The sequence below is a fragment of the Actinia tenebrosa genome, unplaced genomic scaffold (genome assembly GCF_029948245.1).
Source record: "Actinia tenebrosa isolate PJP-AT-01 unplaced genomic scaffold, QUT_ActTen_1.0 PGA_scaffold7__59_contigs__length_16204524, whole genome shotgun sequence".
Taxonomy (NCBI): Eukaryota; Metazoa; Cnidaria; class Anthozoa; order Actiniaria; family Actiniidae; genus Actinia; species Actinia tenebrosa.
In genome coordinates, this window is record NW_028292584.1 from 8340897 (window position 1) to 8480727 (window position 139831).

Genomic DNA, 139831 nt, shown 5'->3' on the forward strand with positions numbered 1-139831 from the left:
TGTATGAAAAGGATAGACTACGAATGCCGCAGCTAAGATGATAAACCCCACAGATCTCTTGTTTATTCTTGGTCTTAACGTTTCTAATCCAGCTAGGGACTAAACAAAATCTTTCGTGGTTGGCTGAGGATTTAGCCATTAGCGTCAGTATTGGCCGCGAAACCAAAGATAATAGACTTGAAAATACTAAAAGAGACTTTCCATCAATCGGCAAATTTTTTATCTGAAATTGTCTAGATATAGGTTTAATGACAATGGAACTTTTCAATGACTCGCAAACCTTTCTTCGACACTTAGATAACTTTCATAACAGAAGCGGAGGGAAATTTTTGCAGGTTAAGTCAAATGGGTCGATTTTAATCAGTTCTGGTATTAATAGCACTGCAAGTTGAGGAAAGCAATCACTTATTCTTATTTACGTCGAATATTAGAGCAGTAAACACACCTACCAGATCGTGGTCAACAAGGGCTTTTAGGCTGCGCATATTACTCCGCCCTTGAAAAATTCAAGGTTCCTTCTTTCGAGATTGAGAATGCTTTTATCGTTGGCGATGTTATCAAAGGTACTTCAAGTGTTTGGACCATAATTTGGCGAGGTCCTCACTTATGGGTTAATAGATTCAACAAACTAAGATTTGGAGAGAATGGTGTCAATGTTCAAGCTTTTAGACCGAACTTTTTCTTAAGCAATACTCGATATTCCGGCGCCTTGCAGATTCATAGGAAAATTGGCGCTTGCCGGTCAAGCCAATATCGCCCAAACAAAAGCTCAAAACAAAAAGTGCTGAAATGAAAAATGCCGGCAAGTGAATGGGCCAGAAGCTTGAAAGTATCACCGACCTCTTAAAATATATTGAGCCTGGAATCTCGATTTGATTGAACTTTGGGTCAAACTGAAATCTCAAATGGTAACCTCAATTTAGCAGGTCAATAGAGAGAAGAAAAAGCTGTATTGAGCTTGAGTGTCACTTTTATTATTTGAATGAGAAATTAAAAGAAATTGCTTAAATAAATCTAGTTTTCGTTCTCGGCCCTGGGGCGATCTGGAGGGCAATATTAATACCGAATCTTTTATTTATTTATTTAATTTTTTCGTTTATATTTTCAATTAACGAGAACAAATTGAATTTTTAACGACATGTTTCAAGGTGAAGAATCTAAAAACCCACAAGAATAAAACTATTTCGGAAAAATCTCAACAACTGAATAAAAAATAAATTGAACATTGGAGCTAATTTCATGATTGAAATGTTTGCGAGTTGAAGGAAGCTTCCGTCATGACATCCATGCAGGCCAACCTTCCTACTTCCTAGAATAGACAAACGGCAATATTACTTACATGCACAAATTCAAACGATGGATCGTGGAAGAGCTAATAGCTTGACCTTATCAAAGGTACAGGCCAGTCCAAGTTGGTCTAGAACTTGCCTCACTTGTGCGGAATATGCCCACGTTAACAAGACATATGGTGGTAGATATTTCGCCTAATGATTCTTGAGCGGCGCAGTTCTATTCATGAACATTCATTCAGTTTCAAAAAGCACACTAAATCCAAGCAGAGACTGAACTAATTTTGTCGTATTTCATTCAAAAGTATTATAAATAAAAAATTCAATTTCTAAGATAGGGAAATGAATTATGAACGTTGCACACAATTATGGACCGGAGGTAATTGGACAAAAGAGTCTTAAACGATAAAAACATGTTGAATCTTAATATTTATTCACTTCTGTGCGGAACTCGTCCAAACACTGGCCTAATGAAAAGATCGTATCTTGGACAGACATTTTCGCTTAGTTATTTACTCATTCATACTTGACCGCTTTCAAAGCTAGTCCCTGCGCAGTCAAATAACACTAAATTCAATCAAAAGGCTTAGATCTTTTCCAAGTAAAAATGCGCGTCTCTCAAGATTTTACCGGGATTAATGCGTAAAGCATTTACTAATATGGCTTATGCAATCACATCCCGACTTAGTTTCAGTGCATAATGAGAAACAAAAGAGTACTAAGTTAAATAAACAGTATATATCTTTATCTCACAAAATCCCTCAAATGTAAATGGGATGGAGTGAGCATCTTCTATTGGTTTTAAAGCAGTACTAGCTGCCATAATTCAATATCGAAGATGAATTTGTTAAACTGACATCACATCAAAAAATTAGAGGCTCACAAGATCTCGAAAGATAAAGTTTGTAATAGGTTTTGAGTTTTTTTCATTATCATTATCATTCTCTAACCTTATCTCAGAATCCTCAACTGAATTAACATGATTGTGTGGCCTTGTCAGTGACAATAGAGTTTGGGCGTTCTGGGGCTGCGGTCGTCTTTTCTTGTTCGCTCTTCTTTTCCGATTCAACTGAGAAATGGGAGAAGGCTTTTAAGCTTTAGCGACTTATGCTTCTTTTTGTTACCTTTGTTAGCATAGTATTGTCCATGGGAAGCTTTGTGCTTGCGGTTGGACAAAGTAAGCCGACAGTCCTTGTTAGTACCACGATCACACTTTTACAGGCGTTAGCCAGCCAAGATAAAAACAGAAAATGGGATTAAAAAACACGTTCAGACACGAGGCGAGAATTGCCCGTTTTCTAGTTTGCTTGGTATTCTTACGTCCAATTTCCTGTATCCTGAGTTGTCGTTACAACCTATAATGAAAACCTAGCAAACCCTTTCACCAAATTCATTATGAAGATAGACAATAATCTTATGCGACGGTTTCAGTACAAAAGCAGCATTTATTTGGAATGCGTCAGTTTGTCTAACAGTGACCAGATTACATTTCTGAAACGAACTCTAAAAGCTACCATGAATAACCAATTTAGTTAATTATTTTTGTCTCTGATAGTTAACATTTAAATGTGCATCACCGATGTCTTCTATCTTTTTTGCTAGTGAATGACGTTTCTGATTACTTTTTCTCAATTCTAATCGTTATCAATCTCAGTAGTTAACAGAATATCACAAGTACAGGAAGACCTCAATCTGATCTGACTCCATCTTCGCGCGCATGCGTACAAGACAATTAGCCCTATCGTCTCCATGCGTAGTTTGGTTTTTGCCGCCATACAAAATACTTGAAATCCTCGTGAATAATAAAGGAGAAATGTGAGCTCTCAAACGATAATCAACCTGTTTTCACCTTAAGACCGGCGGTTTCAGCTTTGCGCAACAACATCTTGCTAACTGGGACAATTAACACCTTATATTGACCACATTGAATGGTTATCAGGGTTAGATGGGACCCCATGGCAAGATGGCTGTCCCAGACGATACGAAGGTCAGACATGCAAAGTGAACCCGAAACTACTGAGAAGAATTTAAAATAAATATATGTCTGGGTAAAGTCCTCATAAACCTTATACAGAATTATCACGTTGTATCACCCCTCCATCTAGGTCCAATGATTTGATCTCATGGTGAGATAATTCTGATTGATTCTAGATCGAGCTCAGATAAGTAAACCGAACTATCATAAACCTAAGAATAGCTGCCTTGCATGTCAAAGAAATTTTACATAATATAATATTATAAGATTATTAGCTTTCACGTCAGCTGATTAGGATTATTTTGTTGGTTTTCTAGCGGGATTGGTTAAAAGGGGTCGTGTTTTTCGGTACTTAGAATATTTACACAAGGGTTAGCGGTCCTTTTAGCGGAAATTACCACGAAAGCAACTACAAACAATGTAGTTGTCAGAATAAAAGAAGCGCTGATCAGAGCTCAGTAAATAAAAACTTTATAGCGGTTCCTATATATAAGTTGTCAGTGTTATTTTTAATTGCTGGGTTGGTGTTCATTGTAAGACCCTAATGTAGACGTTTAGCTTAACCTCGTTGCCTTCTCACGACCTTCGGCCTAATTACTAAAGATTTAACTCAATTCCATTCTGGGTGAATATATTACCACAATAGGAAAAGCACTGATTTTTGCGATAATAGCATCAACATGTTTCACTAATATAAGAAAGTGCTTGCAGATATTTCACTTTATTCCAACATAAGAGTTCAAATATTGAGACATATTTGCAGAAAAAAAATGAAGTATTATATTTCGAAAAGAGTCTTCGCTATAGTCAGGATAACGGCCTCAGTACGTTATCAAACATACCTGAAGTTTTTCCAAGCAGTGTAGAGAATCGACACTAAAGCATTATGGGATTTCAACGTTTGGTAAGCTCAGTTTATAGTAGTGAATGTTTTTAGACCTTTGGAGAAAAAACATTCATGCATCTACATAATTATTAACCTTTTCTACTTCTTCTATTTATTTCATATTTTCGAAGTTACCTCAATATTACTGTGAGACCCATGTCGCGTTGCTCTTTAGCTTTGATCTACACCGGCCATTTTCGAGTCCCCGATCCCTGGCGCGGGCAGATTACACCGTGTATCTTATATTCCCCTTGTGGGGACATTTGAATGTAGTCCTTGAATGTAATCTGAATTATCTTAATGTGCCTATTTCATTGCATAGTACTTAAGTTATTTACTTGAGATTGGTCGAATGGAGCTCCATGATTGACTCTGCCGACTTTGAGTCAGTTTTGACAACTCAAAATACACTTTTGTTTTAATATACGTCAAAAATGCTTATGTGGTCTTAGCGGTGCTATAGAAGAAAGCTTTTAGGAACTTCTGTCTTAGTTACTTAGAAGGTTAAAACAGATGTAAAAAGTGTATGTAAATCTCTTGTCAAACATTGCGTGCGATACATGGATTTGCTGAGGCTATTTAACGTTATTTCAGATGACAAATGATATGGCTCTGCGATGAGTACAGACAACAGTAAACGGGAGTCTAGCTCACGTCATGCTTGTTGGGGGTATCAGACACAAGCCTACCTCCTAATGAGTTCGCGATGGCTTCATTATCAGTACGTCATGATAAAACTGGCAGCGTATCGAGATGGCCAAACTAATGAGACATCGCGAAGTTGACGAGTCCACTAAACCTCTTCCTCTCAGACACCTACTCGAAAACTGGGGGCTGGAACTTATATCAGTCTAGTCTAAAACTCCTCTCATAAGGTCAAAGCTCAAACTGCCTTGATTTGTTCCTTCAACGTGTTCAATATGATAAATTATTATTCTTCCTTCCGTATGCGAGAAGGGGTAGAAGAACTGAGGTGCTACATGACTGGGCTCATGTGATGATATAGCATGGTTGCTTCCGGGCTATATTGGGAGGTCTGCTGTGTTAGGTCCTGTCTGAAGGTACTGTACACGTAACCAGTTAATATGATGTTCTTGAACCACCGTTTCAGTTTAAAACTACCTTTTCTGCATTTTCTCATCGATGAACTAAGTCATTTTCCAAAAAAAAAAAAAAAAAAAGAAAAAAAAGTGGGGGGGGGGGGGGGGGGGGGGGGAGGGTAGAAAGTGAAATCAAACTTTCTATCGCTAATACCAATGAATGCGGCCGTACGTTACATCAATAGATATACAAGGAAAATGTTAACATGAATTGAAAGGGAATGAACACCATATCTCGTAGCCATACTATCGAGAATTACTCATCAAATTCCCAGGGGGTTAAAAGCTGCAGCACTCGTTAATTTTCATGCGTAAGTTGAGGAGCATGTCATAATAAGACTAAGTTATTGCCAAAGACCGACTATAATTATCACCAATCAGAATAAAAAGAGCCCTTAAAAAGGAATAAATAGAATTAAAGGTCATTTTATTGGACGATCAGGTAAAACACAGCACGAGCTAGCATGGAAAAACAGCCTTTCTTGGTGACTCATTTAGAAGCGAAATGGTTTTAGGAAACTAAGGCTGCGTTCATAATGAATGGCAAACTTATAATTCTTTATTCATCTCAGTGAATATCATCGCGCACCGCTTAACGGGCATGCGTTTTCAGTTTTGATATCTCGCATAAAGGATTGGTGCAGCAGTAGACTTCGGATCAGATTCAATTGGATGGAATATTTCCCCTTTAGAGTTTTTTGATTGGTTCATTTGAGAGCCGTACATCCACTCAAAATTTCCTCCACATAATGACAATAGCGGTATACTTAAAGAACAGTCAATTAACTACCGTTGCATGTATTTTGGAGTATAAGTAAATGACAAAACTTTAGAATAAGAAATGCTCAAAACTCAACTTATTTTATCTTATTATTATATTTTGTAATCCAATTTTAATCAACAAGACTATAATGAAAAATTGTCCAGGAGTGCATGAATGACTAGGAATTTACTTCAATGTTTACCTAAAAAATAGTAATTTGAAATAAGCCAAAATTAACTGAAAAAAAAAAACTAAATGAAAACAGCAATTAACAAGTACCTTTTTTATTTAATTTAAAATTCTTCCTGTGCTAAAGTAGACCCCGAGGCTGCGAACGACTTTAGCTCCTGGTCGCCATCTTGAATTGAAAAACGGTGACGTCATAACAACTCCGAAACTACGTTAAAAAAACTAGCTCGCTTTCCATTGCACTTTGATTTTATATTACAAAGCACATAAATACAGCCATAGCACTCATGAAAGATTGTTTTCGATATTTTGTTTAGCTTTATAGCAACAGTTTTCTTTTAAGTTGAATCTCTATTAAGATAGTTAAATAAGTACTAACCAAAACACCATATCAAAAGACTGTGTAACTACGAAACAGATTGGGTAATATTCTGCCTTCAGGCTATATGACAGCAGAAGGATTTTTGATAATTATTTTCGACGCAGCTAATTTCGTGGATATTCCGTCTTTTGAGAAAACAAACTCATTGTGAATTAATTATTCAAAGCGCTCGCGTCTGCCGTGAAAAATACTTTGTTTTCCTAAGTTTTATAAAAAAAAGATTTGAAATTAATATGTAAATCGCCTAAAATGGTCGTACTTAAACTTAATCCAGGGATTGGAATAAATGGATCATAAATCTTTTATTTGGGGCGTTTTTTAAACTTTAAAGTTCTTAGACGGGCTTAGAATGATTTATTTGAACTAAACTGAAGCTAGATCGCTACACCTGTCCCTACAAGTGTCATAAGGACGTACACTGTAAAGGCCACGGACTAGTTTTTGATTTCTGTTTCTTTGCTCTATACTAAAACGTCACATGTACGTGTACAGTACTTCGTTTTGACATATATTTTGGCCAATCACAGAGTACTCAAGTACCTCGAGAAAAATATAGGTTTCCCATTTTTTCGAACTTTCGAACTTTAAGACTGTTCTGCTCTACAGTGAAATGCTCGAGTGTGGAAACGCAAAAAGAGCTGTTCTAATATCCTAATAACTTAACTGAGCTCTGACACCAATCAGTGCCTCAAAATCGTTCGTAAGTACAAAAGTTTACTTACCAGAATTCTGGTTGATTTCCACCCTTTTTTATTCATCTACTTTGAATGTCATCTAGCGTAGTCGATTCCCCAGGAGTTTTGACGCGCAACGCGCTCCAGACAAAAGTGGTAGATAGACCTTCTTCAATTATATGGCAATCAGCGCTGATTGGCTGAAACATCGAAACAAAAATCAGTTTTCAATTTGTTGAGGATTTCCTTTGCTCTCAGTGGACGGTGTACACTGTAATTACACAACGAATGCGGTAATGAATGGCTTATAGTCTAAACGTTATCTGATGTCGTACGTCTCCTACCGATTGCTTACAAACAATGACATAAAAAATTGTTTAAAAAGAATTTAAATAAAGCTGTATGTACGCTGCTTGACCTCTACTCTAGAGAATCCTCGTGGCTTCAATGCTTTCTAACGTTTTATCGATTCACATATATATTCCGGTTAATTGGTGTGGTTTTAGCTTCGTTATTGAACCTTATTTTCATCGTTAAATCCTAAAACAAAAATCATGCACTTTATAATGAATCGTCGTTTTCTGCCCACGAAAAAACAGTCGATATACAGCTTAGGTTTCGTATGCCAAAAACACGACATATCGTTTATCATTGTCATATTGTACGCTCCTTTGAGGTTGTCGCAAGTAGACATTTGTGTTTGCTTGAAGCAAAAAAGAAAAGAAAAGGAAAAGAAAGGAAAAGAAAAAAGAAAAAAAGGGAAGAAAAAATTCTGGCTGTAATTATTATGGTGGTCTGCCTCGCAACCTTAAACTAATTAGCCCTATTCCAAATGAAAGTAGGACATCTAAGGCATCTATATCCGACGTATATCTATGTCTATATCTATACAAGAACTATTATCTTTCACGAAGGAATTTCATGAGCAACATATACAAATGAAAAAATAACTTTTATGAATCAAATCGCATGTCATATAAAAAAGCCGGGCGGATAACTAGAAATACCTAGGGTACCAGGGGAATGGGAAAATGCTGAGCCGTATGGCAGGGAAGGTTCTAGCAGTTGCGGGTTTCATTCCATTCCAACATATTCGGCAAGCGGGTGAACTATATGAATTTTTAAGATTTCACTGAATGATACTGTCGACGACAGTAAAATGGCGGGAAATATGTTTCATGTCAATTGATTGTTCATGCTCTTTTTACATGATACTTGGTGATGAAAAAAGAAATCGTGCTCCGCTCTTTTTGACTAGAGGTTGTAGCCAAGTAGATAACGGTCAAAAATAACTTACTTTTCAAGCCAAAAGTATACAAATGTAACTCTCTTTGATGTTGTCATTTTACGAGCTAATCAAGCGATAGATATTTGCATTTACTCTAAAAAGAAAAGATACCTTTGCCGATCTTCCAGAATCCAAACACTAAAGCACTTGTTATCTTCCAAACAAATACCTATGCCAATTAATTCCATTTAATTAATAATGGATGGCTATTAAACTTGCTAACTCCGATTAGGTTGAACAAGTACGCGCGTTCCTCATTGAACACTACGAATAGTCGGAGGTAGCTATTGGTATCTATGCAAGAGCGGCTCAAATTGAACTAACCAAAACAGATTGGGATAATAAGCCATGCTACGAAATAATCAGTAGCCTAGAATTTTTAAGTACACAGTTTGAAAGACAAATATAAATATACATCACCAGCGGCATCTCTTGCCATTTTTGCCGCTTCCCATCCAAGGCATCAACATAACAACAAAGAACTGTACGGTTCACAGCGCTCATGCTATGAGAATTACCTTGCCTGATAATAAAAGGTGATGTACGCCGACAATTACCCTGAGTGCAGTTGCCTGTTCATAGACAACATCATGTCTGAGAAATATTTAATGATAACTGACGAAAACAGCTGAAAGGACGGGAAAGGGTGAAATCCGCTCCACAAGCACACGCGGGACAAAGTTCGAAGCATGATAAAATGGAAATAAAGAGGATAAATAACGAAGGGATGAAAGAAAAAAAATTGGCTCTTTCCTCAGTTTCTGGTTTGACTCTTTTGTGAAGAAATCTTGCACATTGGAGAAAGAAAGAAAGAGAGAGAGAGAGAGAGAGAGAGAGAGAGAGAGAGAAAGAGAGAAAGAGAGAAAGAAAGAAAGAAAGAAAGAAAGAAAGAAAGAAAGAATAAAAGGGAAAAAAGAATGTGTGAAAACAAAGCTGTGTGTATCCATGACAACACAGTTGAAGATTCCAGTCCCCCGCACCAATCTGCCAGTTTATAAAGTAGACAGATGAGCATTTGTACTGATCAATATAGTGATGCATCTATCTCGAGTAGCTTTATCTAAATCCCTTTATGAGAGTAACATGCAGCCATATATGTGGACAAGGCTAATGGAGCCTCTTGTGGCATTCCTGTAGCTTAAGCCAAATATCATGGTACGTTGATTCATGACTAAAACCTGGATTCTATGACTATCGATTATGTTGGTATGATATACTCACAATGGCATTTTTTAAGGTATTCCTATCTCCTACCTTGATAAAAAATTTTAAGTGTATGTAAATTAAATTTTCCTAACTCAGTTGCTTTCGCCTTACAGACATATTGTTTTGTTTTTACCGAAATAACAAAAGTTCAAATATTTTCATAGTAAATGGAATCACTTGACAATTGATATCAAAAAAGATAAACTCAGTATGGGAGATTTTTGAAGTTTGTTTTTTTAGATTTTTTCCAGAGTATTACTTGAGGTTTCAATGATGCTCGCGTTCTTTTGATCATATTTTGTCACTCTTGGCTTTTACCTTAAGTGCATCTTTGAATTTTCCACAAAGCTCAGAACGCACAGAATTAAGTGGCCGCTTGTTAACATCAAAAAATTGGCTTTCAGTCAAAATTTATTCGAAAGCCTTAAACCCACGCGGTGACACGAATATCTCATATACACAGACACAACTTCGCTTTCTACCTAAATATATCTAGAACAAAATTTGAACGATTTCGAATAACGTAGTCTTAAAGTCTCAGATGTACCTTTTGTATTCAGGAAGTAAATCGACGGAAGGATTTATCAACTAAAAATACATAACAGGTGACTGTATAAAGCTATCTATTAACAGCCTTCGTTAATAAGAAGGCCTTTCTTTCTGACCCCTCTGTCTTATGACATCATCACTACCGATGACAAAGGCGCCGAACGAAGCTTAAAGAACGACATTCGGTAATATATCCTTGTATTTGCGTTCATATTAGGTTTGGCTATTGTTTTTGGATTTTTAATGGTACAAATGCTTCGAAATCACTCTTGAACGTCAATTAAAAGTTAAAATGGTCTTCGACTTCGTTACAAATGTTAATGAGCAAATCCATGCAATATCGTTTTTCTCTAGCTGGTTTTCCCATTTTGTTTTTTCTTCCTTTTTGTGTGGTTGAATTGTGTATGAAATATTTTACTTTGAGTATAATAGATTTTCATCCACTACGACATCTTGCCCTCCCACGCTTGCCTCAAGTTTATTATTTTTCATTCCGTTAAATTTGATATTCATTTCATGTAACGACATTAAGAAATTATGTGGTTCAAAAAGAAAAAAAAAAAGCTATTCCAGAAAAAGCAACCATCTGCATTCAGATTTTTTTTTCCAGAGAAAAACGTTAAAAACTTCATTCCCATTTTCTCATCAACGACATACACTATAATTAATATCTCTCTACACATTTAACTTTCTATTTCTTCTCGTTATCCTTTTCCCTCAGATATTAGTAGTAGTTATTCTTATATTCCATCATGTAACTACGACATAAACAATTTCTCTCCGGGAACATTTGCATTTTGCATTCTATTTTTTTCCATTTCCTTTCTCGATTTTCTTCCCAACGAACGGATATTTCGGATATTAAATCATTAAAAGCCATGAACATACTATATAAGGTTTCCCCATATAGTTTGCATTTTACGTTATAATTAACATAATAATCTGCTTCAGACCACGTACCGGAAACACCCCTTTTTCATGAAAGTAGCTTCTCTAAACTGATGAAAACCGGCTCCTGCCAACCGACCTGCGGTGAGTCACCAACCATGCAGCAAACGGCAAACAGAAAAAAAAAGAGGCAATCACCGCCAATCGATCATTCATTTATTAAAGACATTCGTAAATAATTCCAAAGCAACCACAATATGCTCAAGATCTACTGGAAGGAAGTCAAATTCCAGGGGTTCCAGTGCGACCTTCTCCTTAAAATCGTTGTAATATTTGAACCACTGGTGAAGGACTCCTTGAAAACACCACCATATGTACCCGACTTGGAGAAGAATATCGTACTAAATCAAAGTCCAATATACATTAGTGTTTTGGCCGGTTTTCCTGTTATTAAGAGCTATATGTGGTGTTCTATGTCAGATGTTTTATGCCTCTATAAATAACACTGAGCCCAGGACAATGTCATTTGATCAAAAGCGTGGATGGATCACTTAAAAACCTTTCGTCAGTACATAAACTATTGACCCAAGGATTCCTAACTATCCACGCGTCGATCGAAAGGGCCACGCGAATACAATCCCTATTATGCCAAAAAGAAAGGAATTCCTCTTCAAACGTGGAACGCATAAGGGAAACGTGATGCGTATAATTCCCCACAACCAGGAAATACTCAGATATATTGGCCTTAAAACCTCAATCAGAGAAACTTGGAAGGGAAAGACCGAATCAATGACAGCATTGAGAACGTAAATCCGATCGAAATAGTAGTTATAGATAGTTAAATGCCACAGCAGAAAGATAGCCATAGCAGCATAAAGCTTTTTTTTTGCGCCCTTAAATATCAAATTGGCGCAACACAAGGCTACAGTTAACCAAAAAGTTAATTAACTTACGATTTTTGTCTGAATCTAGCGATCTTTTATCTTGGTAACCTTAGGCTGGTCCTCTTATGTGACGATGAAAATCACTAAATAGAGATACTGAGAGAGAAGAAAACCCAAACAAATAATACTCGATTGACTCTCGTTATGTTCGTGACCCCAGTGGGTTTGTTTATGAATCCATATTTCAATTTTTCATGTCGCCCTTTTCCTAGAATAGATTCCTATTGGAGTACGCAAACTTTAAAAGAGCACCGCGAGTGATTGATCGAAGATTTCCCGTAGCTGGCGGTCTTTAATTCATTTTTAAGAGGGATACTTGAAGTTTTCGGTCTTGATGTTCTACTGGCTAATCCCCCATGAAGAACTCTCTAGTTATTGAGAAAGCGCTTTTACCTTTACGATCCAATGCTTTTTTGATTTCCTCTTTTGATATGTGAAGTGGCGGGAGAGAATAAAGGCTGGAACTAAGATCTAATAACCCTTTAAAAACACCTCGTACAGGTTATAAATGTAGGTAAAATATAGGTTTTAACTATTCCTAAGGCATTTGCATGGTATGAACAACCTGATAAAATGGGAAATAGCCAGTCGAAATGAAGTCGTCAAAGAACATAGTTAAGTAAATAAAAAGAATAAATAAAACTGGGAATAAGTAAGTATGCGAATAAAGTAAGAAGAAATATGAACATGTTCAATTTGCAGTCAGTAAATGAAAAGCACAATTAATAACCATCTATCCAATGATTGTTAATTATATTGATCAGTGAAAGAATAAATAAATGAATGAACGCAAACACCTATTGAATGAATGAAATTGAAAGTTGCCTGGAAAATATGAATAGGTCATGAGACACGAACAAGGGAAAAAATAGGAACGAAACTTAGAAATATGTGAGTGAAATCAGTGAACTTGGCAACCAAGGATTAAAAAAGATCGAATAAGATGTGAGAAGCATCATGAATGAACAAGTGACCATTAATTGCTTGAATATAGACATGCATGATAAAATGGTGCAAATATGCAAACTATATTATCTCCACCCAATATCGACACGAGATCTCCCTTCCTGGACGTGCCAGTGACTCGACCTTCAAGATAAATCATGCTGCGGCAGGAAACAAAACTTTCAAAGCCAACACAGTGTTTGCTGTTTCATTAAATATGTTGTTTGGACTGTACTTGAAATCTGAAGACCCAAACTGGTTGTTGTATTTGATTTCCGATTGCTCCACTTACATTGCTAAATTGAATATTTTTTCCGATTCGTTTTTACAAGTAGTAAACTTATGTCTGGGTAATGTGAAATGCATATATCAAATTAATTTAAAAAAAAGTATATTTTTTGTTTTATTTTTGCTGCTCTTTTTTCGTTTTCCCTAGCTCGGAGGTGTCCAATTTATATTTGCATTTACGAATTAGCTCAAGTTGAGCTAGATTATTTTTTGTTTTCAGTCATCAATAACATTTTCCTTTCTCGAAGTGTTTCAAAAACCCCATCAAAACCACAAGATTCGCAAGATTTTAAAAGAATAACTGCATCGCCACATCGCCCACGGTTTGATTTTGATAGCTTTGTCGGTCTAATATTCACAAGTAGGGAAAATGAAACATTTAGAATTGCAATTAGAAGGTCAAATGGTTCTTGGAACGATTTTGCTGATAATGAAAAAGAAAATCAAATTTCTAAAAGTACTTTGATTTTAAACTGACGTCGGCTATATACGTATCTTTAGTTAGCTATCTATCTTGCATATGGTTTTAAAAGCCAGTAGATTGACAATTTCAAAATCAGGCAGACGGACGGACGGACAGACAGACGGACGACAGACAGACATATAGACAGACATATAGACAGACAGACAGACATATAGACAGACAGATAGACAGACAGATAGACAGACAGACATCCAGTGAATGATGCAGACGTCAAGCAATAATAACTATTAAAATAACTGGACCAAACATTCTTTCCCAATTAATCCCTCGGTGAAAGACTGCTATAATCATTCAATTGGATTATAGTTATATTTCATTCATTTACATATTTACGTTCATTTTCTAACTCATATTGTTTCACTTACTTTTGAGTAATTCGTCCTTATTCGATGCAGAAGTTGACAGGTTCTTCTCCCTCTTCCTGGAGCTTCTTTCACTCTGTTCGTTGTCTTATCAACCTTTTTCAGCATTGATTTTAGAAGTGTGTCTCAATCTAATGTTAGAGAAAAGTTTATTGATTTTACGTAAAAAGATTTTGGTAATTTGATAAGGAAAGAATGTCGTTGCCGTCTGCTTGACTATACATCAAAATACCAACCTCATAATTTAGTAACCTCAATGTAAAATAGAGACATAATAAATTTTAAAAATATAAAGCACTAAAGAGGACCAAAAATAACCCGCTATGGTGAACTCGATAAAACAAAAACAAAACACCATTAGGTTGGTACTTTTATATATTTATGTTTTTCCTTGAATTCTCCTTAATTAGTTTCATTTTTTGACAGTACTTGTCGTTTCGTCCCATCCCAACCGTTTCCACGCGCCCACACACAGGCGAGTCAGTATCCGGTGGTTTGGATGAATTTAATTCTTGGCTTAGCCGCTCAACTGCTAAGCCTTTCATTCGGTTATGATACACAGTTATATTGGAAAAAATATGACTTGTTTAGCGCATCTAATCCTACCTGATGTATGCCTTCCGACAGTTCTTCAAAACCCAGTCTTCTTCCAAGACTTGTGATGTGAGTTAAGCCAGAAGAGTTCGAACTCAAAGTTTTTCCCCTTGGGAGTATTCAACCTCAACTTTTTCCCCCTTGGGATATAAAAGTTCTTCGACAAGGCTTCTATTCACAGCAGTGTCCTACATACGATAATCGTCGACGTAATATTTTCTCGTCGAAAGACTTTGACCGTTCTATACAATAAGACTTTGACCCCATGAACAATATCATTACATCTTCAACTCCAAGTAGAATTTGGTTAATACGAATGAGAAATAAATAAAGGATTTTAGATCCTCAATCTTTTTCGCCCATGACGCGATATGTTTCCTGGATTTTTCAATCGATTTTCAATCATTTCCCATATTGAAGAGCTTCAGGAAGAAAAAACAATACTCAATGATCCTGTAAGCTTTTCCTCAAGACAGATAAAATCAGTTGGTAGAGATCAATTTCTGTATCGATTATTGATGACTCATTTTTCATATGGTATGCGACTGATAACAAAAGTTGAAGATCCATGTTTTTATATAGATTCGATCGCATGAACTTCTCATGGCTCACAATTTTCAGCCACTTTGACAAACAAATATGAACAAAATACTAACAACAAAAATAACATCGAAATAATAAACCACGCACAACTATATTACGTTGGATGATTTACGATAAGCTCCAAGTCCAATACATTTATGACGAGCTAGAGAAATGTAATATTAAATTTTGGCCTTAAAATCGAGGAGAGATGCAGTTTCGCACGTTCACGTTTCGTTCGTTGTTGTCGGTTTTTTAAGGTGCCTAATGCCGCAGCAAATTCACTCTGATGCAGCCACGTTGTCCTGTATAGTCGCATGCTTGCTTAATATCTTTTTTGTATTCCCGTCTTTCTTAGAAATATAACCCCGAGTGGAGTTACGCTATTGAGCTGGTATACCAGATCTTATTGTTGTAATCAAATATAAACTTTGTCTTTAATTGAAATATATTTGGCCTAAAAAGCACGAAATATACATTGTTTCTACTTACAAATGAATCGAAATGAATCTAGCTATATAAATAAAAAAAAAGTTGAATAAAACTACAGCTGAAGATATTACATCCTTGAAATAGAACTTGAGGTGGAGCCTTTTTGATGAATAATACTTACAAATGGTCACTTTTGCAGTTTGCCGACGGGCGTTTTAAAGATCATCGAGTTGGCTATCTATACTTTTTTAAAGTGTTTAGAACGACAATAAAAATATCTTAATTAATAACTGTTAGGAAAATTAATGGAAAACTCATCCTTAGATCGATGTGGGTGGCACTTCGATAAAACAGAAGAAAAATAAAAAGGAAAGTGGGAGGGAAGGGAAATAAGAGGGAAAAAAGGATGAGAGGATGGGATAGAGCCCTTATGATATTTTTATTTTTTCAAGGTGGACGTCTTCGAACAGATCCACTTAATGGAATCCACAAGAAGAACTCGCAAATCAAGCAAAACAAATTAACGCAAACCAAAAACAAACTAAAAAGTGTATCGTTCAAAATGCAAAATGAGTGACCATTTGATTTTCGAGAATAAAACATTTACTAAACTGAAAATAAAAAGTTCCGCTAATTAATAATTAATATACATCGTATCCAAAATATCGTATCTTACTAAAACTACAGCTGGCTTCCACTAAAACTATTGATTTCATATAGTAAAATGAAGTAAAAATAAAATCCTATCTACAAGTCATAATAAGCATCACATTCTGAAATGGATGGTAGAAAAATGCGTATAAAATATTACAAAGCGCCTAATTGCGTTGCTAACTATTCACTTGAAGTTTCATATACACACCTTGGTTTTAAAAACCTGTCTTTACATTATTGCTCTTTATTCATTGCAATTTAACTTATCCTACGACGACTACTATTCGTTAGCCAGCTACCTCCTAACAAAATCTAACGACTTCAGTTTTTCATTTTCCCTTTTTCCAGTCATCTTCAATGGGCATTATAAATAACGTATCGTCTTGGAAGGCAGCTGGTGCTCGGATGATCAACAATCCTGTTAATCCGGTCAAATAGGTTAAGCAGGTTCGTTGGACATTTCTCTTAAATGAACCTGATGAGAACAGAATATTTGTTAAATTAGTAAAGTGTGAGTCAAGTGTCAGATTGGAAATTAATCAATAATGAAAGGGTAATAGAAAAACAGCTCGCGCGTTTTCAATGTAACAATACCCAGGTTTTTGCGTTATTGACATATCTTGCTGGATGAAAAGAATGGGAGGAATGAGATAGAAAACAGAGAGGGCCCCAAGGCACGAGTGGTCAGGAGTAGCTGTTTTCCCAGCATACCCTCATCCCCACCCTCCCATGCCTGGGGAAATATCAAGCGAAGGAAAGAAATCAAGGACACCAACGCCTCTGCGTGTTTTGTGTGATGGGAGGAATCCATCAGAAATATATACACCCAGCATCCATTACAAGAAATAAAATAAAGGTGAGGAGGTGAGGATATAATGGATGACTTTAAGAATGCTTCCACAATACAACAACAACGACACCATTACCAACAACTACGACGACGGCGATGATGATGAGAAAATTTTAAATATAAAAATAAAGCAAGAATAGACTTAGGCGATAACAAAAGCAGTCTGTGCATTTTTTAGTTAAGAAATCCGCGTATTTAATCACAAATGACCGAGTCATCTTCAACCAAACTGTCAACGAGCAAGATAAGAATTGTTGAGTTTCTTTTTTCAATTATAAAATATTGATGATGAAATAACTGAGTTGTACGATTGACAGGATACTAATTTGTGATAAAGATGAGATAAATCATTTCCATATGATATTTTGTCAAGTTTAGGCAATCTGTTTTCTTCGAGTTTATTCGTTGAAGTGGTTTTATCGAACAACCAAATTTCAAATTTGGTAATGATTTTCGAATTTTGGGCTTGGAATGTAGAAAAGAATTTTCATTTAAAGTTTTATTCTCAACAGCTTTTTCTAGAAGTCATGTATCTTAATTGTTTTGGAAGAAAAAAAAATGTCTTTAAATTTGTTTGGGATGGTAAAAGAATCGACCTTACTGCTAATGAAGTCCAACACATCACACCAATCAATAACAGATGGGACCATGTGTCATAACTGATTCATTTATCGGGAAATTCGCTGTGAGCAAAAGGCGTTGGTCTACACAACACATTAACTACATGTTCTTACGATATTATTAACTCAGCAATAGCCCTGAGACACTCTGCTAATCTACACGAAAATTAATTATTGCCAGAGTTGAGTGGAGTTAAATGAATATTTAGCGACAGAATGAACACGGTGCATTAGAACTATAGGGTTTATTATTGGTTCTCTGATCATAAAAATTGCTTTGCTTCATCAATGTTTTAATGACGAACACCGCCTTATTTATTGTTTGCCTGTGTGTCTAAAAACATTTCTCTCTCTAGAAGACAAACGTAACATCTTGAATGTGGGGATTTACTTCGGTATCTACCTTTGAAGCATGCAATATGAATACATTGAGAGGAACGTATCCACCCATTTGATAACAATCTGCTCGTGCAAAGAAAATATACAGAAATAAAATAATTTTGTCTTTCGTATAATTGACAAAAAGGGAGAAAGAAAAAAGGAACAAAAATAAACAATTCGAATGAACTGATGATATCAGGATGAATCACCCAAGGTTATCACAAGAGACCCAATTTCGATAAGAAACTCTAGAATGTTCTTGCTCCGTAAGCTAGCATAGCATCCGATCTGCGGCCAAACCAAAGACTAACAGAATACGAACCTACGGCGATTGATTGATTTAGAATACAAAAAAAAAAAAAATTCATTCAAAACGGATACTGTAGAAAAGGAGGAATAAAAACTGAAGACGACGCCTATAAGGGAGTCATTAGATTCTTTAGCTTTGCAATACTATAACAAAGCTGCTGTTTATTTTGACATTTCGTATCACCAGTAGGAAGGGAAAATGGCGTGTGAAATTGTGTAAAGGTGAAGAAGAGAAAAAAGAATAAATGAAAAAGGGAAATAGGAGAGAGAGAGAGAGAGAGAGAGAATGAGACGATTTACAGAATGAAGGATCATTTTTGTTCGCATTTTCAACTTAGGTAACCATGTACAATAGGTGTAAGAGACTGTATTCGTTTAGGAAGTATAAAGCTTTTCATTTTGTCAACAAGTGGCTTTTAGAATTGCATGGTTTTGGCTCTTATCTTTTAAAACGCTTATCTTTTGATGTCTTACAGCTTAGTGATAATCCAGTACTTTTTAAGATCGATGTCTACATCAACCTTGATAAGAAGATTTTTTCGCATTTCTGTATTGTAATAAAAAGTAGTTTGTACCTTATATTAAATCTCTCGTTATACAAAGCTTTTAACCTAGTCCAAATAAATAAAGGGATAAGAAAGTTTGACACCCAGTAAATTAAAACTATAAATTTCTTTTTGAAAACTTTTGGCAGCTTGTCGCCTGTTGGAAAATCTCACAATATAAAGGTAATGAGGACTAAGAAATATTCCCTTCAATTTCTTTTCGGATTTTTCTCTTCTTTTCCGACTTTTTTCTCAAAAAAAGCCTTGCAGAAGTCGTGTTAAGCTTCGTATTTTAATCTTATCGCATTTTTTTTATTGGTAATTAAAGGCTATTCTCAATAGAAAATGGTATTTATCGCATGATGGTTGAATTCAAACTCAAAGATAAACCCACTAGAGTAAAATTTAAACAAAAAGAGCAGCTACTTATAAAAGAGATCTTGCTAAATCCAGATTAGTACGTAATCCTTCAACTCAAATAAAGTGCATTCATGTTTAATCAATATGCTCCATCGTCGATTTTTGAAAAATCTTCGTTCAATTGGTATTATCTACTACTCCATCCTTATCCCCATTCACGATAAGGAACTCGAACAAATCGCACGTACACCAAGGTAAATCTAATTTCAAGGATGTAGGCTTAGAAAACCTAAGATTATATGATTATAAATGCCCTTCAAGTTTAAATATCACACAGTATCATAGCACTCAAGACCTAAACGCAAGACTTGTATGCTGCAGTGCCTGTCAAGTTAAAGGCGATTTTACATTGTCAATGGCAAACTTAGGTCACTCTCTTTTGCGTCCTTTTCCTTTTAACAAGTCAATAGCATATACTATGCTATTTATACTGCTTTACAGGGAACCGTAATCATCTAGATCCTGCCAAACCATACTCAAAACATTCTAAAGATTATTTGCTCAAAATTACACGCTTGCTTTTCGAGAACATTCGATTCTGTATAAGTTTATGAGATGAATTAAAGAACAACAAAAATGTTTATCAAAAGGGCGTGCGTATCTACGAACGGCAGGGTAGCAGGCTTCTGAAAACTAGCGATCAAAACTTATCAAAACAACTTTAAAACGTTTTAGCATAACAATTATCCAACTCCTTTTAATCACATAAGCTCATAAATTTACGATAAATAAGGGCAAAAACAAAGGCGTTAGAAACACAAAGTCATTAAGCCTCGGGGTACATCATAACAGCGGGCCTTTTCACAGCAGGGCACTGGATGCATAAAATGCCCGGAAAACTCGATAAACTGTGTGGGGTCCCATTAAATAAGGGCCCCACTGAGCGTCATTCCTGTTTACACTGTGATGAACAAGCTAATAAATAAAAAAACGGTTCCTAAAAACGATAAACACATTATATTTCTGGAGAAAATAACGCAATTTTGAAAAACTGCCGTTTCCTAAGGAAAGCAAACATGAATTGAAATTCAAATTAAATAACGAGTTCTGATACTTTCCTAGAAAAAACAATTAGCATTAAGTAAGGCGGACAATGAACTAAAGGGTGTGGCATCTCTGGGTTTGCAATGTGTCGCGGGGCTATAGCCATGTTTGTGATTTTTTTTAACTCAGAAGACATGAATCATAAGATATTATTTTTTCTTTGGATACAAACAAACTAGCGATTATTAAACTGGCATGGACTGCATCGATAAAAAGGCAACGTGGAAAATAATCGATAAATGAATGTAAAACACACTGTATATGACAAAGATAATTACAGTAATCTTAATGACGTTTTGGGGTGCAGCATATGTCGTCATGGAGATCATCGGCAATGTCGTATGGATGTTGACCTAACATTGTCTTCATAAGTTGGTTCTACCCAAATAAAAGCGGGCCTCTTATGTTCCCGCAACTATGATCTTCTCATTCTCGTATCCAGAGCTCCTCGGCCTCGTTCCTACCCGTCGGAGTAGGAACGAAGCCCAGGAGCTCTGGGTACGAAAATGTGCCGTTTTTGCTACATTACTACGGAGTTTGCGCACAAGAAGAAAAAAAAACTAGACCTTTTATTTAAGAGTCTCAAACATCCTCTGAGCTCCGTTGCAAAAAAACTGTTCACTTAAATAAAAGACCATTGTTGAAGGAATGTTGAAGAAACATTTTATCAGAAGTGTGAGATATCGTATCGTTTTCTAATTATATGGGAGGAAGCCGGAAGGTTGGAAGGTTTGAAGGTAGATAGGATACACGTTTGCATCAAAGCTCTATGGCTACAATCAACATTTTCTAATTATAAAATATTCTTTAAATTTTCGTTCATGCAAGATTGAGAGACATTCCATGCGAGCGAACCTAAGTAACTAACAGTACATATGACGGTAAATATAGCTTTATAATTTTTGCTATATTGCACTCAAAACACAATGAATTGTAAGGAAGAATAGGTTGAATTGCTCATGTTCTTGCAGATAAGCGTTATTTATATCACACACACACACACACACACACAGACACACACACACAGACACACACACACATACACACACACACACATACACACACACACACACACACACACACACACACACACACACACACACACACACACACACACACACACACACACACACACACACAAAGGAAAAAAGAAAAGGAAAAAAAGAAAAAAATGAAAGCTACTCCCTTCCCCAAAGCAGCGCTACGCAGGCTTAATTATAAGACGAGCAAATGATTCTACACGTGCCTTTGCTGACATCTTTCAAAAAAAGTTGCCTTCTTATGTCAGTCGTAATCGTCCAAATAAGATTAAGCTATTTTAGTTGACATTTCAGGGTATGTACCCAACGAGCTACTATGAGTTCAAAAGAAACCAGAGACTATAGACTTCCGTGCAATCGGTAGAACTACGAGAAAACACAAATCACTGGCGCTTTCTAAATGGAAGTTTGTTCCTCTCTTGTCCGGTCAACAAGGAATATTGTGTTGCGAAAGAATCTTTTTGGGCAACAGTACAAGTGTTGACTTCCAGCTCTAATAAAAAACCAGTGAATTCTTTCTGCAAATTAATTAACTTTGTTTCTTTTTGTCAACAGATCAAGTCGAACGGAAGCCATTAGCCCGAATTCGTTGAATGTTGTCATTATTCTTTAATGGAAGTCACTTAGGAATCTTCAGTCAAGACAAAAACTAATAAAACGAAAGGAAAAGCAAATCACAGAAATTAATTGCGCTTTTCTTTTGTGGCGTCTTGTTTCCTCAAACTTGTGCCATGACGCTAATTGCGCTGATCAACATACAGGAAAATAGTCCTCAGAATAAGAGAATAACTGAAAAACAGCTTTTTTTTTGAGATTCGATTTTTAACCCCACTAAATCTTCTCAAAAAAGAATTCATAACACTAATATTCTAATATTTTATAACACTTCTTCGGCTAACAAACATTACTTTTTTGTAAGATTCCTGAACTTCGTGTCGCATAAACTGAGTATTTATTTCCCTGTCAAAGCTTCAAGTTTTGGTGACAGAAGCAATCGATTTCTAGTTTTCATTGAATCGACGGAAAAAGATTTTCTTTGACAATTTAGATTGAACTTGATGTCATTAGTGCTAGCCATGACTCAAATGTTTTGTGATATACCCTCTTATTAACGTACGGTTCCCTGTTGATATATCTTTTACAGAAAAAATTGTAAGTCGAGATCTGAAATAGTCGATCTGAGACTAAACGCAATTTTTGTGCTTTGATGTTAATTTTCTGGCTGAAATATGAAAAAGCACATTTCTAACGTAAAGTGGCTATTAATCCTACAGGATTTCTTCATGGATTTAAAGAATTTGCTCAAATCAAAATAAAGTAGGGTTACCTTCCCTACGTTAAAAAAAAAGACAATTAACAGGGTTAAAACGACTATTAAGAGGGTTAAAATATGCAAACAGACAATTTAGTTTGAAATAAATGGGGCAACAGCTGTTCAAATGAGTCTGTAGTCAAGAAATACACACAGAAGCTGGTCCTTCTACTTCCTTCGCGAGGACGGAAGTAGTGTTAGAATGGTAATATAAACTAGCATAGTACAGAAAAATAGTCCGAAATAAACAGATTTCACAGTTTTCGGCACTTAGTTTCGGCACTAATTCCATAGGTGTGGCTTGCATGAGGGGACGAAACTCGACACATTAAATTATTTGATAAATTGATTAAATTTTTGGACGGCCATTATTTATGTCCATTATAAATGACAATGCATGTTTCGAAGGTAAATACTGACATGCAGCACTGAAATAACACACATTGTGTAATGCATAAGTTATATGTTTACAGCATAGCAGTGATCACCACAGGTAGCCTAAGCTTGGTTTCTGTGGTGTCATGTTATAAGGAAATGTATTGGGATTCATCAAAAATTTCAATAAAATCATCGAAACGTGAAATAAAGCCTCGAAATTTTACCCGATCATTGAGAAATAGCACTTCTTTCGCTCTGAGTGATTATTTTTTTATATTTAGCCCGTTTTATGATTTTTTCCCCCACCAGTAAAAAATACTGGTGCTATTTTTCAACGATCGGGTAAAATTTTGAGGCTTTATTTCCCGTTTCAATGATTTTATTGAAATTTTTGATGAATCCCACACATTTCGGTAACATGACACCACAGAAACCAAGCTTGGGCTACCTGTGTGATCACAGGTCATTACGCACTTCACTAACTTTGCAATGGATGCTGGGACAGTAAAATATTACTCGCGTACGCATATGTAACACTAGCATATGTGACACTAGTACTGTATATGAAAGTTCACTTAACGGTTTACCATTGGTATTATTCAATAACGTATAACAGCACTCATGATATATAATACATGGTATATCCCTACTGCATCACAAAGTGTACTTACTCGCTGGGTTCGGACATTTGCATTGAATTCCTATCTCCCTTGAATTTAACAAATAATTTCCTGTCACGCCCACTCCCGTGCTTGTGTTTTCTTCCTCTTTTTTTCTTTCCTTTGTGGTCACTGGACTGTGACCTTGGTTTGTCGCTATGATCGATCAAAGAGCTGCAACAACGATAGAAACAATACAATCAGCTAGTAAAATTACAGGATGCTAATTATAACAGGTAGGTGTGTCAGAAAAAAAGGACGACACGAAAACGAAGCCCACGCAGCAACAAGGCAGCTCTTACAAAAAACGTAAAAGCTCCGCCTAGCTAGCTTGAATCTCACCCACAATGATAACACAATGTAAAGAAAGCATCGGATAGTATGGAAATAACAAAGTACAAACCCTTCAGGAGATCTTTCAGTATAAGTCTTTTCTGGGGTTGTCTCATCTGGATTTGTTATGGGGCTCTCCGTCAATGGAATAGCATTATAAGTACCAGCCTTTGGCTTTTTTAAGGCTGATTTGAGAGGCTTCTTTTCGATTGGTGCTTCAGAGGGCGTGTCTGAGGTCGTAGTGGCAGCGGATCCCGAGGCACCTATTTCCGGGATGATTTCTGGTATACTGGTGAATTTAGGGCCCACTTTATGGGGTTTATCTAAGGCTTTGTCTTCCTCGTCTGTATCGGATGAGTCTGTGTCTCCTAAGGATTTCTTCTTCTCAGGCTCTTCTTCAGGTGTTGTATCTGATCAAAAAAAATGGCGACATTTAGTTGAGAAAGAGACTTTGCACCACCTAGCGGCAGCCATGTTGGACGGCAGGTACTTTTTCATTTAGCTGCGTATTCGCAATAGAAGGGTATCCGTGTTATAGAGGTGTAGGTACCAAGAGGTACGACTGCAGCAAGTTTTGACAGGCATCTACCAACAATCCCATCATTGAATTTCCACGGTAATTTTTCACAAGACACATTTAAAAAAAGATATTAGTGTTGTTTTTAGATAAGAATGGGTATGAGATATAAGACGTATAAGAGCATGGGGACCTACCCATTGGTGTACTGTGCATAGGACCGTCTGATGCATATAATGTAGCGCCTGTATGGAAAAGAAACGTTGACAATTTTGAGAAGGATTACAAATATAAAGCAATAATGGACCAGAATTCAATCTTAATTTCAAGTTACTCACCTTTCTGTCTCTTCTTCAAAAGAGCATTTTCCCCTCCGTTTGGAGCTACAATAATAATATGAACTTTTAAAATACACATGCAGATCTTGGTGAACGAATGCACGAACGAACAGATAAACACCAATGAGCAGGCAGTTGTTATTTCGACATGTGTGGTTATAAAGTATCAAGACCTTGTAATCAAGGAGTATGGTTAAAAAACGAAGTCGATTCTCGCGAGAATCGGCCCCCAGATTAATGGTCAGCTACTGCAAGGCAGCTGAAATATTAGACAGCTTTTTTCTTGCACTTTTTGTGTGTTTTGAAGTTGCACAGGTTAATATAATCAACTTCTTGAGCAATATTTCTTTGCTTGAGGCAGTATATGGAACTGTTAATTCCCGATACGTTTAAAATTGGAAAACACCACGCCCAATAGACCTTGAGTGACCACGTACGAAAAAAAAAGACCCTTCTCGAACTCGTTTGAGTGACCACGAAACAATCGCTCCAAGTCTAGCTTGGACTTGAAGTGTTCATACATTTACTGTATTTTATCAAGTCCAACCTCGACTTGGAACCATCGTTTCGTGCTCGGGAAAGATCTTTCTCATACTCATTAATAATTCATGAGTAAACCAGCCAATCAATGGGCTATTTTTTGGGTCACATGATGCTACTTGAAACCTGGTAAAGTCCTGTGAAAGGACTGAATTAATTTTGTTCAAGTCCTTGGACTGGATCAAAAATAATTCAGTTCAGGGACATATCTGTCCCTTAAAGTGCACATGAACCCTTCGACAATACTTTCAGTACTGATTCTGCATAAAGTAAATAGTTGATTGGTAAAATATTTCTTGATTTGAGTGATGCGTCTTTAAGTTATGAAGGTTTATACTTCCAATATGTTAATGATGATGACGTCAGGTAAGGTATTTGAGTGTTTTTGTTGTAACTAGTAATACTAAATGCTGGCCATTTTGAAAATAAAAATTGTAAATAGCTTTCATGTAAACCATGAGTAAAATAATGATGCTTTTTAAATACTGTTTCTATGAACCAGTTCGATTTTGTATATTTGATTAAGCCTTAATAGACGTCACACTCATTAGCATATCGGAAGTATAAACCTTCATAACTTAGAAACGCATCACTCAAATCAAGAAATATTTTACCATTCAACTATTTACTTCGTGTAGAATCAGTACTGAAAGTATTGTCGAAGGGTTCATGTGCACTTTAAGTCTTTCAATCCTAAATCCCGAATTATCAATGAGTATGAGAAGCCATTTCAAAGCCTCAAATCGGACTGGACGGGATTTCAAGTCCGCGCAATTAGTTCCAGTCCAAGGCCAGTCCAGTCCTCATTGTCGGCTTTGAAATATTACGTAAAGTACAACGGTCCATCGGGATAGTAATCCAAGCCATACAGCTATACCAGCTGGCCAGTAGACTTTCTGCAACAGTTGTCTGCAGAAACCTGTTGAGCCATTATACCTTCAAATTCCCTTTATCAAATCACCTTTACCAAGTCATTTGTTATGAAAAGCACTACCGACAAACAGTTATCTTACTTTGTTCATCACCAGACGACTCTGATGAATCAGTTAATATAACAGGCGATGGGTTACGGTTTTCTTCATCGGATGAAGACTCAGGATTTGTAGTACTATGTCCTAAAATAATAAAGCCATTCTCTGTTAGCAACAAAGATTCCCAACGTCAACAAAAATGAATTTAAAGCCAAGGTGCGCTATACGTTACCTGACTTTTCTGGCGTTTCCCACATTTTTCTTGCTTTTTCTACAATTAGATTAAAAGATCATGAATGTCCTACCCTTCAAATATCGAAGCAACAATAAGAAAAATTTTGAAATAAAAGCTTGTCCCGATATGGAATATTGAGACAAATGGAAGAGTAGCACGAGCAACAACAACAACAATGCCTTTCCCATTTCCACCCAAAAAATAACCAGTTTACATTCTTTTTTCAGGGGCGGATCCAGGGGGAGGGTTGTGGGTGCTGCAAACCCCATGAGAATTTGGACTTCTTCTTAAACAGAATGTACAGTGCGGTACTTTTTTGGTTAGGTGTCTTTTAAAGGTGGATGCCCCTTGAACGCAAAACTCCATTTTTAAGAAAATTCTGGATCCTTTACTGTTATTCTGAAAATATTTTGGCTAAAACACTAACAAGTAATAATATTACTCACCTAGTTCAGGGTTGTCAGGGTAGTATCTTGCCTTTGATTTGGATATAAATTCTTCCAACTCTACATCTGCAAAACATGACGAAGAAATAATAAGACAATTAAACCTTCCATTACTCAAAAAAACCCTCAAATTTTATTAATATCCTGAAAATGCTGTAATGATCCTCTCAGGGCACGGCTAACTCACAGATCGAATTGAGATTTAGCGTTTTCGTCGCCAAGAAAAAAGATAGTTGAAAAGGATGCCGAATTAATATTGACATCATCACATTCTAAAAATAATAAAAGGGTCCTGACATCTTGGATCTCTCCAACCCTCCTCGGGATCCGTCTTGCCTCACGACAAAAGATGAGGCAAATAAACTAGACTAACCTGTTCCTGTAAGTCCGTCTCCTGCACCTAAGGAAGAACGAAATGCGACTTTTACTAACACGAAGAAATAATAGAAATAATAAGTGGTAAGGGTGAAGATCGTCTTTTAAACGACTGACATTAGAATGATATACTCACTTCGAACACTGCTGTCCTCTGGTATTGACATGCCAGTAGCAGTACTATACGCTTCACTGGTAGGTCTACTAGTACCTACTGTACTACTGGGCATACTGCTGGAAGGTTCTGAGGTACTGGTGTTGCCGCCATCATCGTCATCATAATGATAAGGTGAACGTACTGGTTTTATTTCCCCAGGATGATAAGAACGTTTCTGGGACAAAAGAGACGCGGAACCAAATATTAACTATAATGCAGGTATATTTGATTAGATACCTTAGGATATGGGGAATTAAGTTCTGCGCATTTGGCAATGGGAAGACATGTATGAATATGTTATATAGTGCCGCATATACTTACAAAGTGTTGTATTGGTTTTGGTATTCCGTAGCTCTTGTCTCCGGTCTTCCAGCGAATATATGCGTTTTTAAACTCTTTGCGCACCTGTAACCCAAAGAGAACAGTATTACTTCAAGCGAAGAATCATGCCCGGATATGGACAAAACTGCTCAATAGCATACTTAACCAAGGTTGTATGGACGCAAGAAATATGTATGAGAAAACTAAGCTTAATATCATTTCACATACCTTTTTATCGAACAGACAGTAAAACAAGAAGATGAAAAGTCCCTGAAATAAAACGAAGATTTCGTTAACAGGCCATCGAAGGACTTTATATATCAATTCGTTCCTAACATATAGAATAGACCATCTCTCCCGCAGCCGCTACCAGTGTCGTCACGCGACGTGGTCGTCACGCGACAGTAGCTACTGAGGGGAGAAAGCATAGCGTGATGACACTGGTAGCACTGCGAGGGAGCCCACTCCACATCGCACGTTTGAGTAATAACAGGATATTTGGACTTGTTGATATTTCAAAAAATCTCCACTGTTTGCTATGTTTTCACTTCCGTGTTCAACGTCTTTGGATGCGCACACATATAAGTTTTCCCAGTTGGGGTAAAAAGGTACATTTCCTCATAAGAAATGAAATTCAAGACGTTTGTACCATAGCTAGATTATAATGTACCATGTTTCCCATACCTCCCATGCAAGGAAAATGTATTACTATGACAAAATAAAATCGTTTTCAAAGCTTTTTACCTGGAAGCAGGTGAGAGCAGCGAATGAATAATGAAACAGCTCGAGATCCCTGTTAACCATAAGTATGGCAAATACAAGAGACACGCCCAGTAAGGGCAGGAGGATAGCTGAAGCTCTCAGGCCAGCCCTAAAACAAGAGAAAATATATGTCAGAAAAGTTAATGGAATGGTGCATTCATGTACACCCCTGCATTATTTCATAGAGGAGTTATTCTGGGGGATAAAACAATAGCCCGTCTTATAGGAAAAAATCCATCATTTCGTCCGCCAGAACGTTCGCAAGAACAATTCCTCTCGGGACTCAGTGCAAGGGGTCTATAGACTCATTCAGTGTGGGCGGGAATCTTTCCTATTTCATACGATCTGTCATTTTACACTAAGTATTGATTCTTTATTTACTAGTAGCCCTTGTGAAGACAGGTGTATTGCATTATTTAATGGCGGTGACCGTATTTCTATGCAGTGATGCCTTACTTTAAACTGTACTCATCATGCCCGTGTGGGCTGTACGAGTGACGTCGACGTCGCTTCTTCTTGCTTCGGTTCATCGACATGTAGACTGCCATCAGGAACACCACAGTATTTATCTAAAGAAAGCAACATGCATTTAACTGCGCATAAAGGTATCATTGTTACATCATCATTAGTATGTATAATTGGTGTGTCAAAAGTTCGACCAGGAGTAAGATATTTGAAGTGATGCTGGTCTCCGGGACAAAATGCCTTTTTCCATCACCTCCAGAGGATAATCCAAGCTGAGGTGTTGGATGTTCCACTTTGAATAAGATATTTAAATTTCTGCTGGTATCCGGGACAAAATGTCTTTCCATCATCCCCAGAGCATAATCTAGACTGAGGTGTTGGATGTTCGACTCTGAATAAGATATTTAAATTTCTGCTGGTATCCGGGACAAAATGTCTTTCCATCATCCCCAGAGGATAATCCAGACTGAGGTGTTGAATGTTCGACTCTGAATAAGATATTTGAAGTGATGCTGGTCTCCGGGACAAAATGCCTTTCCATCACTTCCAGAGGTTCATCCAGACTGAGGTGTTGAATGTTCGAGTCTGAATAAGATATTTCAAGTGATGCTGGTCTCAGGGACAAAATGCCTTTACATCACTTCCAGAGGATAATCCAAGTTGAGGTGTTAAATGTTCGAGTCTGAATAATATTTACTTACTGCGACTACAATCATGACAGGAATAGTAAATGTCCATATTAAGGCACCATCTGTTGACATCCAACAACTGAAAAGAGAAATTTAAAACGCATGTTTTAGTAAGACTTGGTGAAAGCAGAAGAGTTTTCTACCTATTTATTAGACTTACAAGTGCTTACTGCCATAGCCGTCTGTAGAGAGTCCAGCAGATATACCCACAACAATGGCAGGACATCCTGGAAAAAAGCAGCAACAACACAAAGTTAGTATTTAGGTATGTCTTTTTTTAATTTTTATTCTTTAGATATATTTTATTTTAATTCTTCATATTTGTTCAAATACATTAACCCGCGCTCATCTAGGGGGTCTACGCAATTAGGAATGTCAGTAAATGAGATGAAACTCATGATATATCATAACATGTCATGGAGTATTTATTACAAGGTATGTGCTCGAACAGTGAGTCTTGTGCCAAGTGCATCCATGTTGTGGCAAGCAAGGTAAATACACAGCTACAATAAGTAAATGATAGTTACAATAAATACATAGCTACAATGCGTAATGTAATTTATTGGGCGCAAAGGAGGGTCAAAAACTACTTACCCCACCCAAGGAAGTAGTAAAAGTTCATCCTTCCGATATCGACGTTTCTCTTTTCACTAAGTCTTCTATACATATGAACGCCTTCTACTAACATCCACGTGAAAACGGTAGAGAAGAAATAGTGAAGCAAGATTGCTATGATACGACACGCCATCTGAGGAGCCAGAAAAAAAGAAAGAAAATGAGTGATAAAAGAGTCGATAAATATCATAATAATAAATATAAATAAATATCAACTTGATTAATAATAAAAAAATAACTATTAAGACTTTTAAATTGATTTAAACACATTGCCTTAAAATTAAACACAACCTACTGTGTATGTAACCGTACTCAAGGGAAATAGAATGAGAATGCAAAATCACGACAGGCGCGTGTCCCCGGCAAAGACCCCTTACAAAATTGTGCCTTAAGTCATGTGCAACATTTGTCTACTCCAATCGCTGGTTGGAAAACAAACTGACCTCATCTTCGGTACGATTTATGCCAGCCAAAAACACGACCTCGGCAAGAACTATTGAGGCCACTAGATTCTTGTGAATGTCATTGGCGTTACTCTTCTTTAGTCCCCTATAAAGAACATAAACAATTATCAACGAAAGGTCAAAATCACAATTATATAACATACTAATATCCGAAGAAGCTCAATTTCGGTCCTCTATTTATTTGTATTCTTCGGTATTTTCGGCGTGACACAGACCAATGCCTTCGGAAACGGTAACCCCTCAATAAAGGCCAGGAGATCGTAGCACAGATTATTCAGAAAAAATTCGTTTGCTTGCAGAAAGAAGTAAACTGATACTCGCTAAAAGACACAACTGGAAGACAAAAGCATCTAAAACTGAAATAAAACCGCAAACGTACCTCAGGCACATGAAGGAGATAAAGGCAACCAATAGAATAGCAATACAAACAGCGATGCCAATGTAAGTAACGATACGCATAGCAAAAGCCACTTGTGGAGGGTACTGCGAAGGAAAAAAAAGACAGATAAGTTCAGTTAATTAAATCTTAAGAATAAGACTCTTCAGGGTTGATGATCTTCAAGAATCATCTAGACTAAACCAAGAGTGTGAGGGAGGGTTTCCACTTTCCTATCTAACCTGACTAATTCTGTCCCCCTTTGGGGAGGAAAAAAGAGGGCGCAATAAGAATTAGGAAGAAGCACTCCCCTTTCACCCTTGCCTAACCCGATCTATTTTCTGTCATAGTGGCTGGTAATATTACATTTTAATACCTCAAGATTAAGGTCTGAGAGTACAGCAAACGAAGTCATGTGATAACAGGCGCAGGTCGTGTGAGTCCAGTTAACAGCAACTCTTCTACAGCCATTGGTTGACCAGCCACCTCCTCTAGTGTTACTGTAACATCAATCCAAAACATGTTAAATTTCTGACAATCAGTTAGAGCCAACACAATATACTAAGGGTTCAAAGCATCTAAGCTTTTTGACCACTATGTAGACAAAGAATAACATTCACAAGGCTCCCGCGAGATATAATTTGGAATGACTTAGTGATTTATTGCGGCCTCTTTCTTCACCTATGATCCGTTACCTAAGTACTAAAAATCCACGCATTTACACCAGCACGGAGTCAAGGATATAGAAAACATTTCTATTAAATTCTCATACTCATTAATAATTCATGAGTAAACCAGCCAATCAATGGGCTATGTTTTGGGTCACATGATGTTACTTGAAACCTGGTAAAGTCCTGAGAAAGGACTGAATTAATTTTGTTCAAGTCCTTGGACTGGATCAAAATTAATTCAGTTCAGGGACATATCTGTCCCTTAAGTCTTTCAATCCTAAACAAATAACGTCCCGAATTATCAATGAGTATGAGAAGTCATTTCAAAGCCTCCAAATCGGACTGGACGGGATTTCAAGTCCGCGCAATTAGTTCCAGTCTTCGGCGCGCGGACTTGAAATCCCGTCCAGTCCATTGTCGGCTTTGAAATATTACTTAAAATGTTATTAATGTACTTACGGCACTGAGTAATTCCAAAACACACAGATGTACTCAGAACGATTCACCTAAAAAATATAAATAGTGGCAACATCAAACACGCTGCAATAATGGTGAGTTGTGTTTGAAGAGAATATTTGGAATAGAAAATAAACCTATTGCACACAGTATAGCAACGGAGCGGCTGATTCAGAAATTGACTAAAAATATTCATCTTTTTAAATCCAAGGGAATTCTTTTAAAGTAAAACGTTTTTTCACTAATACAAGACGAAAACTCGATCTCCACTGCAGTTCTTGAGAAAGTGGTTGCTGACTTACGTGTCGGTTTAAGAAAGTTATCTTTATTGGATCCACCAACTGCACATCTTCCATGCCTGGCATTCTGACGGATACTACATCTGAGTTCACTTCCACATTGTATTTACTGTCGCTGAAGGGAATGATTGGGTATTAGATGGTTTAGTAGCTATAAGACGGATATGCTTTGTACACAATGATGAATGTAAAGAGATATGTATTCGCATCACCAAAATCATCATCACCATCACCATCATCATGCCCATCTTCATCAACACCACCACCACCACCATCATCGTCATCCTCCGCATCATCATTATCATCATCATCATCCACATCGTGACAATTATCATCATTATTATCATTATCATCACCATCTTCCTCCTCGTCATCATCATTATCTACTTCGTGAACATTATCATCATTATCTACTTCGTGAACATTATCATCATCATTATCATCCTCCTCCTCCTCCTCATTATTCACTTCGTGAAAATTATCATCATCATTATTATTATCATCATCATCATCATCAGTTTCACCATCTGCATCACTACCACCATCATCACTATCATATAATATTCACTATAATCACCATCACCATTATCTAAATCATCATCATCAACATTACCACTATCACCATCACCAGCAAGAAAGCAAAATGTCTTACCTGATTTTAGCATCAAAGGACTTCGGCAAAAGGTCCCCAATGTTACGAATGACCATGTAACCAACAGCAGCATTTCGTTCCAATACTAAAAACATAGTAAAAACCAGGTTTCGATGAATAATAACAAATAAAAAAATATCAACGTAACAACAGTGCCAAAGCAGTTGAGCCCTTATAAAGAGGGGTACATATTCCGCAATCCACTGCTATTACAAAATGCGACCATTTTTATTATCTCTGATGTATAGCTATAATGTAGTTACGTCAAAATCATTTTCCTAATTATAAACTGTAGACCTTTTTCTCAGGGGTGAGCGCGCTTATCTAGATGTAAGAAAACATTTTCAAGTCACGAAGCAAGAAAGGAGCGGGTCTCTTCAAATGAAAATAAGCTAAAAAATTGTTTTAAAAATAATTTTCAATCAAAGTGTTTCGAAAGTAAGTTTTTCGTTCAAAAGAAACGAATATCGTTGTTGATTTTGTGGTCCATCAAGTTGAATGCCTATACAACCTTTAGAAAGCGTTTTTACAACCATTGTCTCACTAAGATTACAAGTCAATGAAAAAGAGTTTCCTATTTTGGCATTGACTGTTATTTGTTAGTATGTACAAGGGAAGCAATGCTATAGATAGAAATGACAGTTAGTAGTCTATCAAGAGACATTTACGGGTTTTACCTTTATGTCCTGGTGCTGTAAAGAGAGTACTTGGCAACATGACTCTGGTACTAACAATCGACCAATCTTTAGAGTAAGCTGCGAAGGTAGTTTGACTGGGTGGAAACAACGTGGTTTCAAAATTCTTTATCATGACTGGATCCAGCTCCATCACTGCAATAACAAAGCAGTCAAAAATTGAAAGATCTGGTGAGATCTTGTATTAATCAAATCTAAAAAATAGCCTTCAGTGATGGGCAAATACTACCACATGCTCAATCATCGATTACTGAAGGTGACAATCAGGTGAACAAGATACTTACATATGTTAGGCGTAAGTACTGTGTAAGGAGGTATTATACTGCCTGTGCTTCGTCTGTAGCGGCCTCTTTTTAGGTGTGCTAGGTTATTAGCAAGCGTACCACTGAAGTTCTCCATCTTAAGCATCAAGTCAGCTGTGCCTGCAGAATTCTAATCAGAAAAGAATGATAAATGAGTACACTGGCTTGAAGCAGCACAAAAATATTAAAAACAACGATAAATAGAATGAATAGAATAAATAAAAAACTGAATCATTTTACGGAACAACTTGTCACACTCGCGTGTGGAGCGAACCTCAACGGAAGAGCCCTTTATTACGAGAAGTGATGGTTGTAAAAGATGTAAAATTAAAAAATAAAATAAATAAAAACCTTAAAAACCCTTTTGCTTTGTTCTTTTTGCTATTGATCACTGGGGGAAATTTAGGTGAAACGCCAATAAACCGTAATCAAACATCTCAGCTGTACATTTTTAATAATGAGAATATTAATATAAAATGAAGAAAAAGCTTGATCTTTTTACGGGATAAAGTTATTACGGTATAAGTTTTGGTGTTTGAAAGCCTAGTTTCTTCATCTAATATAAGGAACAGTTCGTTGACTGTCTCATCTTCCTACTAGACTCAAGGGCTTCAAATGCCGTTTTTCATACAAGAGAGCATGTACATCAATGTAATGATAATAACATGTTGTTTCTACTTATTTTAATATACTAAGCCGGTTCTCATAGGATCCCTTACGAATCAATTAATCTTCACAAAATTACTGATTAATTTTCTTCCCTCGCTCTCAAACATCTGCTACATATCATATGCTCCAGAAAGAAATGTAATCGTTGATGCTGAGAAAAGCAATGGCTCTCTCTTGTTCGAGCGATATGGAAATCGAAATCCTATATTCTACCAGAATCTTTGGTGTTATCGTTTGCACCACTTCAGCCATTCCGATCATATTGCTAAACGCTTTGGTCCTTATTGCCGTATGGAAAACCCCTGCCCTTCACAAACCATCACAAATCCTCCTGGCAAACCTTGCCTTGACAGATCTTTTGGTTGGTGTTTTTGCATGCCCTTACATGGCATATCTCCCCCTTGCCATCATCAACAAATGGTATACATTCTTTTGCTATTTCTTCAAGATTTTTTTAGGTCTCATTTACATCCTCGCTGGAATGAGTCTTTACACTTTAGATATTATTAGTATTGACCGATTTCTGGCTGTCAAGCTCAAGTTAACCTATGGAACAGTTGTCACCAACAAACGTCTCATCATTGCTTTATCGTTTGGTTGGCTCGTCAGTGCCATTTTATACGTTTTCGCTATTCTGTTTTTTGAAACCATTCCATGGAGTGTAGTATCATTATTTCTTGCCGTGTATATTGCTGTGTTTCTATGCACGACCACAATATTTTACTCAATGGCCTTTTACCAGTTAAAGAAATTGTCTTCACAAGTGTCTACAAGCGACCCCAACGACCCTGGTCCCAATGCAACGCCAACCTTTGATGTCAACAAATATCGACGATCTTTGCACACCATGATTGTTGTTCTTCTCGCACTCTTTATTTTCTTTTTGCCACATTGTTGTACTGCAGCTATACGAAGTGCTTTCCCAAGTTAGATTATTAAACAATTGAGTATTCTTACAGGACTTTTTTCGGTCTTTAATTCTTGTGTTAATCCCCTTCTATACTTATGGCGAATGAAAGACCTTAGACAAGCTGTTAAAACTACAGTAAGAGGATTTTTGAGACTTTAGTCTTAATAGGCAGCTTGACGGCTGTTATCTACAACTTAATAAGGAACATCCAGTGATTAACCACACCGCGGATATCATCATCATCTGCACTGACAAATCCTGTAAAAAATATATCTACAGCTGAGAGTATGTCGTCCACATATGTTTAGGTGCATTCTATCTAGCGTGATAGTAATCAATCAATCAGTCAATCAATCAATACTTTATTTGCTTAATCAAATATAAATAAACTATTACTACTAAATATATCGGCAGCCTAAGCCCGATTTGGACCTGCTGGAAATACTAAGAGTTAAAAATAAATATCTAGTAATAAAAAACTAATCTAAATAATATAATCTAAGAATTTAAACCTTACAAATACGAATAAGAATAAATAAATAACTAAAAAATAAAATTTATTATGATAAATAAATAATAGATAGTAAATAACATCCTAATAAGATTTTAACTACAAACTCGTTTCTTCGTTGCCAGATTGACAAATAGATTAAGAATAACGAAATGATTGAAAATAATGTATTTAGTCGTTTAAGCGCCCCCCCCCCCCCTAATAAACGCCGCCCAACAGGATAAAACAAGAGCGAGTGCTTCCTGTATTTCTATGTGATTCAGCTTTTCAAATGTAACGTTGTCTTCAATCGTTTCTTTTAAAGTAGCGTTCACGTATATTTGCCGTTTTGATAGGAGAAAATGAATAGCAATCAAGATCTTATGGAAAATTTAACGCAGTTGTTCTGGTTTTTCATGCGATACCATCTCGTATTCGTTATGTCAATCAGCGCGCGCATTTACGATAATCTATAACCGTGATTGGATGATTTATATGATCAATCTACTGCTTACACGGCCCAGTGGGAAAAAAGTTTCGAAACCTTTGTAGCGATTTCAGTCTACGCATCATTCCCCATTAAAATGTTCTGATTGAATTTGTAGTTGTTGACGTCATACCTCGTGCCATGATGGATGACTTAAAGTGCTTATAACCCTTTAAACAATATTTTCAGAATCGATTCTTTAAAATTACATAGTGAATAGTTGAGTGTGAAAATATTTCGTCATTTGAGGGTGGGGTCTTTAAGATACAAAGGTTTATATTCCCAAAATGTTAATGACTATGACGTACCATAAGGCATCATTTATTAATATACAGCACTGCTCTCGTTCTGGAATACAGTATTTTAAAAGCATCACCCTTTTACTTGTGACATACAAAGGTTCCTGCAAATTTGTTATCAAAAAATGCCCAGCGTTCAATATTAAAAGTTACCACAAAATAACTCAATTCCTTTATGTTACGTCATAGTCATTAACATATTGGATATAAAAATCTTAATAACTTAAATACCCCCATTCACACCAAGGCTTAAACATGTTTAAAAGTGGTTTAACTAAACAGGTTTGGAAAACTATCTACGAACCCTGCGCAATAGTTGGTGAAATAATGCATGTAAACTATTCTTTGTCTTGCTCTGACAATATTTTAGAAAGTTTCATTATTTTGTAGGTTTCTAGTTTCTCAATTTTTTCCTAATGAAAACATAGTTTAACTAAACACGTTTAGGCGTGAATGGGGTAAAAGACTCGACACTCAAGTGTTCTATTCACTATTCACTACCTAAAGATTAATCCCGAAATTATTGTGTAAAGGCTCAAAAGCACTTTAAATAACGGATTTCTTTTTCCCTGCTGTCAACCAACATGGCGGGCATGCATTTTGTACTTTTATTCTCATGGGAAAGGATGCAACCTGCCACCCATCCGGTTTCAAAGCAAACTTTTTTTGATCCCTTATACGGGTTATTCATAAACAAGTAAAAACTAGCGAAAGAAACCGACGTTTGTACTATTTTTACATACATTTAAGAAGCGTTGTTAAAAGAATACTTTGGCACGGACGGAGTTATGGTTATTGCTCTAAGGAATAATTTAGCATAGACGTGACTCGTACAAAGACTGTTCACACTGAAAAATTAATCAGACTAAAATATGAGTTTTTTATGCGAGGCATTGTCGCGGACGGAGTTATGGCTATTGATCTAAAAAAATAACTTAGTATAGACGTGACTCGCACAAAGACTGTTCACACTGAAAAATTAATCAGACTAAAATATGAGTTTCTTATGCGAGGCATTGTCGCGGACGGAGTTATGGCTATTGATCTAAAAAAATAACTTAGTATAGAAGTGACTCGCACAAAGACTGTTCACACTGAAAAATTAATCAGACTAAAATATGAGTTTTTTATGTGAGGCATTGTCGCGGACGGAGTTATGGCTATTGATCTAAAAAAATAACTTAGTATAGACGTGACTCGCACAAAGACTGTTCACACTGAAAAATTAATAAGACTAAAATATATGAATTTCTTATGCGAGGCATTGTCAAACAAACATCTGACCATTGCCATTGTCAGTTCTTTCATCAGTATTCTATACCACTGCATGTCATTCTTACCTCCATTTTAAGAATAAAAAAACCATTTGATTATTAAGGTAACTTGGTAACTCGCTACGCGCAAAACACTAATACAAGCACTTGCAGATTTCAAACTGAACGCATAAGAATGAAAATGCTCTGTTCTTTTGGCCTTGAAGTCCATGTAATGTTTTACAGTCGGGTGTTTCTCACAATTGCTTACTCAGTTATGGCTGTAACAGCGACGTTACTGAATATCATGGTTTTAGTAACACTTTGGAAGACACCTTGTCTTCAAAGACCATCACAAGTTCTCCTAGCAAATCTCGCCTTCACAGACCTTTTGACAGCAGCAATCTTTTGCCCAATTCTAGCATTTTCGAATGTAGCAGTAATTAAGCAGTGGCAAAGTATTTTTTGCGATGTCTGGCTCATTACTGCACCGTTTGTTGTTTGCTTCGGTGGAATGAATCTTTATACTTTAACAGTAGTTGGAATAGATCGTTTCCTTGCTATCAAAAAAAAATTCTCATATCGGACGATTGTAACAAACAGACGCACCATGAAAATCTTGATGGCCGGCTGGTTCATAGATATAGCTTTACAAGGCATCTTCATATTCCTGTTTTACAAAAGTGCCGTATCACTACGATCATACATCACAGTTGCAGCCGTGTTTATAGCGTTGCTGCTTTGCATTCTGACGACATTCTATTCGATGGCTTTCTACCATCTAAAGAAAGTATCTTCACGAGTATCTATGGGGAACACAAACGAACCGACGGCTCCCAATGAAGCGCCAAAGTTTGATGTGACCAAATATCGAAGAACTTTTAAAACTATCATTATTGTTGTTGCTGCTGTTTTTCTTTGCTATTCGCCATATGCATGTATTCTAACTTTAAAAACGATGATACCGAACGAATCAGTAATGGAGAATTGGATTCAGTTTGGTCAAATACTTATGATAGGTCGTTCTGTTATCAATCCCCTGATATATTTATGGCGCATGGAAGATCTTAGGCAATCGGCTAGGTCTGTGATTAATAGACACTTTTAAGAGTCTATCCTCATTAACGTAGAATATTAGGTGAAAAATCTGAAATTTATTATAACGAAAGCATTAAAAATACGATGAACCCATTAATTACAGAAGCATTACGTCTTGTGTGTTATCTATTGACAGAACTATTTGCATTTCAATATTGGGACTTCTAGCTAATCGACGCAGAGAAATTTTAAGACTGAAGTAGGAACGAAATGTTTAATATCATGTAAGAACGATTCTAAAGCCTCGGCGTTCCTAAAAGTTGGCAAGATCGAAAGAAATAAAAGATCTCAAATATAAATACCGAAATAAAGCTAAACAACCTCTTGAACAACTTTCAATGTAATAACTACCATTTTTATCTCAAATAACGCATGAAATAGTTTTTTTCACAAACTAAACGCTGCAGCGCCCCGCAATTGTGTCGCTTGAGAAGGCATAACTTGACAACATAACAGGTGCAATTTGATCGAACGTCCTGGTCTCTCTGCTGTCATACACACGGCGCACTTCATTAATACTAATAATTATAGAGCTTCTCATTAATCCCATATAGGTAACTATCCAATTATTTTCTTAATTGGACAGGTCTTGTTGATATGGGATTAATTAGGCAGCTATATAATTAATAGGTAATGGGATTTCATGCTCCCCAATCGAGAAATAATTAGACTCGAAAAATTCCTCTGACTGCCAAATTGGACTCGGCCTACGGCCTCATCCAATTTTGGAAGTCCTCGTCCAATTATGGAGTCCTATTACATATACTTATTTAAAAAATGAAATCATATCGCAATGTTTAGATTTGGTCTTTTTTAAACAATTAACCAGAGATGCATTAAACTCAAGTTGTTAAGTATCCATTATATCCACCTTCGTCACTCTTCTTAAAATGTAAATGTTGTAATAATAAGTTATTGTTGAAAAAGAAGTCAAACATCGAATAGAAATCATCTCCAGCCTGAAGTATATTATGACGAATATCTGAAGACAGCTGTTTCGCTGCAGATCGTTGTGATTATATTTGCAGGCAGAAGTAAAAAACGACAAAGTAAAGCCAAAAAATCGCTTGTGACTGATATACGGTGGTGAATTTAACTTATCATTTTCCATTTATACGAAAAACTAACGATACGTTACTATCTGACGCTGATCGCCACTTGGTAACAGTTATGGACATCTCATGCTCTTTTGGTGTACAGCTGAAAAATCTGTTCGCCACTCGAATTTTTCTTGCTTCAGCATACGCAGTCATAGCAATACCAACATTTTTGCTCAATTTACTGGTTCTCGTTTCTATCTGGAAGACTCCATCGCTACACAGGCCATCACAAATCCTTCTTGCTAATCTTGCCTTGGCGGACTTGTTCATTGGAATAGCTGCTGATCCATACTTGGCTTTTAGCAACTTAGCTGTAATCAATGGATGGAATCATGCTGTCTGTCATTCCTGGATCATACTGGGAACCTTTGCACACTGCCTCGTTGTGATAGGTTTGTACACTTTGTCGGTTATCAGTATTGACAGATTTCTGGCTATCAAGCTTACGTTTACCTATCGAACAGTCGTTACCAACAAACGAGTTATATGCGCTCTATCTGCTGGCTGGTTTGTCATTGGCAGTCTCTACATTTTGGATGTGGTCTTACTTTTCAATGACGCACCTACATCAAAAGCATTTGCGATCTTTCTTATCCTTTATTTCGCCGTACTTCTCTGTATCATAACGCTCTTCTATTCCAAGGCTTTCTACCTATTAAAGAAAGTATCTTTACGAGTATCTAACGAACTGCCAGCTCCCAACCCATCAACAAACTTTGATGGTAACAAATATACAAAATCTTTTCGCACTATGTTTATTGTTCTTTTGGCCGGTTTTATCTTTTTCCTGCCATACCTGTGTTTCTCAGTTTTGGAGGGCACATTCAAAGACGTAGCTTTCTTTAGTCATTGCACACGAATAGGAGAACTTTTTGTAACAATTAATTCCCTCATCAATCCTTTGCTTTATTTATGGCGAATGAGAGATCTTAGACAAGCTGCTAAACAAACAGCTAAAAGATTCTTCAGCTTTTAGTCACTGCATCATGTCATAAACAGAAGACAATTATATTTCTGCTGGTGGCCATTATATTTGATTGGACATATAATCTGGTGTGCGGTAAGGGATGGACCATTTGATAATGCTTTGATAACAACCACTACAAGTATTTTTTTGTTTTTTTTGTTTTTTTTTTTGTTTTTGTTTTTGTTTTTGCTCCATATTTCTTTACCATAAAAGAGGTTGCGCGATATTTTTACGTATGAGAAGTGCTCGCTCGTTATTTTTTTTTTTGGTGCTAAACATGAAGAAGGAAGCGTAAAGAGTCAAAAGAGTCAAACGAGGCGTCGAGCGCGTTGGCCGACAAAGAAACAGAAAAAATCAGGTTAACCTGTCTACTAAATGTAAAAGATTAAATTTTAGACTAACTGTCATTATACCGCAAGCCAGGTGCCTATTTTCCAAGCAAAGTACATTATGAAGGGGCACTCTGAATTCTGATTTGGAACGGGCTCTGACAAGATGCTTTTAAATTTAATTTTAGCTTCGCCCGCATTTCCGTTATTACAATATCAAGACACTATGTACACGCAGATGTTTGGGTTTTTGATGTTCGCTCAATAAAAATAACTAAAGACAGAAAGGAAGGGAGAAAAAATGAAAGGAAGAGAGAGAAAGGAAGGAAGGAAGGAAGGAAAAAAAGAAAGAAGGAAGGAAGAATGAATGAATGAAAGAAAAGAAAAAAAAGAAAAAAAAAGAAAGTATTAAAGAAAGAGAAAAAGAAAAAAAGAAAGGAAAAAGAAAAGAAAAAAAAAAGAAAAGAAAAAAAAAAGAAAGAAAAAATGAAGAAAGGAGGAAAGAAAAGAAAGAACAAAACTAAACAAAAAGACGAGTGGGATTAATAACATTATTAGGAAAAAATAAAATTAGCACAAAATAAAATGATAGCACTACGAAAATGTTATTAGTACCTACAAACTGAAACTACAAATCTAAAGTTTTCACACTGCGATATTGTAGTTGTAGCTGTAAAAGGGGCACTTATTGCAATCTCCTACTAAAGCTATAGCCTAACTGAGATAATTACACATAGTATCACTTACGAAAACGAATTTCACAAAGTAATATGAAAATTCGAAGAATTATATTGGGCTCATTGTATTTAGTGAATTGCTTTCCTATTTTAAATTCCAATTGATTTCGTAAGTAAAGTGCACGTTGCTTAAGATTTGGGGGGGGGGGGGGGGGGGGGAATGTTGCGAAAGAATATTTGTATAAGAAATTCAATCAATTGAAGGACTGACTTAAAGCAATTATATCTTCGCATTGTTCGCATCATAATGAAAATAAATGAAATAATTAAAAACACTTAAAAGTGAAGGTAGAACAAAGAAAACAAATTTGAAACATTGAAAGAGATAGCAGATGGCGATCCGCAGATGAAGAACAAGGGGATAAAAGTTAAGATCCGAAGGTAGAGAAAATGTCGGTCTCTTGTAACACAAGCCAAGAATTTCTCGCAGTGTCTTCAGCACGGGTTTATCTCGCCGTGGCTAACGTAATATTGGCAGTACCAATAGTTCTGCTTAACCTCTCGGTACTTGTAGCTATCTGGAAGACGCCTGCGCTGCACAAACCATCGCAACTCCTCCTCGCCAACCTTGCCCTGACGGATTTCTTGATTGGAATGGTTTATTGCCCTTTAGCAGCAATTTCAATTGCTGTGGCCGAGAGATGGGAGAATGTCTACTGCATTAGTCGAACGCTAGCACTATCTTTCTCCTTCTGCTTTGGTGGAGTGAACTTACTAACTTTAGTATACATCAGCATCGACCGCTTTCTCGCTATTAGGATTAAGTTTACGTATCGCAGCGTTGTTACAAACAAGCGTGTTATCCACATCTTGTTGGGCGGTTGGATTTACAACATCATGGCGGAGATTTCCATGAAGGTGTTCTTCGTTGAGACACCGAGAGAAATTTTCTTTCAACTTTCATCTTTGTACATAATTGCTCTTCTTGCAGCAGTGACTATATTCTATTCTATGTCATATTATCACTTGAAGAAAATGACCACTCAAGTATCGACAGGATCTCGTGACGAGCAGCTTCCCAACGGTGCTAGAAGTTTTAACGTCTCTAAGTACACAAGAAGTTTTCATACGATGATAATAGTTCTCTTAGCCGTCATTTTTTGCTATGTGCCTCATTCCATCTTCTTAACGATAGAAAACTTTCGAATTAAGATTCTTTCGAATTATGTTTCCCGCGTCAACGAATCGTTTACGATCATTCGTTCTATTCTCATCCCGTTGTTGTATTTATGGCGAATGAAAGAGCTGAGACTAGCAGCCATGGCTTGGGCTAAAAAAATTATAAGAATATGAGACTACAAATTGTAAATTGTATGCTTAATTTAACTGATTTGCTGTACTTTTGGGAAATAAACTATGGATTTTCCATATAGACTGTTTCCGCTATAGGCACTGCAATTCGATTTAACATTTTCAAGGTATTTTTTCGTTCTGTCCTTCATTCATTCAGTCATTCCTTCCGCTATCATTCACTGCTTTATCATGTATTCATTCTATCTTCTTTCTTTCTTTCCTCCTATCTTTTATTCATGTTTTCTTTTCTTTTCGAGTTCTCCTTTAGAAATTCCTCTCTACGAAAAATTGTAAGATGAATATAAAATATTAGAGAGACAAAGAAGTATGGTAACATCTATTGAAATGGCTGAAAATACTGAAAAAGTTGGATGCACTCATGAACAATTAAAAATTTTTTGAAGTATTTTCAAGCTCCCTTGTAAACCCAAAAAAGTACCTATATCTCTAATACTCTTTAAAGCATTATAATGATGACTTAGGCTTGTGCAAGACAGACCGCCTTCGTACTACCTTTGTACTACAAAGAGGTTCATCCTCGGCTCGTGAAGTATGGCGTCAGTATCATAATTTACGAGTGGTCTGATCTTCTACGAATTGCGAGAATTTCGGATGTTTCAGATGACTTTCTTCTCGGTCATGGAAGTGCCAACATTTTTCTCAACTTGCTTGTCCTGATGAGCATCTGGAAAACCTCTGCTCTTCATAAGCCATCTAAACGTTTTCTTTCCAGTTAGGCCTCAACAGATCTTCTGTACGGAGCAATCGTTATTCTGTTTTGCTGGTGTGTCTCAGTATACCTTGGCGGTAATCAGTGTGGATCGCTTCCTTGCTATTAAAATCAGATTTTCTTATCGATACAATGAGACGTGTTGTAGCTGTTCTTCTTGTTGGATGGCTAGGAGATTCATTAATAATGGGAGCTTCGTATCGATCGTTCTCGAACACAGAAATACGAAACTCCAGAAATAAAACAATCACAGGCATCAGTATCCTTCTTGCGCTAATAACATAATGTTGTTCCTTAGCATTTTACTTCCTTCACAAAATTACTCTGAACTGAAATCTATGAATACTGAAAACCAGGTTAACAAATCGATCTTTGATGTGTATGGATATCATACGACCTTGAAGACTATGATTCTTATTCTGGGCAAGGTTGTACGAAGCCTGGATGGCGCTATTCAACGGATAAATCTTATCCAGTGGATAAATTTACTGGATAACAGCATCGACTTATCCACTAGATAAGGATTTATCCGCCGGATAGCGCTATCCAGGCTTCGTACAACTGGGCCCTGGTGGTGGCGATTTTCTTTCATCTACCATATCCGTGATTTTTAATGATAGAAATATACGTTGTTGATAAACAAATTAGTGAAATTCTGATTCTTATCAGTGAAATACTACTGTAGACGAATGTAAAATCATTAATACAATGGAATGACTGAACTAAAGCTAATGTCAAAGCTACATTAAATGGAATCTTTGTAAGATAATGGAAATTGAAGAAGATTCATACGCTTTCAAAGGGTGCATGGTAGGACTCTTTACTTCGAGCATGATGTTTTCGTTAAGAAAGATCGAAAAAATATTATAACTGATAATTAATTTAAGTTATGAGTGGATGTCAGAATTCGATGGCTATTTTTGACTCGATACATAGATAAGTAAACTCAAAATCTTTTATGCACGATGTGTAAATAAGGACACTTGAGCACTTTAATACTCATTAGTGGCTTTGAAGCTAAACAAGATGAAGATCGGAAGTCCCCTTCGAAGGTGGCCATTACTTCTAGGTGGAAGATTGATATTTTAAAAAAAGATCACTTACTCGTTGTACGACATTCCAAACTTCTGCGTTGTCAGAATTAAACAACATGCTCGCAGCCTGGAATAAAATCTGCAACCAAAAACATTGTGTTGCTTGTGTTACTCATGTATCGTAATTATTGAATAAAATCCATAACTATTTATTACTGTTATTGTTATTGTTATCAACATCATCATCATGAATAATCATCTCAGATCATTTATCGATCATCATCATCGTCATCATCGAAATCCTCGTCAATGAACATGCATAATTATCATCATGAACCATCATCATCATCATCATCATGAACCATCATCATCATAATCATCATGAACCATCATCATCATAACCATCATGAACCATCAGCATCATAATCATCATGAACCATCATCATCATCATCATCATGAACCATCAGCATCATAATCATCATGAACCATCATCATCATCATCATCATGAACCATCATCATCATCATCATCATGAACCATCAGCATCATGAACCATCATCATCATGAACCATCATCATCATCATCATCGTCACGAACCATCAGCATCATCATCATCATGAACCATCATCATCATGAACCATCAGCATCATCATCATCATGAACCATCATCATCATCATCATCATTGGTCACATATATCACTATTTCTTACCTGGGCGAACTGGTGGTTTTTCGCTGAGACAAGAGTGCTCGCGTTCTGTTGACTTTCATAGTTGAACAGCACAGTGATGGTCCTCAGAGCGATTTCTATATCTTTAGGGTACAATCGCGTGGCTAGAATGATCGAAAGGTCTAGATCACGGACAAGTTCCATTGCTATTTCTGGTGACCATAAAAGCTCTTTCTTATCGAGATTTTTAAGCTGCAAAAAAATATATATTTCAAAATAATAATAAGCATGTGCGCGAATAATAAACGGATAGTGCAGTTTTCGTATGACTGTGAAAAATTCACGGCACGAACACGGCCATGACACGGCAAGGGATACGCCAGACCAATCACATTGCACGAGAACTTACTCTCCATCCAATCAAATACCCGGAACTCGGCATAAATACGGGGCGGACAAGGTCACGCCAAGGTCACGGCAATGCCAGACCAATCACATTGCGCATGAAAAAAATCAGCCAATTAAAATTCTAGAAAGCATCACGGTCACGGCACCTCACGCTTACGGCACTGAGCTTTTCACAGTCATACAAAAAATGCACTAATAAACGAACAATAAACGCACAAGACTTGACTGAAAGTTAAGTTAATACTTACCGTTCGCCGTAGATTGAGGAAGGAGTTTGATACGCAATCCATTAGGTTGGTTTTTCCCCATCCTTTGTCTTGGTCACAGTATCGAGTAGCAGTGCCTGCAAATATTTTAACAAAGGACCGCAGTTAGTTGCTACATAAAGATTGACACAAAGAGAAAATACTAGAGAGACCTAAGAGTCATTTACAGTAGAGTTATAGGATATGGTGATGTTACTGCTAGGGCTAAGTCTTCTGGAAAAATGATTTGTGCCTGGCATCAGAGTAACTTAGGCGAAAAGCACTGGAAAGACCTAAAAGTAGTTTGGATAAGGAAATGGTAACCGTACTATTAGGGCTAAATATTTTGTTCTTGGTGTCTTTTAAAGAAACAACTGAAAATAAAGACTTGTGCCTAGGACTAGGGACACCTTACCTGCGATTATACTGCTTCATCCTATTCTAAGAAGATAAGGACCCCGGGCAACATCAGTCCCTTAAGTCTACTCTCAAATCTCTGTCACGGCTGTTACAGCTGTCGTTAGGATTATTCAAGTTTAGATGTCTTAACAAAAATTCTGTTGCTTACCTGAAGCACCGAAAGGACATTTTTGCCTTGCTAACATGTTAAAGGTGCCTCTCTTCCACCACATATCTTCAGACATTGATCGTGGACACGATGTGTTGATAACTAATGAGAAATGTAGAAATAATTGATTTGATAAAATAAAAGAGGATAATGTAGAGAGTATAAATACGAAAGTAATAGAAAGTAATTGTTGAAGAAATAGAAAACGCGCGCGTGCTGTGTGCAGTTATAAAGCACGCGGGGGTTGGCAGAACACGAGAAAAGTTTTAGGAGAAGCACGGCAGGTAGCGTATTTTTATAAAATACAAATTACAATAACCGTTATTTTAGATAGGAATGACGCAACTGAAAGTGCGTGCGCGTGCTGTGTGCTCTCATAAAGAACGCGCTCACAACCAATCAGAACGCGAGATTTATAACAGTTATTTAATAAAAGCTAATAGTATTGGTGATGATGGCAAATACGATGGTAATAATGGTGATAGTGATGACAGTGGTGATGGCGTGATGGCGTTGGTGCTGATGATGAATGATGATAATAAGGAAGCATAATTAATGTGGGTGATAATGATTATGATGTCATAAAAAGGATTTCCTTTGATGGTGAAGATCATGGTAATGAAGAACCATTGACCACTTGCATTGAATTCCTAGAGGAATTGTTCTGGGGGACAAAACAATAGTCCGCCTTTTTTTATCCAAAAAAAATCCAATGTTTTGTCCGCCAGAACAATTCCTCTAGGGACTCAGTGCAAGGGGGCACCACCACGTGACGACAGCCATGTTTGATGACAGAACAATACGATCGTTTTACATGAGAAATAATTCCATTGACGGGTTGCAATCATTCCCAAGAGAGTTAAAAGACAAAAGCATGGCGGCCATTGTGGTACCGTTAACAATGGATGCTAATGAGGAATCTTTTGTTAAATGGTACCAACATGGCCGCGATGACGTAACGTGCAATCGAAGAATTCCAGAAAGTAAAGCTACTAAATTTGGGATTCTATTGTTCTGCCATCAGTGATCGCCGCCGGCAAGTGGTAGTGCAAAACCACTATCAATCACACCTTGACGAGAATAATAGTCTTACTTACCTACGCAGCCCTTGTATTTTGTGACTTCACTTTGCTTGTCTTCACACAGGTCACAGCGTCTTCCAATAACCTTAGCACCCGTGGTAGTACCTTTGAGGCAAGGGCACTGACCCCAACGAACATTACACTGCTGGCTCAAGCTACCAATAGATTCGCAGTTACATTTGTAACACTGATTACTCAAGCCAATACCTTCCACTTTACGGTAATGGTTGGGCTGTGGAAAACAAGCATTTTGTATTATTTACTATATGGTGAATGACATACACGATATACCTATTTCCCCGCATATTTTACGATCGTACAAGCAAAGTTACATGGGGCAATTTTTTTGCCATATCCCAACAATGAATTTCAAAGTTGACTTTATGACAATATTTGCAAAAAGTTCTGTTGACCATGTTTCGTAAAAATATTTTTTCTTATTTGTATTTTAAATCAACGCAAATAAACAGTTGTTGGCAAACGTGTTTTGCCTTGGCACCAAATGATATTTTTACTTTATTACACATTTAGGTTCGATATCAGAGTGATAAAGCCGTGAAAAACCATATCAGTGAAGTGATACGATACCACTTCACGGTAAACTGTACGTTTTGTTATTGTACCCTAAATGTGTAATAAAACAACTTGTTAAGAGCTTGATATCTTTTTTCATTCACTCGTTTTTCATATCATATCACTCGCTCACTCATTCGAAGACTCGCTCACTCATTCGAAGACTCGCTCGTTTGCGATATGACATGGAAACTCGCGAATAAAACGATATCAAGCTCTTAACGTATGATAATCTCTATATCCAAGCCCATCCCAGCTTTGTATCATCTTTGGTTAATTAAAGTCAACGAAAACATTTTATGAAAGCCGAACTGACGGCATACGCTTTTTTCTATTGAAAATAAGAAATTTAAAAAATCTCGTGCGCAAAAAAAAAAAAAAAAACAAGACAAAAATAAAACAACAAAAACAACATTGCTGACTTACATTGCAGTAGCATTCCCCAGTAGTCTTGTTGCACACAGGGTTGAAGTTTCTTCCTACTGGACAGTTACACGGTCCACAAAGACCAATACTTGAAGTACCAAAGAACTTGTCCCGACATGGCGTTTCCATTCGTGTCTCACAATATTCACCTGTATTCGATAAAACCCCGTCAAACAAATGTTGAGTGTTGTATGTCGTAAAAAATAGTCTGTGGTAAAAGTGCGTGTCGAGGGAACCTCACGGAAGTGCCCCGTATGAGGAGTGATGTTTGTAAAAAGTGAGTAATGATATAATTGAATCATAAGGGTGGGGAATTACTGCAGATTTTCTGACAGTGGTTGCATAGAGTGCCTCTTCTTTCGCAAAACTGCAACTCTCCCAGCAAGCAACTCTACTTATATACGACCCCAAGTCCGGGGATCAAACCCTTCACATTATGGTCCGCAGAAATAAGCGCTCTCACTGCTTGCACATGTGACACATATCCTGCTACTAGCTTTTTTACACTATATACGGTTTATGACATATCCTTACCAGTATATTCCCTTGGACATAAACATTTGAATCCTTTAGCAGATGACTTGTCTTTCACACATGTGCCGTATTGACATGGTTTGAAGCTACACACATTTTTGCACTGTTTACCCACATAGCCTGGCTTACACAGACACTTGTAATTGTCCCATCCTTCCACACATGTACTTTCCCCTGAACAAGGACTTGATTGACAATGAGAGGGCAATTTACAGCCATCATACACGTTGCGCTTCTTAGCACCATTGAAGTCTAGTTGTGAGCCATCAACGAATATACCTGCGAGATAATGGAAAACGTATATTATCGGCCGAATAATCTTTTGAAACGATTGGTAATAAGAGCTAGGAAGAAGAGAAAGGGTCAGAGGAAAAAAAGAGGAAATAAAGGAATAAAGAAAAGGAGGAGCAGAAAACTGGAAGAAAAAGAAGTAGAAGGAAGAAGGAAATGAAGGATGGTGGGTGGGTGCGTGGGTGGGTACGTGGGTGCGTGGCTGGGTGGGTGGGTGGGTGGATGGATGGATGGATGGATGGATGGATGGGTGGGTGGACGGACGGACAGACGGACGGATGGATGGATGGATGGAAGGAAGGAAGGAAGGAAGGAGGATAGAGGAAGCAAAGAAAGGGAGTGACAGGAAATGAGGTCGTAGTAAAAATAAAACGATAAGCTAAGCTAACCTGTTATGCAGCCTGTAAATGGTTTACTGATGTTCGACTGTGAGACATTTTTGGCCTGTTTTGCTCCAATCAGTATCTGTGAAGTAAACTCCAATTGAATCCCACTGCTTTTGGATGATGCTTCGTACATATAATCGGCGGTCAGCTTGACAAGACCTGGTAACCATGTGATTTGCACGTGATGCCACGCCCCATCGTCTACTATCAGTTCAGGCATTGTTATGGTTAATTTTTTGTCGTACTGATATGTGAGTTTGCCTCCAGAAATCTATAAGAGGAAAAGATTCCAGTCTTTGTATTACATGAAAATAACGAAAAAACCGCAATAACAACCAGTTACCATCATCACACCTCGAGAGAGAAATTACAACATAAATGTATCGATCTGGGCTGGTCGAAGTCAGGGCACGGTTAACTTACAGATCGAACCCTGAAACAACCACTTGGAAGTTCAATGTCACAGCACGGCTAACTCACAGATCGAACCCTGAAGCGACCTCTGGGATGATCAAAGTCAGGGTATGGCTAACTCACAGATCGAACCCTGAAGCGACCTCTGGGATGATCAAAGTCAGGGTATGGCTAACTCACAGGTCGAACCCTGAAACAACCTCTGGGATGATCAAAGTCAGGGCATGGCTAACTCACAGATCGAACCCTGAAACAACCTCTGGAATGATCAATGTCAGGGCACGGCTAACTCACAGATCAAACCCTGAAACAACCTCTGGGATGATCAATGTCAAGGCACGGCTAACACACAGACCGAACCCTGAAACAACCTCTGGAATGATCATTCAGGACACAGTTAAAACACAGAGCACAGATCGAATTGGAATTTCAGAGCGTGTTGGGTTAACGACGGAGGAAAACCAGAGTAACCGGTAAAAAATCCTTGAATCGAGCAACTCCCAACAAACTTTAATCACAGGCGATGCTGAGTCCACGTAGTGAACCTGAAACCCCAGAGATGAGAGGTAATGGTACTACCGATTCACCGCCCATGGTTGCTAAATGCATCTCGTATTACAAACTGTAAATCTCATGTCAAACACCGAATTTCGCATGAGCCGAACCTAATGACCTCAAAGTAGACCGCCTTGTTATCCATTGTTTCAATTAGGTTCGGTTCATGTGAAGTTCGACGTTTGACCTGAGCCTATGGTATAATTTAGGTCAAGTATAGAACACCTTAATCCAAAGGTTTACCTTAAGGATTCCACTGCTTGTTCTATAGCGGGTCTCGATTAGAAAACCACGTGCTTTTCTGGTTCTGAAGTAAAGGGACTGTTTCCATGGCAACTTAATGGCGGATGTTCTAAAGTCTTTGACAACAAGACTATCGCCAGTGAATCGCATCTTGTTCTTTAAAACTAGAAGAATAGAGACATTTCTATTTGATTTGGGATTGTATAAAGTCATTATTATAAAAACCATGATCTGGGTACAGAAAAACATGCGCATCTTTAATCTATACTATTGACGCAGGGAATTATTCCCTAAGTCATAAGTAAGCGCGCTTTGAGTGGATAAACTGAACTAAAACAGTGAGAAACATCTTTAATGTTAAAGATGTGTATTACGCTTCTTCAGTCAAGCAAATGTTTCTCGGAAAAAAAATGGGTTCTCGGATTTTTTTTCCGAAAAAAACTAGCTTTAAGTGTCGTAATTCGCATCTTTTATTAAATACCCATGCATAGCCAGAAAACGCATAACATGGTCACACAACATAGCCACGTATCACATAACATAGCCACATGCATAACATAGCCGTAGTACTTAGTACGCGCGCTTTGAAAGGTCAAACGGAAAGAAAACAAGTCAGACTACTGGAACTTTCTCCCTTGACCGAAAATCAAAAAACTATAATAATAATACGACTAGTTTTCTTTGTTCGGCTCTTCCATGTTTATCGTAATAATGCATACAACTACTCATTACTGACCTATCTCGCAGTTTTTACCACCATAGTCTTCAGGACACTTGCAGAAATAAGTACCTAGCGTATTAGTGCAGTTGCCACGTTTACATGGGGAGTTGCTACAGAAATCCTTCTTTGCAGCACAGTCGGCTTTGCTGCCATTTGCGAACTGAGGCTCGGCGAGGTCCAGTAAATGATAGTCAATATAAAGTTCCCTAAGGCAGCCTGTGTAATACTTGTTGGCGATTGGGTATTGGGAGAATGCAGGTGAGAGCCCCCCTAGCAATAAGGGCCCTGTCAGGTCGAAGAACCTGTATAAGGAATAAAGAAAATTTATGAAATGAAATTATTTATGACAACCATTTACATTAAATGTGTTAACCACATTTTACTCAGTGAATTTTTAGTTTCATTTTCGGTCGTTATTAGTTTTTTTTAGGTTCTGTGACCTGCACTAATGGCACGTGTCATGTGACATTGGAAAAGTAACGAATAATATAAGAATCTTTTGGTATGTGTCACGTGACATTCGAAGAGTATATGAATAATATAAGAAATTTTGGGTGTGTCACGTGACATTCGAAAAGTATATAATATAAGAATCCTTTGGTATGTGTCACGTGACAATGGAAAAGTAATTTATAATATAAGGATCTTTTGGTATGTGTCACGAGACATTGGGCATTTTTTGGTATCACCTCTTGCTATCCCTCCCCCCCCCCCCCCCCCCCAATTATCATATCTAATGGTCCGTCCCTAAAAATCCTTTATTCTATCCATGCGCCGACGAAGAAACTTTACCTTGACGTCTTTTTGATGTCGAGTCGTTTTGCTGCAGCGCAACTGTACGAGCCCTCTTGGTTACCAAACTGAACAGCTATACCCAACTCACAGTCATCCAAGATAACAATACTAGTCTGAGAATAAAAAAAAAACAGGATAAAATAGGTCACTCAAGAGTATAGAAATGTCTGAATTTATTTGCTGTGTAAAACTTAATCAAAACATTGTGACTGAAGACATTTAGCCCAGTGTCTTTAAAGTTTTCGGCAACGATTTTATTTGAAAAGCTGGAATTATTTATTCGCTGTTTTCGTTACTAACTCGATTTTCTTATCGCATTTTTGCAATCGTTACTGCGGGGGTTGACTAGTTGTCATAACATATTCGCTCCACTAAGTCTATCGCTGTTGCTATTATCATCTTTCAAACTGCTCAGGAGAAAAATGAACTTGATAAACGAAGAACCTATTCAGACAAATCAAATGACAAATAAACTTCCTAAAACCACAAATTACAGACAGCAAATTCAACTGACCTCTAGTGTCTATTTTGTTAGCAGCAATTTGTTTGCCTTTTTGTCAACTTATTTATGTTTCTAGAAATTTCCATCTTATACGATAGAACATGTTCGGGATTTTTGAGTGCGAGGGTGAAAAAACAAATAAACTATGTTCTGATAAAATACGCTTATCTTGTGGCATGATGAAAGGGTTTCTAAACTTATCTCGTTAATTAAAAAAATAAAACAAAAAACACATAAATTCCTTAATGAGAAAAGTAAACAAAGCTAATCGAAGCCACATGTGAAGAGTGTCAGTGAAATATTAAAATGGAAAGTTGTCCAATATAGTCAGAAGCGTTTCCGCAATTTCTCGGTGTCCCATAAATATCTCACTTTAGAGTTGACACGCTAGGGTCAGAACGTATCTCGGTAGCGCGAATGTTAGATATTTAATACGCCATTAGCGTTTGACCCTATCATGCAACTATCGTGGATTTACTGATAGCCCGGAGAATTGTCAGTCCTATATGTGCATTTAGTGTGCCTAGAAATCATATAGCTGGTCAATTAAACCACCAAAAGAAAGCGGAGCAGAATAAATAGGAAGCCAATAACGTAGAATCCGAAAGTTCTGGAATAAATATACCTGCTTAAAATAAAGAATTTTTATCGAAAGTAAAATCCTATGAATAACTCTCCCAAGTAGGTATATCGAGCTATTGATGAAGGTTATCAGTAAAGATGTGTTTTGAGAGAGTTTTGAGAGCAATGTTCACTATATCTAACAAGATCTATGAAGAACAAAGCCAGCGGCCCTTGTATCGCTCATTCCCCGAATACCATGATATCTGTAGCTTCGCGAATCGAAGATTTGCGTAAATACCATATTGATCTTTTGCGCCATGAATACACTAAAAGCGGCGAAAGAAGTTGATCTAAAATCAAGTTTACTCATGGTAGATAATGTTCAACTGAGACATCATGGCGTTCTTGTAAAACCACTCACTCATCATTCTGGCATACTGAGGCTTGTGCAATTCCTTGTTTTTATCCCGTTTTTATTTTGAATTCGAGAGAGCTACAAATGGAAAAAATCTATCGTTCCATCCGGGGAAAAAAGCCCATACGAAAACAAGTCCGCAGTATAGGTATCGAGACGCAAAAGGGGAACGAAAAAATAGATGCTGCCTGCCTTAAGACCCAGCTGCTGTACAGAGTAGCAGTACCCACCCTCTCCCCCCTATCCCCTCAAACCCCAATAATACGTATTTAAAAAGACTGTTTTGAAAGAAGACATGACTGATATGAGGAAATCCCTGAGATATTCAAGGAATCTAAAAAACCTACGATATCCGCAGATATAAAGATATCAAAACAGCCAGGTTCAAGATGGTTGTGTCTAGTCGAGCAATAAGCGTCATCAAGAGCAAATGATTAAGACATCTCAATCTCTGATCAATATGGCCGCTTTATACAAGATAAATATATAAACAACAAGTTGCGCACGTTAATTGACAGAATGAATCTAGATTGGTGATCAGACACGCCGACTGACAGCGACTGACGTATAATCCAACAAAAATAAACGAACGAAATTCGCCGTTTGTTGACACAGTCACCTTTGATCATCTAAATTTTTTCTTATTCGTAAGCACTCCCAAGAGAGTCTGGTGACAAAGTCATGGCGGCCATGTTGGTGGATCGAAGCTAATAAGACGTCTTTTGTTAAATAACATGGCCGCGATGACGTAACGTGCAAATGATTGACAATCTTACCTGATTCTTGAAGACAGCTGTCACCGTGTGCCAAGTACCATCATTAACACCACCTTCCACGTTAGTAACCGCACTCGCCGCATCTTTTCCAGTATTAACGGTGAATCGAACCTGGCCATTAGTTATCTCTAAGGCAATAAAGTCATTCTCGTTGTTATAACGACCATTGTATAACAGCACCGCGTCGGACTGTAATGTTGCAAACTGAAGCTTGATGTGTACTCTCCACTTCTGCGTGAGTGCTAAAGTCAAACAAATTAACGGTTAACGAAATCTAATCAGAGTTAAAAGATCTTCTGTAGATCACTGAAAGGAAGTAAAACCAGAGACCTCAAACAAAAATCATCGAAACACAGGAGAGAACCAAAGAGCGACTCTTTTCACACATGTACCATTTCTGAGGTAAAGAACATGGTGCATTGTGGTCTAGCTTCGGTACAAACACCCTTCGTTCGCCATACCTTATATGGTATTGCTCTTACCCAAGCTAGACAACAATGCACCATGTTTATCGAACTCAGAAAATGCCTATTATGGCTGGTCCGAGGATTAAGCCTTCGAACTGTGGAGAAGTGTACATATATCATCCCGCTTCCCCATAACAATAACAACTATTCGTCCAGTTCATTACCTGGAAAGGCCAGGTAATCACCATCCTTGAAACTCCTGGTCTTGAGTTCACAAAATGGAGTACTAACGGTAGGTTTGTCTTTACAGCCACACTTAAACCCTCCAGCGCCATCATCAAGACAATGTCCAGAATTCTTACACGGGTTTTTGCCGAGCTGTCCTTTCTTGGGTTTAACGTTTCCTTTGGGAGGGCACGAGGCACTAGTCATGTTGACTTCACAATTTTTACCGCTTCTGTTTGGTTTACACAGGCACGCATAGCCTTTCTCCACGCTGATGCACTCCCCGTTGTTCCCACATGGGTTCGAGTAGCAGAGATTGAGATGTGTGTCACATAGCTTCCCGCCGCGATAATCAACCGGACACGTGCAGTTGAAGGTGGTCTCTACAGGCACGGTACGGAAGACCACTTTTGGGGAGCTCAGGATGGTGGAATCGCCAATAAACTTCCTATAAGTAAGACAATCCCTGTGCATGTCTGGTAAAGAATTGCAAAGTTTCTGTCCACATAGATCGTCCGGAAAAGGCATCAGGATGATGTTGACCTCCTTGGATATCACATTGCGGTGCAAATAAATGATGTTGCGCACATAATGAGAGTCGAAAAACCCATTATACAATCCACTGGAATCTTTCTTGCGCACAAGCATCCAGATCGTAAGCTGTGTTTTATCATCCTGGGTGATTGTGGTCGATTTAATGATGATTGATTTAATGTCAAACAGCAACACTTGGTCCATGCTACACTTTAATAATTTCGATATACTCTTGATTAACCTATCGTATGCCATGTTCAAGAACTCTTGTACAGTCATATCATCAATATTAACTTGTAGGCTCTGTGATAGCATTTCGGTTGTGATGGACGTCACCATTATGGACCCCTTTGCATTTGCATAGTTAGCGCCATCGAAAACTTGGATTCCAATCTCTGCAGGTTTCATGGCGTTAACAAGGGTTGGACTCACAGAGAGTTCTCCCGTAGTTCGATTTAGACGAACCCATTGCCGTTCGTTTCCATACGTTAAATCAAATTCCAGTTTATCGGAGACATCGGGATCGTATGCTGGGATCCTATACTTGGCCTCTGGAGGTACGACGTCTTGTTTGACGTTGATGCTCATAAAAAAGTTTTCTAAGACGGGTCGGTTGTCGTTGATATCAGTAAGCGTAATGATGACTTCAACGGGCTCGAATAAAGGCCGCAACGAAGCGAGAACTATGAGTCTGTAGACGGACTGAGTCTCGTAATCGAGTTCCATAGCTGTAGTGATCGTTCCCTGTCTGGGATCAATCTTAAAGCCCCTGGGCGAGTTCCGATCTATGCTATAGATTATAAGTGTATCTGGAATCAAGTCCCGGGGCTTGGCTTTGACTTGTAGAATAGACGTCCCTGGTGCGATGTTTTCGTTGATTCGGACTTCGTACCTCGGCTTTTCGAACTTCGGAGGGCTGTCTCTGACGTCTTCGAGGGTAACCTCGACTGTGGCTGATGTTTGTCTAGGAGGCGTTCCTTTGTCTGTAGCCAGCACGGTAAGCTGATAAACTGCTTTAGTCTCTCGATCAAGAGGTTTGCGTGTTCTGATGACGCCTTGACTTTCGTCCATCTCGAATGCACCATCTCCATCACCTAAAAAAATACCAATTGTTCATGAACCAGGAAAAAAAATCTCTAATAGTCATAATTAATTAGATATATCGATTTGACCAGCACTTTTTAAATACTCAATTAAGATTTTAATCAGTTTTGTAATTTGTAACCGCTTATAATAAAGAAATTAATTGCTGTACGCCAACGGTAACACATGACACCTACTGTTAGCATGCAGGTAGTTCAAGTGGTATCAATAATCCCGTTTGTGCCGGCGCATGTACTGATATAAGACCATAGGCTACGGATGGTTGACCCTAGTTCTGACACACCATATCATACTATAAGTGACACTAGCGTAAATACAAGGCACAGGGACCAGCGTGACAAAACTATTGGCAAGGGCTATGCGTATGCGTAGGAGGTCAGATTATAATCTAACTTGAAGTCGAATTCGTCATAAAGTACAAAATAGTAGAAACGATAATCATTAAAACAATCCCGCACTTCGTGGTTCCGCCTTTGACTGCATCAATTATGAATGGGGAGGGAAGCCTTTCAAGGGTTTCGCCTGTTTATTGTATTATGTTATTATATTATTATATTATTATATATCATTGTTTATAAACAATGCCTTCAAGGTGTTACTGAGTTCAGCAAGATATTTTCATAAACTATGGTACACCCTGCTGTTCCTAAACAATCGTGGTCTAGGAGGCATGTAAAAATATTTTGGTTTACGTCACTCCTCTTTGTTATATCCCTTGACGTTCTTTTACTGTTTCGAGCTTGTCCTAACAGTAGAAGAACGGTCTATGGGAGGGGGGGAGGGGGGTGAGGGTGGCTAGCTTGCCACCCCCTCCCCTTTAAAAAAAGAAACGTAAAATCCGAAAAAAAAGAGACATTGATACACCCAGCGGAAGTCAAGAATCATACAAAAATATCAAAATTTTTGTTTCTAAACAACTAGCATTTCTAAAAAAAACTATTTTTCTCCCTTTTTACGACTCTAGAGTTTCCACTAAATAATTTAATGGCAAAATTATTATCCTAGATAATACTGTCAAATGCCATTAAAGAACAAGATGGATGAAGGAAATGTTACACATTTTTAAAGCCTATCTTTTGACCATTACTCAAAGTCTGATTCAACTTGATGAAGGAGATGTTAGACATTATTCAAATACTCATTTAAATCTATTTCCTTTCAGCATATTTAAAAGAAACCCGATTTAAAGATAAAGTTAGGCATGAAAAAATGGAGTAACTATGATACAGCTTAGCTCTGTCACTAGGCAACAAAAACGTTGGTTCACAATGTCATCTCAGATCAATAGGAGACTATAACGACAACTAAACCAATATGTAAAAGGATCAAAAGATATGGTTGACATTTGATCCTCCAAGTCAAGAATGATTAGAAATGCATGTTGCCAAAGACCAGATAAAGAGTTAATCAAATTCAAAAAAAATCCAAAACATTTTTTTCCTTCTTTTTTCGTCTATTGAGATGAAAAGCTTTGACTTGATTTTGTATTTATTTGCACTTTTATAATTAATTTTCTTTGGGAGAATATGTATGTAAATATATAGTACTTTTTTATCAAGAAAGATAGAAAACAAAAACAAGGAAATATAAGAGTGTAAGATATTGATTGCACTGAATAATTTTGAAATACTTTCATAACCAATATTCTAATAACTCTGTGTAAAAATATATATGTACTATAATAAACCGAAAATTAACAAATATCTATTATTTAATAAACATTGGAATATTTGGATTAGGTTTGCGTTGAATAATAAGCATGGAAATAAGTATGTAAATATATAGTTTCAACATGATGACCATTGACCCAGCCTCTTGAGAATATTAGCAACAATAACAAGCTTTTTGAGGGACTTGAAATGTCAAAGACATTTAACACTTGTCATAACAGATTAAATAACATGACACTTCAATTTTATAGCCAACAAAATACAAGCTGTAGATTCCTTACTTACTTACTACTTTACTACTGTCAACCCTTTTTCTATGATATCAATATTGCAAGGAACATACTATTACTATTACTATTAGTTACTACTCCTAACATAGTTAAAGCAAGATTTGTAATTGACTATAACTAATTGTGACATACATATACTACTACTATTTTTCAAAAAAAATGCCTTCACTGTTATATACACCTGTAGGTGAATATAACAGTGTAAAACATAAATTGTGACCAATGAGTGTGCCAGTAAATCTTATTTTCAATTGATAGGCTGAAGGAAAGATTTAAATTATGGATTTTTTAAAAAATTTAAGAGGGTTTAAAGTTCCAGTGACCTCTCTATAATTACAATCAATTTTTTGCATTACTTAAACCAGCTAATACACTTACCATTGACTTCAAAAGAATACTGGATCATCTTGTTAAGCCCTGAGTCTATGTCAACTGCACTCACTTGGGTTACTCTCTCTCCTGGCTTGATGTCTTCTTTAATAGTGGCAGTATATTTCTTCTTTAAGAACCTAGGAGCATTATCGTTGACATCTAACACCCGAATAGAAACATATGCTTTCTTTTTCAAGGGGGGGCTTCCATGGTCTGTTGCGGTTACTTCAAACTGGTATGACTCTTTTGTCTCTCTGTCTAGGGACACTGTTGTTTTGATAACACCAGTGGTAGGATCAACTGCAAAAGCTGCCACAGGTCTTTCAATGGAGTAAGATATTTGAGCATTAGTTCCTGTGTCATCATCTGTTGCAACAACTTTTAGGACAGAGGTTCCAATTTTAGCATTCTCTTTGATTCTTCCCCTGTATGACCGCCTCTTGAAGACAGGAGCATGAGTGTTGGCATCAGTGACATTAATATATACAATAGCAGTACTGTCAAGCATGCCATCACTTGCTCGCACAGTGAATACATAGAACTTGGTCTTTTTGTAGTCCAACTTGCAGCCAAGTGATATCACACCCAAGGAGTTCATACGGAAGCACCTTTGGTGAGCAAATCGATCAACAGAGTATGTCACATCAGTTTGCCCTGCATCTGGATCCTTTGCTGTAACTTGCAACACTGATGATCCAAATGTTGCCTTCTCAGAAATGGATGCCTGATATTCTGATTTGCTAAACTTTGGTGGATTGTCATTAATATCAAGGACAGTAACAGTCATTTGTGAAGTTCCTTCTTTTGATGGTTTACCTTTGTCAGTTGCTTTTATACCAAATTGGTATTGTGCATTAGTCTCTCTATCCAAAGGGCTGGTAGTTGAAACATCTCCATTTACTGGATTGATTGCAAATGGGACATCAGTTCGTATTAAACTGTACACAATGTCTTTGTTACTGCCATCATCTCTGTCAATTGCCTGCACCCGAGAGAATACCTGTCCTACCTTGACATTTTCTAAGACAGATACCTTGAAATTATCAGAGATGAATTCAGGTGCATTATCATTGACATCCTGGAGGATGATTTCTACCTCAGTTTGGTTGTCCAGAAATGGTCGACCCTTATCCTGAGCACTCACCCACAAATAAAAGACAGATACCCGTTCATAGTCGAGCTTTGCTTTAACTCTTAACTGTCCATTAATTTTGTTAATGGAAAATAGATTCATGTCATTGCCACTAACAATTTCATAGACCACCTCTCCATTGGTACCCTGATCACAGTCTGTCGCAACTATAGTAGTTATAAGAGTGCCAGGACGGACATCTTCTCTGACCGTTGCTCTGTATGTTTGTTTGGAAAACTGTGGGTAACAGTCATTTATGTCAGTTAGGGTAATTTTAACATTAACAGTTGCATTCTTTGGTGGAGTACCTTGATCTTCTGCCTTGATTACAAGATCATATGTTGGTGTTTTCTCTCGGTCGAGATCTTTCTCCACAGTAATGACACCTGTCCGGTCATTTACATCAAATGCATAATCTATACTCTTTTTGTTTAGAATACTGTATCTGACTTCACCATTCATACCTTCATCTTCATCCCTCGCTCTCACATTCAGAACGAAATCTCCCATCACCTTGTCTTCTGGTATGCTTGCAGCATAAAAACTCTTCTCAAAGACAGGTGCGTTGTCGTTAATGTCATCCACCACGATGGTAAGATCGGTGGAAGATTCAAGAGGAGGTGTACCTTGATCTTTAGCCGTAACTCGAAAATAATGCCTTCCCATTTTCTCTCGGTCAATAGTCTGTGTAGTCGTGATAACTCCAGTATCTGCATTAAGACTAAAGTAGGACTGACTTAGGAGATTCTGAGAAGCAGCCATGGAATAACGAACCATTCCATTACTCCCACTATCAGGGTCCGAAGCAGTGATCGTAGTAACGGTAGTGCCTTTAGGGCAGTCTTCGCGTACGTTAGCTTGTAAATAAGAGCTAGTAAACTGTGGCGGATTATTCCTGATCCTTCGCTTGGTTCTTCTCAACTTTTGATCAAAACTCCTCTCTCCATCGACAAAAACTTGAAGATTTGCTATGAGGGTTGGTTGGCCTTTTTGATCAAAAATTCGTCGTCCTGATGCCGGAAACGCAACTATGATGTTGAATACTCGTTCTTGTCTTCCAATCAAAGATTCACGTAGAAGTAGATGACCCGTAGTCGCATCAACACTGAAATGGTTTCTTGATCTTTGATCAATAAGTCGAATAAATCGAGGATCCAAAGACGAAGATGAGCGGTATAAAGCCGTCAATGGGAATATTTTCGTCCCAATTTTTGCTCCGCGCGAAACGACTGCGTAACCTTCGAACTTTCTCGTACTAAACTTAACAAAGCAGTCTCCAGCATCCACATAGATTAAAACCGATTCCAAAGTTATTAGAGAGTTGTTACTCTTATAAACAGCTTGTATAAAGCATTCTATAGGACTGTATTTTATCGTCGAACAGTCCGGTTTCCAAGCAGCTCGAAGTATACCAGTCCGAGAATCCAAAGTTAAAAATTTTAAATTAGCTTTGGAACTTTGCGGTATTGTTAGTGAATAATTAGTAAGTTTGGAGTTCGAAAAGTTTGCTATTACCTCTTGTGAGTTCGTTGATCCATAAATATGTAAGACTCTGCACTCGACGATAGATAAAGAGATATAAATTAAAGTCCTTAACAAAATAGTCATGTTTAGAGAGTAAGAATCCTCGTGAAGCGATGTTACTTGTTAAGATCAATGTTGCCACCAAAAGAACACTCGAATTTGTATCAACGAACGACGGGTAACCATTTTTGAGCACAGGTAGTTATACCATCATCGTAGCTACCAAGCGGCATTCAATAAATCTAATTTCTGAGGTTTCTTTGGTGCTTTTTTGGAGTGAAGAAAGGACTCACTTTGTTCGTTCTTGTTGGTTTGTTCACGATCTCCTGTCGGCAAACGGGCTCTCAATTCAATGACAAGTTTGTGCAAACAAGACCTCTGATTGGCTGAAAAAACCCCACGTGACACGAAGTCGGCCTATTCTGTAATCGGACGCTTCAGTCTTCCAAGCTTCTCATTCTGAAGAATGCATTCTTCAGAGGCATTTGTATTTGTAAACAGAGCATAAAATTAATGGAAATGAAATGCAACGCTTTTGTCCTTGGGCTTAAGTGGTTCGAATCGATTTGCCCAGACTTCGTTTGTCTGACATCAATGGTTCTTCTCCGCTTTTAAGCGCAGAGGATCTCAATCTTCAAAAAAATTTGCTCGGAATTTTATCTATGAGGGTGTTGACGGTTTTTTCCCTAGTATTTGGATAAACTGAGATCAGCCATCTCATTGAGAGGAGAGAATTACGGTCCAGTTAGAAAGACAGCTAAAGAACTAGACTGTGCACACAAATGTGTCACACGATCTAAGCATTACGAGGTATTTGAGTTTCTCATCCAACATCACCTTAAAACCGAGACAACAGACGAAAGTAATGTCAACAAATAAATCGATTTAGGTTCTGGATTTTCGCAGATGGATTGACGGACTTTATTAAATGCGACTTTTCCGTGTTTGTTAAAGGTAATATGGCTTCCATCAGTAGCACTTTAAAGGTTTTCCATCAATTACAAAGCTATTAAATTAACGCGATCCCCTTGTTAATTTCACACATGATTTTATTATATTATGACAAGTTTTGATCACGAAAATCAGTAATCGTACGTAAATAGATACGCTTTACTCAAACGTTAAAAACAATTCATTAGTCATTTTCTAAAAAACCTAACCTGTTTTCACAGCATATGCTAATTTGTATTTTCAGCGTTGTTTATATGAAGGATTTCCTATTTAAATTTTATATTATTGACAATGTTATTGATTCTTTCATCGAGTGCTGTGGGGTGCGACACGCGCATGGTGTGGTGGGTGCGTTGTGTGACCTCATGACGACTGTGCTCAGCCATGCCAAAAAGTCAATCGATCGATAGCCTTTGGATCCCTGTTATTCACTACAAAATTATGATCCTTTAGTGCAACTAATTTAGTGCGACTAACTTTATGGGATCGTTTTTGCTTCCTTGATATTTTTAATCAAAGTTACAGACCATCGCTTGATTCAATAGAACGACAAAACATGGGTTATTTTGTTGTGGGTTTGTCTAAAGAGTTAAATAACTGACTGACGGTATTTTCAATTTTCTCAATGCCCATTGTGTAAACAGAACCACAGGTGATGGCCACTCATTTGAAAGAAATCCACATGTGCTCGACCACTGAGGTCATGTCCGGTTCATCCTCTGGCCGAGTTATTTCAGCATGAGGCATCATGTTTTCTTTTCCCGTTAGAGAAAAACCTATATTTTTCATTCCTCATTACGTTCGTAATCAAAATAAACGAGGATAAGCAATATATAGAAATCAATTTTTTTCTCTTAAAATTTTTTTGTCCAGAGAAACTCAGACTCAAACGATATACGTCGCCATGGTTACACGGAATCACTGAAATAATGACAGGAAGTGGCGAAAATGAAAGAAAGCCTTTATAGTTTTTTTGTGTGGCTTTTTTCGTTATTATATTATTAAATATGAATTAAAGGACGTACAAATCGCAGTTTCATTAATTTATTCGTTATTATAATGTCTTAATGTCTAAATAAAATGGCGAAGAGTGATTTCTTGTCATGTTTTTCAACAGTAATAGGCCTTTCCAACTGACTGGTGAGCAAATCTCGCATTATTCTTAAAACATGCCCTTAAATTAATGGAATCCGATTGATACATTGTAAATTGGGTTTGTACACTGTGCTACAAGCGGGTATACTTAGTACTGATGCATCAGCCTCTCAGCTGTCTCGGTTGATTCGAATCCTGACGCGTGACGGCGATTAATTAGATTATCCGTTTGAGGACTCTGTGGATTAACGTTAAACATTATTTGACTACGTACGATAGATCGTGCGTGCAACTCTTCCATTCGCTTACACCCGCTATTATAATTACGCGACCAGAAACGGCCCAGAACTAGCTTTAGGATCTTGGCCTCCGTCAATAAAAGCATTACCAACTCAGACCATTGGAAAAAGTTAAAAACCCAGACATAGCGACTTAAAACGTATTTCAAGGATCCCGGAGTTAAGAGAATCGGCATAAAAAACTAAATTGTAATTCATTTGAATATAGATTTCTCTTTGCGCATCATATGAAAAGTCATTGAAAAGTACTGAGTTACGTTCAAAAGTGGGCGTGTGTCCGACCAGGCGGATTAAGTTCGTTGCGCATTAGGTGTTACCAGCCATGCATATGTTCCTTCCTGGAAATTCCCAAATGCGTCAAAGGCTTCATTTTGAAGATATACCAACCGAGTTTTCCCAGCAGAGAGCAATGTTTCTAGGAATGGTAAGAAACCAACTAACTATTCCTCAGTTTTTAAGCTCAGTTGGAGTGACCTGGCTCAAGTGCGCGCACGGCGGAAATATAGTTTTGTACAATATTACTGGCTAACAGTTGAAGTACAATGGAAATAGTTTCTACTACTACGTACTACTATTTTTTCATGTTGCCGAGTAAAACTACCCTAAGATTTTTTTTCTTATTTAGTAAATGCTAATTTTAGACTCTTCAAACGGACGTATCTTGCGACAAATATTCCAGACAAAAGGACAGCCGGGACAGACGAAACTAAAACAATCACATACTGCGGGGGGAAAGCTGAGAGAGACTGAAATCACACTATTCATTGTTCACAAATTGATTGGTTAGGATCATGATCATGCAACAGTGTGCAAGTCAAGTACCTGTCAAATATCAAATAGTTATCCAAAGTCCATGTTGACTAAAACAAGCCACCTTCATTTGGTCATGTCTTATGATTATAATTAAAATAACTGTTATAAATTTTGCGGCATTCTGATTGGTTAGGAGCGCGTGCTTTATGAGAACACACATCACGCACGCGCGCTTTGTATTTTATAAAAGAAATAAAAACACTTGCTTGCTGTGCTGTGTGGAGTTATAAAGCACGCGGGGATTGGCAGAACACGAGAGAAGTTTCGAGAAGCACTCTGCTACGCGTCATGTTCCTCCTAACACTTCTCTTCTATTTCTTCAATAGTTAATTACTTAGTACTTTGTTTTCAAAGGCATATACTTGATCACCGGATTTTGGTACAGATGGGGGAGGGTTTGAGATTAAGAAGCCATCATGAACTCGAAAATCAACATTTTTACAGGCCAACCTAATACATAATGTCTAAAATACTTATAATCCACTCCGTAAACAAATAGTTTGTATTCCCTCCCCTAAAAAGAAACTTCATTCATCACTTTCTTTAAGATCTGCGTAACCCCTCAAAACTGAAACGACTACATAGTCTTGATCTCCGCATCTTCCATAACTTTTAAAAGCACACAACAAAGGCGTAACAGCTCGAACTGTGCTGGATTAAGATTAGTCACATGCTAAGCTGAACAGCAGGGGCGGATGTATGAGGATTATCTTAAAGAGAGGGTTCTGCGTTGAGAGGGAAACCACATTGTAAAAGATGCGTAACCAAAAACTTATAACAACACTGCATTCTGTTTAAGGAGTCCAATTGTCATGGGGAGCTGCAACCCCAACCCCCACCCCCTCCCCCACAACCCTCCCCCTTGATCCGCCTGACAACAAGTCTTCCCGTTCCGAACGTTAATTATTTTTCACGCCGTACAAGTTAAAAAGAAAAGTATAATGGGACTACAACATTTAACCAAAAAATGAAGAAAGGGAATGAGCCAGGAGCCTCGATCGATAACTCCTAGGTCTCCTCATCGACCCTCCTCCCCTGAACTGGCTACTTTCTATGGTCCTTCTCCCCTTCGGTCCAATACGTGCTTAACTGGCTTAACCGCACAACATAAAACCGCTAGTGCTATTGCGCACGCAAATCTGGGACAGTATACAGGGCGCTAATCGGTAACTTGCGGTTCTCGCGGCCTGCCAAACGTCCATACCATTCAGTCAACTCCTGGTGTATTCAATTTTTTTTTTTTTTTAAATATTGGCTTGGTCAACATGTGGAATAAACATGAGTTCCTTTTCTAGTTTTTGCCTCATGTGGGAATGCCAGTAAAAATTTAAAAAACTGAGTGTTTTCTCAAACAAGCTCTTGGCACAACATTCCATGTTTATTCAGCCGCCGTGGATCAAGTGGCGAGGCCAGAAGAGGTAAAAGTCAGTTTATCTAGATCTGTCTCTTGAACTCCAAGACTTTAATTAACCTTGAACTGAAAACAAGTCAGATTCTGTCACAAAAAATAAATACCACAAAACAGTCATTTTAATTGGTTTTACCGACTTATAAAGTGGCTTTAAAGTCTAAGTCTGCGGCGATCCTTTTCAGATTAAAGTCTTATATTTGAAATATATTGTTACCTTTACTAGCCAGAATGGCTTGTCGCAAAAGAAAGCCTGTCTTTAACTTGTATTTTCTGTTTCCCAGCACATGTATTTTTAGTTCACGTACGAAGTCTCCTGGTTCCAAAAAGTGTCTCATTGCGTTTTTCCAGAGACTTTCTGTCTTCACACGCCAAGATATCGAAGATAAATTTCAGTATAAGCTGAGAATCAGGAAAATCTTGATCCCTCTTTAATGGGTGCTAAAGCGCTCTAGGCTAATTTTTATGATAACCTCGTTACTTTTAAATATTTATTCAAAAATCACATATTTTCTATTCACATTAAGTTAGTAATTATTACTGTGCTCTGTTTTAAGGTTTCCCGCTGTGATTTAGAAAGGTGTCGGGAAAAATTTACTTGTTTTTAACATTGAAATTACTTATTTTGTGAATCGTGTGTCTGTAGTTGTCGTGCGCGCTCATTGATGGGAATATGTATCATTCCGGGGCTGATTTTTTTTAATTCAACAGATTAAGGTTAGACTCAATTTGAAGGAAAAAATTCTTTTTATCGAACTGAAATGACAAAGAATAGCGTTGGATACAATTAGCAAGACCACCTGGGAAGGGAATTGTGTCTGAAAAACAAAACGCATTTTGGAGCTGTTGGTAAAAAGAGCTATTATCACAGGTGAAGCCGTCTACAACATCAACTCATCTTAACCTGAAGAAATGATAGTTACTGTCGACTGCACTTGTAAATGGCTGGCAAGAGTAGCGTTTATTGTAGTCCTGTCCACTCAAGCAATACTCTTGGATAGTTATTTGGTCGTTTATTTGAAGAAATCATCAGCGCATGCTTATATAGTGACTTATATACCAGCAGTTATCCTGTGGATTCGAGGGCAGATCAGTAATAAAGGCCGTACAGTAGCTGCGGCTGTGTGGTTCCTGTACATTCTCCCTCTCGCCGGTATCATTGGATGGATTTTTGATCAACTTCTACAGAAAATCGACAAAAATTCCGCAATGGATCAGGGCTTTTTAAAAAACATTATTGCGATGGCAGCTATGGTTTACTTGTTACTAGACACACATACTTATTGTCCAAAGCTTTTTCTGGATATAAATTGGGTGAAGGCATTCGATATTGTGGACTCCGCAGATTTCGTGGGAATTCTTCTTACAAATAACAGTGCTTCTATTCCAGGTTCTTTTAAAAGAGGGGTAGTATCTTTTGCTTTGATAAGTCTGTTGATAACGACCATTTCTCTAGTAGCTTTTCAACGCGGCGAGACTGATAACGAAGACGATGTTATCAGTACAAGAGCGAGCATGCCACTGGAAATAACGAGACTGCTCTTACAAATTCTGCTTGTGAATTTTCCCTTTTTCGCATTAAGGGTGTTCCTCTGGCACGAATATAAAGTTGAGCTGACAGTTTTTGCATTCAAAAACGTGTTAATGACAATAGTTGATCTGATAAAGATTGCAGGACAAGGTTGTGAGAGTCGAGCATTAGCAACAGCAGACACAGACGAGGCTGTAAGTACAGCTGGCTCGAGGCGATCGAGAAAAAACAGTAACATCTTAATAGATTTGTAACAATGTCACGATTTTTAACTTTAACAATTTTCAAGAAATTTGCAAGCTGGATACCGTTAGTAGGTCACGTGACAAATCACGTGAATGTATCAGAGATTAATTGAAATATCGATATTTCGTACCAAACCTCGTATCTATCAATTCAAAAAGATACCCATTATAACCAAGACAAGCTCAAGTCTGCTGCAAGTATTAGAAATAGCGATTTGCAATGCATGTGGTGTATGCATTGGTATAAGTCAAAGGAATGCAACTTAATGTTTGGGCCAGTGTGAACACTGATAATTAAAGTTAATAACTACTTATTTAGCTGAGCACAAGGTCTGTACAAAGAAATATCAGACTGAGGTCATAAATGTATGGACCAAGCCATAGGCTAGGTCAATGCAGAAAAGACCATAGTGTAATATTCTGCCCCATCTATTGTTAATATTAAGGTATGCAAAGGCAGCTCTGGCCTGGAACAAATCCTGGCCAGAGAGCGATAAATGGGACAGAATGTGGATCAACCCAGCTTGCTCGTGGGCGGGTGGGTGGGACAAAAAACGTACATTTCTTCGTCGGTGGTTTAATGAGAGTGATTAATTCATGGCATCTTTTCCCTTTTGTATTAGTATAAAGTCCATGAGAATACATATTAACGATTCCTCTGGGACATAATTTACATATTCAAAGTGACTATGAATAGTCTGATATTTCTCTGTATAGAGTAAGCAAGTGAGGTTAATGAGGAGTTTATGGAGGTCAAATAGGGGTCTCTTAACCCCTTACCTAAAACTATCCTCTGGTTACACCTCTGATGAAGTGAGTCATTATGTCAAGCAAACATCAATGGCCACACCCTAAACTCTATTCGACTTTCAAATAAAATAAATATTTGGGCTTCTGGCACTCCTTGTTCTCATAAGTATTCGCTAATGACTGGGCAGGTATAAATATAAAATATTTCTTCTTTTTTTTATGAAAAAAGCCAAAATTAATTCTTGTATATTAAATTTCATAAAGAACCTCTTCCAGTAGTATACTCCATTGTTTGTACATATAGACCCCTTGCATGTGACGTCAAGGCAGCTTAATTTGGAGGACAAAACAAAAGAATTTCAATCTTCAACAGAAATTTCAATCTTATGAGAATTGGAAACCTATTGTTATGTCCTCCAAATTGAATTGAATTTCAACATGCAGCCATTCAAGACATTATACATTGACAAAATGTAACAAATTACATTCCAGAGATGCAAGAGGCAAGGTAAATGATATAATGGTCAGTCAATGCCCGTAGTATACTAGTCCTTGGGCTTAGGATACTAGTCCTTTTTGATTGAGATTATTTTTTGTATTCCAGTTCTCTGCTGTGTGTCTTGCTTTTTAGGATCTGGAGGCATGTCTGGTATTGCCTAAGAAAAAAACAACGAGTTCAGTTCATTACACACCAAATAAAAAGGGATTGTTATTAGAATAAATTCTTCAATACTATGATGTTAGACCTGCATGACTACACCGATCAGGAATATTATACAATATTCATTCCCCCTCATCTCTTTTGCAGCCACTTAAATTATGCCCTGTTTTCAAGATGACCTGAGTTATTCATGTACAAGTTTAGGGTAATGCAATCTCTTCTTCAAAAACAAAAGAGTTTGCATTGCCCTAAGTTTAGGTTTGAGCCTGTCACCACTTGCAAACATGTCACAGTGGTAGGTGAATGTTTCTTTTACTATATTTATGTGGTTCCACAAAATATTCATACCCCACCATGGAGGAAATCAGAAATTCCCACAGCGTGGGGGTCAGAAAAAGAAAAAAATACAAGGTTTATATGGTGGGTGTGGAAATTTTCTGGAACCACACATTACAACCACATGACATCCCATTAAGCAATGTTATCATGAAAATAATGCATTTGAACTTGCCATAGGTATTTTTTTGAATTTGACAAATATGCTTTACCATCTAAAAGATTTCAGTAGCAAAGGGCATAATGCACCATGTTCACTTTCTTGGAAATGGCATATGATTGCATGAGTTAGAGGAATAAGAATGAGGAAAAGAATTATAAAATTACCTACCAGACTAGGCTTATAATAGTTGTGCACAACAGAAGCACCAGCAAACATACTAAGTAAACTTGCACCAAGAAATTTTAGATATCTTGACCATGTAACACCAGCTGGCATGATTACAGCATAACATATAAAATAGACAGTATGTATAAATGTAAAAATAGGTATGAATAACAGTAAAGCCAACTAAAATTCTTTTCAGGTCAGTTAATTTTCTTTGTCTTCTTCCAGTCTCTCTAATCTTCTCTCAGATTCTTTCCTCACCACAGTATCATCTGTTAACAAATGAAGAAAATCAAAATTCTGCCATCACAAAATATCATACTTTATTGCAAGAAATTTACACAATACTTTGATTTTATGGTTTTTCATATACTTAATTTATATTACAAAAACGTTAGGCATCGAAAACCTAGAAAGCTAATATTGCTGTGGACTATGGGAAAATTTCATATCAAAAAACAGTAACTGGTAAAAGATTTGATGTGCATCAATTGACAGCTCTTAAAACTCCAGTGTATGCAGGCTTAGCCTTGAATCCAGAAATTGTTTGTTTTGTTATTCTGATTTCTGTGTTCGTTTTTTTATCTCAGAAGTGTGCTAAGCCCATGTGACTGGCATTTTAAGACTCGACAATAGTTATCAAGGAGTTGATTATATTAGCTTTGTAGTTTTCAGTTGACCATCTTGATTGAAATGAGGATCATATACAGGACTGAACAAAATGGCTTTTTTATTAGACCGGAGGATTTATGGAGAATTTTCAAGAAATTGTGGGATTTTGGTTTAAAAGCATGAAACTTTGTCACAGTAAAGTACTTATTGTGAGGAACAATTTAAGATATGGGGCCAAGCCAATTTCACTCATGACGTCACAAGATAACGTTATCAATTGAAACATGTGTTTCCACCAAAACTTGAGAAAAGGAGAGGATTTATAAAAGGAGCGATGCGGGGGGGGGGGGGGGGGGGGGGGGGGGGAGGGGGGAATAGGAAAGGAAAGTACTCTACTTTGCAAAGCGGACTATCTGGGGGGGAGGAAAGGGGGAGGTCATAAAGTAATACAACACTTTAATGTTTTTTAGTATGTGCGGGAAATAAAGTTTTATTAAATTACGCGGATTTTATTTCATTTTTAATTCCCAATGTATCTAAAAGGACTATATAACTTGAGCTTTTACTTACAAAACGTTTCTCTACCAACGCGAACTTTGATCATGAACAACTCAATTCCAGCTCCGAGCAGAAAAAAACCTGGCAAAAATCTGTAAATTCCAAGTCTTCTTTTAACGGCTTGCCACTTTGCTGATACCATATGGAAAATTTCTAAGCAACTGCACTCAAATAAAAAGATTGCACTGTCATAACGTGGACGACAACAAATCCGCCATATTTTTTCTTCTATGCTCCTCCGCTGATCAAAAAGACCGCGTTATTTAAAAAAAGTGTTATGGGAGGGGAGGGTGGGGTGATGAAGGCAAGGTTTAATATTGCTATAATTTAAAATCTAAAGCTTTAAATGAATGGAATTCTTTAAGAAGGTAGCTATATATATATGTTTTACAAAAAATCGTCTATGATAATTTTGATTTATATGCAAAATAGACGCTCTAAATAAATTGTATATGGGAGCCCTGTGTATATGGCCCCAGTACCTCTCCAAAAAATATGAAAACAGACTTGAATTTGACTTTACAAAAACAGCTGCACTTCGATGAGCGGGAAAAAACCAAGTGCTCGCTATAGTCCGTACTTGTACGTCTTCGATTTGTTTTATTGTGGTTTATCGTTTGTTTTGATAAGTCAGATTGCAAAAAAATACGAAACAAATCGATCTATGTTTTTTTTCAGCGATTCTAGACCCACTCAATCAACCACTGCAAACACTGCATCTGCCCAAGCTGGTAAAACTGATAGAAAGACGAAAAGTAAGAAGTATGGTGACTTGACAGAAGAAGATGTCATGAAGTTACTCCTACCAGACAGAGTTGATTACAATCTGGACGTTCTGTTTGTAAGTGATTGATGATCTGGTTTTTGCATGTATGTTTGTGCACTACAGTAGTCTCCATAAATTTCAAACCTGATCCGCCCCCCTGCATATAGTGAAAAGGTGTATTGTACTTTTTACACACAAATATCTTTTCTCTTTAGATTGGAATCAACCCAGGATTGACATCTGCATACAAAGGGCATCATTACGCTGGACCAAATAATCATTTCTGTAAGCACAGACATTGACAACATTCTTCCCACCTTTAATATATGGCAGTTAAAAAACAGACCTGATTGCTGAGTTGGATTAGAATTTTTGAGGGGTCTGAAGGGACTAAGAGATATATTCCATTACATGACCTGTATATCCATTGCTTCCTTGCACCAGATGCCTTGGAGTTTCTGTCTCATATCACACTCAAGAGAAGGTGTAGATCATATTGATTCATCTATTATCTATAATATTCCACTTTCAAATGAATTTAGTGAACTCAGTTATTATCATTTGCAATGCATAGGGCCATGTTTGTTTGATTCCAAACTTGTTCCAGAGAAACTTACTTACAAGGAAGATGAGAAATGCCCTTCATATGGGATTGGTTTAACCAATATCGTAATGAGAACAACACGAGGTAGTTCTGACCTATCCCGGTGAGTTAATTAAGAGAATCAAGGTTGACGTAGTCGGGAAGTACACTCACCTCTCAATTTTGGGTTCCCAAGCTCAATTCCTGTACTTTTCATCACATGTGAGTGTTTGTTAGGTCTCTCCCTTGATGCAAGTATTTTTCTCTTGGTCCTCTTGTTTTCTCCCCTCAGTAAATCCTAACATGCTAAAGACCCGCCCAGAGGCTGTTTCAGGCTATTGATAAAGATCTGAAGATTTGTTGATCAGAAGTAAACAAAATTTCAAATGTACATAAATAATCCTGGCAGTGACCACCCTTATGCCTATACCTCACCATATTAACCATCTATCATAATTGAGCACTGTATCAATCATAAATCATTATCATTATTAGCTAGATATAAACATGTTATTACTGTAAGAATTCTTGAAGCAATCCTCTACATAAAAATCAAGGTGGTATATATGTTATGCTAAAAGCAGACATTGGCTCTTGATTCTTCTTTTTTGTTATCTATAGCAAAGAAATCAAGGATGGTATTGATGAACTAATTGCAAAGATTGAAAAGTATAAGCCTCTTATAGCTTGTTTTAATGGAAAAGGTACTGATTTTTATCTTTAAGCAAAAAGACTGTAAATAAAGGTGTCTGGGAAGCAAGGGAAATGTTTGCTGCAAATATGCCACCTCCCACCAATGTGACTAGGGTTTCAAGCCATGGCGGGCTCAGTGTCATTAGTGTGGAGTGGATACAAACCCTATTTTTGGTGATCATATATAGCATGTTTGATTGGGGATTATATTATAAAAGGGGCATTACAAGGTCTCGATTATGGGGGGGGGGAGGGGGGGCAATGCACCCTTTTCCCACCAAATCCACAGGAATCCCATATTAATTAATTATTTTTTGGTGCCCAAACAAAACTTTTTAGGGGCCCTGCCCCCAGTGCGCCCCCTCGCTACGCTAGTTTATTATGTGGTTTGTGATTGAACTTTTTAGGCATTTATGAGATATTCTCTGGATCAAAGTGTCAAATAGGAAAGCAACCTAATAATATACCAGGAACAGATGCAGTAAGTACAGTAAATGAAACTGGAAAACAATTATCCCATGTCTACCCGAATGCTTTGCACTCTTCCTGCATGTTTTAATTTTAAAATTTTGAAATTGCCCATTTTCCCAGTCATTTTTGTCAAGGACCTGTTAAAGCATTATGAGAGTAAAATTCATCCATATGTAGCAATAAATTTGAAATGATTTCTGATGTTGAAGACATTTGATAAATTTTCTATTTATTTTATTACAGGTAGTATATGTGATGCCATCAACATCAGGTCGAACAATGACATATCCCCGTGCAAGTGATAAGTTACCCTTTTTCAAAGAACTAAAAGTACTCAGAGATGCAAAGAGAGCTCCTTTTCTGCATGACCAATCTACAACATAAGTTTTAAACCAAACAAACAAGTCAGGAAAGAGATTAAAATGCTAAGAATGTAAAACTTAATACTTTTAATAATTTTAAAATATAAAGTAAGCAGTTATTCCTGTACATTAATACATTCTAAAAATCATATTTAAATTCTTGGAAAAAAATTATTGACATGCAAATCTATAATTCTTAATCTTATTAATCTTAAATTTTAAAAAATCTGATAATATTTAAAATGTGCTACGATTTAATCTGTCCTTCAATCCTAAACCTTCAAATTTCACGAATACCTTGAGACAACTGGCTCTGGGCTGATCAAAGTCAAGGCACGACCAACTCGCAGATCAAATCGAAATTTAGTTCGTAAGGTTTTGCGGAGATAGGAAAACTGGAAAACAAGGAGAAAATCCTTGAATAAATGGAAAGGGTGCTAAAATAAACTCTTCTTACATGTGATGGCAAGTCCAGTAATCACAGCCAAGAGCCGTGAGGTGAGGGGAGGGGAGGGTAGTCTACTACCGAGCGCGACACCTAGTCAATCTTGCCTCCTCTCCTCTACCCCCCTGCTATGTCAAACTTTGCTTCCTTTGTTACAAACGACTATTCTTAGCTGTATTTATTGACACCCTGTAGCTTCTAATAAAACTGATAACATTGATGCTCTAGTTTGTTCCATTCTATTTTTAACGTCATTTTCAATTCTATTTATTTTCTCTTTATCATTTTTTTTTTCGTGTTTTATTTCTTTTTTATCTATGATATCGACTCAGTTGCTTCCTTTTTTGTTCAAATATGCATTTGCCAATATTACCTTATCCATGGCAGATAAGCCTGAAACAAAGGGTTTCTTTGTATATCTTCATTTAAAAATAGTATTTGATTTTGATTTTCATTTGAATCATATCAATTTCCAGATGGCTCATCATGATGTCAAATCCATTCGATTTTTACTTTTTCTCTTTCAAATTATTTTGTGATTATATGATCGGGTTTTCAATTAATTATACGAGTTATAATCAGACTCTCCGGTCACTTGAAAATGAAAATTTCTTAAACTTTCAACTTTTCATTGTCCGTCGCATATAAACTTTAGCTTTTTATCGAAATGAATTACCAACGTGGTTAAACCATGAATTATTCAACCAACCTTTCTTTTGGATACGACAATTCTTGACTGTCCTGAATAATGATATACTTTTATTAGTTTCTTCCCTTTTGTATTATTTTCAATAGTCGGTTGTAGCGGTAGGGATCGCATTCTGTGTTATATATCAAATAAAATTGAATAATCCCTATTGCCAAAACTGATTCGAAAGAAATTGTGAACGCCACAAGATTTCTTTTTTCAGAATCCGTTACCAGTCAATGAAATCTTCCAAAAAAACTCCAAATCCATTTTCGTATCTAAATGAAATCAGAAGAATTAAGTTGTATAAAAATTCACAATGCTAATCAGTTTAAAGGCCGTCTGGAACGTGTGACTCGACAGTACTTCCTAGGAAATGCTTTCTTGCATCTAAGTTGATCTTGGATTAGACCATTGCTAGTAGATGGACCACATATTGTTCTTTGTCTTCTTAATTGTTTACATCCTTGGATTCATCGCCGTGATTGCGCGTCTAGAAGTTACGATCCGCGATGGCGCGAACGATAAACAAGCAATGATTGGTTGAGAGGCATACCAACACACTTGATGTTCGGCTCTGTAGTTCGATACTAAGCAACATCATCTCTGATGCATCATCTTTGAAACCTCACTGAATGGAATGTAAAAGAAAACTTTAGAATTTTCTATTGAGAGAAGCCATAAATTCTTTATACCCTTTTTTGTTATATGATTTTTCATTAGTACGTTTATCGAAGGCGATAAAGGCGTGGCCAAGCATTTCCGATATGCCGCGGAAAAAAAGAAGCAATCTGATTGGTTAAATACTAAAGAGAAGTCCCGGATGCTGGATCGATCTCAAAGGAACACAGTCTTCCTCAAGCAGTCTTCTCAAACCATAATCGTCTCGATACAAAAAGGTAGGCGAATGTTAGCTTTCATATAGTGAGGCAAGATTTTTCTGCGTTTTTTTATTTGGAATATATCGACTTTCTGATACTGCCATCACATTAGCACACCCTACTCGTTCAAATTCAGCAAATACATGCATAATATTTTTTTAAATTTCATTCATGAAAATCAAGCTATACGGTTTTTTTAGTTCATCTTTTCTGTTTTCGTGGTTTCACCTTTAACATTCATTCGATCCAGGCAGTGCACCGTATGCAAATAACGCACTTCTCAATTCTACGCGATATTCTTCAGTTCTCGAGCGTATTTTGTTATTGTTAATTGCCAAGCTTTGGCACTACTAATGCATCTCCTGATAGCTTGAGTATATTTGGCAATTTTTCTTGGGCCTATATATTATGCCATATCCTTATACTGAAGTTAGTTGATTGTGTAAAAGATATACAGTACTAACGTCACTAATTGACGTTCATGTTTTATGTTAGAAACCGCGTCTGTAACGTTTTTAAATTACTGCTCCGCACTGAGCACTTCACTTACCGACACAATTATTATTGAAAATTTAAAATATTTCTTTAAAAACAACAATAACTGTTGTCGAAAGCTAACAAGATTATTATTACGAAAATACATAGTCATAAATAACCTATGTATCTATAAAACACATTTTCATTTGAATGGAGACTGACAAACGTGTAATGGAACAAATATATCATTAGTAGTGCCCTACAATGTGAATCCACAAGAAGTTTCTAGTTAAAATCTTTCCATAGAATACTTAAGTAAAGCTTAAATACAGAAGCACCGCGGGGGATTCATTCAACGGCATTAACTTCTAGTATATATTATCTTACCTTTCATTGAGTCAAAAACAAAAATTGATAAAAATTAAAAAGTGGTTATTTCTTAGTGTCATAGCGGTGACTAGCACGAATATTCACTAATTTATTCAGGTGAGGATTGTAGATTTTTTCAAATAGAATACTGAAAATCTAATCCACCACTTTGACATAATCCCTCCAATTCTAACCCTTTTAATGTCGGTGCGTTAGTTTTAAGTTTCTCAGTAATCCGACATTAAGTGGGAATTTACTGTTATGACTTTGTTTTATTCTTACATCTTGCAGACTCGCTATTTATCAACATTTATCAAAAGGGGTTTGGCGATCGCTAGTGTTTTTTTTTTTTTTTTTCAACCAGTATACATTTGTATTCTAACACAATTATCGCCTTCATTACTAGCTACTGCCGAAATAAAATGCGTCGGTTAACATGGAACCTCGCCACCTGCTGCAATAACTAAAATCGATAAAAAAGCATACACTTTTTTCAAGTGGTAGCTAGTTTAAGAGTCAACTGTTGCCATAGATTGAATGATAACTGGTTATCGTCACTAACTGAGATTGTCATATGTATTCAGAAACATTTGTGATAAATGAATTTTATTTCCATCCATTATGTATTAATTTTACTTGGTACTGGTGTCAGGTTGACTAGCTTTGTAGCAATGCACACAACTTTGTGTACTGTTCAAATGAAATTCAATCAATTAACAATGAGATGAACTATAAGATAAAATTGTTTAAAAATCATGCATCGGTATTGGTATTGTGATATTGATCGTATTTTTATTGCCATTCCAGGCCTAATTCTTGAAGTCGCTACACCGAGACTGAACACTTTATGCGAAAGTGTACAGTAGAGAGCCTCCTTAACTCATACTTTTTAAATCGTTATTCAAATATGTGGACTTGTTTCGGGCTCATTCTGCACCATTAAATAGACCTGTCAATACAGTTCCTACAAGGCTTAATGGAAATAATCGTTCTCAAGGAATATAACTAGAAATTCAAGTAAATTGCCTCGAAGCATTTGAAATAGCCACACTGTCACTGATTCAACTGATAAAGGGAATAGAACCAGTTCGAAAAAAAATTCTCAGAGAACAGAGAATCAACAAACTTTTAAAAAATATATTAAGAGATTATCAGTTTGTTTTTATTAATTACAAGTCAAAATTGACTCCCTGGTTACTGACTCATTTACATTAAATATGAATAAGATATGATGTGATGTGATGTGAGATTTTAATCGCTTTTACTAGCCCCTTAGGTAGTTATAGATTATAGCACAACAACGGTTAACCGCAAAGTGATGTTTGTTTCTGAAAAAATAGCTTTTATCTAATTCCATCGCGTTGGTGTTTTATCAGAGATTGCCAAGCACTGTCGCACTGTGTTTTTGAGTTGATCCACAACCTAAACAATAACAAGTGACGGAACTGGAGTAACTATCCGTTTATATGGTTTTATTTTGTTTAGGCGTGCACAATGAAAAGCGAAGAAAAAAGAATGAAAAGATGGCCGCGGCTGGGGAATCTTAAACTATGCCATTCGTCGGTGAAAGATTTCACGAAGTCGCCCGTAAGTATACATAAAGTTCTACATAACAGCTGCATAACTACCTCATGAAATACCTTACTAAAAAGATGCATCCCAAAGCCTTGTTCTCACCAGGGACGCAAGCAGACGCAACTCCATGTTCTGACTTTGAAAAAGAAGCGACGCAAGTGCAAGAGAACAGAAGATTTGTTTTTCTTGCGCTGGCTTGCGCTGTAAATATGCTTGCGTCGCTAGCGAGAACCAGGCTTGATAACATATCACATCATAAGCTTCCAACAAGGGTTCACTTCTTCTTCATGCTGTAGTTAGATTATAAGACTCGGTAAACTGGTAAAACGCGCGTAAGCAATGATGAAATAATTTTTTGTTAGCTGTTCGTTGATCTTTTTTTATATAAAGCTGAATCTATAATTCAATTTAATTTTTAATAAAAAAAAACAACATTCTAGTCGTATTTTTTATTTCTGTGTTGCCTTTAAGGAAGGGTTGATTTGTTTGTTCATCATATTGTTCCTCCCAGTCTTATATTTTTTCAAACTCATTAAACAAAGGTGGTTAGTTTCGACATTCCGCTTGGATTGTTCTTTTTGGCATTAGCACTTGCTTAAATCTGTTAAATAAGTCATTTTTTCAGATCCCATCCTTGTTCATCAAGCAGCACAAAGTATTGAATCTAAGTATTAATTGTTCTCTCCTAGCTTCAGGGTTTGTTTCGGGTCCTTCGGATTTCCTTTCTCCCAAAAATCATACAACATTCAGCCCCAAATTCTAGTGCAATCATTGGTCACAACCGCAAGCTGTTTAACGCCCTGCAACACAGCGAAAGTTATGTTGCGAGACAAGTTTAAGCCAAATGTCTCACCGCGTAACATACCATGCTCCTGAAGCTTCAGTTGGGGAGAACATTTGACAATAAATTAGAAATAAAGTAGAACTACTGTCTTCTAATGCCACTCAAAGTTTTGCCGCAAGACAAACATTTTGAGACTAGTCTCGCATCACTGCAAAGTATAAGTTTTTGCATAGATGCTTTGCCATCTAACAAGGAAAATTTTATATGGTTGTCACTTCAATGAGAAGCAAATCTCAAGATGCCGTGATACATTATTGTTAGGTTTTATTCAATGTCATGGCGTTGTTTTTCAGTGGTTCAGTCCTGTTGTCTTGGGCGTCTATCGAGGACTAGCAGCCTTTTACCTCATGTCTTGGTGGTTGTACAACATGTCAGTCAACATGAACAAGGGAAAAATGTTCATCTACTTCACAAACCTCTACTTCACCACGATCGCTTTTTATTTCGCTATTGGCATGAACCTGTCCTGCATCACACTCATGCAGAGGCAAGACAAACGGTACGGCAATGAAGACGAAAATGTCGAGCGACAGTCACTAGCCTTGTTAGCAGACAATTGCCCCTTTGACCAGTCAAAGGACTTTAAAATATCCGCTGATAAAGAAACAGCTACGTGTGAGAAAGTACCGAGGAAGGAAGACGAGCTGACAAAAGAATGCGCAGATAAACTTGAGCCAGCTATCATATCTCCCACGATAAGCCGGGAAGAGAAATCTCCCAAAAATACGAGGAAAATCAAAAGCAGTATCGAGAAAGAAGAGGAAGATATTGTTAGTTCATTTTCTGGTAGGTATATAATGTATTACATATCAGTTTAGAGCGAAAAATCAGTCGAGTAGAGACGGAAAAGGAAAATGGAAGAAACTAAGGAAAAAAGGAAAAAAAGAGGGGGAAACACGTAGGTTGCCTATTCTTTAACGAACAGCGCTAAACTTGACTTACGATATTGACGTACGGCGTAATTTTATCCATGATCCAGGTGCCGTAGCGGGAACACTGAGCCAATCAGGGAGACTTCAAGATATTAATATCATTGGGAAAACAGTAGAACTAGGGTGTCACTTTATCAAAGCTTATTTAGAATTTCAAACCAAAGGAGCCCGAATGACAAATATCATTCAACTTTTTAGGAAGTTCCGGGCGGATGAGAGGCGGAACCACTGTTTGTCATCAAGTCTACTGGCTACTTTACAGCATTTCCACAAATACTAGCGTCCTGGTGGCTATCGGACACTGGAATGATATATTCGAAGAGCAAAGCTTTTACGCTAATGTCCTAACTAAGGAAGTAGTCGGAATGGGATTGATTGTCATGGAAACTCTCATTTGTGGAATTCCAGTACGCATGTGTCACGTGGTATACCCAATGCTCTTTACGATTTTGTACATCATATTTACCGGTATTTACTATGCTTCGGGGGGTACCAATATCCAAGGCAGAAGCTACGTGTACCGTCTGCTGGACTATGAGAACATCAACTTATGGTCTGGTGGCATTCTAGTTTTAACAGTGTTTGTCGCTCAGCCTTTGATACAGTTAGCGTTTTATGTTGTCTCTGTGACCCGCCGATGTCTTGCTGACCGAGTTTGTCGATGTCGGCGTCGTCGTTAGATGATACATGGAAGTTTGTGAGTGCGTGACAAGGAAGAGCCGACGCAAGTTTCTAGACGAATCGACCCATCGGTTACTCGCAAGTGCAGTGACCTGAATGGCTAGCCTTATCATCAGATGACCATGCCGTCTATCGATCGATATTCATGCGAGACGTATCCCATGCCGCTAACCTTTTTTTGTTAATCTGTAATTTTTTTTATAAGGTCGTCTGCTCGGGGTTGTCAGTAAACCATAGCAGTTAGCCCTGCAAAACATTCAAACCAAATAGTCATAAGATGTGCATTAGATTCCCCTTGTGGGGAATTCCTCTAGTTACCTCTAGTTACTTCTAATTACCTTCCTCAGTATATATCCTCTAAGATCTCTAAGTCCATGTTATCACCAGTTTATGTACCTCAATGCATTGTCTTCCATATTGCTTCAGTTTTGAAACCACAAAATTTGTTAACATAAATTTTATGGTTATTTGACTTATCAGAATGCATCGCCTGACAACTATGTACATACCGTAACTAAGCTTCCAACGTTCTCCAGATTATTTTAGTTTGAATCTTCTGATATGTAACTCAGCTTGTAACCTGAAGTGAAAATAAAAATATTATATACACCTAATTGCAGGAACGTTGTCATGTAAAGATCTTTCCACGTGCCTGTATATGTACGACTCGTTTTATACTTTTTTTCATTTTACTTTTAATTCCAACTAGCTGGTTTCTAAATATGTTTAATTTTTATTACCAATCAATAAAATAATCTTAAATCCCCCATGAATTGGTCACAAGGTTTAAGATGGTAAAACAGAGCGTATATATGAGGTCATTATTCGATATTTTCTATCCATCGTTTCACATGGTGACTTCGATACCACTCCATCCTGGTCGATCGCATCAGTATAATTAATCAACGTCTTCTTGGAGCTCGAGGGTTTTTCAAAAAACTTTCTGGATCATCAGTTTCAATGATCTAAACTCATATTCCGCATTTGGTTTATGTACGTGCTTCATAAACTACTATAGTTAGAGAAAGTAGTGGCGATCTGATTTTTCTTCAGTACTACTGATTTTGTTGAAACACTGGCTCTTATTGATAAAACAAAGATTTCAATAGATTTATGAGATGTCGTTGCAAGCCTGAGTAATTCTACGTTTGATTACCATCGAGTTTCTAATATATCATGATCATTTTACGGTTCATCGCCTTAACTTCCTGTCTTTTTAGTGTGAAAACATGTAGCATGATGGCAGAATATACGTTGTACAACCTCACTGTTATGTATGTTGATGCAGCTTCGAGAAATTAAAAGTGACTTAAGTGAACCAAACGAAGATGATCATCATGAAGCTTTTCATATTCTCTGCTATTGTAATTTTGCAACCTTATTCTTCAGCGATTGCTTGGGATTTTATTATAGAGCGTAACTCAACAAATAAGTTGGCCAATAGTTTAGTCGATTCTATCGATAAGTTTAACATTTCTGAGTGCTCCAGTAGTGATGCTTGTACAAAGTTTCGTAGTGAAAAACTAGTGGACAGATGCCAATGTATTTGCAGTCAGGGCAAGAGCACGTTTGGTTTTTATAACAACCAATGGGGATGTACTGACAACTCGATTGTGCAGCAGCATGCAGGTAGAAATGTTTCAGCGATCATTGGGGTTTATTGCAATTATATTCAAAAATATTTGTCAGTATTCATTATTGTATCCATGCATTAAGTCATGAGAAGAATGGTTGTCTATATTCATGGAAGGGATTTTTTCCTTTTCAGCTTGCAAATATACTTTACAACGTCCAGGTAGCAAGGGGGACCATGATCCATTACTCGCATTACCAGTTCTAGGACCTCACAACGACAATAACTATGTAGGGAATATCCCTTCTGATAAAAGCTGTAAAGTCATAGCAGCAAATGCAACATTTCTGGAGTGTAATGGTACCTGGGGCAAGTTGATTGGGTCCAATCTGAAAAGAAAGCTGGCCTTTCAAGGTCATAAAACAGGAACTGTGTTCGTTGGGCCGGTGAGTTAGTATGATAAATAATATATTTCGATAATGATCACAATTCCGTTGGTAAAAAACAAAATGGAAAATGATAGATCTGCGCACAGCTGATTTTCCCTTCGTTGTTGTTAGTACCAGCCATCATCAGCAGCAGATCCTTCTCTCGATGGTCGAGTCATCAAGATTGCTATCAAGTGTGAAGGGCTGACATGGAACCCATCACAGTGTGTTACCTTCAAAATCAAAGGACAGCTTACATGTAGGTTTAACTTAATCTTAATTTTTTCTTTGTAACTTGTACTACACAAGAAATGAGGAGTAGGTAATTGAATACCCCTATGTACATGAGTAAATGCTCTTTTTTGTTTGTTTTCCTAAAGGTTCAACAAAGGTTCCTCATGTGACAACTCAATCACTTGCAGTGAGCACAACACGAAAAGTACATCCATTATCGTCCATTGAGTTTGAAATAATCTTATACAGCCATTTTCAAAAATTGTGACCACCAACAAAAATTATATCCATATATTAATATATCGGGAGCAACATATGGATTATTTTTATCTTTGACAAAATTTTGTTTCAGGAAGTGCCGATCATGACAATATTCACTTTCACAAAACAGCTAGGAGAAAATGTACTGACGATGCAAGCTTTGTTTCTTGCAAATAAAAGACTATCATAAAGTGATATAGTTATGTATTGTAAAAGACCTTAATTTTCGCGGGATGGCTAGCAATATATAATATAAAAACTATCCTAATATAACTATTGTTATTATTACATAGATCATGACAACTGGCAAAGAAAAATCTGATGATGACGAGCCAACAATTGCTGCAGCAGTTATCGCATGCTCAGTGGTTGGTGCGGTTATCTTGATCATTTTCGTCGTGGTTATTATTACATTGGTGATATACTTGAGACGAAAAAAAGCTAAAGCAAAGTGAGTTGCAATTCTTTGGGGTATGCTGACCTATGCTGACCCTGTGTTATATCCGATATTTTCTTATATTTTCCCTGCTTTAGCAGAGTCATAAAATTCTGTTAGCACATGGAGGATGGTTTTGAAACGGTTAAAATGACATAATAAAGGCCGAAGAATAGATAGGGCTATCCGACGGATAAATCTTATCCGGCATCGACTTATATGCACTGCATAGGAATTTATCCATCGGATAGCGCTATCCACATTTCGTACGACCGGGCCCAGTCTAAAATGTGACAGGGGATAGGTTCTAAACTTTTTTCTTGTCGCCCCCAGTGAAAAAACTAGTGAAGTGATGGAAAAGACGGAAAGAACAGAAGATAACGGTAAGTCGATTATTAATGCAGTCCCACATTGCCGGATAAAACAGCCATAATAAAGACTAAGTATATATCCATACAAGGGGGAGGGTTTTACAGCGTCAGATCACCACTAACATAGTCTTGACAATTCGAACATGCACTTCGTCAGAGTAAAAGGAATGAAGGCTTGAAAAGTCGCGGTACTTGCTACGAAGTATTTAGTTGCTAGCAAACTGCAATATGGTATCTAGGCCTGAATCCTTTAAGTTAAGTAATCAAAAAGCATTTACAGTGAGGAGTCCGACTTACTATAATCATTAATCTTATATCAGAGACTCTTTTCCAACTTACAAGAACGAGCTCGAGAGGAAAAAATGTGTGCCTGTACGTTTGCAAGCATAGTAAGACAAGTCCACATATTACTATTTTCGACTTTTTTCAGATAATCAAGAGTCTGCTCAACTTCGTGGTAGTACCACGAGGGAAGTTGATCCATACTATCAAAGCCTTAGAGAAGCACCAGTACCAGGCCAAGGTATGATATTGTAAGGTATCAATTATCAATTATCAAGAAATCAAACAGCGGGCAGTGTTTAAAATATTGATGTTGCCGTGGCAGAAAATCAAGAAACTAGTAGGTACGAAAGAGAAACTTCGCCGCACTATCAGTACCCAAGAGAGGTAATGAGGACTTGCCAAGGTAATTATTCAAAGCCAAATTATAAACCCATTAATTAACAATTATTATTCCCGATACTCACTGAGCCTGAGGTGAATAATTGTTTTAGTATAATTACACAGGTGATTCTTTCAAAAGAAGAAAGAAAAAAAGAAGAAATAAGATACATTTTTTCCCGGTAACAGCAACAAAACGGCTGGCCGCCATTTTGGATTATGGCTGGAGGCCGATTATCGTGTGATAGTGTGAGTTTTTCGACCAATCAGCGCGGGAGATTTTTAATAATCATTACCATTATCCAAGAGTAAGAATGGTAACTTACCAAGGTTGGTAATAAGTCAAGTCGAAGTTATTCAATACCAACTTAAAGTATGTTAAACCGGAAAAATAATTTACCATTGTATCGAGGCGAAGGAATTAAAAAACAGTGCAGAATTAAATTGCTGACAAGTGCACAAAGAAATGTCTTATGGGATAAACGTTTATTCAGATTCCTTCAAAGCGGACATGTTTCTTCCGTAACAACAATTCCTCATTATTCTCACCAATACTGACATACTTAAACCTATCGCTTATGATGTAAAACAAACTTGAATGACTTTTGAAGTAGCAAAAAATCGAAAAGGCGAATCGACTTTTCGCCAAGAAGGGTCTGGTTACGAGAATGGGAAAAAGTTATTCGCTGTAAATTTTATAATCAAAGAAACGTCTTTAATATATATTAATTATTTTTAGATCCAGACTACGTCAATCACCCTGTTGCCAACAGAGACGATGAGAGTCACTACGAGATCATGAATCCTGTTTATCGAAACTCTGGAAACAGAAAGCAAGTTGAGCCTCCTTATGTGAATATCTCACAGATCAACAACTATAGTACTCAAATATAAACTTGAGTGTTTCAGGTAATGGCTCCTAGTATTTTTCTGTGATCACACTTGTGATCTGAAATCGGCATAGGTGGGAACGCAAAATAGATGCTGGGAGAATGCCTTTTCTCGAGTTGCATTTAAAAAAACTTATGTCAATCGTACAACACTAACAGCATAGCGACTCTAAAAGAATTAGAAGAAACGAAAAAATTGATAAATAATGTTCACTTTCGTGAGCAATCTGTCAGGCATCCTTCAGTATTAATAATAGTGGAGGTTTCCTTCCGAGGAGAAACCTTCAAGAATTGTCAAGATAATGGTTACCCTGTGGCGATGCCTTGGTGTTTGCATTAGGAAGACTGGTAACGAAGAGATAGATGATTACCACCTCAAAGCAAGAACTGATGGCATGAAACAATTCAATATTTTAGGTCTTATCTTAGGTCTAATTAAAAAAGGCCTTTAGAACTAGTTTTTGCTAGAGTACAAACACTAAAGATTTGCAACATCAATAGTACTAAATACTGTGAAATTGTGCTAATTCTATTGTTTTCTATTATGTAATTAGTGCTATTTAGTTCTAAATAGTGCAAAGTATTGCACGCTTTTAATGTTTGTACTCCATCTACCTGATCTAACGATCTATTATTATTGTACCCTAGGCCAATTAACGAAAAAGCTTTCAATAAATAGGTGCATGGTTAGTTATTCGCAATTACTGTATTTCTTAATTGGTGCCTCAAGGACTGAGGTATGAGTTAGATTGGACTTTCACACGAAATATGACATAATATTAACAAGAAATGAACTATTTTAAAACGGATTTCATTTTTTTCTAGCATATATTAAAAAATTTCTTAGCAAGATATGATCTATGATAAAATTCTTAACACTATTTTTAAAAAAACTCCGTCACAAACACGACCCATGCGGAAATTGCTTAAAATTCCTGATCCGTGACATCATCGTTAGCCATCCTAACCTAGACGTCACAGGTCGCACGTAAATCCAAAAAAATCTTACCTAACATTGTTTTATTTTTTATTTTTATGTGACAATTTAATCCACAATTCTAGTTAACTAATTTAATAGCATTACTTATGTCTTAAAACCTTTTTATGATATTATGCATACACTCAGCCTTAAGCAAGCAAGTGAGCCATGCAGTTAATAAATAATCAGTCAATGACACTTTAACAGAAGAAATGGGTGCTCTTTTATTTTTACTGTCAAGAAATGATAAATTATGATATTTGTTTAAGAGAATCAAGAAGGTTCTCTTAACGCAGAAATTTATTTTAAGTCATGAAAGAATGTGCTTGATTATGCGACTAAGATGACGTATGTTTATTGCCCGATCTTATTTTTTGATGTTTTACTCCGATTCTCTCTCTCGTTCTTTGGAAAATAACCTTTGCTATAACTTCATTGTGAAGGTACCACGAAGCAAAGCCTACGGTTTGAAAATCAGGGTCAATTGCAACGAAATTGTTTAAATGAAATCTATGAATTGGAAAACAAAATGACTGCCATGAAATTCTTTATAGTTGCTTCGATTGTTTATGGACTTGTTTCTTCAGCAATTGCTTGGGATTTTATTATAGAGCGTAACTCAACAAATAAGTTGACCAATAGTGTAGTCGATTCTATCGATAAGTTTAACATTTCTGAGTGCTCCAGTAGTGATGATGCTTGTACAAAGTTTCGTGGTCAAAAACTAGTGGACAGATGTCAATGTGTTTGCAATCAGGGCAAGAGCACGTTTGGTTTTTATAACAACCAATGGGGATGTACTGACAACTCGATTGTGCAGCAGCATGCAGGTAGAAATGTTTCAGCGATCATTAGGGTTTATTGCAATTATATTCAAAAATATTTGTCAGTATTCATTATTGTATCCATGCATTAAGTCATGAGAAGAAAGGTTTTCTATATTCACGGGGGTAATTTGTTTCCACTTTCAGCTTGCGAATATACTTTAGAACGTCCAGGTAGCAAGGGAGACCATGATCCATTATTAACACTACCAATTCTAGGACCTCACAACGACAATAACTATGTAGGGAATATCCCTTCTGATAAAAGCTGTAAAGTCATAGCAGCAAATGCAACATTTCTGGAGTGTAATGGTACCTGGGGCAAGTTGATTGGGTCCAATCTGAAAAGAAAGCTGGCCTTTCAAGGTCATAAAACAGGAACTGTGTTCGTTGGGCCGGTGAGTTAGTATGATAAATAATATATTTCGATAATGATCACAATTCCGTTGGTAAAAAACAAAATGGAAAATGATAGATCTGCGCACAGCTGATTTTCCCTTCGTTGTTGTTAGTACCAGCCATCATCAGCAGCAGATCCTTCTCTCGATGGTCGAGTCATCAAGATTGCTATCAAGTGTGAAGGGCTGACATGGAACCCATCGCAATGTGTTACCTTCAAAATCAAAGGACAACTTACATGTACGTATTCGTCAGGTAAATAATATAGTGTTTGTACTAAATAACGTGATTGAATCGGTAATAATTTAGTACTTGTGCATATGATATCCAAGGTTGGTTGTATGTAATGATGCATTTAAGATCTAAATGCTTGTTTCCTGTTTCTCAAAGGTTCTCCAAGAAATAATCCACCAATTAATCCAAATGAACCGACTGCAACACCGCCCCCTAGTGTAAGTAACAGAAACTTATCATATAACCTTCTACTTGGAGAGCAATAAACCATTCTTAATATTTACTATCGTATTATTATTATTATTATTATCATTATCATTATTATTATTATTATCATTATTATTATTATCATTGTTGTTATTATTGTTATTATTATTATCCTCGTTTATTTAAACTTTCAGTCGGTAGTACTCTTAAAAAAATAAAGCGGAACTTATATAGTTCTAGGCTATATCCTTAGTGTGTCACTAACAAATGTCTTTTCAAAGGCGTAGAATGGACATCCGTAGAATGCCTTTACTATTTCAATTATTATTATTATTATTATTATTATTATTATTATCAATTCTATTCTCATTATAATTATTTTTATTAGTAGTAATACTATAATTAGAATCATTATTATTTTATAGACCACGACCGTAACAAACGGTACAGGAATTAATATCAAGAAATCCCAAAGTGACGATACAACACCCGCTGCAGCATTGATCGCAGGCTCAGTAGTTGGTGGAATTGCTTTCGTCATGCTTATCGTAGTCATCGTAGTATTGATAATTTACTGGAAACGACGAAAAGCTAAAGCAAAGTAAGTGGTTATGTAATTTAACATCCACCATTATCGTTTCGTTTTATAGCTTTGTGCCATTTTATTGAATTTCAATATTTCTTTATTTTCGTTTGTCATGTCTTGGACGACGCACTTTTGTTTCTGTATTCTTTTACTTATGTTTATATACTATATAAACGTTTTCCTTGTTATTGCAGAGAGAAGAGTGTACGCCGTGCCCAAGGTAATTAATCGTTATCAGTAGGAAACTGAAACTCAGTACGAACCACCACTAGAAACCGCAACAAACCACCCAAACAATGCCATACTTTTTTATGTCTTACTCACTTTAAAGCATATTTCTGATTTTGCATACATATCAAACATTGACTGTCGAATTACCCTGTGTCTGTTGTCTGCGAGGCAGACCCACGAGTTAGCATCGTCCCCGTATCCTTCCTCGATTTTACAAAGTTTTTCTTTTTTTACTTGTCTTTTTTTCCTTTCCTTTTCTTCTTCAAAAATGTTCATGTTGAATTCGTTATAAAACGACGGCCTTTTTGTTTGCCGCTTTTCCGCACAATCCAAATATGGAATTGGTCATATACCATATATGGAGTGAGCTTTCTCTACACCAACGTCGATACTAACATATAGAGTAAAGCTTAATATGTACTGATAATTTGTGATGAATTTCAAGCTTGCCACTAAACCAGATACTTGTGCTTATTTCTTGTAGGAAACCTTGCGTATGAGCAAGGTCCTGACCCTTTCATACCACTAACAAGACCCACAAGCTTTCGACCTTTACCTCAACCACCACCTAATTTAACGTATGATTACTTGGAAAGAGGTTCTTCGACGATTCAAAGACCTAATAGTGTCATCCCAGGTTAGTGAAAACGATCTACTTATCACATTGCCACCAGCTTCAGTATCGCGTACTTGCCGAATCGCCAGTATGTATTTCATCTGGGCAAGGATTTAGCACAATTAGAATATTGTTGGCGAGTTTTAGGGAGCGGTAAGGCCAGAGACAAGACCTACACCCCCAACAATAAGATAAGCTGCATGTCTTACAGGGACAAGCTGCCAGGAAGACGTCGCGGGGCATGTCCGCAAAAAAGTTAGTTTTAGGTTTCGCTTTATCCAACGTGTTATTTCCCGCTTTTTTGACGCATTCCTTGACGGAAACTATCCTCCACGGGTAAGTCATGAGCCTCCCTTGGCCTGCCACTGAAAGGAGCAAAAATGCAACACACACGCACAAAAAGCTCCGACTGCTGTAACCAATATAGCTTCTGCGAACATATATGAAAACAACTCAAAATATTTTTCAGTGTCACCTGGACCAGGAGCTTATGATCATTGCAACGGTGAGCCGCTGTATGGTGAAATTGACGAGACTTATAGTACACTAAACCATCAACCATTACCACCAACCCGATCCATAAACAGTGACTTCAGGTTTACTAATGTCCCAGCTTCTGGCTTTTCGCCCGAGGCCACCAACAAATCGAGTACTTTGATAAGCAGCGACGGCTCTGGTTCCGGGATAGGCCGTTTTGAAGAACATTATGATGTTGCTGGAGGGCAAATACAATGTAGTCTTCCAAGAGAAAACAATTTAAATCCGGGTGGATCAAACAGCCTGGATCGGGAGACAAACGTCTCTTATGATGTCCCAGGGAGTGTCATTCGGAGATCTTCCAAAGAGAGACCTAAAAATAGCATCCAAGATAACGCAACGGTCCCAAGTAACGTTATGCAACAGCCATCGCAGCGTGACATACTTCAGAGAGAAGCCTACGAGACTGTTTGGGATGATGAAGATGATAATTTGGTTGCGAGGATTGATTTGTCATAAAAAGAAAGACACTGGTGTTGACGTCATGATCCTTTGGCCATAATGAAATTATCTATATTCTTTTTTCAGTACCAGAATGAGATTGAGGGGGGGGGGGGGGGGGATGAATGATGTAATGTCGATAATGAAAACTTGCTTTAAAGGGAGAAAAAAGAAAGATTGCTTTAATGCAGTCTTCAAGTTGTATATAGCTAGAGTGCGTAGCAAATTTGGTATTAATTTCACTGAGAGATGCACCTGTTTAGCTTAAGGAAATATGCAGTATGCAATGTTTGCACCGAAAATGCGTAACAATGACACATTTATACGCGACACTACACAATAAAACAAGTTTTTTATTCACATAGGCATAGAAACGAACGTTTATTATACAAGTATCAAAAGACTATGTGTATCTAAAATCGCAAATATGCATATATCGTTACCATACCAAATAAAGTATAAGGGATTACAAAAAAAATATCAAATTATTAAGTAGAAAACTAAATAGACGGTCAAGCAGATTTTATGCGGCCTGTTTTTCCATTCCACACCACGTCTTTTTCGCCTGAGTAGTATGTAGTGTGTCGGTTTATTGATAACGCTTTAGAAAAGGCACTAACCAACATGTCATCCGGGCACAGAATCTTATAGCCTTTTAAAATTTGGGTCGAATATTTTGGTATTAATTATCTAAATTGAAACTCCTGTGCTTTTAATATATCTTCTCAGGCGTTGACGGAAAAAGAGTGAAATGATTATCTGGACAATGAAATGGGAAAAACATTACGCCCAAGCCGACAAGGTCTCGATTATCGATTCTAAAGCAATAGAATAGAATGCTAGTGCATTCGAGTGAATTCTCAGTTTACTTCACCGTTGGTATTGTGAATATTTTGAGTCCGAAATGATCTAGGCTAAACCTGATTAACCGAGTCTGTAATCAAGAAACACAGCCGTATTAGGGAATTCGAAAATGGTTTAGTATTCCGTCAGTGAGTTTCTTACCACATTTTGTGAGATTCGAAACCTTTCACATAAACAAAATCAACTCTTTTGGTTTCATGTATATCTGATGCCTTCCTGCCCCTTGGCATTAAATGTTGCCTCCCTTTGGCATTTATGAATATTTCATTCACCACAAAACAGGCTATTTCTTAGCAGACATCAGCCTTGCTAATTTTACGATTTTAAGAGAAAGTAAACCTCTTTTGTTTTATATTAATAACTATAGAAACAAACTGCAATTAAAAGTATGAAACTGAAATAAATATCAAATATGGTTTGTGTCATTTGGGATACATGTTTGTTTTGGTGTGAAAGCTTCTTGATTGAGATGAACAAGGTATTAAGGTACAAGCTTGTCTCTGTAAATTTCAGTTCCTCGTAGTTCAAGATCGGTGTAAAATGGTGGAATTACCTAATCATTTTTCCTGTCAAAATGCGCTTATTTTTTATACTTTAAAACACGTTTTTCTTCTCATACTGCTTTGGTGCGACGAATATTCATCGGTTCGTGTCTCAAAAGTGAAGATAATTCGCTCCATTGAAGGCCAAGTGGATAGGATAAGATTCCCAAGGCAGCTTTGTGGAACCGCGGCAAGTGCAGAAAACATTGGTTGTGATACGATGCAGAAAAGAAAAGGACAGTCGTGTTCATGTACCTGTAACATAACAAATCCATCCGGTACTTCGTATGTTAAGAACACTGTTGTGTATAACAACGGTTCATGGCTGTGCTTGGGTAACGCAAAAGTACGACAGTTTGCTGGTAAGTATGAACAAAGAAATAAAGAACAATCGGCGTATGGTGATATTCGAAAGCTGACCAACTCACCTGGTGTTCTTTCATCCTTCTTTAACGTGTCAGACAAACAAATACAGAAATTCAGTTACTCTTCCGCTATCCATCCAATATGGCTGCCTTCGCGTGACATTGCAAAAACCTTTTACTTGCATGATCAATGAATATATTCGCTTTCATTATCCCACGGTATTTTTTCTCTTATAGGATGTAACGTTTTATCTGTTGGTGAAACTATTACCGATCCCATCCCGGATATTTCACGAAAGCGTCCTTATGTTTTCAAAACTCCGGACCAAAGATGCCGTGTCAATTTCTTGAACTCGGCTTATTCGAGTTGCACTGGGACTTGGAAACGCCTAAGCGAAAGGGTCTTAAGAAGATTTGTTAATACGTCAAGAAGATTTACGAAAGATGAAATTCTTCTTGAGGTTGGTACAAACTGGGATGGACCATTAGATAATTAATTGGGGGGAGGGGGGGAGGGGGGTTGCAAGAATTTTGGTTACAGGATATTTGTATTCTTTTTGGTTCAACCCTTGTACGTTTTTTTTTGCGTAAAGTTAGATATTTTTCTTCTAGCAGAAGAGGTTGCACGATATTTTTTTTGAGGTTTAAGTGCTTGCTCGAAATTTTGTTGGGGGATTTACGCAACCCATCAACTATCTAATGGTCCTTCCCTTATTATTCTTTTAATTTGATCTTGTTAAGATAACATCCTTTTAAAAAGCCCTCATGCATATTCTATAATTTTACTCAATTTTTGGCAATCTACAGTATTCTGGAGTTACAGAATCCCACCACAATGTTAATGGAAGAGTTATCAGACTCGCAGTTTCTTGTAGAAAGCAAAAGAAGAACAAGAATGTAGGCTGTATAGTAATGAAGATGAAGGGAAAGATGAGATGTAAGTAAACAATTAATAACAATAATAATAATAATAATAATAATAATAATAATAATAATAATAAGCAAAGCCTGGGCGGAGCCCGCATTGTTGTAACAATGAGAGATGTAAGAAGATGAGATGTAAGTAAACAATTAATAACAACAATAATAATAATAATAATAAAATAATAATAATAATAATAAGCAAAGCCTGGGCGGAGCCCGCATTGTTGTAACATTAGAAAGCAAAGGAAAAAATAAAGATACTATAATAACAATAATAAAAATAAAAATAATGAATAATGAAATACTACTACTACTAATTATAATAATAATAGCAACAACAACAACAACAACAACAACAACAATAATGATAATGATAATAATAATGATAATGATAATAATAATGATAATGATAATAATAATGATAATAATAATAATAATTGATAAAAATGATGAACTTAACCAGCCTAGACTTAGTCCGCTGGTCAATGTAAACATGATATATACAGACAAATAAAACTTGCCATAATAATTTATATAGCGCTTATACATTGCTGTTCTAAGCACTTTAAATGATTCAATTTTTTAAATGATTTCAGTTTCACCGCCTACATAAGTCATATACATAGCATAGTTATGTATAGTAGAAAATCTAGTCTTTGATACCGCTCTGACTCCTAGTTGTTATTTCATAGGCCCTTTCATGGCCAGTTCAAGACCTACAGACGATACAAAGGTCAGCATCGTTACCACAGCAACAAGAAACGTAACAACGAAAACTGAGCCTCCACTGCCGAGGCATCTCCACCGTCCTAAAATAGGGGCGAGCAGGGTAAATTGGAAAACAATTTCAATTTTTTCCATACTTTTTCTTCTGTTAACGATGATGGTTTCAATTCTAGATGTAACATTTATTCCATTTATTAGTTTATTTGTATTGCTGCGAAATATTTTTTTGCGTAGTAAGTCAGTTCAGCTTTCATGCTATTTGTAAATTTAGTATAACATATGAAAAAAAAAATTCAGTCGGTTTGCTAGAGTTGTGATCATAAGATATATATACTAAACGTTCACCTTTTTAAACGTTTGCTTTCAAAATTGATAATCACTTCACGAATCCCATCAACCATCATCTTTATTATCCTACAGAAAAACATAGAGAAACGAGAAAGCGGCGTTGACGATCAAATAACAGTATTCCATCCACTGGCCGTGATACTGGGTGCCTTTGCTGTGGTGATTGTGACCATTGTAGTTGTTTCAGCCTTTGTTGTCATGGTAATGAGAAAAAAACTTAACAGGTACGTCATCATAAACTGATAATGACTTGCGGTTGCTAGTTGGGACTTAAGGTATTAGTAACAGATTTGGTCCCCTATAGATCCTACACGCGCCACCTCAAATGTTACAATATTTTGCCAAAGTATTGTTTGTAACTAAACTGACGTTTTGTTAGTCTTTCGAGTATAAAAGGTACGCCGTCATACTTCTTAGGTGTGATGTCTTCCAGTCCAAAATAAAGAATAAAAAGGGTCATTTTGAGGCATAGCAAATGAAAATCGATTGAATATGTGGAATATGCGGTCATGGGAAAAGAGGTTGCAAAAATGAGGATAGTTTTCTTCGGCTGCATCACATTGGGTCATTCAATGTTGTAAACTTCAGCTATAATCAAAACCCGAAAAGTATATATGTAAACTAATATATACATAAAAGCCTCTAATAGGAGGAAACTGATGATTTTTAAGTAAGTAATGCGCATCGTCTGCGATTATTACGTAAGATGAATATGTTGACACCAGGAATCCCTGCTCAGAACCTCATTCCTTTTCACTTTCAGCTTCGACGACCAGAGAGATGAAGATGATGGTGATCTTAAGTTTTTGTTCTGAATAATCAGTTTATTATCGAGATTATTTTGCATTGATGCCGGTTAAAAACTGCCTAGTCTCGTACCCAGAGCTCGTCGCGCAATAATGACAGGGCTCTGGGTCTAAAGCGGGTCAAGCACTGTCACTGTGGGATCCCATCAATGTAGTACGACGTTTTAAGTCTTGTTGTTTGATTAGTCATGTCCATATAATTAAAACTACAATGAAGTTCTTACAATGATTCCCCAATTCAAACTTCAACCATACTCCCAAAATAAGGAAATATTGGATGTCACTAGTTGTATGAAGTGACTTCCAGTGATAGTGATATTGTCAAATATGTAAAAACGGATGCCATCGGCTTGTAGATAAGGCTAAGGGGGCTAAGGGGCATGCGCAAACGCAGTAGCCGATCGACTCTTCCAATAAAAACTCCAAGCCAAACCGAAGCAAAACTTACCCTCTTGGAGGGGAAATAGAAACTAGTGGAACTTACCATATCAGGAAACAACTTTGACTTTGAGGCAATAGTAAATCACTTGTTGGTGTCTGAATGTATACATTTTACAATCATCAGCCAAGTAATTCGTCAGGGTGATAGGAGATTCTTGCTTTTGCAGCTTAAATTGCTGTTCCAAAGCAGAAGCTGTAAAAGTTATTGAAAACATTTCCAGAAACTTCGGGGCTCGTGGGATAATACAGTACGACCGGCATTTGCTCGCCTTCCCTGTATAAAAAAAATCAATTAAAAAAAAATCGGTGTATTTTTTCAATGGGATGGATGGTTTATTCTTTTCATAAAAAAAGGAAAAGTCGTGGGACTCGTTATAAAAATGTATATGTGTAAACGTATCAAAGGTTATTTTTCTATTGAACCATACAATTATATTCTATCCAATATCCTAGCAATTGTATTCTGCGATCCACGTGTTTGTACATACATAAAATACCATACAACTAAAGACTCTCAATCGAGTCTGAATTTTAATATATCAAATTAAACGTGGCCTATATTCGGCTAACTTTTTGGAAAAATATGTATTATTTATGAACATAGCAAAAGAGTTCATTTTCAATGATTATGTAGAAAAAATAGCTAGAGTGGTCTATAAACTATGGTCAGACCATTTTCACACCAGTCTTTTATTTTGCGTCAGCTGAAACAATAAAAATGAGAGATCCTAAGAAGAGGAGGTTGGGTTTAGTTGTACACTTGTCTGTATTCTTTTCGATCAATTGTCCCAACATATGTTTTGTTTCCACTGAAACTGTCTTTATTGGAGAGTCAGAGAAAAGAGCAAAAGTGAATAGCGAATAGAATAGGTTCTCAAAAGGAGAGCCGGGTTTGGAGCAATATACCTCTCGTTCTTCAGCTTAATGTTTTCCCATTTCATTCCCTAGAGTACTGTTTCTTTGTTTAACGGTTGAAAGGCACATGAATAAGAAAGACATGAATATGGATAAAACTCAATGTTTTCCCATTTCAAACCATGAGTAATTCTATGAGTACCATTTCTTTGTTTAACGGTTGTGCACAAGACACATGTAAATGTTTGAATTTTTTCCGATGTTTTACCATTTCAGACCACGTGTCATTTCTTAGAGTCTTAGAGTATCAGTTCTTTGTTTAACGCTTGGTCCGATGAGAAGCCCGACACATGACGGCGGAGACAGTTGGTAAAAAAGATTGTTCAATCGTCAACGGGTCGAATGACACGACGAGGTATTAAATGGGGAAAAACATTACGCACAAGGTACAGAGGTGCTTTAGTAAGTTCAATCACCTTTTCTAATCGACATCACACCCATGTTCAGTATCATATCACAACACACCCAGCCGAAAAGAGGTACAACCGACTGTAGTCTCTAACCCTCCGCGATCCATGAAAAGCAAGTTTTTTCCTAAAAAAAACCCAGAGAAATATCAAAATAAGTTGCAGAAAAAACACAGCTATTGATCCGCGGTAGCATGAAATGAAGATACTTAACCGGTATAGCATAAGGTGTTATCCCCCCCCTTCCTTTCTTATTCGACCTCGGCCATGTATAATGCACAAAAAGGTTCCGTTTGTTATTGTACCTTGCTGTTTAGTTGTTAAGTCTCAACATTCATGGATACGCATTTTGCGCCAAATAATGCCAGTTGATGAGAACCACGTAATGATTGATGGGTTGCAAGCTTTCCAAGAGAGTCAAAAAACAAAAACATGGCGGCCATTGTGGTGCCGTTAACAATGGATGCCAGTAAGAAATCTTTTGTTAAATGGTACCAACATGGCCGCGATGACGTAACGTGCAAACGAAGAATAGAGTGTTAAATGAATAAAGGGTATCAAAAACTACCTTAGACGTTTCCAAAACCCCTAAAACGTTCATTCGTTATTTTCTCCTCATAGAAGTAGGAAAGACCATATGCCGACAAGACACCCCAAACTCAAATATTTGCGCAGCGGTCGAGTGATGTCTCGTCGTAAGATCCCTAAGTACCGTAATGTTAACTAAACTCTTTCTTTCAATATTGAAGTGCATTAACCACTTGAACACCTGTAGATTGCTAAATATCATGTACATTGGATCCACTTCACACGACCAGTGTATATATTATATAAAGACCCAGAAAAGTGAAAGATTTTTTATGTTCAGGATCATTTTGTAGTTGATAAACCCAATCTTGTTCGGCAAAGGTTTTTTAACGCTTTCGATAACATGAAGTCTGTTTTCCTCGTGTTATGTTTCATTGGAGCTACTCTGGCTTTCGAAGTAAGTAAATCAAGTTTCTAAAGGTGTTACTGACATACTATATGGCCGGGAGTGAATATAGATGCTCCACATTTCGAGATTATATTAAATATATCTTTTCTTTTCCCTTCACTCTTTCTTCATTTCTTTCTTCCTTTTTGCTTTGTTCTCTTTTATTTTCTTTTAGTTTTAGCTTCTGTTTCCAGTTCGTTTTTTCTTTTCCTTGTTTACCGATCCACTAGTTTAATTCGTTTCGCTTTCTTACACTTTCTCCCTTCCATTCTCTACGCAACTCCTTTTCTCTTTTCAGTTTTCTTATTTCTTTTCCTTTCTTTCTACTTGACAGTTCAGCTTATTTCATTTCATTTCTCTTGATTTGATTTTTTTGATGTTCATCTCCATTATTAAAAAAAAATTTTACTCATTAGGAGTGTTCGTCTGGTTCTGAATGTGGTAAAGATCGTTGTTGTCTTTTCAACAAAGTCTGTTTTCCTAAGCTGCCGAAATACGCACCATGTAACACGAAGGTATGATTGGGAATGACTTTAACCCAACTGCATTACTTTACCTTTCAATTCTAATCAGCCAGAGAAATAAGAAGGGCAACCCAAGCATGCAAGGTTCTCTTTCATAACCAAAAGTGACCAAGTTTGAGCCATCAACATGATACTGAAGATAGAGTATAAAGAAAGAAAAATATTAAAATGTAAAATATTGTGTAAAGCCCCTCTCTTATTTAAAGAGTGACTCACCAAAACGCTTCTGGAACTTTCAAATGAATATTCAAAATTGTAATTCCTCGTGAGAATAGTAAGACAATGGGTTCTACTGATTAACTGAACGAAAGAAGGTGTGCAAGGGATTCTTGTATTAAACGTTTAACATCAAAAGTGTTTAAATATTAATTCCTACCTCTGTTCTAAAAAAAGACTCTTGGAATAGACTTACAATATTTATCTTCTATATATAAAACATCTTATGATCGATCAACAGAGTGCTCAGAAATGTGGCTGCAAGGATGGTCTTTCTTGTAAAGTCACTCGTGAGCTGACTATCGCTGGAAATCTCATCCAAATCAAACAATGCATGCCTGCAAATGAAGACATCAAAGTGGAGAAACTGACCAATCAGGATGTCCAGGAGACCCTGCAGCCCGGTAGTACAAACCCTGCACCAAATCCCGCAGGGAGATTCTACCCTGGCAAGGTAAATGATTGGTAGAATATACTAAGGATATACTATTTATCGTGTGTGAGGGGGGTTAGAAGAGGGTGGGAGCAGCTATACATTGACAAAGGGAGAACTTCAGCACCAGTAAAGGTTCGATTACACGCAGCAATAGGCGACTTGCACTAAGAAATCACGTGACTTCTTGGATGGCAAACGCGCGCTATGTAAACAAACATCAAGATGGCCGCCGTCGCACCGGAAGGCGACAAAAACAGGTTAGTACAACCACTTAGACGTAACTTTTTAGCTTTTTTCTACCAAATATTGGTACCCATGGAGTCTTCAAGCATATTTTACTTTTCGATTGGTCCGAAAGAAAAATTCTTACGCTAATTTTTTCACCAAATCCAAAGCCGCTTCCTGTTTGTTATCGCAACTTTTTTTCGTGGTCTTTGACCTGGGACTTGCTTTTAAAGGGTTTTCCCCTAGAAAACTTTAAAAACAATACACTCTAAACACAGGACTTTATCCTTTGCTTTACTTTTCGCGAATTAAAATCGTCTTATTCCGAATTTTCACAATTCGTGTAGACCAACAAACAACTATGTTTGTTGTGTTCCTAAATGCACAAGCGATGGTCGACGTGATGATGGTTTGTCATTTCACCGCTTCCCTTGTCGAGAGGAAATAAGAAAACAGTGGATTGTTAAAATACGAAGAGACATCGGAGAAAACTTTAAGGTAAGATTTTACGTTGGTTACTGTTCATTACTAAATTTTTTACTAGATTTTATTGGTCAGTCTTATTTTACAGCGTCAAACTCGCTAAAAAATTTATTTGTATACAAAGCATATGTGAGCAGAAATAATTTACGAGTTTTTATGAATATTTATGCCTCGATTAGATAACATCGAACACCAGAGTATGTTCAAGACATTTTGACACTGATCAATATGAAGAAGAAAAGGATATATGTGGGCGCCGAAGATTAAAAAAGCATGCTATACCAACTCAGTTTGCATGGACCATCAACAAGCCTCCCAGACGCGTACTTGTGAGGAAGTTGCCAAATGCTGCTATGTAAGTAATAAACAATTCATGTTAATCATGCAAAGAGAAAGAGAAATCAAAACTTAACAAATGCTCTTGTTTTATCATTTTCAGTACAATTTGCTTATTAGTTGTTTTATATATATGTTGCTTTAAAAATTAAAGAAAAATTTATAGACATATAACACTATATTGAATGAAAAACCCAAAATACTTTCCTTTTAATAGCATCATTATGCATTTGTTTGTAGAAACAGATATACAACTGGAACTGATGTTCTTGAAAATGAAATAACAAAACTAAAGAAGGAAATAGAAGACCTGAAGGCCAGATTATCTGCCATGAAGATCTACAAATTTGGATGTGAAAGATTCACAAATGATAGCAATTCCATCAAATTTTATACTGGATTTCCTTCATATCAGCATTTTATTTTATTTTATGAATTTGTGCAGCCCTCTGCAGAAACCATGACATACTACTATGGAAGTAATATATCAGTTGGGCGCCCAGGCAGCAAAAAAATGTTACTTATTGATGAACTATTCCTATTTTTGGTTAGAATAAGACTGGGGTTGAAACTATTTGACCTGTCACATAGGTTTAATGTCAGTGAGTCAACTGTAAGCCGTAAGATTATTACCTGGGCCAATTACTTGTACTTCTTCCTTGGGATGCAGCCTATTTGGCCTTCTTTTCACACTGTTAAACAGAATATGTCCCCCCTATTTAAAATGTTATACCCAACTACCCATTGCATTATTGATTGCACAGAAATAAAAGTGCAAGTCCCAACATCCCTGAAACTGCAATCCCAGATGTACAGCAACTACAAGAGCTCAACCACTCTTAAAGGCTTGATTGGAATCACACCAAATGGTGCAGTGTGCTTTGTCAGCTCTCTGTATACAGGCTCAATTTCAGACAAAGAAATAACTGCACAGTCCGGTATTTTAGATCTTTTAGAGCCCCATACTAGCATTATGGCTGATAAAGGCTTTGACATTGATGATCTTTTAGTGAACAAGACAGTAGATCTTAACATACTCCCTTACTTATTAGAAAATAGTCAACTTAAGCCACAAGAAGTCATAGACACAAAGAAAATAGCCATGTTAAGAATTCATGTTGAAAGGGCTATCCGAAGGATAAAAGAATTTCACATTTTTGATGGCATTGTTCCCCTATCTTTACTAGGAAGTGTTAACCAGTTGTGGACTGTGTCATGTTTGTTGACTAACTTCCAAGGCCCCTTAATAAGAAGGGATTCTTCAAGGGCCTAGGGTCTAAATTTATAATAAATATTCATGCCAATTTACTCAGTTTTATGGTAATACATATATATAATGAAAACAAGAGTCATATAATTGGCAAAATAATTTAATTAAAATTGGTGTTCTTGAATTAATTCAACTTTTTATCTTTTCATGAAAAAGATTTCAATTGATATGAATTAATTTGAAATAAATTGATTGAATAAAATATATTGTAATAGTTGTTTTATGGCAATACTTATTAATAATATTTTTTACGCATTGCATAAATTATCCTTTTTTCAGTGTTATTTGAATTTACCTAAGAAATAACACAGATGATTGCATTATGTTATATAGTAAGTAAAATAAAAGGTATCAACTCTGTCTTTGCTCTCTTGAAAAAAATTTCTGTCAAATAGAATTCTCTCATGAAAATAAAGATCACTACTTACAAAGCAAAAAAAGTCACACCATTGTAAACAAGTAATAGCTAGCTGACATTGCATTTGGTAAAAAAACTCATGTTTTCGTTTAAGAGCAAAGTGATTGGTGTCCTTGTCAAAAGTTAAATAATTCACATCATGTAAGCTTTCAACATCTTTACATACAACTTTAATTTCAAGCAAACCAAAAGGACTCATAGCATTTTCAGTGGCTAGTTCCATGTCAAAGACCTTGCGATCAGGAGAACACCCTAACCATGGGCAAACAGGATGAATAACAAGACCACATGGATATAAGTTAACAGAACTGTTTTTTACTTTGGTTGCATAGTTATAGGCTGCATATGGTTCCATCTCAATTCCCTTCTTCATTGCTGCTGTTTGGACATGACGGGTTGGGTCTAGTTGCTTGCATAAAGACTTGAAGTTAGCTTGTCTTTTAGCTACTATGCCAAATTTACTGGCTGTTATTCTTTTCTTCCTTAAAGTGTGCCAAAGTTGACACTCACTTTGGTCTCTAGTTCTTTCTTCTAAATGAAAGGACATTTCCTCATCAACTCTTAAGGAGGTTAGTGTAGCTGATTGCTCAGCATTTAAGCAGGAACTGAAATTATTGGTAAAAGAGGTGTTGCTGGTCAATGGTAAGGAAGGAAAATCAGTATTAGCATAATCATTAATGATATAGGAGGAAGTAAGCTTCTGTTGATAAGATAAAATGCAACCTATAGGAACTTTGCCAAATCTTGTAGAAATTGCAGGGAGGTTTGTATCAGACATGTCAGGTAAAAGGGTACATATGAGAGGTACAGGCTCTAGAGCTTTCAGGTTTTCTTTGAAAGTAGAGTCTAGCAGCAGGTATTGGGAGGCAGGGGAGTACAAAGAGCTCTTTATAGATTTAGTATAGTCCGCTCCTTCTCTAGTTTTCTTGACAACCACTTGATCAACACATTCTGGCGTGATCTTTTTTCCCCTAGGAATATTCCACCTTTGTGCTGACATAGTGCAGGTAAGTTCATCGGGCAATGCTGTTAGACCCAGCTGCTTGCAGTGTGCAATCAATAGTAAAAGTGCCAGGGTATGTTGACAGGCTCCTCCTGCACCAGCCACGCACGAACATTTCCCATATAAATTCTTGTTTTCCAGTAGGCACACAATAAATACTGAATGTGGCTTCTCTGATTTTTTCATCGAGCGAAAACATTTACTCTCTATCGTTGCCTCTTCTTGACTATAGCGAACTAAGAGAAAAAGTCAAATTTTAACAGAGTCCATTGAATATACAAGCACGACAAAGTACAGCCAGAGTTAACAACTAGTACAACAGCACAAGCATTGACCGTTTTTAAAGCTTTTTCGTACATTTTAATTCCCCAAAAAACTCACCTTTATAATCATGGAGATATCCTGTTTCGGCAAAAAATTTGTAGGCTTTTTTCAGACTCGTTGAACCTCCGCCAGTCTTTTTGGCAAATAACTCTACGTCGCCAAACGACAGTTCAGGCATCCTGGTAAGGTCAAGCGACCCTTTTTTCGCCGGCTCGCTAAAGAATTAGATCAATAACGATGAAATACGTCCTTGGAATGGAAATGTTTACTAACATTTCATGAGTCTGTGTATTGTTTTTAAAGTTTTCTAGGGGAAAACCCTTTAAAAGCAAGTCCCAGGTCAAAGACCACGAAAAAAAGTTGCGATAACAAACAGGAAGCGGCTTTGGATTTGGTGAAAAAATTAGCGTAAGAATTTTTCTTTCGGACCAATCGAAAAGTAAAATATGCTTGAAGACTCCATGGGTACCAATATTTGGTAGAAAAAAGCTAAAAAGTTACGTCTAAGTGGTTGTACTAACTTGTTTTTGTCGCCTTCCGGTGCGACGGCGGCCATCTTGATGTTTGTTTACATAGCGCGCGTTTGCCATCCAAGAAGTCACGTGATTTCTTAGTGCAAGTCGCCTATTGTCTCTGCAACTTGTCTGGCAACAGCGTTGCGACAAAAGTTGCGAGAGTGTTTGTACGTGGTGCAACGTAGACGCAATTAATGGCAAAAGTAGACATTAATTCTACTTTTCTCAACGATTGCTGCAACTCGTCTCGCAATATTTTTTAAAAATTGCACTGTATGTTATAACACGCTGCAACTTGTGTTGCAGCGCCACTGCGAGACAAGTTGCAGAGAAAACTGCTCCTCGTAATCGCACCTTAGGGGGGATCATAACTGAAAGATAGCGCCTGTTGAGAAGAATAAGTAAATCTTTATGTCGCAGCATATATCCCCCACCCCCCCCCCCAGTGATAAATAATGACCAGACGTCCCTTACTGAAATTCTATCAAATGTGATGTCGTTAATAAGACTATACATTTACTGAGGTGTAACGTGTAATTTTCGTGTGCCACGAGACAATAACCATCAGAGTCTATGATTGCCATTTCAAGACATTTAAAAGTTATCACAGTCATTTGAATATAGTTGCCACGTGATCATAATCACCACGTGATTGTAGTTACCATAGTGATTGTAGTTACTATAGTGATTAAGTTAATCGCTGTACTGTAGATGACATGTGATCGCAGTTGCCCCATGATTGTTACGTGTATTGCATTACAATAATCTCTTTTTGTTTGATTTGCTTTAGAAATGCCAAAACGCAAGTGATTGTTTCTGGCCAAACACGTGCTGTTTGTTCGAATCTCGCTGCGGTTTCAAGCTCCCAAAGTATTTCACTTGCTATTTCACTGTAAGTGCTTACTGTCATTACATCAGTCATTACATCAGTGCGCGCATAAATCCATGGTGATGTTTCTGGCTTCCTGGTGTGGATGGCGGGGGCATCCGATTGTCAGTTAACGGTTAAACCCTATCCCCACCCTCTACCGAGATATCCTTTGCTTGTCACGCAAATAGGCTTCGTGGGTAATGCTCGACAATGATTTGTGACAGAAGAAACATTTCTTATAGCACGTAGCCTCGGAAGCATATTTCGGAAGCGGACAATTACCTTAACTGTTTTTCTTGCTTGATTTTCATTGCAGAGCAAACACAAGTGTGACTGCATGAACGGATACGTCTGCAAAACGACAACCACCGTCATGCTACCAGTTGTTGGAACTCCCTTCCCCATCAAGCAATGTGTTCCCACATCTGATGCTTAGATCTCCGCCATTCAGGAAAAGATCACCTGCTAGGTATACTCAACCGACTCTGCAGGCTGAAGCATTATGATAGCTGATATTTTAAAAATTGAACAACATATGAAATAAATATTAATCTTTAGGGAAAACTGTTGTGTTGCTTTGGCAAGAAAATAGATTGAAATCTGCTCCAATGTGTGTTGTTCTTGTCCATAAAAAAAAAAACGGTTTCACGACAAAAATATATCGGTTACTATAACGTACTAAAGCTGAATTTGAAAGAAGTGGCACTCTGAAATGGACTTTATTTTCGTGGTCATGATTGAAAATGGAAAAAGAAACCCAGAAACAAAGGATGGAAAATTGCATAAAATGAATAGATGAATAGAAAATGCTCCGTCCCACCAAGTAATCGTTGGGTCAGGACCATGTTTTAACATCAGAACCATATGCCCCTCCAGGTAAAGAAAATAGTAATTTATTACAAAAGTAAATTTAAAAAAAAAACACAACTTTTTTAACGGATTAATAACGACCCTAAGGGACAGGTTCGATTATAATCGTGAAACCTTTTACTTTAGACCGTTTGTCCAAGTTTGTCCATTATTGCGAATCATCTCAGTGTCATTATTCCCCATGAATATCTTGAGTCCCTGCTTTGAGATGATATCGATAAAAAAATCCAAACATACATTCAATCTAATAAGACAAAAAAGGAAAATTATTAAGAAATTAATCCATTACAAGTAAAAGAAGCTATCAAAATGCTTTTGCTTTCTTTTGTGCACTAGTTTTCTCATCTCCTCAATCTTCTTCTGCGTCTTTAGCCGTTGTTGTATCATTTCTTTGTTTATTTCTGCGCTAGCACCAGCGATATCTTCACGGATTCTACTTATCCATCGTTGAATATCATTATCAATTGTCTGTATCTGTTCAAATGTGTTTTTTCTTAACGAAGGATACTGAGAAGCTTTGTCGAGATTGCGTTTCATATTGTTACGAATTCCTCTTGAATTATAAGCAAAAAAGTGCATCTGTTCGTTGTGGTTGTTTCTCTGGATTGCTGGCTGGAAAAATGCAGAAGGGTTCTTTCCCTTGGTTACTCTTGTTTGCTGTTTTCTTCTCAGAAAAACTGTCCCCTCTGGTGTTTTCGGCAATTGCAGTCTTTCAATTTTGGGCAGCAGAAATCTTTGTGGATTTTTTCCTTCTTTTTTGACGTTTTTTGCATCTTGTTTAACTTTTGTGGTCACTGCTAAACTTGGGAAAAACAGCGAAGAAGAGTGATGGAACGCAAGTTCTGGTAAATTTGAATCAACAGGGATCTTTGGAAGATGAATGTGGCTCCTCAATTCGCCATCTTTCACCAAGGATTTTTCTCTCTTTCTTACAAGAAGCAACTTTTGCTCAAGAAGCCTATCCTTGCTTTGAGTTGTCTTTTTTGGCAGTTTTCGTTTTTCTTCAGTTGTTTCCACTTGATTTAGCTCGGAATGATCTTCTTCCTTCATTGATGAACCACTCAAATGAAGATGCTTCTAAACTCTAGCTATACCTTTGTATCTCTAAAAATGAGGTATCGTGCCGTAATGCCAATTTTTAAACAATCAGGCAATTGATTTCCATGTTAAAAAAGTTGTGCCTCGCCAATTATTTTGTACGTGTTTAGTTTACCAACTTCCTCGAACCGAATAACCTGCAGAGCTGTTTCTAACAACACTGGCGTTAAACGTTTTACACCTTTGCTAATGATAGCTAACTGAATGATTTCCTTCTTTTGAACCGAAGCTGATCTTGGACAATTAGCACCTTAGAATGAGCTAATGATGTCTTTAAGAATACTAAACTAACGATATGGATATAAAGCCATTTGGTTTTCTTTACAATACTAGATGCTGTATATAGTAAACAGTTGAAGAAACAATAATATGACCTAAGTTTATTCTTTTGATAAAGTTCTCAGATACAAGCCACGTACGTTGACATTTTAAAATTCAGACTTTATTGCGAGACAGTTCAGTCGTATGGTGCTTCATGTATTGACGACTCTTAAAACTCCAGTGTATGCAGGCTTAGCCTCGAATACAGAAGCTCCTTGTTTTGTTATTCTATTTCTGCTTTTGTTTACCGACCTCAGAAATGAGGGTAAGCAAGCATACAGTGAGCTTTAAGAGTAGTCAAAAGTACAAACACGTGGATTATCAAATACAAGTGATGACGTAGGAATAAAATATATAATTTACTATATACGACCTTCCTACCTTTTAGCAATAATAAGAATATATGGTAGAAATGCTAGTCTGTTCACTATTCCGACTTTGTAATCGAATCTACTATGTAATTTTGAACATCTTATTCCGGAGAGCCCCGGATCGTCACCTAGAATTCCAATATCTTGAACATGGCCTATTGGATAACAATGTAGTGAAAGTTATGTACAAAGATTGGATTTTAACGCTTCATTAACTGTGATATCTTGGATGATAAATTGAGATCAACATTTGATATTTTGGCAGAGAATTGTTTTGGGAAAAAAGTTAAAAAACACCTAGTGATTCAGCAAACCACCATTGTTTTCTAACCTGATTTTCCATCCTGGAAACAATCTTGAAACCATAAGTAACCCGGCATTTATTGATAAGATCGAGTTCCACTTTTTACATTACTGATCTTTTAAGGAAAATATATAATTTCTCATTAACAAAACCGTAAATGTTTTTTTAACTTTAATATAACATGCTCGATTAATGAACAGCTTAATTATCTTCAACAAAAGTTTCATCACTGCAGTTATTAGTATATCATTCATTTTAGTAGCTCTTTGCGAAGAGATATTTTGTTATCAATGTATAATGTTCTTATTTTGCGGTGCAGTCGGTGATGATCTCTCTCGAGTCGTCTATAAATGACGTCATCATGCGGTATAAATCCATCTGCTTTTTTATTGGCTACAAGTACGACCCCTTTTGAAGGTTTGCGTCTGTATTAAGAAGTGCATACTAAAGATTGGATTCTAGATTAAGCGCTACGTGCTCTGCCCAATCTCTTTGATGAGCATGATCCACGTGATCATGAACCTCTCTTGAGGGAAGCAAAAGAACATTATTAGGACAACTCCTTGATGCACTACGATACCTTGAGGGAAAAGAGTAGAAAGAGAACTTCCTATCTTTGTGGGGTGTGCCACGGCGCCTTGCTCTTGGTCCTCTAAAAAACGCATAGCACGAGTTGCACTCTGATTGGAGTGTCCCAAATATGAAAGGATTGATGCTGCTGTTTGCATATACTAAGATATTGGCAAAGACAAGTAGTGTAGTAAAGTAATCAGATTGCGACCCTGATCCAAAGTCATGCCACAACCACATGACATGCGTCGGCAAGAAACAAACAGCAAATGCGAAAACAGCCGCGATAAAAATTTTAACGATTCTCAAATTTCTCTGTGCTCTACATTTGATCATTCGTTGTCCGTTTCTTGTCTTTTTGCCAGGAGAGAAAATTCCTCTCATCCTTTTGATGTCTCTGTACAACTTGGCGGCTACCAGCAAGTACGCTATGGTTATGACAATCAACGGGCACAGATAAAGCGCCACAAACACTGACATGGTGTAGATCCTCACAAATAATGTCCCATTTGGCCATACTTCAATACAGTTGTTATCTTCGTACGACAATACAAGAATGTATGGAGAAACAAGGATAATGCTTCCAATCCACGTCACTATGATTATGATCCTCGAAGAATGGCCTTTTATGCGAGGTTTAAAGGGGTAGATGATAACACGATGCCGCTCAAGGCTCATTGCTAGCAGCGTTGCTACTGAAACTGCCATGAGAATCGTCTGAAATGGATAGACAATCTTACACAAGACCGCTCCATAGGGCCAGAAGCCTGACACTCTTTCAATCACATCCAAAGGAATACTTATTGTGCTTACAGCCAGGTCTGTCACGGCGAGATTGAGGATAAAATTCTCGCTCATCTTACGTTGAGTTCGTCTCAAAATAGAAATGCATATCATAGTGTTTCCAACCGCCCCAACAGCTGCTATCAGCACGTAGAAGAATAGTTGCGTGATCTTAATTCTTCGGTTGTCGACGATGATTTCACTTGCGATGCTTGTATTCGTATAATTCATTGAAAAGTCTGTTGAACTGTAACGGAATAAACCTACTTTTTTCCCCTCTTACTGTCGACTGCGGCAACCTCCCCAAAACTTTATCTGTATAGTAACAGTAGTAGCATCAAGTTTTCAATTCTCAGTCAATTGTTCATTTCATCTGACAATTTTCGTGTCTTTGCAAATCATCAGTCAGGATGTGAACCAATTGAAAACTGATGGAGCTGAAAAGAAGAAAAAAGATAGAAACTGACGAACCTATTGCATGTCATAAACGCAGCGCCTTTATACTTTAATTGGTCAATATTTATATTTGAGACACAATTACAGGATGTTGAGACTCAGTGAAGTTGGTAATTTGAATCTAATCTGAAAGCCTAACAAATTAATAAAGAAAAGAGACTCGGTGTATGTTTTTTTATTTATTCTTCGAATCTAACGCGCGCAGTGGCTCGTTTTAGAAAAGATGACACCCAACAATTTGTGGCGAAATAAATCGGTTATTTGACCATCGTACGAGCGGAACAGTACGAGACTTCGAATAAACTAATCTACTAAAAAATAAATAAAATAAACATACCTATAGAAGAACACTGCTCAAGTTGACATTTTGGATTAAGTTTGATTTTGTGGTTCATTTGCCTACTAGCTGCGGTCCATTCACTAGTAATCCAATCTACCTTCATCAAATACAGGATGCACACTAAAAGATCAGAGTAGTTTTTTTTACCATACTGCATCATTCATATCATTTTATTTTTCTCCTATCTTAGTGTGAGTGAATACATGTATTGTATCGCACCCAAAATGAGCCTGAAGGCTTGATACTGATTCTTAACTTTGCATTGATGCCAACGTTCTTCTTAGGTATTTTTCTTGATTACATCATTAAATTTCCCATTCATTGGACAACAAATATTTAGTGCGTCACTATGACTTAAGTTATACAAACTCTAATTTTCGTTCTTCAATTTTATGTTTCTTTAGTTGCGTAGCTAGACTTGTTCAATCACATCGATTGTCATCATTATACGTCACTTCAGTGACATCACTGATTATTATTGTATGAGTGAATAAAGTGAAGAAAGACACTGTGACACAGAAAAATACGATAAAAGGGTAAAAAGAGAATGAGCATGAGCATGAGAAAGAAAAGAGGTCAAAAAAGAAGTCCGTTAAAAGGAGAAAACGGTATACCTGATGATTCGATACGTCACTAAAAGGAAATTATCGCATGAACTTAGCACTCATAGTCATGACATCATTCATAGAGAAGAAAAAATCATTTTTGATAAAGATTCGCTTAATCTTCTGATAAACATCCTTAATGACGAACAAAAATAAGCTACAGTTTTATTTTAAGCTCTATGTTGAGCTCTAGTACTTAATCATTGAATTTATGTAATGTTTAATAAACGAGCAGGAGTGTTTTATCGGGTATAAAACACGAGGCGCAGCCGAGTGGTTTTAGACCCGATAAAACACGATCTGCGAGATTATTGAACGGCTTAGAAAACTTATGATGTTTGTTCTCATTGTGTACCGATTTTTTTACAAAATGAACCAAGTTTGATAGAGAAAATCCAAGTTAAAGTTTATGCAAATGAAGACGAATCTTTATCCGATTTAAAATCACCTTCATGGTCATGATTTCTATTGTGTTTTCTTCATGAATTATTAATGAGTTTTCTAACAAGTTTTAAAATATCTGGTTGAATAGACGTAAGGAAATAAGAGCAACGCATAATGGCAAATATACAGAAATTCTGAATAAGATAACGGTTTGTTTATGTATTTTACGTACGATAACGTTTTTTCTGCATTAAGTATGTTTTTATTACGATGCTGTAACGAAAACATTCGAATAAAAAAGTTTCGTATCATGATGTATGCTAATAATCTTAATTTTGACTATAAGTTAATGATAGAGCGTGGTAGAAAAAGGATAAAAAGACATGGTAAACGAGAAAATGCTGGCTAGATGGATGGAATGGGAAGAATAAATTGTTGGCTGAGTTCATCAATAATAGATAATAAATCAAGAAATGAAAGAATCGACCGAATGACTAGCATCTTATTATTCTATTCCCTGCAGGCCATGACTTATCAAATGACGATCAAATAAACTATGAAAAATCTTAATACGCAATACATAAGAGGAATTCTGTCAGTAGGAAATGAAAATGAATAACAATCAATCATTAAAAAAATTTTTTTTCGTTTTTGATTAAAAAATTGACCTTATTATGTTTTCAGTATTTAGATCCTGTTAACCATTACGTTTTAAACTCTATTGTTTTCCTACAAAATGGCTCAATATGACTCTTGCAGTTGTCGGAAGTTTAGAAGAAAAGTCTTGTTGTTCTTCCGTGACGTTAATTTATTTTTTACCGAACAGCTGAAAATTTATACTTGAATACATCAATTGCTTAACATATGAAAATGATCTCGATTGAAGCTTCTTGAAAAGACTAAAAGTTTGTTTTACTTTCAAGTATAACGAAAAGCCTGCAAAACAAAAAAATATATGTATAAAGACAATTGCAAATAAAATGAATGACGGTTGTAATTCGCCTTGTACAATTACAAAAATAAGAGTTGCTAGAGGGTGCCTATGATGGGGCAGTACCCAATTGAACTGTCAGTTAACTACTCCTAATTTTTCGGCCAAATGTCATTTGACTGTAATTATTTTACACGAGCATTGACCATATATTAACCAAAATAATGAAATATTCGCCGTGTATCTACTAATTTTAGGTTATTTGTCAGTTAACTCGAACATTTCTTTAGCATCTGTCAGTTAAATACCAACTCCATTAGCACCCTTTATATACTCAGGCCTTGTTGGACTGAGTTGATGCCAACTGGCAGACTCAGTTTTGATGTCGTTATCAAATTTACTTTCAAAATCCCTTGCATTTTGCAGCTCTTGCCAGTCATTTTTGAACTTGTGAAAAAACGTACAGGGCTTGTGATTGTAGTGGAGTCGAGGAAAGCCTAGAGCGACGATAAAACAATGGGAGGGAATACGAAAGGAAAAGATCAAAACGCGACTCGTGGTTTATATGGACTAATTCACCACAGACAATAAGAATGCGACATTCAATTTTCTAGTCAGTATAGGAACGGCTTTGACGTGGTTTAGAACTAGAGTACAACATCGGAGAAAAGGGATAGTAGTCTTCAGCTAACCGCGCCCCCTTCCCCGCCAAAAAGAATCGTATATGAGTCCCTACTAGTACAGAAGGCTGTAGCTCTGGTAATGATAAATTTGAACAACGTCAGTTATTAAAACGCAATTTTGACCAATTAAAAAATACATTTCTGTTGATCTTTTCCGACCTTCATTAGCGTCATGATAGTCAGTCTATTCCTTTCTTAATTCATAATCGATGACCAAATCCATAAAGAAACATATATATATATAGTGAACTGAATCTCGATCTAAACAGTGATGTCAAATATGAGAATAAAGATTAGAAGAATTGAAAATCCATTAGAGTGAATCCTCATATGAAAGATGTTATCCATCTGTCTACGTGAAAACGCCATCGGCTACGGTCTTAACAAGCAACCAAAGTTTAAACGAACTGTTTATCATTAGTGTTGTGCCTAACAAACTGTGATCTATTTTAAATATAAGGTATTTGACCATATCAGAAAATGAAATCTTATAAAATGAGAATTGATAGAAAATGTCTAACAAAATTGAGAAATGCACTTTCTACTCAGTAATATTAAGTTAGGAATTGAGTGTAAGACTTCGCCATTGGCATCTCCATCTCCCTCAGGCATCTCCATCTCCCTGATAAGATTTTACTGAATCCAAATGAAATGTAAAAAGAGGGCTAGGTTGGGGGGGGGGGGGGGGGGGTGGGAGAACCAGGTGAAAGCTCTCGAAGCACACAGGAGAGCTCCAACAAGTACTAACCTCCCAAACGACACATAGAATCGATCCCGGGTAGCACTAAAGTACTGAATGTGAAGATAATTGAAAGACTTCAGAAGATTAAGGTGGGATTCAAGAGAATAAGATAGTACACAGTTAGTGTCCGCCATCTATCAGCAGAACATGACGCGCAACCTGATTGGTTATTTGGGCATCGATAGACACTTTTGCTGAGATATTTAAACCCCAAATAACCGCCTTACATCGTCCCAAGATAATCGCTGCCCAGAATAACGGAGGATTGAAGTTGATAATAATTTCATGTAGTTTAATGCAATGGGGCTGACTGTACACACCCCATATATAAGATTATCTGCTTACCGTTTCACCGACAGTATAAAACAAATGACTACTAGATTTCCGTAATTGTCGTAATAGCTTTATAACAAATCGTCTCTATTACATCAAGGAGCCGGAGCTTGACAAACGATCCGCCAAGCTTAAGTTTTAAGTTTTCTTGCGTTTCAATAGTAATTCATTCTTAATTTCTCTTTTTTTTTTTTCATATTGAAACTTTCCTATATAAAGTTAATTTATTTCGATTGATCTCTAAATCAGGTGCAAAAATGGAAGAATAGGTTGTCCCTTTGATTTTTTATTGAACTTTCGAATCTTATGTTTGACCACTCTGGTAGACTACCTACGTTTTAAGCCTGCCATACATTACTTTCTTTTTCAAATAGAAACATACCTTACAAGTCAAGTAAAAACTAAGCAAGTAAATGTTTAAAATTTCTCCTAGCCTAGATTTTGAGAAATTCTAAACTTTGAGTATGAGAAATGTCAAATCATTTTTATCGGTCAATCAGTATCAATATCAGTGATCCGATAGTTTAGTCTTTAATTCTCACGTAACGTTCTTTTCACATGTTCGTGGTTTGTGTTTGCGTCCTCTTTAATCTAGTGGATTTTATGAACTACAGTACTGCGATTGTGCCGATGTTCTTTGTCAAGATTCAATACACGTTACCCGAATTCGCTTATTGAGTGATCACGTAACAATGGTCGATCGATAGGATGGACTTGATGTGTTCATACATTTACTGTATTTATCAAGTTCAAACTCGACTAGGGTCCATTGTTTCGTGTTTGCAGCTCAAGCAAATTTGGAAGAAAATCTATTTGGCAGTGACAGACGCAACTTTAATCAGATAGGGCTACTTGTCGCTGATGACAGAGTTTCGATGAGGAACAGGGCTGTGCGAGGTAACAGGACATTTTTGAAAACAATGAACACATCCTTCGTTCAAAACTATATTAAAAACTATATTTCATGAAGTTTGATCTCAACAATCGCCTACTTGACACTGGAAGCAGGAAAACGTTTTTCAGAGATAATTCGTTGAAAGACTTCATTAGTTCGTTCGAGGAGGAATCGCAGTAAGCAATCAAAAAATTTGAAAGCGTTCAATTCAATGACGCCATAAGACTCAAAAGATTCTGTGCACAGGCTCATTTAATTCATGTCATTCTTGTGTCTAATAAACTCGAAAACAACGCCAAGCTTCCTGACTTAACAATACAGGCTGGGTACTTTAGGACTTTTGTTTGAGTTCATCGTTTTTGCTCGCTCTTCGCATGGTCTTCGTTTTTCTTTGTCAACTAAACTTATAACCAAATAAAACCTCGGTAAAAAACCTTTGGCCAGATTAGCAGTAGGTGGTTTTCTAACCCAATAAAATAAACTAAATTGCTTTTTGATATTGAATGCATAGCGCTTTAAAAAGATTTAAGTAAACTAAAGATTTTAGTCCATACCTTCCATCGTTTTACGAACAGGTTTTTTTTCGCGCCTTTCTTCGTCCACACGTCGTCACTTGTTATACTTAGAATTGACCAACCAAATGGTTTCGTAATACATGTACTGACATCTTAATCTACAAGAAACAAGATAAAGAGTCTCTAACAAAAGGTTGCTTATGTAATTATATATCAGTGAAAGTTGAAGAGTCGCATTGAATGTGCCCACTAGCAAAGTGTGAGAAGAGCACTAACTAATTTTGTTAGACGATATTTCACTGACATCCGTTCATTTATTTGCTTCTCAATGTTTCACGTCAAGAATAATTATCAAGTAGAATAACAACGGAAACTCCCTGAAAATAATAAAAAGTTAGATTAGATTAAATTAGAATTCTTCCCATGCGAGGATTCTTTCTTTTTTAGTCATCAAACGGCCCCGAGGCGACTCGGCGTCAGAATTTTCGTTGTACAGAAGACTGTCACTAACAACTCCCAACTAGCATTCAACATGAAGTATTCAATATAAAGCTTTTCTGATACGATTTCTCTCTTTAAGAAAAACATTTTTTGCTCTAATATTTTAGTAGTTGTTATTGTATGACATTTGATTGTTAATTTTTATAAATATACTTTTGATTCCAAAAATTAAGTAAAAAAATAAAAATAAAAATAAAAGCTGAACTTATTTATTTCTGAGTTATTGAACTCTGCCAGTCCAAGAATAATCTCAATTTCTCGCTAATCTTCTTTTCCATGATTTTTCATTAAAAAATAATTAAATAATAAGCTCAGAAATAGTCTTTTCATTATTAGGTTTTTATGGATAACGTGACAGATTTGTGCATTTTCCGAAATTCCCAGTTCCTAATCTTATGTAACGTGGTATTAAAAAGTGATTATGAGTCACACGAGTCGATGACCATATGCATAACTCAAAACTGAATCTACTATGGCAGCAGTTTTTTAATGCTCTTGTAATTTTATTTGTTCGACAAAGTGAAAGTTACAGCAGTTATCAGGGGACTATAGCTACAATCACTCAAGTTTTCCATTAATTTTTACTTGGTTGTTATCTCTTTTATTAAAAGGATGTAGAAGGATTAAAGGTAAACACCAAACCACATGCTGGAAGTCGAAGAAGAATACGATGAGCACCTGAACTTTTTGTTAATGCTCTTGTAAAAGCCAAAGTTGTCTTCACTGGGCGAGTAACCTTTGGATGCACCAAATGAACAATGACTTGCGCTGCTGTCATGATGGAGGATCTCCTTATTGGCTAACTGCCAGAATGCAGCGGTGACCTCAATACCCACGTGACCACGAACGTTAATGTACTCGACCTTCTTACACACGCCTGCACCAATGAAAGTCAAGGGGTCCAGGTCAGCAAAGCGAACACGTAGATAATCACGATAGTCTACCCAAGCTCTATTGCAGTTGACATGCCAATGGGTGGAATGGGACTTGATGTTGGTCATCTGGGCAAGCGTCATACGGTACACGTTGTAGTTGGGAGACTTTTCGTTGACCGGAAGGTTCATGTTCAAGGGCTTCTTGAAGGGGGCGATGTTATCTTTATTGCTATATTGCAATTGATAGGACATCACTAATGTCCAGGCAGAGCCAGCTTCAGACCTCAGGTCACAGAACACCTCTTGTGGACCTTTTGGAGTCATGATGGTGAAGACCTTGGCTCCAGATTCTCCTTTCTTTAAGTGATCGAGACATGAGCGAGCAGGCTCATTTCTCTGAAATCCCAAGATAAATAAACAGGCCGTTTGCATGATGGTATCACTTACTACCACTATAAGTTGAGAATAGTAAGACGACTGTTGCTAAGTAACTAAAACGAAGGAGTGTGCAGGGATTATGGGTAAGGTAGTGAATGACGTCACTCGGACAAGTCAACATCAGGTGTATATCTTTAAATAAACCTAAATAAACATCTGTTTGATGGATGTAACTGAAAGCGTTACCAAAATGTCATGCTCCATAATTTATTAAATATAGAGATAATTGAAAAAAATCACTTTTCCCCATTCTTCACTTACCTTATATTTTTCATTATAACTGTTCTTTCCTGCGAAACAAGAAAACGAAAAAGAGTTAAAATCTTTTGGGTGGTAATCGGACTAATTAGTAAATCAAAAGCACGCATTGTGGAAAACTGATTGGGACACATGCAATGATACAAGACAAAATTATCTGAGTTTTCCTTGCGTTGACTTTCTTAAGTACCGTTGTCTCACCTTGTCCGGCAGCACTTTCTTTCATCTGAGTATTATTTATTGTAAGGGGATTCATAAAATGAAGATAAACCACCGATTCCTCCTGAAATTCAGCACAGGGCATAAAGATTAATAGTCGAAGACGTTATATTAAGGTTAGTAAATTTTATTCTTACATATTTCTATATAAATTACGATTAAAAATCACCATACATTATCTCTAGAAGTACAGAGCTTAGGCTTCCTGTGGTAAGACGACTGCTTCTAAGTAGCCTGCGCAGCGGCTCTTGGGAGGGGGAATGGGGATGAGGGAAGGGGAGGGGGAATGGGGATAAGGGAAGCTGAGGGGGAATGGGGATGACGGAAGGAAAGAGGGAATGGGGATGAGGGAAGCGGAGGGGGATTGGGGAGGAGGAAGGGAGAATTACTGCTGCTAAGTAACTAGACAAAACAAACGTACAGGTATTGTGGTTAAGGTAGTAAATGACGTCACTCGGACAAGTCATAATCAGGTGTATGCGTTTAAATATAACTAAATAAACATTTACTTGATGGAATTAATTGAAGAGGTTACCGAAACGACATGCTCCATATTTTATCAAATATAGAGACCATTCGAACAATTACGGCTCATTCACCTTATATTTTCCATCATAACTTCTCTTTCCTACGAAACAAGACACCAACTCAACGTTAGACCTTTTGGGTGCAAATCTTTAAATGATTTGTTCATTAGTAAATCTACTTCAACATAAGTACTAACGATATTAGTGAGAGCGCAGAGTGAACGATACTGGTCCTAATTAATTTGAATTTGCTCGGGTAACGCAAGGAATAAATATAAATTGAGAAACTGCTCGCCTGGCTGTACGAAATACTGTATCATACATCACGTTTGGGACTCAAATCGGTTTTTAAGATTTTTTTTCTTTTTGCAGCAAAAAGATTGGGAAAAAATACTACTGTTTTTATCTAGAATAAGTCAAAAGATGACTCCCCCCAAAGACTCGAGGTCTTATAAGCTGCCGTCATGTGTTTGAACTGAACAACAGAACATGTAAATTAAATTTGTTTAGAGAGTGTAATATAATCATCTAGTTTACGGAACGTCAGTTGGCAAGTGAAGAAATTCTTAGTAGAATTAGTGAAAAACAACAACCGAAGACAATACCAGGTGTTAGTGAAATTGAGAGCAACGATGAAAACGTGGTGATGTATCTGATCATACTTTATAATTAAAAACACTTGGAACCTCTTAACACTACTTTGATAGACAGACCTACACACTTCACTTTAGAAAGATAGTCGATAATCGAATCAATGCATGGTACTCATTCTAAAATCCTCATTTCCTCGATTTAATTTGGAAGAAGATACACAGAACCACTCAGTCTGAATCTCTTTATTACTATGGAATTTTCATTAAAAAAATTATAACTTAACAAAAGAATATAAGAACGCATGGGGAAAATTACTTGATAGAGACACAACACTAGTAGACGCAAGGTCAAAATTACCGTAGGAAAAACAGCAATAGGAAACAAAGGGAAAATAATAGGAAAAATAAGTTAAAAGATAGAGCTTCAGAAAATCCCGCAAAGGTGACAAGATCTGATATGAAAAACTAAAAGAAGCTCGATTATTTTCCTTTTTTTGTTCGCAGTATAAAAATTTATTTATAAACTTTCTTTCCCTTTAAGAATTATTTTGTGATTTATACATACAATAAAAGACGAAGCATCAAACTATGTAAAATGTAATTCATACTATATATGTTTGAATCTGAAGCAAGTGATGATAAGAATAATACTCGTAGAAATTTTTACATGTTACCTTGTTGGTGTTGTTGGCCAGCGACACTGAAAATGTCATCTCAGAGATGATCAACATGGCGAAAAAGAAACGAATCATCTTCACGTCCAGTCAGCAAGTGTTTTGGTACTCGAAAATAATCTTGGAAGCTGAATGCCCTTCAATCTTCTTGAGCACACTCAATAGTAGATGAAGACCAAAATAAACTCAAAACCGACGAACAAGTTCTAACAAGAATGAAAACATGACAATGACATTACATCATTTGAATCTGTATATTAATCACATCAGTCATTGCGTAGAAGGAAACCGAAGAGGTCTGGGTAGAATACAAAACTAAAGTAGTCCTTTTGAACATTCAGACATCAAAATCATAAAAAGGCAAATATCGATATCAATATCTTCAGACAAAAATTTAAGAATAACAAGACACACCAATTTTCTGATGTCTAGAAAAGTCCCAATTTAATTTTATTGGATTACCCACATTATTCTCTATGATCAACTGAGCCCCTTTACTAAATCTAAGATCAGTACTATCTTAGTTAAATAATATCATGACAAGAAAGCAAAGATTCTGTATGTCTTTTAGTTTTTAAATCAAATAGTTTCATCTAGAAATCTGACAAGCATGTATTACATTCAGATTGTCGTGCATACGACGCTGCTACATCAATCAAACAGTTCAGTTTTAATTCCGCTTTTCCATTTTCTTGCCGTTTTCATTCATAAAGAAGCGAGGAACGATTACAGGTAGGCACCGAACCACATGTTGGTAGTCGAAGAAGAATACGATGAGCACTTGAACTGTTTGTTAACATTCTTGTAAAAGCCAAAGTTATCTTCACTGTGCACGTAACCTGGGGATGCACCAAACGAACAATGACTTGCGCTGCTGTCATGATGGAGGATCTCCTTATTGGCTAACTGCCAGAATGCAGCGGTGATCTCAATACCCACGTGACCGCGAACGTTAATGAACTCGACTTTCTTACACACGCCTGCACCAATGAAAGTCAAAGGGTTCAGGTCAGCAAAGCGAACGCGAAGGTAGTCACCATAGTCTACCCAAGCTCCTCCATTGCAGTTGACGCGCCAATGGGTGGAATGGGACTTGATGTTGGTCATCTGGTCAAGCGTCATACGGTACATGTAGTAGTTGGGGGACTTGTCGTTGACTGGAAGGCTCATGTTCAAGGGTTTCTGGAAGGGGGCGATGTTATCTTTATTGCTATATTGCAATTTATAGGACATCACTAGTGTCCAGGCAGAGCCAGGTTCAGAACTCATGTCACAGAACACCTCTTGTGGACCTTTTGGAGTCATGATGGTGAAGACCTTGGATGCAGTTTCTCCTTTCTTTAGGTGATCGAGACAAGAACGAGCAGGCTCATTTCTCTAAAATTAAAATAATCACTAGTAAATGGATGTCTACCGACAATAACTTAGAATATCTTCAAGGGTGATCTCGATATCTTACTTACCTTGTATGTTTCTTCATAGCTGCGCTTTCCTGTGAATCGAAAACCAAACTCAACTTAGAAATGCTTGCGGACTACGGATTTGGAACTTTTAATTTTCCTAAATCTATATGAAGTAACAGATTAAAACTGGCGAGAGCGCAGAGAGGAAGAGAGAGAAAAATAAATAAGGGTCCTGATGGATTTCCATTAAGAGATTGCATTCGTTAAAAGAGCAATTGCGTTCTAGAGAATGATTAAACTATACAGATGCAATGTCTAGACTCGTCATTCAAAGAACTCAAATGAACTTGCAGAGATGAGTTACACCGCCGCCTTATACGGTCTTCATTTCCAAACTTTCAAATCTGATGATAATTTTGAGTTGAGGCTTGGCAATGAAAATTAAGCAGTGAGGAAAATAATTAGTGCGGAGTTACTTCGATCCCAGTCTCTCTTTTTCTTAACGAGTTCTGTATGTATGTTTAAGATGCTCACCTTGTCTGATATCCGAAAGGTAGTCCTTCATCTTAATGCCTTTCCCTTCGTCAATATTCTGTAAATATAGAAATGGTTACCAATGGAATATTACATGGAGTGCATGATTCATCCGCAACCCAAATTTCCGTCATGCACGCACTAGGAAAGTTTAAAATGCTACACGTTTTGAAATGTTACCCTGTTTGCCAGCGACACTGGAAATGTTATCTCAGAAACCATCAGCAAAGCAAGAAAAAGGCCAGTCATCTTAATCCACTTTAGCAAACTAGGATTCCAGTTCTTGAAAAAAGTTTGGGTCCTAATAGAAATCTTCTCGAGCACGAGTACCCGTAGCAGATGAAGGTCAGAATGACTTTCAAAGGCTGAAGAACAGGATTTAACGACAGGGAAAAGAAGAACGTGTTTGAACAAGTAAATGCCTGTTATTGCCAATAAGGTCTGATCTAAGATGCACATTACATCATTCAAAAGAATTAGTTTAATAATAATTTAATTATGATCATAATTCAATAATTTGGTGAGTAATTAAGGAATAACACATGCAAATAAAAGTGGTCTGGGTAGGACACTAAAAGACCATTTCCATGCAATGACATTTGCCTTTTTGTTTTCTTTTCCTTTCCCCTCCCCCCTGTTTTTTCGGCAGTGGGAGGGTTGCTAGCGCTTGAAAGGAAGGTTGTGATCTAAAGATTCTCAGACGCATACCGTGAGCAAGTAAGTTTGTGAAAATGATCCACCAAAACAGCGTTTATGGCTTAAGAATCTCTCATGCTTTATACGTTAAAATCGGCCATATCATGTTAGTAAGTCATTACAGGGAGTACGACTGTTACATGTCATTTCATCTAGAGCATCCAATACTTTTTAAACAATCAAAACGGGTTTTTTCAAAAATCTTATCGTGATTTGTCGTTTGTTATTATTTGCTATGTAGCATTTCTCTAGCGTTGCAAGCGATCGACCTTCTGTTAGAAATAATTGAGAAATGTTTCGAGTGCATACTTTACTCTCGATCAACCTCTTACTCAAATCCTTAAGTGGTATTGTGATTAATACAAAGATAAAAATAAACTTTTGTATGCTGCTTAGATTTATTTGAATTAGTTTTTTCTCGAGATCTGACAAACATGTTTTACATTCAGATTGTCATAAGACACATTTCATCGATCAATCAATTCAGTTTTAATTTCACTTTTCCATTTCCTTGTTGTTTTTATTAATAAGGAAGCGAGGAACTATTACAGGTAGGCACCGAACCACATGTTGGTAGTCGAAGAAAAACCCCCTGAGCACCTGAACTTTTTGTTAATATTCTTGTAAAAGCCAAAGTTGTCTTCACTGGGCGCGTAACCTTGGGATGGACCAAACGAACAATGACTTGCACTGCTGTCATGATGGAGGATCTCCTTATTGGCTATCTGCCAGAATGCAGCGGTGACCTCAATACCCACGTGACCGCGAACGTTAATGAACTCAACTTTCTTACACACGCCTCCGCCAATAAACGTCAGGGGATCCAAGTCAGCAAAGCGAACGCGGAGGTAATCATTATAGTCTACCCAAGCTGAATTGCAGGTAACGCGCCAATGGGTGGAATGGGACTTGATGTTGGTCATCTGGTCAAGTGTCATACGGTACATGTTGTAGTTGGGGCTTTTTACGTTGACTGGAAGGTTCAGGTTCAAGGGTTTCTGGAAGGGGGCGATGTTACTTTTATTGCTATATTGCAATTGATAGGACATCACTAGTGTCCAGGCAGAGCCAGCTTCAGACCTCAGGTCACAGAACACCTCTTGTGGACCCTTTGGAGTTATAATCGTGAAGACCTTGGCTCCAGATTCTCCTTTCTTTAGGTGATCGAGACATGAACGAGCAGGCTCATTTCTCTGGAATTAAAAAAAGCTTAATAAATTGATGTCTACATCTAACATCTTCAAGTGCGACCTTGATTCCTTACTTGCCTTGTATGTTTCTTCATAACTGCGCTTTCCTGTGAATCAAGAACCAACTCAACGTTAGAAATGTTCGACTATCGATTTGGAACTTTTAATTTTCCTGCATCTATTTGAAGTAACAGATTTATATTGGTGAGAGAACGCAGAGAGTAAGAGAAAACTAAAAGGGTCCTGATATTGGATTTCAATTAAAAGATTGGCAAAAAAAAGCAATTGAGTTTTAGAGAATGATCAAACTGTAAGTGACGTAAGGTCTAGACTCGTCATCCAGAAACGAGCCATTAAACCGCAGCCTAATTTACACACTTTGCATTTCCCCATGTGGTTTCAAGTGCCATAAGTTTCCAACAAATAAAGATACTGACAGTTCTTAATGAAGACTGAAAGTGTTGGATATCATCGATCCAACGGCAGACATACTTTTATTAAAAGGCCTATGTATATATATTCCCAAATGATAGACGGAAGTGAGAGTTTCGGAAAGGTTTTCTTAGCCTTCAGTTGTCATCACTTAATGTGTTTGTTACAATTCCTTTGTAATGGGTTACGGTATTAGTTTTTAGATTTTTAAATCGTATCTAATTTTGAGTTGAGGCTCAAAAATTAAACAATGAGGAACTTAGTGCGGAGTAACTTCGATCCCAACCTTTGTTTTTCTTAACGAGTTCTGTGTGTATGTTTAAGATGCTCACCTTGTCTGATATCCGAAAGGTAGTCCTTCATCTTAATGCCTTTCCCTTCGTCAATATTCTGTAAATATAGAAATGGTTACCTATGGAGTATTACATGGAGTGCATGATTCATCAAAAACCCAAACGTCCGTCATGCACGCCCTAGGCAAGTTTAAAATGCTACAAGTTTTAAACGTACCTTATTTGCCAGCGACATTGGAAATGCCATCTCAGAAACCATCAGCAAAGCAAGAAAGAGGCCAGTCATTTTAATTCAAATCAGCAAACTAGGATTCCAGTTCTTGGAAAATTAAAGGTTTGAGTCTTAACAGAAACCGAACTTACCCGTAGCAGATTAAGGTCGAGATGACTTCAAAACAAGGCTGAAGAACGGGATTTATCAAGAAAAACAAAGAACGTGTTTGAACAAGAAACAGTCTGTTATGGCCAATAGGATCTGATCTAGGGCGTTGATCCAAAGGAAAGTGGTCTGAGTAGGGCACTAAAACCATTTCTATGCAAAGACTTTTGCCTTCTTTCCTTTCCCCTCCCCCCTGATTTTCGGTAGCGGGAGGGTTGCTAGCGCTTACGAAGGAAGGTGCCGATCTAAAGATCCTCAGACGCATATGATCAACTGAAACAGCGTTATCGCTTAAAAAACCTTTCATGTTTTATGCGTTTGTAGATACAGACTATGGTATTTGGATATCATTTTGGTAAGTCAGTTTAGGGAGTACGACATCAAAACAGGGTTTTTACAAAAATTTTATCGTGATTTATCGTTTGTTTTAATTTGCTATCTAGCATTTCTCTAGCGTTGCAAGCGATCGACTTTCTGATAGAATAATTTGAGAAATGACTCAGTCGAGTACGTACTTTACTCTCGATTAACCCCTTACTCAAATCCTCAAGTGGTATTGTGATTAATACAAAGATAAAACATAAACTTTTGTATGATGCTGCTTAGTTTTTAATTGAAGTAGTTTCATCTAGAGATCTGACAAACGTTTAACATTCAGATTGTCGTACAACAGACTACATCGATCGATCAATTCAGTTCTAATTTTGCTTTTCTATTCTTTGTTGTTTTCAATCATAAGGAGGCGAAGCAAGATTACAGGTAGGCACCGAACCACATGTTGGATGTTACAGTCTTATACGACGAGCATTTAAACTGTTTGTTAATATTCTTGTAAAAGCCAAAGTTGTCTTCACTGGGCACGTAACCTGGGGATGCACCAAATGAACAATGACTTGCGCTGCTGTCATGATGGAGGATCTCCTTATTGGCTAACTGCCAGAATGCAGCGGTGACCTCAATACCCACGTGACCGCGAACGTTAATGAGCTCGACTTTCTTACACACGCCTGCACCAATGAAGGTCAGGGGGTCCAGGTCAGCAAAGCGAACACGGAGGTAATCACGATAGTCTACCCGAGCTCCATTGCAGGTGACGCGCCAGTGAGTGGAATGGGACTTGATGTTGGTCATCTGGGCAAGCGCCATACGGTACATGTAGTAGTTGGGGGACTTTTCGTTGACTGGAAGGCTCATGTTCAAGGGTTTCTGGAAGGGAGCGATGTTATCTTTATTGCTATATTGCAATTGATAGGACATCACTAGTGTCCAGGCAGAGCCAGCTTCAGACCTCAGGTCACAGAACACCTCTTGTGGACCTTTTGGAGTCATGATGGTGAAGACCTTGGCTCCAGATTCTCCTTTCTTTAAGTGATCGAGACATGAACGAGCAGGCTCATTTCTCTGAATTTCAAAAATAATGGCTAGTAAATTGATGTCTACAACTAACAGTATTTTCAAAGGTGACCTTGATACGTTACTTACCTTGTATGTTCCTTCATAACTGCGCTCTCCTGTGAATCAAAAAACAATCTTAACGTTAGGTATCAGTTTAGCTGCTTATTCGAAGTAACAGATCTAACATGTAAAATGAACATGTAAAAATGAGTTACAACGCCGCCTCATTTTAGTCTGTCCTTTTCCCCACGGTGCTTTCAAGTGCCACAAGATTCCAATGAATGACAATACTGACAGTTCTTAATGGAGATCAATTGAAAGTCTTGGATTGATCAATGATCCAACGGCAGACCGGAATAATAATTTCATTTTTAGCTCTCTCTATGTAATTAAAGTTTCAGACAGGTTTTTTAAAACCTTCAATCGCCATCATTTAATCTGTTTAATGGATTATGATTTTCGATTTAAACTTTTAAGTTGAGTCTTATCAATGAAAATTAAGCAATGAGGATCTTATAATATGGAGGTTGTACATATTCTTCAATTCCAGTACTAATTATAATAGAGGCTACTGTGCCCTGCCTCTCGTTTCAGTCCTTTAACATGTTTAAGGTGGTACAAAGAGTTTGCAAGTTGGGCTTACCTTTTCCCATAACCATGACGTAGTCATTCATCTTAATGCCGTTGGCCTCACCGACTTTCTGTGGATATATTTAGGAAATAGAGGAATGGTTACTGATATTAGATAAAGTGCATAATTTAAATGCGGCAAACCCTCCGCCGTCATTCGCTTTCTTTATTAAAGGCAACTAAGCGTTAATAAGTTTTTAAATGGTACCTTGTTGGCGTTGTTGGCCAGCGACAAGGGAAAACTCATCTCAGAGATAATCATCATTACAAGAAAGGGACGAATCATCTTCACATCAGCAGAGATTTCGTTTCTCGAAAAAACCTTGGGTCCTGATAGAAATTTTCTCGAGCGCATTTACTTAACGAACAAGGCTGAAAACGGGATTTAAGAAGCAAACGAAGAACGTGTTTCAACAAGTTAATGTCTGTTATGGCCAATGGGGTTTGATCTGGGACATTACATCACTTAAATTGAGAATGAGTTCTAATGAGTTAGCGTTCTCGTTCGCAGACCCTACTCATTAGCCAAATCGTAGGCTATGGGATATTCTACTGACCGGAAGCTAGGATCTTGCGACCAGGTCACAGGATTGCTGACTATGAAATACCGACTCGCCCTTTGCAACGGCTTGTTTAGGTCCTTTTTCCCCTTTCCATCCTTTCCTTTCCTTTTCCCCCGAGAGTTTGGATAGTACAACAAAGAGGGGATTTAAAGTAATCTTCAGCCGAGACACGATAAAATTATAAACGCAACGAACATTTTAGAGCATATCGTGAGAATTATCGTTTAAAACAGCATGATATATGCTACTGTGCTACTTTTAGCGAATACATGCAATATTTCTTAAGGAATCTAATAACATATAAAACGGATTTCCCCCTAATATTTTGCCGCAATTTATCGCTCGTTCTAGTTTGCTATCTAGCAATTATATTTGACCAAATCGAGCCTTTAGCGTCGCAAGAGCGACTTTTGGTTAGGAGCTGACTAATAGTTGGAGTGCCTACTTTAACCTCGATTAACCCTTACCCAAATCCTCAAGTGCTATCTTGATTAGTAACATAAACGAAAAAAAACCCCACTTTTTTCCCTGCTTGTTATTTAATTGTATAGTTTCATTTAGAGAATTAACAATGCAACATTTAAAATCTAGATTGTCATACGTGCCGTTACATTGATCATTCAACTGAGTTATGTTAATTTTAATTTTTCATTTCGTAAATTGATGTTTCCGTTCAGAAGAATTCAAGCCCTGATTACAAATAGGCACCGAACCACATGCTTGAAGTCGAAGATTCACTCGCTGAGCATCTGAACTTTGGGTTGATAAACCGATACAGACCAAAGTTGTCTTCACTGGAAATGTAACCTGGAGTTGCACCAAATGAACAACGACTTGCGCTGCTGTCATGATGGAGGATTTCGTTATAATTGTTATTGGCCAGCTGCCAGAATGGAACTGTGACTTCAATACCTACGTGACCACGAACATTAATGTACTCGACTTTCTTACACACACCTGAACCCATGAAGGTCAAGGGGTCCAAGTCAGCGAAACGAACACGTAGGTAATCACGATAGTCTACCCAAGCACCATTACAGGTAACGCGCCAATGGGTGGAATTGGACTTGATGTTGGTCATCTGGTCAAGCGTCATACGGTACACGTTGTAGTTGGGGGACTTTTCGTTGACCGGGAGGTTCGTGTTCAAGGGCTGCTTGAAAGGAGCGATGGTATCTTTATGTCGATATTCCATCTGATGGGACAACACTAGTGTCCAGGCCGAGCCAGGTTCAGACTTAAAGTCACACAATACTTGTTGTGGTCCATTTGACGTCGTGATGGTTAAGACCTGGGATCCAGTTTCACCTCTTTTCAGGTGATCGAGACATGAACGAGCAGGCCTATTTCTCTGAAATTCAAAAACAAATGGCAAGTATATTGATGTCAACAACATTTTTTGGTAAGAAGGCAAGAGGGACAAATTATGAAAGCGCTTTTGCACAATTGTAGAATATTCTGATTGTTCAAAGTAACCGGATGGCGCTCATGAAATTTAATAATGCAGAAACAAATTTCAAGGTATTAAAATTTTCCTTCTTCCCAGAATTTTTCTGTTAATGAAGAAATTAAAGGTTGAACGTTAGGAATGGTTGAGTACTGCGTGAATCGGGAATTTATCTTAATTCTTCCCCTAGTTTTATTTCAAGTAACCGACAAAAACTAGTTTTGTACTAGTGAAATTTAGATATTGAGATATTTAGTCGACCGGAAGGATTAGAACCTTTTTACGCCAAGGGAGCTATGCAAGAGAAAGTTGAATAAACTTTTACTTACGCATTTACTAACTATTTTTACCACAAAATCCGTTATAAACCGTTGTTCTTTGACTTTAAACGAATAGAAGTGTTAATAAACTCGGATTCCGTTACATATAAATGATGCTCAACATTTCTTTTACCTTGTTGGCTTTTTGGCCAAACGACACTGAAAATGTCATCCCAGATATCATTAACACGGCCAGAAAGAGACGAATCATCTTCACTTCAACAAGAAATTGAGGTCTCAGCAAAATTTGGGTCCTGAACGAAGTCTTCTTACACGCACTTACCCGTACCAGATAAAATAAAAATGACGACTCCAAAACTGATGAACAGGATTTAACGAGAGCATAATGATCATTAGCCTGCGTCACATCCGGAATTTTCGAAAATTCCGGATGTGACGCAGGCTAAATGATCATATCATCACATGTCTGGATTATATTACCAGGGGCGGATCCAGTGGGTGTCTCTCGGTGCACCGGACATCCCTACCTTTCCTTCTCTCGCCCGTAGAGGAGTTAAAAAGAGACTCTGCTCGCAGGGTACGGACATCCCCTAACGCCGTAATTAATCGTAATTAATCGTACGCTTTTTGAAGCGATAACAAAGGAGGATACACCAGTATCCTTTGCACGCTTATATATCATTCTTACTAGCCTGAGTGCATGTGATCACAAACTGTTGGTTAGGTTAGGTTTGTGTTGGGTTGCACGCAGGCTTATTCTTCCTGCTTGAGTTACATTGATCTTGACCAACTCTCTGGACATGTCCCGACAGATCAGCTACGCATTTGAACGTTTCTTTCCTAGGTTATTTAAAGTTAAATCGAGCTCTTAATAGCTCTTGATAGAATACAATAGGCGTCTCACTTGAATGCACTAACTCTGCAACTCTTCCACAGTATCCTGGATTTTATCCTGTGGTGGACCTTAGCTTCAGTACCAGGACCACTTCTCTTTTTATTATATACCGATATAAAAACTGATCGTGATCATGAAACGAAAGTAAAATTTTGTATGCTTCTCTAGAGTTTTTATTTGAAATAGCTTCATTTAGAGATCTGACAAACATAGTTTACATCCAGATTGTCTAAACCCCACTACTATTTATCAATTAAATCAGTTTTAATTTCATTTTTTTATTACTTTTATTTATAATGAAGCGTGAATGAAGAACGATTACAGATAGGCACCAAACCACATGTTGGAAGTCGAAGAATCACTCGCTGAGCACCTGAACTTTTTGTTAATTGCCCTGTAAAAGCCAAAATTGTCTTCACTGGGCGAGTAACCTTTGGATGCACCAAATGAACAAGAACCTGCGGTGCTGTCATGATGAAGCATCTCCAAATTAGCATACTGCCAGAATGGAACTGTGACCTCAATACCCACGTGACCACGAATGTTAATGTACTCGACTTTCTTACACGTTGCTCCGCCAAGGAAGGTCAGGGGGTCCAGGTCAGCAAAGCGAACGCGGAGGTAATCACGATAGTCTACCCATGAAGCTCCATTGCAGGTGACACGCCAATGAGTGGAATGGGATTTGATGTTGGTCATCTGGGCAAGCGTCATACGGTACATGTTGTAGTTGGGGGACTTGTCGTTGACCGGAAGGTTCATGTTCAAGGATTTCTGGAAGGGGGCGATGTTATCTTTAAATCTGTATTCCATTCGATGGGATAACACTAGTGTCCAGGCAGAGCCAGGTTCAGACCTCAGGTCACAGAACACTTGCTGTAGTCCGTTTGGTGTCATGATGCTGAAGTCCTTGGCTCCAGTTTCTCCATTTTTCAAATGCTCAAGACAAGAACGTGGGATCGAAATGTTCTGAAATCCGAATAATCACATATCATGTAAATAACTACGATTAACAGCTACTTTTCCCTGAGTGCAGTTTTGTGTTAATCCTAAAAGAGCTGGTCAATGTAAGAAGAACTTAAAGAGAGTAGCGAATTGTGTTGAAATTTCAGGTGAAACAGTTTTTTGTCTGGTTTTTGGTCAGTCGATCTGAACTTTCCATGCGGGGAACACGAACTTATCAGGCATTTAGTAGACTTATAAATACTGATTAACCTTCTTGAGCCTGTATTGGATATTTTGCAATTTAGTACGACGAATTTAGTTTGTTCTTTGCCATACCTTGCCTGGATTTTCTTTGTTATTTTCTTCTCCTGAAAGTTAATTAAGAGAACTATCAAAACTGTTCTTTACTATCTGCGCCTTCCTTATATCATAACCTGAGTATCAGGCTCAATCCCAAGCGCCTGATATTCAGACTATGTATATCTCTGCTGGCGATGCACTCTGTTTATATTCATCGTTAGGACTTCCTCGGGGGCTCAGAGTAAGCAAATGTTTTGTTTGGCCCAAAGAAACTGGCACTCTACCGCTTTTGCTATCACTGGATCCGCATGGAAAAACAAATGAACGAAAACAGCAATCCGTTGGGCTTCGACTCTGAAAAGCAAGTGCTCCTGGTGTATAAGGAATCTCTCGCGGTAGACAACAGATCTCGACTTGGGGTTTGCCGACTCTTTAGTGAGTCCAAAATTAGATTCGAATTGTTACTCACATACCTTGCCCATTATTCATGAGGTAATTAGTCGTCCACTGAAGCTGTAAATTGTTGAAGTAAAAAAAAACATCGTTATGGATTGATTGATTTAATGACTCCGACTCTCGCAGTACAACGTTAGTGTTGTTTATTTTCCCAAATATGTTTGGCTTGAATCACAATCAATTGCGTCAATATTTTCCGAAAATATTATGACTCCAACCTACAAATCCAAATACTTATTGATAAAAGATTTGTTTAAAATAGTTTACCCTGTCGTTGTGAGCTATCGCCACAGCAGACATTATGGCACAGATCACTAAACGTACAAGAAAGGGAAAAACCATCTTGCCCTGCAAAAGTTGTTGACAAACTCTTCGTTCTTCTTAAAATAACCACACTACTGAAAACCGCAGATCCGAATGTTTGAAACTGCCCTGGTGTTATGTCTCTTAGGTCGATCGATCTTAACATCGGGCAGAATGGCTATTGTTCTCGGCGACATGTACTTACAGTTAAGTGATTTTCAAAGATGGGTATAATTCATGAATATATTATAAGAAATGCATTATTAAGCAGCTTTTGCTAACACTGATTGGTTTGACCCAAGACAAAGATCCTGTCAATCACGAATGATTGACAGCACTAATTCCCTTGAGTCAAGCAAGTCATGTCAATCAAAATGTTTACTGAATTTCGAATAAGAATTACCAAGGGCACTAGGACACCGAATGTGGTTGGATTTCTATAGGTTTTTTCCCCTTTCGATTATTTGAATTAAATTAACGTTATATACTTGTTTACTTATCTTGTGTCCGTGTTCCTTCGTTGCCTTCGTTCGCTGTTGTAGTGCAGACGTTTTCATTCCAAAGGTCAAACGGTTTGAATAGCCTACGAGCGTTACTTCTTTAACGGCCGTTCCGTACTTGACTCTGTTTGTACTATACCAACAAAACGCGACCGCGCGATGCTCCTTACGTCAGTAATATTCAACCGTCCAGTTAATATGGTTAATCAAATTCACCTTAAGTTCCACATAGAACATATAGGTGTTGTTGTTGGTATAGTACAAACAGAGTCAAGTACGGAACGGCCGTTAAAGTGCATATGACACAAAAAAAATTTAATGTTAAAAATGCGTATTTTATTGGCATTAATAAGAATATCACGGTTAAATTTGTTTCAAAAACGTATTTCTCTAGAAATTCAAGAAAATTTAGCACAAGTTGTGACGTCATTTTGTTTACAAGTCTCCAGATTTAGTTGCAAATACACTAAATATGTTTGAATGTAGAATCTTAATTTCAGGTAGTACACTTTTCAGTTTCCCAACATTTGAAGAGTACTACGTAAGCTATCAACTGAAGCTGAATAGAATATGCCTTTTGTTGTTATTTTATACGAATTACAATTTATATTTAATGCATTACTACTGAATCTAGAGTACGTGTCAACAAAATGACGTCACAAATTGGGCTTAACTTTCTCACATATCTTAAGAAATAAGCTTTTGAAACAAATTTCATTACGATATATTTATTATTACTAACAAACTATACATTTTAAACGATGAAATGTTTTCGTGTCATATAGGCTATTCAAACCGTTTGACCTTTGGAATGAAAACGCCTGCATTACAACAGCGAACGAAGGAACACGGACACAAGATAAGTAAACGAGTATAACGTTAATTTAATTCAAATAATCGAAAGGGGAAAAAAACTATAGAAATCCAACCACATTCGGTGTCCTAGTGCCCTTGGAATTACTTATTAAACCTGGACTCGTGATAAGGATAAAGAACACATAGAAGTCACCATGTCAGACAAGCAACAGCGATGTCCGCAAAGAGAAGATTCGCGAGAAACAACGGCAGAAAACAGCAATGCTTCTCCAAATTGAGCATTCGAAGAGTAAATCCCGAAGCTTGTTCGGCAGAATGCTTTATTCGGGGAAGCATTAAGAAGAGCTATGTTCGGACCTTCAGATCGCGCGACTTCCAAGGAAGGATAAACCTCGTACGCATTCAAAACTAAACAACGGCTCTTTTAAGAGCCACTATATTATTAAAAGTGATGATCTATGCTGATGTGCTTTTTTAAACAAAAGTTTAGAAGACTGAATATAGTAGACGTAAAGTCGATTTCTACGCCGTTCGGCAGTGAATTATAATCGGCAAGCGCTTATCCCCCAAATTAAAATAACATCTATTATAGTTTAGAATTGGAATTTTCTCGTGGCTTTATAATTGTTTCTGGTTCTTGGCTCTAATGTATTACTGAGATTGACAAACTTAAAAAAAGTTTGGATACATAAGATGCTATATGATTTGGTATGTCGGTATCATCACTAACTATGCCGGCATCGAAAGTATGAGACGCTTCATGATGACAGATAAAAGGTATCCTGAACATTTGTGTTTACTTTTTTTTTCTTTTCATCTGGACATCAATGTTTTATCACCCCATAACAAGCCGCAAGGCCGTTTTTTTGGTGAATATTTGTGACAGCATGTTCCCAGTGTCACTATGGTTACTACCACAAATCCGAGTATCGTGTAAATTGGATTAACACTTCGATACAAAGCAGCGTAACATGATCAAATAGCAGTGCTGCTATTCTCTTGACCTTTTCGCATTTTGTTCTAACTATAAAATGTTTTATAACTACGATTAGAGATTATAAATTTAAAATGTAGCCTCTCACAGAATTACGGGCGAGCCACCTGAGCAATTCTGTTGCTTTCGGGCGAGCCGCCTGAGAAAGCAAGGAGAGAGGGTTCCATTTTCTAACTACTACAAAAAAAATTAAAACTAGACTACGATCGATTATGAATTTAAAATGTAGCCTCTCACAGAATTACGGGCGAGCCACCTGAGCAATTCTGTTGCTTTCGGGCGAGCCGCCTGAGAAAGCAAGGAGAGAGGGTTCCATTTTCTATATTAAAAATTTGTTAAAGAAGTACAACATTAATTTGCGCGGGAACATATGCAGCAACTATACTCTAAATTCCTGGATCAATACCATCAAACACAAGTAAAGCTTCTTCTTTAAACATTGCTGAACCATAATCTACCTGGAATTTTCTGCTAGACCGAAAATGTGAGCTTTGAGTCGAGAATCATGTCACAGTGTACATTACCAAACGCTGACCATTCGACGGCATATTTCGAACAACATAGATCAATTTCATGATCACAATAGCATCGTGTAGATTCGATTAGCTGTCCAGTATATTTAGTATTAAACGATCTACAGCGATCGAATTCATTAAAATCGGCTGTTAACCATGGAGGTACCGGCAGAGGATAGCAGAGCAACATAATCATTCTAATGTGTAATACAATCTTTAAAGGGCAACTTACCCCCCAAAATGACCCATTTTTAAGAGAAAGTACATCAAATGAGAAACACAAAAATTCAATTTTTAGAGGGGATAGAGCATCCGTGTTCCTAAAAAAATAATTTCAAAACATCGCATATATCGCTCTGGTGGCCGCCATCTTGCACTTTTATCGCGGGCTCAGAAAAACAGGTAATGACGTCACAACGTCATAAGAGTTCACGGCGTCAAGTTGTTTACGAGCGTTTGGTTGACTTCTTCCCCTGTTTCTGAGACGTTTTACTCAATATTTTACGAACGAAATACGGCCTGGTCATTCAATTAAAGGCATGTCAGAGTCTAATTCTTTTTCCGAAGACTCGGACAGCTCGAGAGACGATTTTGCTCAAGAATTTTTAGAAACGGACGAGTTTGTTTTACGGCCATATCAGTTCGAACCAGAAATAGAAATCTCCTCAGATGAAGAGTTCAGAGAAGGATCTGACAGTGACATTATTGAAGACGATGAACAAGAGAACAATCGACTAACAAATTCAGATTGGTAAGTTTTACTTCTTTCTTATCACGATAAAACTCAACTACGTATCCATTTTTTACAGTCGTGTTTACCACTTTCTTGCACTGTATATTTATGCATTTTAATCTGCCTCACGACCTTTGCAACCAAAAGCAAAACCAACTGTCACAATTAAACATCGCTTGGTTGTCAATAAGTTATATACTGTAGGACACAGATTCAGGGATATAGTTGTGTCACAATTTGTGTATATACTCTCACTTGGGACAATCATTGATAGTGTTCAAAAATACTAAGGATTGTTTTATTTGTTAATAGGTGTACCTGTGGTAGCTGCCAAATTATGGATACAATAGCTGAATGCATTTGTTGCCAAGAAATCCAAAAAGTAGTTGCAACATGCCAGTCTGTTGTTGAAGATGGAGATGCTGATGAACCACCACCATGCATTACTCAACATCCTGGATTCTTACCTGTTTGTGGCAATAAGTATGTTCTTCGAACCGCATGGGCTCAGTACAAACAGCAATACAGAGATGCTTATGAAGGCCCAGAGCAGAAGCAGTACAGACACATTGCATATAGACAACTAGCAAGATGGTGCTGGGGAGTTCTTGGAAAGGAAGTTCGGGTTGTTCTGCCCTCTTGTGCTGTCATGTGCATCAGAGCACACTTCCCTCCTCCTGGACTAGAGGAGGACTTTCAGTTTGAGGGTTTTCATTATGCAGATGATTAGCTTGATATAATGTTGCATGGAGTGAATATATACATTTTATTTATTCCTTACTTCAGTTACTATACAGAGTGGATTTTTTTCTATCAGGAAAAATTCCTGGAATTGCAATTTTTTGGCATATTTAATTGCAAGATAATTGAAAACAAAAACATAGACTAGAAAAAGCTGAGACCAATATGCATAAGAATCATGTATTCATTTAGGATGCAGTACACGGAAAGGTGTGTTATATAAATTTCTTTTTTATATAAAAAGCTTTTTGTTGGTACAAACATTTTTTGAATGTTTTACATATTTTATTATTAAAAACACACTAAACAAAATACCCAGCTGAATAGTGAACCTAGTGTACAAAGCACTAGTGAACACGATCACTAGCCAACCAAGCAAAATTTGCAGTTATACGAGTCCTGGCAGCAAAAAAGTTAAATATGCTGAAGCAAATGTCACCATTCAATTGGATATTTTTCTTTAATATATTCATACTGGGGGAGACTCCCATATATAAGGTAGTGTAGATAGGTAAAGAAAAGACCTCTTTTTTATAGTCAATTCTTACCTAAATGGAAATAATATTTTAATAAAATTTTCATTTGAACATCTAAAAGGTACTGCATACTTATCTGCCCGTTTCATCAGGTCCCCTTGTCATTTTTAAAAATTACATATTTTGTATATAGCATTTATACTTGGGTCTGTCGTGTACCTTTCCATATCTGGGAGCTTTTTTCATTAAGGGATATCTTTTACCAGTATTTTACACGACTGTCCAAAGATAGCCTGCAAAGCAGAGGGGGATTGGGACTTGAGGGAGGGGAAGAAGGACCAAACAGTGGAGGGTCATATGACCTGCAGGTACACAAAGGCTAATTCTAATTTAGATTATCTTGAAAACCTGGACCGGTGTTTCTGAATCAATTCCTGTTTATCTGGTGCAGGCAAACTTGCAATGTTTGCTGGTAGGTCTACTTCTTCAATTTCCTGGAGGTCAACTTCTGAGCCATCACACAATCCCAGCACTTTCTTTTGAAGCTCAGGAAGGAAAGAATAACTTTTCTTTTCCAACACAGGCTTAACTACCCAACGCTTGTGCATTTTTGGGAAACATGGGCGGTATCTTGCCTCTCCCATCCTCATCCCCGGCTTTTGAATCACAGCTTGGTTCCTTCCTGTGTTGTGGTTGTTGTCAATGGCTGCCAGTTGTGTTCTAGCAACCATACCCTTGTAGGAGAAGTGCTCTCTCTTTGGGCAGTACTTCAGGATCATGGAGTGGTATACTTCAAGCCCACCTGTGTGACAGAAGTCAGTGAGCTTTGCCAAGTCCTTCAGCAGTTTTGGTTGAAGGACCACTTCTTCAAGGGCTACATGAGCTGCAGATCCTGGTTTTAGCCAGCACTTTTTACGAGCTTCTCTCCGGGTTAGTCGAGGATGGTCACATTTTTTGAAGATCTCTGCATCTCTCCAAGAATGCTTGTTTGTCACATGATGCAAGATAGAGACCCACTTCTCTCTCAACAGCTGCACACTACCATTGCATGTTGCTGCACACCACCACAGATGGTTTGAGACCGACTGGATCCAATGTGAAAGGTCAGCACTTTTTTTCAACTTGGCCTTCTTGTTGAGTTTCTTCACAACAGATTTTGACAAATGCCATACGTCATATTGGTGTTTGATGTGGCTGTAATCTTTTTCCATGGTGCTAGTGATTGAGGTATGTCTGTCAGTAGTTATCCTCTTGATGTTAATATCGTCCTCATCCTCAAGACTACCAAGACTCCTAATGAAACCTTCTTTCTCCATAGCATTTGAAGATGTTGTTTCTGTGACCTGAACCACAGAGAAGGAAACTATCTTCCCTGAGTCATTGTCCATAAATGTGTATGTACCATACTTGGCATTATGGCCAGGGCTGTCACACCGTCCATCCCCATTCAAGTATACAAGAGGCTTACTTGACAGTTCTTGTAAAACGGCTCTTCTTTCTCTTTCCCAGGTATCATTTATTACAGGAAATAGATACCTATTCTGATTTTGGTAAAAAACTTTTTCACTGATAAATCGTAACCCAAGACATGAGGCAAAGTTTTGGATTCTTGTAAAAGTGTTACCAGTGAACAAAATAGATGAGCAGATTAGAAGGTTTCCTACTGGTGCACGATTGATGAGAGGCTGGGAATTCCACAAGCAGTTGTGACCTTTCATACATATGGTTTTAACCGTTACCATGCTTCCTGTGCAGGTAATGTCGGTGTCAGTTACGATGGAACCACAGTTGATACAAAACCTGAACAGTTCACCTAGGCATGCTGCAAATACCAAATACTTTGGCTCTTTGATGTAGGTGTCAAAGTGATACTCAGGTTCAGACTCTTTGTCTGTTGA

General features: G+C 37.2%; 20 protein-coding genes and 2 long non-coding RNA genes across 26 annotated transcripts in view; 10 read left to right on the forward strand and 12 right to left on the reverse strand.

Annotated features, from left to right (window-relative positions):
- The first annotated feature begins 9526 nt into the window (after positions 1–9526).
- On the forward strand, positions 9527–23366 carry LOC116295628 (uncharacterized). Its single transcript, XR_004197035.2, has 2 exons — positions 9527–9701; positions 22239–23366. It is a non-coding gene; the product is annotated as an uncharacterized LOC116295628 (long non-coding RNA).
- Positions 15795–63871, reverse strand: LOC116295624 (cadherin EGF LAG seven-pass G-type receptor 2). Its single transcript, XM_031703505.2, has 39 exons — positions 60882–63871; positions 56905–58533; positions 56274–56515; positions 54014–54129; positions 53237–53523; positions 52501–52664; positions 51292–51559; positions 50612–50890; positions 50078–50226; positions 49094–49310; positions 47997–48098; positions 47432–47526; positions 46818–47027; positions 46178–46246; positions 34694–34841; positions 34392–34544; positions 33715–33799; positions 33066–33177; positions 32767–32813; positions 32013–32136; positions 31640–31743; positions 31240–31345; positions 30776–30929; positions 30342–30408; positions 30194–30260; positions 29484–29596; positions 29010–29136; positions 28494–28535; positions 28266–28349; positions 27924–28119; positions 27786–27812; positions 27413–27478; positions 26964–27002; positions 26774–26875; positions 25221–25265; positions 25080–25127; positions 24436–24775; positions 24045–24206; positions 15795–16949 (listed from the first exon to the last, which is right to left on the reverse strand). Exons 1-39 carry the CDS (start codon positions 63613–63615, stop codon positions 16940–16942), a joined length of 9129 nt encoding a protein of 3042 aa, XP_031559365.1. The 5' UTR covers positions 63616–63871; the 3' UTR covers positions 15795–16939.
- On the forward strand, positions 41088–42320 carry LOC148905488 (adenosine receptor A3-like). Its single transcript, XM_089040216.1, has one exon. The coding sequence runs from the start codon at positions 41088–41090 to the stop codon at positions 41991–41993; it is 906 nt and encodes a 301-aa protein (XP_088896342.1). The 3' UTR covers positions 41994–42320.
- A 4799-nt stretch (positions 63872–68670) lies between the features above and the next one.
- Positions 68671–69882, forward strand: LOC116295627 (uncharacterized). Its single transcript, XM_031703509.2, has one exon. It carries the CDS (start codon positions 69010–69012, stop codon positions 69880–69882), a length of 873 nt encoding a protein of 290 aa, XP_031559369.1. The 5' UTR covers positions 68671–69009.
- On the reverse strand, positions 69096–73338 carry LOC148905489 (ubiquinol-cytochrome-c reductase complex assembly factor 6-like). Its single transcript, XM_089040492.1, has 3 exons — positions 73131–73338; positions 71952–72220; positions 69096–71279 (listed from the first exon to the last, which is right to left on the reverse strand). Exons 2-3 carry the CDS (start codon positions 72057–72059, stop codon positions 71190–71192), a joined length of 198 nt encoding a protein of 65 aa, XP_088896618.1. The 5' UTR covers positions 72060–72220; positions 73131–73338; the 3' UTR covers positions 69096–71189.
- Positions 73339–73615: 277 nt separating this feature from the next.
- LOC116295629 (G/T mismatch-specific thymine DNA glycosylase) lies at positions 73616–76658 on the forward strand. Its single transcript, XM_031703510.2, has 7 exons — positions 73616–73700; positions 73797–73959; positions 74100–74169; positions 74459–74591; positions 75089–75171; positions 75568–75641; positions 75875–76658. Exons 1-7 carry the CDS (start codon positions 73660–73662, stop codon positions 76013–76015), a joined length of 705 nt encoding a protein of 234 aa, XP_031559370.2. The 5' UTR covers positions 73616–73659; the 3' UTR covers positions 76016–76658.
- Positions 76659–77896: 1238 nt separating this feature from the next.
- Positions 77897–83472, forward strand: LOC116295610 (uncharacterized). Of its 2 annotated transcripts, XM_031703488.2 has the most exons (4): positions 77897–78025; positions 80339–80440; positions 81566–82058; positions 82403–83472. In XM_031703488.2, exons 2-4 carry the CDS (start codon positions 80348–80350, stop codon positions 82882–82884), a joined length of 1068 nt encoding a protein of 355 aa, XP_031559348.1. In that variant the 5' UTR covers positions 77897–78025; positions 80339–80347; the 3' UTR covers positions 82885–83472. The 2 variants fall into 2 exon arrangements, with proteins under 2 accessions (XP_031559348.1, XP_031559347.1); XM_031703487.2 differs by lacking the exon at positions 77897–78025 and having other exon boundaries at positions 80103–80440.
- A 631-nt stretch (positions 83473–84103) lies between these two features.
- Positions 84104–92899, forward strand: LOC116295608 (uncharacterized). 3 transcript variants are annotated; one of them, XM_031703483.2, is made up of 10 exons: positions 84104–84514; positions 84654–84904; positions 85019–85145; positions 85267–85325; positions 85675–85832; positions 86151–86200; positions 86619–86711; positions 86796–86876; positions 87591–87760; positions 89692–89803. In XM_031703483.2, the coding sequence occupies exons 1-9, from the start codon at positions 84214–84216 to the stop codon at positions 87743–87745; spliced, it is 1275 nt and encodes a 424-aa protein (XP_031559343.2). In that variant the 5' UTR covers positions 84104–84213; the 3' UTR covers positions 87746–87760; positions 89692–89803. The 3 variants fall into 3 exon arrangements, with proteins under 3 accessions (XP_031559343.2, XP_031559339.2, XP_031559341.2); XM_031703479.2 differs by lacking the exons at positions 84104–84514; positions 84654–84904; positions 85019–85145; ... (3 more) ...; positions 86619–86711; positions 86796–86876 and adding exons at positions 90057–90198; positions 90334–90395; positions 90810–90985; ... (1 more) ...; positions 91686–91838; positions 92287–92899 and having other exon boundaries at positions 87741–89550; positions 89692–89942; XM_031703481.2 differs by lacking the exons at positions 84104–84514; positions 84654–84904; positions 85019–85145; ... (3 more) ...; positions 86619–86711; positions 86796–86876 and adding exons at positions 90057–90183; positions 90334–90395; positions 90810–90985; ... (1 more) ...; positions 91686–91838; positions 92287–92899 and having other exon boundaries at positions 87741–89550; positions 89692–89942.
- A 229-nt stretch (positions 92900–93128) lies between these two features.
- Positions 93129–94809, reverse strand: LOC116295614 (uncharacterized). Its single transcript, XR_004197033.1, has 2 exons — positions 94630–94809; positions 93129–94456 (listed from the first exon to the last, which is right to left on the reverse strand). It is a non-coding gene; the product is annotated as an uncharacterized LOC116295614 (long non-coding RNA).
- LOC116295611 (uncharacterized) lies at positions 94422–98558 on the forward strand. Its single transcript, XM_031703489.2, has 6 exons — positions 94422–94563; positions 94804–95027; positions 95374–95503; positions 96183–96319; positions 96637–96788; positions 97328–98558. The coding sequence occupies exons 1-6, from the start codon at positions 94422–94424 to the stop codon at positions 97377–97379; spliced, it is 837 nt and encodes a 278-aa protein (XP_031559349.2). The 3' UTR covers positions 97380–98558.
- A 1433-nt stretch (positions 98559–99991) lies between these two features.
- Positions 99992–107294, forward strand: LOC116295612 (uncharacterized). Its single transcript, XM_031703490.2, has 5 exons — positions 99992–100118; positions 100526–100624; positions 101091–101303; positions 106650–106751; positions 107047–107294. The coding sequence occupies exons 1-5, from the start codon at positions 100065–100067 to the stop codon at positions 107164–107166; spliced, it is 588 nt and encodes a 195-aa protein (XP_031559350.1). The 5' UTR covers positions 99992–100064; the 3' UTR covers positions 107167–107294.
- On the forward strand, positions 101440–103637 carry LOC148905490 (uncharacterized). The gene is made up of 4 exons (XM_089040121.1): positions 101440–101542; positions 101858–102008; positions 102173–102348; positions 102570–103637. Exons 1-4 carry the CDS (start codon positions 101508–101510, stop codon positions 103600–103602), a joined length of 1395 nt encoding a protein of 464 aa, XP_088896247.1. The 5' UTR covers positions 101440–101507; the 3' UTR covers positions 103603–103637.
- On the reverse strand, positions 103866–105968 carry LOC148905491 (uncharacterized). The gene is made up of 2 exons (XM_089040120.1): positions 105402–105968; positions 103866–105256 (listed from the first exon to the last, which is right to left on the reverse strand). The coding sequence occupies exons 1-2, from the start codon at positions 105520–105522 to the stop codon at positions 103920–103922; spliced, it is 1458 nt and encodes a 485-aa protein (XP_088896246.1). The 5' UTR covers positions 105523–105968; the 3' UTR covers positions 103866–103919.
- A 1769-nt stretch (positions 107295–109063) lies between the features above and the next one.
- LOC116295609 (neuropeptide FF receptor 2-like) lies at positions 109064–117136 on the reverse strand. Of its 2 annotated transcripts, XM_031703485.2 has the most exons (3): positions 116971–117083; positions 111841–111963; positions 109064–111484 (listed from the first exon to the last, which is right to left on the reverse strand). In XM_031703485.2, exon 3 carries the CDS (start codon positions 111276–111278, stop codon positions 110139–110141), a length of 1140 nt encoding a protein of 379 aa, XP_031559345.1. In that variant the 5' UTR covers positions 111279–111484; positions 111841–111963; positions 116971–117083; the 3' UTR covers positions 109064–110138. The 2 variants fall into 2 exon arrangements, with proteins under 2 accessions (XP_031559345.1, XP_031559346.1); XM_031703486.2 differs by lacking the exon at positions 111841–111963 and having other exon boundaries at positions 116971–117136.
- Positions 117137–117912: 776 nt separating this feature from the next.
- On the reverse strand, positions 117913–121232 carry LOC116295623 (uncharacterized). Its single transcript, XM_089040446.1, has 4 exons — positions 121017–121232; positions 119205–119286; positions 119007–119035; positions 117913–118703 (listed from the first exon to the last, which is right to left on the reverse strand). The coding sequence occupies exons 1-4, from the start codon at positions 121092–121094 to the stop codon at positions 118056–118058; spliced, it is 837 nt and encodes a 278-aa protein (XP_088896572.1). The 5' UTR covers positions 121095–121232; the 3' UTR covers positions 117913–118055.
- A 338-nt stretch (positions 121233–121570) lies between these two features.
- Positions 121571–123329, reverse strand: LOC148905492 (uncharacterized). Its single transcript, XM_089040447.1, has 4 exons — positions 123134–123329; positions 122954–123011; positions 122480–122508; positions 121571–122393 (listed from the first exon to the last, which is right to left on the reverse strand). Exons 1-4 carry the CDS (start codon positions 123200–123202, stop codon positions 121743–121745), a joined length of 807 nt encoding a protein of 268 aa, XP_088896573.1. The 5' UTR covers positions 123203–123329; the 3' UTR covers positions 121571–121742.
- Positions 123330–124028: 699 nt separating this feature from the next.
- Positions 124029–125971, reverse strand: LOC148905493 (uncharacterized). Its single transcript, XM_031703500.2, has 4 exons — positions 125782–125971; positions 125604–125661; positions 124918–124946; positions 124029–124842 (listed from the first exon to the last, which is right to left on the reverse strand). Exons 1-4 carry the CDS (start codon positions 125848–125850, stop codon positions 124195–124197), a joined length of 804 nt encoding a protein of 267 aa, XP_031559360.1. The 5' UTR covers positions 125851–125971; the 3' UTR covers positions 124029–124194.
- A 558-nt stretch (positions 125972–126529) lies between these two features.
- Positions 126530–128359, reverse strand: LOC116295620 (uncharacterized). The gene is made up of 4 exons (XM_031703497.2): positions 128177–128359; positions 127982–128039; positions 127426–127454; positions 126530–127344 (listed from the first exon to the last, which is right to left on the reverse strand). The coding sequence occupies exons 1-4, from the start codon at positions 128321–128323 to the stop codon at positions 126697–126699; spliced, it is 882 nt and encodes a 293-aa protein (XP_031559357.2). The 5' UTR covers positions 128324–128359; the 3' UTR covers positions 126530–126696.
- A 797-nt stretch (positions 128360–129156) lies between these two features.
- Positions 129157–130612, reverse strand: LOC116295622 (uncharacterized). The gene is made up of 2 exons (XM_031703504.2): positions 130432–130612; positions 129157–129882 (listed from the first exon to the last, which is right to left on the reverse strand). The coding sequence occupies exons 1-2, from the start codon at positions 130507–130509 to the stop codon at positions 129226–129228; spliced, it is 735 nt and encodes a 244-aa protein (XP_031559364.1). The 5' UTR covers positions 130510–130612; the 3' UTR covers positions 129157–129225.
- A 706-nt stretch (positions 130613–131318) lies between these two features.
- On the reverse strand, positions 131319–133364 carry LOC148905494 (uncharacterized). Its single transcript, XM_031703502.2, has 4 exons — positions 133123–133364; positions 132873–132912; positions 132436–132467; positions 131319–132123 (listed from the first exon to the last, which is right to left on the reverse strand). The coding sequence occupies exons 1-4, from the start codon at positions 133195–133197 to the stop codon at positions 131473–131475; spliced, it is 798 nt and encodes a 265-aa protein (XP_031559362.2). The 5' UTR covers positions 133198–133364; the 3' UTR covers positions 131319–131472.
- Positions 133365–136281: 2917 nt separating this feature from the next.
- LOC148905495 (uncharacterized) lies at positions 136282–138053 on the forward strand. Its single transcript, XM_089040192.1, has 2 exons — positions 136282–136734; positions 137029–138053. The coding sequence occupies exons 1-2, from the start codon at positions 136523–136525 to the stop codon at positions 137444–137446; spliced, it is 630 nt and encodes a 209-aa protein (XP_088896318.1). The 5' UTR covers positions 136282–136522; the 3' UTR covers positions 137447–138053.
- Positions 137624–139831, reverse strand: part of LOC148905496 (uncharacterized) — a 3527-nt gene continuing 1319 nt past the window's right edge. Inside the window, exon 2 of the mRNA XM_089040191.1 lies at positions 137624–139831. This exon is cut by the window's right edge and continues 450 nt beyond it. Within this exon, the coding sequence (XP_088896317.1) occupies positions 138329–139831 (1503 nt within the window). The 3' untranslated portion in view covers positions 137624–138328.

Coding starts and splice junctions, on each gene's coding strand:
- LOC148905490 (XM_089040121.1), top strand. CDS start 101,508: ATGGCCGCCGTCGCACCGGAAGGCGACAAAAACAG. Junction 101,543..101,857: donor CCGGAAGGCGACAAAAACAG/GTTAGTACAACC, acceptor CAATTCGTGTAG/ACCAACAAACAACTATGTTT. Junction 102,009..102,172: donor ACATCGGAGAAAACTTTAAG/GTAAGATTTTAC, acceptor TGCCTCGATTAG/ATAACATCGAACACCAGAGT.
- LOC116295629 (XM_031703510.2), top strand. CDS start 73,660: ATGAGCGGGAAAAAACCAAGTGCTCGCTATAGTCCGTACTT. Junction 73,960..74,099: donor ACAATCTGGACGTTCTGTTT/GTAAGTGATTGA, acceptor TTTTCTCTTTAG/ATTGGAATCAACCCAGGATT. Junction 74,592..75,088: donor GGTAGTTCTGACCTATCCCG/GTGAGTTAATTA, acceptor TGTTATCTATAG/CAAAGAAATCAAGGATGGTA.
- LOC116295611 (XM_031703489.2), top strand. CDS start 94,422: ATGCAGAAAAGAAAAGGACAGTCGTGTTCATGTACCTGTAACATAACA. Junction 94,564..94,803: donor AAAAGTACGACAGTTTGCTG/GTAAGTATGAAC, acceptor TTTCTCTTATAG/GATGTAACGTTTTATCTGTT. Junction 95,504..96,182: donor GATGAAGGGAAAGATGAGAT/GTAAGTAAACAA, acceptor GTTATTTCATAG/GCCCTTTCATGGCCAGTTCA.
- LOC116295620 (XM_031703497.2), bottom strand. CDS start 128,323: ATGCGCTCGAGAAAATTTCTATCAGGACCCAAGGTTTTTTCGAGAAAC. Junction 128,040..128,176: donor TGGCCAACAACGCCAACAAG/GTACCATTTAAA, acceptor ATATATCCACAG/AAAGTCGGTGAGGCCAACGG. Junction 127,455..127,981: donor CGTCATGGTTATGGGAAAAG/GTAAGCCCAACT, acceptor TTTGATTCACAG/GAGAGCGCAGTTATGAAGGA.
- LOC116295609 (XM_031703486.2), bottom strand. CDS start 111,278: ATGAATTATACGAATACAAGCATCGCAAGTGAAATCATCGTCGACAAC.
- LOC116295610 (XM_031703488.2), top strand. CDS start 80,348: ATGAAAAGCGAAGAAAAAAGAATGAAAAGATGGCCGCGGCTGGGGAAT. Junction 80,441..81,565: donor AAGATTTCACGAAGTCGCCC/GTAAGTATACAT, acceptor GTTGTTTTTCAG/TGGTTCAGTCCTGTTGTCTT. Junction 82,059..82,402: donor TATTGTTAGTTCATTTTCTG/GTAGGTATATAA, acceptor TCAACTTTTTAG/GAAGTTCCGGGCGGATGAGA.
- LOC148905494 (XM_031703502.2), bottom strand. CDS start 133,197: ATGGTTTTTCCCTTTCTTGTACGTTTAGTGATCTGTGCCATAATGTCT. Junction 132,468..132,872: donor CCTCATGAATAATGGGCAAG/GTATGTGAGTAA, acceptor ATTAACTTTCAG/GAGAAGAAAATAACAAAGAA. Junction 132,124..132,435: donor ACAAAGAAAATCCAGGCAAG/GTATGGCAAAGA, acceptor TTCGGATTTCAG/AACATTTCGATCCCACGTTC.
- LOC116295622 (XM_031703504.2), bottom strand. CDS start 130,509: ATGATTCGTCTCTTTCTGGCCGTGTTAATGATATCTGGGATGACATTT. Junction 129,883..130,431: donor TTGGCCAAAAAGCCAACAAG/GTAAAAGAAATG, acceptor TTTGAATTTCAG/AGAAATAGGCCTGCTCGTTC.
- LOC116295612 (XM_031703490.2), top strand. CDS start 100,065: ATGAAGTCTGTTTTCCTCGTGTTATGTTTCATTGGAGCTACTCTGGCT. Junction 101,304..106,649: donor GGAGATTCTACCCTGGCAAG/GTAAATGATTGG, acceptor GATTTGCTTTAG/AAATGCCAAAACGCAAGTGA. Junction 106,752..107,046: donor ATTTCACTTGCTATTTCACT/GTAAGTGCTTAC, acceptor TTTTCATTGCAG/AGCAAACACAAGTGTGACTG.
- LOC148905488 (XM_089040216.1), top strand. CDS start 41,088: ATGGACATCTCATGCTCTTTTGGTGTACAGCTGAAAAATCTGTTCGCC.
- LOC148905489 (XM_089040492.1), bottom strand. CDS start 72,059: ATGCCAGCTGGTGTTACATGGTCAAGATATCTAAAATTTCTTGGTGCA. Junction 71,280..71,951: donor ACTATTATAAGCCTAGTCTG/GTAGGTAATTTT, acceptor TTTTTTTCTTAG/GCAATACCAGACATGCCTCC.
- LOC148905493 (XM_031703500.2), bottom strand. CDS start 125,850: ATGACTGGCCTCTTTCTTGCTTTGCTGATGGTTTCTGAGATGGCATTT. Junction 124,947..125,603: donor CCTTTCGGATATCAGACAAG/GTGAGCATCTTA, acceptor CTTGATTCACAG/GAAAGCGCAGTTATGAAGAA. Junction 124,843..124,917: donor GTTATGAAGAAACATACAAG/GCAAGTAAGGAA, acceptor TTTTAATTCCAG/AGAAATGAGCCTGCTCGTTC.
- LOC148905491 (XM_089040120.1), bottom strand. CDS start 105,522: ATGCCTGAACTGTCGTTTGGCGACGTAGAGTTATTTGCCAAAAAGACT. Junction 105,257..105,401: donor ATATCTCCATGATTATAAAG/GTGAGTTTTTTG, acceptor TTTTTCTCTTAG/TTCGCTATAGTCAAGAAGAG.
- LOC116295623 (XM_089040446.1), bottom strand. CDS start 121,094: ATGATTCGTTTCTTTTTCGCCATGTTGATCATCTCTGAGATGACATTT. Junction 119,287..121,016: donor TGGCCAACAACACCAACAAG/GTAACATGTAAA, acceptor GCTGAATTTCAG/GAGGAATCGGTGGTTTATCT. Junction 118,704..119,006: donor GTTATAATGAAAAATATAAG/GTAAGTGAAGAA, acceptor TTGGGATTTCAG/AGAAATGAGCCTGCTCGCTC.
- LOC148905495 (XM_089040192.1), top strand. CDS start 136,523: ATGTCAGAGTCTAATTCTTTTTCCGAAGACTCGGACAGCTCGAGAGAC. Junction 136,735..137,028: donor CGACTAACAAATTCAGATTG/GTAAGTTTTACT, acceptor ATTTGTTAATAG/GTGTACCTGTGGTAGCTGCC.
- LOC148905492 (XM_089040447.1), bottom strand. CDS start 123,202: ATGACTGGCCTTTTTCTTGCTTTGCTGATGGTTTCTGAGATAACATTT. Junction 123,012..123,133: donor CAGTGTCGCTGGCAAACAGG/GTAACATTTCAA, acceptor CTATATTTACAG/AATATTGACGAAGGGAAAGG. Junction 122,509..122,953: donor CCTTTCGGATATCAGACAAG/GTGAGCATCTTA, acceptor TTCGATTCACAG/GAAAGCGCAGCTATGAAGAA.
- LOC116295627 (XM_031703509.2), top strand. CDS start 69,010: ATGATAGTTACTGTCGACTGCACTTGTAAATGGCTGGCAAGAGTAGCG.
- LOC116295624 (XM_031703505.2), bottom strand. CDS start 63,615: ATGACTATTTTGTTAAGGACTTTAATTTATATCTCTTTATCTATCGTC. Junction 28,350..28,493: donor ACTGTCTGTTCGATAAAAAG/GTATGTGAAATG, acceptor TTTGGGTTACAG/GTGCGCAAAGAGTTTAAAAA. Junction 27,813..27,923: donor AGAGGACAGCAGTGTTCGAA/GTGAGTATATCA, acceptor GTTCTTCCTTAG/GTGCAGGAGACGGACTTACA.
- LOC116295608 (XM_031703479.2), top strand. CDS start 89,250: ATGACTGCCATGAAATTCTTTATAGTTGCTTCGATTGTTTATGGACTT. Junction 89,551..89,691: donor GATTGTGCAGCAGCATGCAG/GTAGAAATGTTT, acceptor TTCCACTTTCAG/CTTGCGAATATACTTTAGAA. Junction 90,199..90,333: donor TACATGTACGTATTCGTCAG/GTAAATAATATA, acceptor TGTTTCTCAAAG/GTTCTCCAAGAAATAATCCA.